Source organism: Lithobates pipiens, unplaced genomic scaffold (genome assembly GCF_037356315.1).
Source record: "Lithobates pipiens isolate NorthernLeopardFrog02 unplaced genomic scaffold, aLitPip1_a1.2 Scaffold_8, whole genome shotgun sequence".
Lineage (NCBI taxonomy): Eukaryota > Metazoa > Chordata > Amphibia > Anura > Ranidae > Lithobates > Lithobates pipiens.
The window spans coordinates 397,380,616-397,524,794 of NW_027507903.1; the positions used below are offsets into that span (position 1 = coordinate 397,380,616).

The 144,179-nt window shown below is 44.0% G+C and overlaps 1 protein-coding gene across 1 annotated transcript; it reads right to left on the reverse strand.

Moving 5' to 3' along the window:
• Nucleotides 1-10,723: 10,723 nt before the first annotated feature.
• CXCL14 (C-X-C motif chemokine ligand 14) lies at nt 10,724-60,549 on the reverse strand. Its single transcript, XM_077474011.1, has 4 exons — nt 60,254-60,549; nt 59,692-59,797; nt 27,405-27,515; nt 10,724-12,043 (listed from the first exon to the last, which is right to left on the reverse strand). The coding sequence occupies exons 1-4, from the start codon at nt 60,315-60,317 to the stop codon at nt 12,028-12,030; spliced, it is 297 nt and encodes a 98-aa protein (XP_077330137.1). The 5' UTR covers nt 60,318-60,549; the 3' UTR covers nt 10,724-12,027.
• Nucleotides 60,550-144,179: the final 83,630 nt, after the last annotated feature.

The window sequence follows — 144,179 nt, forward strand, 5'->3', positions numbered from 1 at the left end:
TTGGGGTACACCACTGATAACCTTAGACCATTCAGAGTAATGCCCTGTACACACGATAGGAAATTCCGACGGAAAAGGTCCGATTGTATTATAGTGTCGGAAAATCCGATCGTGTGTGGGCTCCGATGGAAAAAATTTGAGAGCAGGATCTAAAATTTTCAGACAAAAAAATCTGATCAGACTTTTTCCAATCGTTTGTAGAGAATTCCGATGGACAAAGTGCCACACATGCTCAGATCAAATTACGAGACCAAGGCTATTGGCTACTAGCCTCTATGTAGTCCCGTCACACACAACTAACGTCACCATGTTCCGAACGATCGGATTTTCCGACAACTTTGTCCAACCATGTGTATGCAACACCAGTTTCGGATAAAATCCATCGAAAAAAATCCGATGGATTTTGTGCTTGGAATGTCCGACCGTGTGTACAGGGCATAAGAGTCACTAAGCACTACTCTCTGATTTCTGTCTTTTAGTCAGTTTTCTATCCATTTACAAACTGATATTTCCAGGCCTGTAGACTTTACCCCTTCCTCTTTTAAGTGTTTAAGTTTAAGGTAAAGAGAGACCTTCCCAATGAAATATATGAGCCAGGGCCCCTGAAATTCAGTTTTTATATCCTATTGCTGCAGACTAAAAATAACATCCCTGAAAATGGCACAAATAACCAAACTCATTAGGTGTTTTTGAATTTTTGTCGCTTTATGGCCTGTAATACTCTATCCTGGCTACATCGACCATTAGGCTCAATATTCTATGTATTGTGCCTGTACCTGTCACCTTTCTTTGCTGTTTTTTCACTCCCCCTGTGTTATTCCAATTGAGTTTTTTATTTTTTTATTTACATTTCCCTTTAATTATAGTCCTTTTTTTCTTGTTTAGTTTTTTTGTGTACCATTCCTCTCAGCACATATGTCACATTGTAATTCATACTTCACTTTGGGATTATTTTTAATACTCTCTAAATGGTATGTATATATTAGCTATGAGCTTCCGTTTTAGGGTACTGTATAGCAGTATGCAGATGGTTCATCCAGTATTTTTAGCGTTAACATGTGGTTACACCCCTTTAGCACCTGGTAGATTATATGCATGTACAAGCTATTGGGATCTGAGCACAGGTATATCTTGTTTCTATTGTATAGCAGGTCAGTGGCCAGACCTAAACAGTGCAGCTCTTCCCCATTTTATGTCTGTTTGCCCCAGGTTGGCATTGTGTCCACAGTAGCATTTGCGGTGGCAAAGCAGACACAGTTGGCCAGCTTAAACATGTATTGCAATATGTGTGAACTAAATATCCCTATTTTATTATTGCAAGGTTTGCTTAAAAGGGTATGGAAGTGTCTAGTATATTTATATTTGACCCAAACGCAGCATGTTCACCGTCCTCCTGCCCAAACCCCCAGTAGATACCCTTGATCATGACAATATTTGGTCAATTATGTCATCCAGGATCCCAGGCCAAGAGAGAGAGAGATCTTATTTATGCGTTTAAAAGACCTGAGCCAAATCCAGCTAGAGTTAGAAACAGTAATTGTCTGAATGAACAGTTCTAAATGTCTAAATAAGATTACTCCCTGTGCTAAAACGGGACTTTCTACTCACATGAGTATGAGTAAAATTTTAGAGAATGAGTAGATTATGAAAAACGCACTTTTGGTTTTACAAATTTGCTGCACTATGGACATATTTATTCTTTAATACCGGTCCTGCACTGTGGGACCAAAGAGGAGGTGTATCTGGGCCATAACGTTGATGGTGGTTCCTTTCCAATCTGTACTGGATGTCTTGTGGATTGTTTTTACTTCCATGAAATTTGGTGAGCCTTTTAATCATCTAAAGTAATGGAGATACTTCTCTTACTGGGAGGAGCTTTTTTGTTATATGAGTATATTACCTCATAGATAAACTATTTACAATGTAAGAAAATACTGCACGATGGTGGTGTTTGTGTTTTAATTCCAGTCCTGAACTGAGAATTTTAGGAGATGAATTTGAGCCACACTGAAGGAGTATAGGAGAGGGGCTGGAGCCTGCGGCAAATTTTGAGTAAACTTGTAAGGAAGAAAAATCCGTGATGGAAAAGGGAATACCTTGGAAGTCCTGGTCTCAATGGTGGAAAGCGTTTCAGGACTCGCTTATTTATAAAAAGTCATGAAAATCTGACAGTTCCAATCTTATCTATTCTACACTATGGTGTTATTTATGTTTTAATTCCGGTCTGAGCTGAGAAGTATTGGAGACAATCTGGAACTGCGGGGGGGGGGGGGGGGAGATATACTGATGTCCTGACAACTATATTCATTTGAAATAATAATTTTACTTAACAAAATACAATAAAAAATGTTATCAATATGAAATACTGCATATGCAGTTTTGTAAATTTCTAGTAATAAGTAGTAGGCCCTTTTTTACTGAGATGATCGTAGCTGTTTTGCTTATAAATGCTGTGTTCAATAGCACAGTAGTGAAAATTTACACAAAAAATTTAAAAGGGTTGATTTACTAAAGGAGTGGGCAATGTTTATTTGTAAAAAAAAAAAAAAAAGGAAGAACAATTCCCCATTGGTTTTTTTAGCAGCTAATTGTGAGACAAACAATTGTATAAAAACTTCAAATGTTTTTTATTAACTCCAAAAGATGGGTACATTATAGAAAATGAACATGGTTAAAATATGAGCTCTGGTGTGTACAAAGGGTCCGCAAACCTACATATCCTAATATACAACTTTTCATGAACAAATATCTCTGTTTTATTCAAACTTTCAACCTAATGGTTTCCACATTCCTATTTCATAGAACCATTTGGTGTATGGAAATACCCCAATGCATTTCAACCTGAAATTGATCAAGGTCTTCTTCAGGGGGATCCTTTATTTCTATAGATACAACAAATGGATAATTAAAATGTTAAATTCCATTACAGCATCCCTTTACAGGTATTTATACAGGTATCCTTATATATACCAGAGACTTTTATAAAAACATCAGTCTCCCTCAGAGATGATCCTGGACTTCTCCACCCTACTAGACATGTCCACGAAAACCTCCTGGGGTGGGGGTGCGCGACAGGGGCCCCCTACGGGACCTACAAGTGGTCACAAACGATTCGAGGCTCCCAACATCCAGCCGAGAAAACAAGGCATTATACATAAAAGGGATTTTTTGATTTAAATAGATTATTGAAAAGAGTATATCCAATGTGCCAAAATACAGAGATAGAACAGAAACTATCCAACAGGTCAAAAAATGCTTCACGTGATCGAGTAAGGCCGCGTACACACGCGGGGACTGTTCGCCCAACTTTGTCCGCTGAACAGTGTTTCGGCAAACAGTCCGCTCGTGTGTGGGCTTTCAGCGGACAGTTTCAGCGAACAGTCCGCTGAACAAGGTTTTTCGGAAATTCCGAAAAACTGTCCGCTGAAACTTTGTTTCAGCAAACAGTCCCCTCGTGTGTAGGCTTGTTCGTCAAACTAAGTTCCGCGCATGCTCAGAAAGGATTTACACGCCGAAAGTTATAATGCAGTGTATAGGACGTCGTATTTTTCGTCCCGTCGTACGTGCCGTTCACGTCATCGCGCACGGTTTCAGCAAACTGTTCGTCCGTCGTGTGTGGCCATGTCCGTCCATGCTAATTTTGAGCGGACTGTTTGCCGAAACTGTTTGACGGACAAAGTTGGGCGAACAGTCCCCGCGTGTGTACGCGGCCTAAGAGATATTTCAGTGAATATGTGTAATCTTATTTTATTTTATTTTAAAACCACTATATCGAATTTGGTAAAGTTCCATAAGCCATATATTTGTATATGGCTGAGATAAATATAGAATTTAATCAATAAAACATAATGGCAATTTTTATTATTTATTGTTCTATCTTAATGTGGATGTGGGAAGTGCTGTGAAAAAAATATATGCAAAACAACAACATTTAAATGGTGCCCACTGAGTGACAACCATGCCTAGTGAAATAGTGAATAAGATACGGGTGCCTTAAAAAGAAAAAGGGCTGATAGCCAGTGTGTGAATAAACAAAAAATATATAATAAAATCAATAATTAATACCTGTAAGATGTTATAGGTATAGGGGTCCTTTCAAAGGCAAAAGGACCTCACATCTAAATAAAATAAAAATGCGCAAAATTAATTACCAAATCTATTTAAGATAAACCACCCTGGTCTCATGGTGACCCATCCATGATCTTACCTGATCCTGTTACTGATGTTTATACTGCTGCAGCCGAGGATCAACTGAATGATCCGGCCACAAGCAGGTAATTATATACTAGTTTAATTGCATCTCATTATGCCAGTAATTCAATACAGCTACCTTTCCTCCGCCCGATGATGGGGAGCCTCTTGGCCACTGTATTACAGGGCCCATTCATGGCCACCTCGGCGTCCCGGAAGACGCCATTAGCGTCCCAGGAAACCCCCGAAAGCCGCCCACATTTTCTATAATGTACCCATCTTTTGGAGTTAAAAAACTTTTGAAGTTTTTATACAATTGTTTGTCTCTCCATCAGCTGCTAAAAAACCCCATGGGGAATTGTTCTTCCTTTTCTTTTTTCAATAAATTTTCGGGGTGTACAGCCTTCATAGACTCAGTGGATATGTTCGATTTTCTTTCTCGATGTTTATTTATAAAAACCCAGTTTTCAATGTCAATGTTCATTTAACACTTTAACGTAAGTGAAGTTATATTTACTATGTGCCATGTGAAAGGAATTTTAGAAAAAGAACAATAGTTTTGTTTGACATGATTAGATAATTAAGGTAAGCACAACTTGACTTTAATCACCAAGCTTAGTGCACATTTACTGTACTTTGGAAAGCAAACATTTCTATTTCTTTTGTAAATAAACTTCACTTAGCTGGATAAGTGACATATCCTGCTCTCCCTCCCTCCCTCCTAGGGGTCTGTATGGAGAATCAGTTGAATAAAGATTTTATATGTTTAGTAGAAAATATATAAAACAGTATAAACATATATTATCAGAAGAATACTAGTCCCAAACATGATAATTTTACTTAAGGAGGCATTGGTAAAATGACTAACTTGAATTTGATGTAATCACACCTCTTCAGAATTTAGACATTCATTATTTTTGCAGAAGATAGCCCTCATGTCATTGTAATATTTCACATACCAATTTCTGGAATGCTTTAACCACTTGCGGACCAACCGCCGCAGTTCTACTGCGGCAGGCTGGCTCCGCTGCACGAAATCACGTTATTGTACGTGATCTTGCGAGGCTTGTCTAGTGGGCACGTGCGTATTCACAGCAAGCTTCATGAGTCTGACAGTGCATCCTGCAGATGCGATGTCCGTGGGCATACCCACGATTGCCTCACGGAGAGGACGCACAGGGAGATGCTAATGTAAACAAGCATTTTCCCATTCTGCCTAGTGACAGTGTCACTGATCAGCGCTCCATGTGATCGGGAGCAGAGATCAGTGATGTGTCACACACAGCCCAGCCCCCCCCCCCCCCCACAGTTAGAATCACTCCCCGGGCACACTTAAACCCTACAGCACCACCTGTTAACCCCTTCACTACCAGTCACATTTACAGAGTAATCAGTGCATTTTTAATTGCACTTATTGCCGTATATACTCGAGTATAGGTCGATCCGAATATAAGCCGAGGCCCCTAATTTACCACAAAAAAAAATGGGAAAACGTATTGACTCGTGTATAAGCCGAGGGTGAGACATGCCTGTCCATCCCTGTGTGTCCGTCCATCCCTGTGTGTCCGTCCATCCCTGTGTGTCCGTCCATCCCTGTGTGACCGTCCATCCCTGTGTGTCCGTCCATCCCTGTGTGTCCGTCCATCCCTGTGTGTGCAGCCTTGTGTGTCCAGCCTACCTGTGTCCCGAGCCTGCGTCCCGAGCCTGCGTCCCGAGCCTGCGTCCTGAGCCTGTGTCCCGAGCCTGTGTGCTTCTGCACATACGGCGGCCATGCCAGGATCGCCGCACCTCTTCTCGTCTGACAGACGGCGGCCATTCCACTGTTCAAAAGCCGCGCCTCCGTCTGTGATAGGCGGAACACTCAATTTCCCAGCAGTCTGTGTTCCGCCTATCACGGACATCCTCTCATCCTCGTCCGTAGTATGAGGATGAGCGGATGTCCGTGATAGGCGGACCACTGACTGCTGGGAAATTGAGTGTTCCGCCTATCACAGACAGGGAGGCGCGGCTTTTGAATAGTTCAATGGCCGCCGTCTGTCTGCTCGACACGCTGATCGGATAGAAAGACGGCGGTGACTCGAGTATAAGCCGAGGGGGGCACTTTCAGCCTCAAAAAAGAGGCTGAAAATCTCGGCTTATACTCGAGTATATACGGTAAATATGAATTGTCCCAAAATAGTGCCAAAAATGTCCGATGTGTCTGTCATAATGTCGCAGTCATGATAAAAAATGCTGATCGCCGCCATTACTAGTAAAAAAAAAAAAATGCTATAAAACTATCCCCTATTTTGTAGACGCTAAAACTTTTACTCAAATCAATCAATAAACACCTATTGTGATTTTATGGTATTCCAAGATAGGAAAAAGGGGGAAAAAGGGGATTTTTTTACGGTACAATATATGAAGAGACTAAGAGATATTAGAATTATTGGGGGATGTGGTACCTATTATACTAATGTGTCTCTGGGACAGTGTGGACCAATTTATTTCTAACCTATTGTGATTTGTTTTAACCAAAATTATGGCCTAAACTGAGGGAAAAAAAAGTTTTTTTATATATTTTTTGAGGAGATTTATTATAGCATAGATTTATTATAGCAAAAAGTAAAGAATAATCATAATTGTCGCTCTTTTTTTGTTTATAGCACAAAAAAATAAAAAACGCAGAGGTGATCAAATACCACCAAAGCTCTATTTCTGGGGAAAGAAGTACATCAATTTTGTTTGGGAGCCACATCACATGTCAGTTAAACAATGCAGTGCCGAATCGCAAAAAGTGCTCTGGTCTTTGGTCAGCCAAATCCTCCGGGGCTGAAGTGGTTAAACTTCAGACATGTGTCAAAATACACTCCTTGCTGTAGATTTTCCAGCTCACAGGACCACAGTCTCTATGTCAGCAGACTGAGAGGGATTGTAACTTGGGCAGGTTAACTGAGCCTTTAATCTCTGTCATGGTAGCCACCACATGTTTTAATGCTGCACCGTTCATATCTTTTGCTGTTGCAATTCTGACCTTAACTGTGTTGCTCACTGCCACACTTAGACAGGCATGTATCAGTTCAGAGTTCTTCATATCTATTTAGAGTGTTGAGCGATTCAGCCTAAATAATTTTAAAATTTTAAAAATAAAAGATGTTTTACATGCATTAATTTTCACAATTAGTGCTATTTGACGAATCATATAAAAGTCCAGAAATTATTAATTCAGTGTCCAAAAACCAAATAAAGTCCATAAAGTGATATGATAAAACGTGAAAGTGTCCTCCGGTTCTTATTAGGTGCAACACTCAGTGCTTCCCATAGGAAAAACAGGGCAAATATATACTCTTACCAGTTCAATAGACCTGTCAAGGTCTGTATTTCGCATCTGTGAGCATGATTTGTAGGAGCCCTGTCACCAAAGATCATGATCTATGTGGACTATGTATAAATCCAGCACTGTGCATTGGGCACCTGTTACTTTATGCTAATTATATATTAAGAAACAGGTTATTTGGTACACATCTTCCTACTTAGTATTGCAATAAAGAATCATAACATTAACAGAAAAAAAATCATAAATAATGATACATTTTTGACAAGGGTATGGGACCTCTGGAAGATCAGCAAATAAGATACACATCTGATAGGTCAATGTTATACGTGTACCTGTTATCTGCAACACAGTGATAGAAGTCTGTTGCGATAGAGACCATAGAGCTGTGCAGCTCCAAAATGTATGAAGGAGTGTACTTCTTTCCCCACATCCCCTAAAACAGGTATTAGGAATAGTCAGGTAGATCCTGTGTATTTTAACGGGGATGTAGTACCATCCAATATTGAGCTTAACCACAGTCTCTTTAATGGCAACAGAACGAGTGCACTTATGCTTGTTGTTAACCACATCAAGCCAATCTTCTGCAGAGTGCTCTTGGCCTGTTTCCACCTCCCAGCCCAGCATTGCTGAAGACTTGGCAGTGGTATGATCACCATTGAGGTATTGGTAAAGGGTAGAAATAATCCCTCTATCTCTAAACGCCTTTTGACATAGATTTTCAAATGGTGTCCTGGCCTCATCTCCATCCTGAGTAAGGGTGTCAGTAAAGAAGTGGCCAATCTGTAAATATTTATAAAATTCTGAGTTGGGGAATGCATAAGTATTTTGGAAATGTACAAACGTGCAGAAGGAATTCGTTGCTATTTCACATGTATTGAAACATTGCTCTGAAGAAGCCACCATCAGAAACAATTACCAATGTGTGCTTATCCCTGCATACAGTTTATGCTTATGCAGGGACAAGAATGTTCCTGCACACACATGTTTAAAGAGTCAATACGTTCAGCAGTACTCCTGTTGCCTTTTTATCCGGACCCCTTGGCCGTTGACCTCTTCTTTTGTTTCTGTTTGAGTTAATGCATTGGCTTGCTAACTGTCTGGTTTGTTCTTGTCACAAATTATATGATAATATGGGTTCAGTCCCTTATTATATTATACCCAGGTAGCCTGCATAAATTGAAAAGTTAATGAAAAAAAAAAAAACAGACTGAGAACTGCAATCGTAACCCCTTGACGACACTTAGATATTTGTAGTCAAATAGTAGCTCTTAACCCGTGTGGACAGATGAACATACTGTACATGAGTCCCAAAGGAGATTAGAGTCTACAAAGTCTGCAGTTGGAAAATAAGTAGTGGATCAGTCCACTGCTGATTACATGGGAATCACTTTAGAGTGATCAGACCTTGAAGGCTCAAGACAGAAGTTAGCAAGACACAGGTGATGACAAGGAAAATTGTCTCTACTCTACTCTCTAGTACATAAACTACTGGGCTGAGATGCTAAACAGCACTCAGCAACTAGTAATAGATTGTAAAAAATTTGTTAGACCAACATTAAGTTAAAATAAAGAAACAAATACAGTTTTTTTTTCCCCATTTTATTTTAAAAATGAATAAGAATCCAGTCCAACATGCATTTTTCTACAAACTGAATGTATTTAAATAACCAGATAATTTATCCATACAATACAATACATTACATATATAGATAATATACATATATTGATACAAACCATTCTCATCATAGTTTATTTAAATATTATAAAACATTGATCTAACCACTAAGTTCTTTAAAGAAGAACTATACCCAACATTTGATACACTACCAAATCTTTATTGCTGTTAATGATAAGGGATGAGCAAATTGATTCACATTGAAGGTGATTAGCAAACAATTTGATTTGCCTAAATATATTCATGCAAGCTTGCCTAATCTTCAAAAAATCATTATAAATCACAATCACTTGGCTTTTGAATTGTTGAGTACTCAACACATCAGACAGATCTGCATATAAAAAGATCAGCTGTACCAAAACTAAAATAAAACATTTGAATCCAGAATGGATTATTACTTTCTGTGGTTCTCTGCAGATTGAATAGGACTGCACTAATACATTTATGCAAACTGTAATAAGTTGTTAAAGTGATTGTAAAGGCTTGTTTTTTTTTTTCTTCTTAAATAACAAACATGTCATACTTACCTCCACTGTGCAGTTTGTTTTGCACAGAGTGACAATGATCATCCTCTTCTGGGGTCCCCCCCGGTGGCGCTATCAGCTCCTCCTTTCATCCCATAACCTCTTAGGAGGAGCACTCCCCCGGGGGGTTACCTTGTGGGCACACTCCCGAGTTCAGCATTTGCATCTGTAGATGCAGGATGCAGGACTCGGCCCGCCCCCCAGTGCCCGCATCATTGGATTTGATTGACAGAAGCGGGAGCCAATGGCTGCGCTGCTTTAAATCTATCCAATCAAGAGCCAAGAACCCCAGGCAGAGAAGGTGAGTGCTTCTACGCTGAGGGAACAAACAGGCTCAGGTGAGTAAAACGGGGGGGGCTGGAGGACCGGTCACTGTCAGAGGTTTATTTCACCTTAATGCATAGGATACATTAAGGTGAAAAAATATGAGGGTTTACAACCCCTTTAACTTGGTTACTCTTTGCTCATCCTTATTCTGGGAATCACTTCCAGAGATGTTCCCTTGCAACTTGATTTGGTTTTGGAAGTGATGTCCCTGCCAAGGCCAATGACAATAACAAATACCCAGTGGAAAACCTTACTTCTCAATCCATCCCAAAAACTCCACAATTTGTAGGTTACATTTTGCTTTAAGAAAGGGCATACATAGTGTTTTCAGCAAAATATTGTCCATAAATCATTTACATGTAGCAACTGTGTATAAAGAGTAATAATCTGTATACTACATATTCAGAGCTTATTTCTCTAATATAGGGTTCTGGATACATAGTGTTATAAGAAGCATGTACGTTATTGGATATTATTAACAATAAGTACATCATTTGATATTCTGGGATTCTACCAAAAGTTATTACCTTTTAAAATTGAAGTCACATTAATAATAAAAAGTGGCCCTGTTAGGGAAATAACTTTCAGCCATATTTTCTCAAGTTTATACGTTTTTTAATAGGTGCATGTTTAAGCACAAGATTGGTTAAAAAAGGTAAAACAGAAAGAAGAGGTAATGAAAACCAAAGGTTAAGGATTATATCTAATGGATTTAATCAGGTTTAGAGTAACAGGGATGTTTCCACTGCATACATTGGTAAAAGGTTCAAACATGAGTTGGGGAATTGTCTAGAACAGTTTGAAAAATGAGTAGCACTGTTGGGAATACATACTTTCCTTAAAAAGGAAGCAGATTTGACCTTTTATAAACAGTGCCAATATTGAAAAATTAAAATTATAAAAACATAGAAAAAATAAATTAGATTAACAATTTTGATAATTTGCATCGTCAGGATCAGCTTGTTGATATGTTACCTACAATGTTAAAAGTTGATATAGAATATGGTTTTAAAATAGTATTAATTTATTTATTTTTATAAAAATAGTTTTTTGATATGAGCAGTGCAAGTGGCAAAGTGCTTTTATCCCAAATGGGTCATCACACATACAAAGCACAAAAGAAAAATTGTTATGGTATTATAAGCATACAGCAAAAGTGTCCTTATGAATAATTAATTTTTCTTTAACAGAATTAAATGAGACCATAGCTACTATGTACATTTCTATATTCTGGATAGCATTGACAGAATTATGAGGATTCATAGATTAGATAATTTTTTATTGGCCTACAATATCTGCACTTTTGCCTGATATGTGAAAATGTAATGGTTCAGGAAGTCAGGCAATTGTGATGCATGAATTGTTGGATTCTATTCAGATAAGACAAACTATAAACATACATTCATTAGGAAAATGGCAATTTGCTAGTTGGTTGCATTAACGCTATGTCTGATGGGGATTTCTGATGGTGGCTATAAGCCTTCTGATAAATGAATCAGAATATGATTATTACTGTTTGAAATGATAAATGAACACCTATTTTGTGACACTTAAAAAAATAATTCATTTTATGTTTTTTTTTTTTTTTTTTTTTTTTTTTAAAAAGGACAAAAGAAACAGGTATATACAATAAAATGATAATGCTGAGGCAGAAGAATGAAAGTAATTAAGTCCCTTATCTATGATTTTTACTTGATGAACTTATAAAGCTCATAGGTACTGTTAATCTTGAACTCAAACACGCACAACTTCTCATATAAAATGACACAAAGGCTTTCCATTTTCAGAATTAGGTAGACAGTTATATTCATGAGAATATGTAAAGTTATGAGTTTTAAGGGACTTTTCATGCTACAAAACATAAAAATACACACCTCATAACAAGTGCTTAAATAGTCATAAATGTAGTCCCTATCTTAAAAAGTGGGAAAAAAATTGTTGGTCTCTTTTTGACATTCTTCATATTGATTTGCTGTAGTCATTGCAATACTGACTTAATCTTCATAGACTCTGTACAAACAAAAAGAAAAAATAATATATTAACATAAGCAACATTTTGGTTTGAAAAATAAAGAAAACTGATCTTCAAAGCAAGCATTAAAAACTGGTCTTTTATATTAGAGGATTGTAAAATGTTACGAAACATATGTGTTGTATAGTGAAAATATCACAGCATAAGCTGTGAACAGCAGCATCAAAAATATCTTTAATACTTACACAGGTTCTCAATTAAGCTGGCCATAGACTGAATAAAAAAAAAGCTTGATTCCCCCAACAACACAGTTGAAGGGGGAATCCCTAGCGCAGAGCCCTTATGTTCTCCCAGGAGGGGAACACAATCATTACTGCTAGCAAAATTCTGATGTCAAATCTGACAGGCTGTCTGTACCCAAGTTGATCAAATCAATCAACTTGGGTACATTCAGTCCGCCCATACATAGTTCAAATTTAGCCCGATCACCTACTGAACCGGTCACAAATCGAATCATCTATGACCGGATTTACTTTGCAATAAAAGGTCTGAGCACATCATAATTATTTACTTTGTCAGATGGGTATACATAACTTAAAGCTGAACTCCAGGCATAAAAACATTCATTTAAATATACAGTGCCTTGAAAAAGAATTCCTACCCCTTGAAATTTTCCACATTTTGTCATGTTACAACCAAACTAAATGTATTTTATTGGGATTTTATGTGATAGACCAACACAAAGTGGCACATAATTGTGAAGTTGAAGGAAAATGATAAATGGCTTTCAAATTTGTTTACAAATAAATATCTAAAAAGTGTGGCGTGCATTTGTATTCAGCCCCCTTTACTCTGACACCTCTAACTAAAATCTAGTGGAACCAATTGTCTTCAGAAGTCACCTAATTAATAAATAGAGTCCACTTGTGTGTAATTTAATCTCAGTATAAATACAGCTGTTCTGTGAAGCCCTCAGAGGTTTGATAGAGAACCTTAGTGAACAAACGGCATAATGAAGGCCAAGGAACACACAAGGCAGGTCAGGGATAAAGTTGGAGACGTTTAAAGCAGGGTTTGTTTCTAAAAAAAATCCCAAGCTTTGAACATCTCACAGAGCACTGTTCAATCCATCATCCGAAAATGGAAAGAGTATGGCAGAACTGCAAATCTACCAAGACATGGCCGTCCACCTAAACTGACAGGCCGGGCAAGGAGAGCATTTTAATCAGAGAAGCAGCCAAGAGACCCGTGGTAACTTTGGAGGAGCTGCAGAGATCTACAGCTCAGGTGGGAGAATCTGTCCACAGGACAACTATTAGTCATGCATTCCACAAATCTGGTCTTCATGGAAGAGTGGCAAGAAGAAAGCCATTGTTGAAAGAAAGCTATAAGAAGTCCCGTTTGCAGTTTGCAAGAAGCCATGCGGGGGACACAGCAAACATGTGGAAGAAGGTGCTCTGGTCAGATGAGACCAAAATTGGTGCTTTTGGCCTAAAAGCAAAACGCTATGTGCAGTGGCGGAACTACCGCCATAGTGACCAATGTGGGCGCTATGGGGCCCGCAGCCGAGTTGGGGCCTGGTGAGTGGTGTTACTATGCGGGTGCTGGCCGCTCCGGGTGACACCCGCTAGAGGGGTGACACGCTTGGGTAGCAGCAGCCGCCCACACCACCAACACTGCTCGCTGTACCCCGTGCCGCTGTGTCCCACAGCGGCACTGACCGGAGCCGCCTCCCCTCCTCTCTGTTTACATCCACAGAGGAGGAGGAGCCTGTGCTCGAGGGACACACATGCCACTGTGTATCAGCGCTGTTCTGAGGTATGTAGGGAGGGTCTCCACTACTGGGGGGTCTGCTGCACTGAGGAGGGAGTCTGCACTGAGGGGGGTCTACACTACTGAGGGGGGTCTGCACTGAGGGGGGTCTACACTACTGAGGGGGATCCTGCACTACTGAGGGGGGTCTGCACTACTGAGGGGGGTCTACACTACTGAGGGGGGTCTACACTACTGAGGGGGGTCCTGCACTGAGGGGGGTCTGCACTACTGCAGGGGTCTGCACTACTGAGGGGGGTCCTGCACTGAGGGGGGTCTACACTACTGAGGGGGGTCTGCACTGAGGGAGGTCTACACTAGTGAGGGGGGTCCTGCACTGAGGGGGGTCTACACTACTGAGGGGGGTCTGCACTACTGAGGGGGGTCTTCACTAAGGGGAGTCTACATTACTGAGGGGGGGTATGCACTACTGAGGGGGAGGGTCTGCACAGAGGGGGGAGTCTGCACTACTGAGGGGGGCCTGCGCTCAGAGGGGAGTCTGCACTACTGAGGGGGGTCTGCACTGAGGGGGAGTCTGCACTACTGAGGGGGGCCTGCGCTCAGAGGGGAGTCTGCATTACTGAGGGGGGTCTGCACTGAGGGGGGGCCTGCGCTCAGAGGGGAGTCTGCACTGAGGGGGGTCTGCCCTACTCGGGGGGGTCTGCACTACTGAGGGGGGTCTGCAATTCTGAGGGGTGTCTGTACTGAGGGGGGTGTCTGCACTGCTAGGGGATCCTGCACAGAGGCGGGTCTGTAATGGGGGGTGTCTGCACTACTGAGGGGGGTCTGCACTACTTTGTGGGGTCTGCACTACTGAGGGCGGAGGTGTCTGCACTGAGGGAGTGTCTGCAATGCTGGGGGATGTCTGTAATGAAGGGGTGTCTGCACTGGGGGGTCCTGCACTGAGTGGGGGTCTGTAATGGGGGGGTCTGCACTGAGGGGGGTCTGCACTACTGAGAGGGGTCTGCACTACTGAGGGGGGTCTGCAATGCTGGGGGAGTCTGCACTGATGGGGGAGTCTGCACTACTGAGGGGGGAGTCTGCACTACTGGGGGGGTCCTGCACTGAGGGGGGTGTCTGCAATGCTGGGTGTGGTCTGCACTGGGGGGGTCTGTACTGAGGGGGGTGGTCTGGACTGGGGAGTGTCTGCACTGGGAGGTATTTGTACTGCTGGGGGGGTCCTGCACTGAGGGGGGTCTGTAATGGGGAGGTGTCTGCACTGATGGGTTTCTGCACTGAGGGGGGTCTGCACTGAGGGGGGGTGTCAGCACTGCTGGGGGGTCTGTACTACTGAGGGGGGGTCTGTACTGCTGGGGGGGGTCCTGCACTGAGGGGGGTGTCTGTACTGCTGGGGGTCTGCACTGAGGTAGGGGGTATCTGTACTGAGGGGTGTCTGTACTGCTGGGGGGTCTGCACTGAGGTAGGGGGTGTCTGTATTGATGGAGGTCAGCAATGTGTGTCCTTCGGGGGCTGCATACTTTGTTGTTCGAAATTAATGTAAGCTGTTGCCTGGGTACTGTGCCACATGGGTGTGGTAATCTGTTCTTCAATGGCATTAGTTAATTTTTTTTGTGGGGGAGGGCTCATACAACATTTTGCTATGGGGCCCTGTGATTTCTAGTTACACCCCTGGCTATGTGTGGTAGAAAACTAACACTGCACATCCCCCTAAACACGCCACTGTGAAACATGGTGGTGGCAGCATCATGTTGTGGGGATGCTTTATTTCAACAGTGACAGGGAAGCTGGTCAGAGTTGATGGGAAGATGGATGGAGCCAAATACAGGGAAATCTTAGACGAAAACCTGTTAAAATTTGCAAAAGACTTGAGACTGGGGCAGAGGTTCATACCTTCCAGGAGGACAACGACCCTCAACATACAGCCAGAGCTACAATGTAATGGTTTAGATCAAAGCATATTCATGTATTAGAATGGCCCAGTCAAAGTCCAGATCTAAATCCAATTGAGAATCTGTAGCAACACTTGAAAATTGCCGTTCACAGATGCTCTTCATTAAGGATTCTTTGAGTTGAGCGTAAGTTTGGCTTGAACATCGGGCGTTAACCCGTTCAACAGCGGAACACCCCATAATGCACTGCTAGATTGCAGTGCATTGACGTTTCATAGTTTCATAGTTTCATAGTTAGTTAGGTTGAATAAAGACACCAGTCCATCCAGTTCAACCTGAGTGAGTGTCTACAATTGTCCCTATCCCTGTACATTGCACACTCACATCAGTCCCTACCCTCAAGGAGCCCACAATCCAAGGTCCCTGTTCATATACTAGGGCCAATTTTTTGGACAGAAGCCAATTAACCTACCTGCATGTCTTTGGAGTGTGGGAGGAAACCGGAGTACCCGGAGGAAACCCACGCAGGCACAGGGAGAACATGCAAACTCCAGGCAGGTAGTGTCGTGGTTGGGACGTCTGATGATTGGCCAATCAAAGCGCACATCTGCTATGGGAGCCATGATTGGCTAAAGGCCAATCATCGCTCATTTTGGGGGGGATTTGTGATAGGAGGTGGGATTGGGGGAAGCAGGATTTGTGCAAAGGTGAAATTTGAGGGAGGGAGATTTGTGCCATGAAAGGGGGAAGTTATATGTGAAAAATTGTGACAAGATATGGCAGCCATGTTGTTCAGTTCTCAGTTCCCCCATGCCATAATTTCAGAACAAGAGACATAGCTGCAGTGACCTTTCCCCCATCTCCCGCCACTATATAAGGCTGCTTACATGGCGACCGTATATAGTGTTATGATTGGGGGAACGTTAGTTAGAGGCAGGCAGCTTAGTGTATGTATATATATATATATATATATATGTGTGTATGTATACACACACAGTATCTCACAAAAGTGAGTACACCCCTCACATTTTTGTAAATATTTTATTATATCTTTTCATGTGACAACACTGAAGAAATGATACTTTGCTACAATGAAAAGTAGTGAGTGTACAGCTTGTATAACAGTGTAAATTTGCTGTCCCCTCAAAATAATTACCGTATATACTCGAGTATAGGCCGACCCGAATATAAGCCGAGGCCCCCAATTTACCCCCAAAAAAACTGGCAAACTTATTGACTCGTGTATAAGCCGAGGGTAAGACATGCCTGTCCATCCCTGTGTGTGTGTCCGTCCATCCCTGTGTGTCCGTCCATCCCTGTGTGTCCGTCCATCCCTGTGTGTCCGTCCATCCATCCCTGTGTGTGTGTGTCTCCATCCATCCATCCATCCCTGTGTGTGTGTGTGTGTGTGTGTGTGTGTGTGTGTGTGTGTGTGTGTGTGTGTGTGTGTGTGTGTGTGTCCAGCCTACCTGTGTCCTGAGCCTTTGTCCCGAGCCTCCGTCCCGTGCCGAGCCTCCTTGCCTCCGTGCCTCGCCGCCGTGCCTCGCCGCCATGCCTTGCCTCCGGTCCCGTCCCGTCCCGTCCCGTGCCGTGCCGTCCTGTGCCTTGCCTCCGTCCCGTGCCCTCTTCGTTCGTCGGCGGCCATTGTAAAATTCAAAAGCTGCGCCGCCGCCTTCGCCTGTGATAGGCGGAACACTGAATTTCCCAGCAGCCTGTGTTCCGCCTATCACAGACGTCGTATCATCCTCGTCCGTAGTACGAGGATGATACGAAGTCCGTGATAGGCGGAACACAGGCTGCTGGGAAATTCAGTGTTCCGCCTATCACAGGCGAAGGGGGAGCCGGAGGCGCGGCTTTTGAATCAGAATGGCCGCTGTCTGTCTGCTCGACACGCTGATCGAGCGGGCAGACAGCGATGACTCGAGTATAAGCCGAGGGGGGCACTTTCAGCCTCAAAAAAGAGGCTGAAAATCTCGGCTTATACTCGAGTATATACGGTAACACACAGCCATTCATGTCTAAACCGCTGGCAACAAAAGTGAGTACACCCCTAAGTGAAAATGTCCAAATTAGGATAAATTAGCCATTTTCCCTCCCCGGGGTCATATGACTCTTTAGTGTTACAAGATCTCAGGTGTGAATAAGAAATAGGTGTGTTAAATTTGGTGTTATCGATCTCACTCTCTCATACTGGTCATTGGAAGTTCAACATGGCACCGCATGGCAAAGAACTCTCTGAGGATCTGAAAAAAATAATTGTTTCTCTACATGAAGATGGCCTAGGCTATAAGAAGATTGCCAAGACCCTGAAACTGAACTGGAGCATGATGGTCAAGACCATACAGTGGTTTAACAGGACAGGTTCCACTCAGAACAGGCCTTGCCATGGTCGACCAAAGAAGTTGAGTGCATGTGATCAGTATTATATCCAGAGGAAATAGATGTATGAGTGCTGCCAGCATTGCTGCGGATGTTGAAGGGATGTGGGTGCCAGCCTGTCAGTGCTCACACCATATGCTGCACACTTCATCAAATTGGTCTGCATGGCTGTCGTCCCAGAAGGAAGCCTCTTCTAAAGATGATGCACAAGAAAGCCCACAAACAGTTTGCTGAAGACAAGCAGACTAAGGACATGGATAACTGGAACCATGTCCTGTGGTCTGATGAGACCAAGATAAACTAATTTGGTTCAGATGATTTCAAGCGTGTGTGGTGGCAACCGGGTAAGGATTACAAAGACAAGTGTGTCTTGCCTACAGTCTAGCATGGTGGTGGGAGTGTCATTGTTTGGGGCTGCATGGGTGATGCTGGCACTGAAGAACTACAGTTCATTGAGGGAACCATGAATGCCAACATGTACTGTAACATACTGAAGCAGAGCATGATCCCCTCCTTTCAGAGACTGGGTCGCAGGGCAGTATTCCAACATGATAACGACCTCAAACACAACTCCAAGATGACCACTGCCTTGCTAAAAAAGTTGAGGGTAAAGGTGATGGATTGACCAAGCATGTCTCCAGACCTAAATCCTATTGAGCATCTGCGGGGAATCCTGAAATGGAAGGTGGAGGAGCGTAAGGTCTCTAACCACCTCCACCAACTCCGTGATGATGTCATGGAGTAGTGGAAGAGGACTCCAGTGGCAACCTGTGAAGCTCTAGTGAACTCCATGCCCAAGCGGCTTAAGGAAGTGCAGGAAAGTAATGGTTGAAACTTTGGGCCCATTTTGGACATTTTCAGGGGTGTACTCACTTTTGTTGCCAGCGGTTTAGACATTAATAGCTGTGTGTTGTGTTATTTTGAGGGGACAGAAAATGTACACTGTTACGCAAGCTGTGCACTCACTACTTTACATTGTAGAAAAGTGTAATTTCTTCAGTGTTGTTACATGAGATATATATATATATATATATATATATATATATATATATATACAGCATAGTCAGTGTACAGTATATAATACAGTGTAATAAAGTGGTTAAGGGGAATCCTATGACAGAATTAAGAAAAAGAATGGCGTGGGTCTCCCCCCCCCCCCCAATCCATACTGGATATTAAGGGAAACTCCACGACAAAAAAAAAAAAAAAACAGCACGGGGTCCCCCCCAAAATCCATAACAAGCCTTTTGGTTGAAAAACATTTATCATTTTCCTTCCACTTTACAATTATGTGCCACTTTGTGTTGGTCTATCACATAAAATCCCAATAAAATACATTTAAGTTTTTGGTTGTAACATGATAAAATGTGGAAAATTTCAAAGGATGTGAATACTTTAAGGCACTGTACGCCTCAATAGCAGCAATGCATATATATCCACTTTGTGTGTACCAAATACCTTTGTAAACCCAGTTACTTTTTTGTATAAAAAGTGTTGGCATTATTACTGAGCTGTACATAGCCTTTGCCGAGAGCAAAGCTGTGGGAGGAGCCCAACGGGTCCACCTACTACAGGCTGTCTTCAAGAAGAGCGCGTCACACATCCCAGAAGACTGCAGGACCATTCAGGAGGCACAGCACAGCTCGCGCATGTGCAGTGGGCCTCTGACTGTGAAGTTGCAAGCTGTCACAGCTGGGTGCCAACAGTTGAAATGCCAGGGAGAGAAGCCCGTGGGAAGGGACAGCTCAGGTGAACACATCGCTGGATTCTGGGACAGGTTAGTGTTTTTCTTATTAAAAGTCAGCAGCTACAGTTTTTTTAATAAACACAAAAACAACTTGAGCTCCTATTTAAGGAGACTACAGGAGGGAACAATACAAGGCCTGCTCAAGGAGAGAGCATCAGTGACTGGTCTTAAAAGAGGAAGCTCTTGCACAGAGGCAAAAGTTCAGACTGGACTCCTGCACAGATTATGAAGAATTACACAAAGCACACCAAGATTCAAGTATGAATATGCAGGTCTCTTTTATTTAGACAATACCTGCTTTCCTGGAGTTCAGCTTTAAAAATAAGGTTAGCAATATCAGTATCTCTTTACACATAATCATTTGTACAATTAGTAAGTGGATAATTATAGTAGCTTATTAAAACTAGGTTTCAAGAGTATTTAAAATGCCCTATTAATGTAGGCTTGCTAAAGAGTTTTTCATCTATAAATTATACCAATTTGTTGCATATTTATTTGAATGAAGGTATAATGAGATTAACATAATTTCAAATTTACATAAAAGCCTGAACATGTAAATCTTGAGTCAGACTGTTCAATGAAGATTATTTTTGACAGGGGAAAATTAACCATTAACCCCTTAATACTGTATGAAAGTAATTGATCAAAGTATTTATTATACCGCTTCATCAGCGTTTCCAGTAATATGGGCTTATAATCTTGGCAAATTTTAGCACTTTCCTTTTCTTTCTTCCTTTCCTTTATTATAAAAGAATCTGTTTCACAAGAACAGGGTTGTTATACACAAAACAGAAAACAAAAAACAAATGTTTCTGACAGTTAAAATTAACTTTTGAGGGATATATTAGAACTAAAGGTCCAAAACTGTTGCCAGAACAAGATTCTGCCTAATAGTTTGACACCATCTTTGGGATGAATTACAACTACAAAAAGGTTTTAAATACGAGGCGACATAGATTGAATCCTGTGTGAATGAAAAGGCAAGAATTCTGTGGAATTTAAAAATAGACAAGGTGCTGGAACATATAAGAGGTTCTAGTATAAACTCCATTCGAAGGGTTATATTTAAAAATCATGCTTCCCAATTGTTTTTTCTGCAGTGATGCAGGGGGTTGTGTAATGTAAAGGGTTCCAGAGGTGCAGCAGGTTGTGTAATGTAAAGGGTTCCAGAGGTGCAGCAGGTTGTATAATGTAAAGGGGTCCAGTGGTGCAGGGGGTTATGTAATGTAAAGGGGTCCAGAGGTGCGGGGAGGCTGTGTAATGTAAAGGGGTCAAGTTGTGGCGAGGGGGTACAAAGTAGTGACAAAGAGATATTGGGGAATGCAGAGGTATGCAGGGGGCACAGTGAACGTTTGAACAGCTATCCCATGTTTGTTGCTTATGTCTTTTTCAGTAAAATCTCAATAAAAATATTGAAATGAAAACAGCTTTTTATATATAAAAATATCTAGCTCTTTGCATGCCTCAAAATCCCCTACTCGACCACCATATTTTATTGATGTCAATAACACTGTACTATTGGTGCTACGCAATGATGATTTAGCCATTCTTGAAGCATTGATACTCAACAGTTCAAAGATCGATGTCGAACAGTACTATTACTGCAGTGATTACTACTGGGGGTTCCAAATGGAGTAGAATCCTCTGTTAAGGATAGGCAAGTAGTCCTACCCTAAGCTTTACAACAGTTACCTGAAAAACCATAGTGGTTGTTCCAGCACAGCTTGGCATTCTATAAAACTAATAGATCTACTACTAATAGAAAGCTGTCCATTTTAAGTTTCTCTAATTTGGTTTAATGCAAAAGATCAAATTTTTGTTGTGACTAGATGGGCAAATAATGTGGATTCTCGGGGGAAATTTACATGCGCACAGCTGGGGATAAATGATGGACTAGCATATGCTTCCAAATAAAATAATTAGTATTAATTTTCTAGTCTAACTGGAACTTGCTGCCCTCAAGCAGAAAGTATGAAGTCTGCTGTAAGGTTCTATTAATAGATGTCAACTGCATCACATTATCTCATTCCTGACAAGGCTAGAATAGAAAGTGTCTGAGTGAAAGGATTTCACTAACAAATCCAGTTAAATTCCTTTCCTCTCCCTAGCCCTACATATAATAGGTATAACAGCAAAGTAAATGTTTCTCAATATATTCAGGTACATTAACATGATCTATCTAAGCTAGGTATTTAATAGAAATCTGTCAGTACTGTCAATATAAGGGTCTCATATAATTACTGCAGCATTAGTGTCAAGTGTTTCCTAAATACCCCAAAAGGCCAATGTACAGACTCCAACTCCACAAAATTACATAGTATTTAAACATCACAAGCACACCATAGTAGATAAATGGACGAACGTGCATTCTTATTACAGACACTGAGATGTACTGGTTTATTTACTAAAACTGGAGAGTGCAAAATCTGGTGCAACGCTGCATAGAAACCATTCAGCTTCCAGGTTTTATTGCCAAAGCTTAATTGAACGAGATGAAGTTAGAAGCTGATTGGCTACCATGCACAGCTGCAGAGTCTGAGTGCACCCGTTTTAGCAAATCTATCCCATTATTTTTCAGGTCACAAAATGAGTCCTCCATCAGGGCAGAAGTGATAATAACATACAATATTTTAATACTATATATACACACAGTATATATATTAGCCAGGTGAACCAATCCCCACCAATATCTGCACAGATTGACTTCATACTTTACAGCTCTACATAGTTTTATTGATCACTTTTTTGGTTGCTAATTGCTTGTTTAAAATTCTTTCTGGGCTTTGGTGAGGAGGCGTAACCTGGTGATATCTTAGCTAGTTATTGGTTGTGTCTTGTTTAGCTTGCATTCACTGCCCCCTGATGGAGGCATCTTCTTGAGGCCCTGAAAAGTTGCATCTCATGTTTGTGACAAGAATAAATGTTTGTCATTTTGATTTACTATGATTTGTTTACAGGCATGTATCTGCCACGAGGCAAACAAGGTGTTGGGCGGCATTTTTCAAGGAGGTGGCGCCACCCCCCAGGCAGAAGGACTGCTTTGCATGGGCTGCTGGCCCTTTCTCCTGGGACACATGGCTCCCAGCCCCCCTGCTGCCTCTTCAAAATCCAGTAGGTGAGCTGCAAGTTGGAGTGATTCTAACTCTGCCAGAGCCGCTTGGCTGCTCTGGGGTGATGAGGAAAGAGTGCGGGCTCAGGCGGGACCTCGGTTCCTGCTGTCAGACAGTCAGCTATCAGGGCGAAAGATCGTGCCAACTAGTAAATCCTAGGAAGAGAGGTGAGAGCAGTGTGTAGGGGGGGGGGGGGGGGGGTTGTGAATAGGTGAGAGCTGTGAATAGTGTGGAGGGGGCTGTTTATAGGTGAGCGCTGTGAATAGTGGGGGGCTGTTTATAGTTGAGCGCTGTGAATAGTGGGGGGCTGTTTATAGGTGAGAGCTGTGAATAGTGGGGGGTGGGGGCTGTGAATAGGTGAGAGTTGTGAGCAGTGTGGGGATGAGAGGGAGCTGTGAATAGTGGGAGGGCTGTTTATAGGTGAGAGCTGTGAATAGTGGGGGGGGGGGCTGTGAATAGGTGAGCAGTGTGGGGGAGGGGGGCTGTGAATAGGTGAGAGTTATGAATAGTGAGGGGGCTGTAAATAGTTGAGAGCTGTGAATAGTGGGAGGGCGGCTATAGGTGAGAGCTGTGAATGGGGGGGGGGGGGCTATGATGAAGTGAGAGCTGTGAAGAGGGGATCGGGAATTTCTGAAGAGTGGAGGAGGGTTTGTGAAGAGGTAAGAGCTGTGAAGAGGGGGAGAGGGGGGATTTGTGAAGCGTGGGGAGGCTGTGAAGGAAGGGAATGTGTGAAGAGTGGGGGAATGTGAAGAGGTGAGAGCTGTGAAGAGTGGTGGTAGCTGTGAAGAGTGGTGGTAGCTGTGAAGAGTCAGGGAGTTTACAGATGAAGTGTATCTTAAACAGGAAGAGATGGAACAAATTTATACGGGGGGGGGGGGGGGTGCCTGCTTTTAGTCTTGCCTAGGGCAACACTAAACCAAAATACACCACTGTTTGTTGTTGATTAATAGATATTAGAATACAGCTCAGCATATAATAGGGCAACAATTATTCTCTAGTCAAACCTTTTTGGACAAAGTGATGAAAGTTTAGAACCCCTTTCATGTTTTATTTTTCACTGTGTAGCTATTTGGGAGGTTTGCGTGTGGACACTAATGCCGCGTACACACCAGTTTTTCCATCAGAATAAACTCTGACGGTCTTTCCCACGGAGTTCCGCTAAAATTAACTTGCCTGCACACAATCACACCATTTTGCCTGAAATTTTAAAATGAAACAGACGTAGTTTTCAAGAGTTTAATTCTTTTCTTCTGCTGCTATAGCAGTATGGAATCTATTTAGAGGACATCTCTTCAGCTGACTGTTGGCTTTCTAGTGATTTACTCTAGGTGGCTGTAAGCCACCCGATCACTTCCACATATGTTGCAAGGTGTTGACAGCAATCCCCCTATCCCCGCTGGACTCTGTCACCATTTGTCCCAGGCTCTGTTGCCCCTTGTGGGCACCCAGGATTTCTATGGCAGTTGTTGACAGAAAGAATGGAGGACTTTCAGAGAATCTGTATTCTGATTGTCTCTCCTCTGAATGAAGCTGGAAGCAACTTATAGTCATTTTAAAGTTCAGAGCTGTCACTCCTCAGTTGGTGTCACTGGGGAAGAAGATGATCAAGTACGATCTATGTTTATTCATCTTTGGGGTGCAAAGGTGAAATTAGGGGTAGCATTAACTCTAAACTGATGACCTGTATTGGCTTTTAAAAAATGTTCATACCAAATATTAAACTAGTGTGCTAACTTCATGTGACATCAAAATTGCAACTACTACCATTTAATTCTCTAGGGGCTCTGCTTACAGAAAATATATAATATTTGGGGTTCTTAACTAATTGTCAGGCTTAAAATGTGCATTTTTGTGCAAACAAATGCAAAAATTGGTGTGGCCAGTGAGTTACAGAGGAAGTCTAGCCCCCACGAAAAAGTCACAAAAATACTGCAGCCACTGACTTTTAAAATATGCACACTTACTGTCCTTCCTGGACACTTACTGTCTTTACTGTCCAGGGAGCCCCCAATCTCGGCACCCTAGCCATTCTTCGGATCGGCTGTCCGGTGCAGCCACCGCCATTCCTGGTAAGGGAACCCGGCAGTAAAGCCTTTTGGCTTCACTTTTGGCTACCCTACTGTGCATGCGTGAAGAGCGCTGTGCTTTCTAAGTGGTCCGGCGGCAATTGTGCAGTCATGTGATGTTGTACACACAAAATTCATGTCCTTTTTTTCCCACAAATAGAGCTTTCTTTTGGTGGTATTTGATCACCTCTGCGGTTTTTATTTTTTGCTGTATAAACCAAAAAATACTGATAATTTTGAATTTTTTTTTATATTTTTTACTTTTTGCTTTAAAAAAAACAAAAATGTCTTCATCAGTTTAGGCCAATATGTATTCTTCTTCATATTTTTGGTTAAAAAAATCAGCTGCCAGTCAGTGCCCACTACAGTGCCCATCATTAACACCTGTCAGTACCTCATCATCAGTGCTGCCCATTAGTGCCCATCAGTGCCCATCAGTGCTGCTTATCAGTGCCCATTAATGCTGCATATCAGTGCCGCCTATCGGTGTCCATTAATTCTACATATTAGTGCCCCCTCATCAGTGCCCATCAGTGCTGCCTCATCAGTGCCCATCAGCGAAGGCGAAAACAAAATTTTATAACAGAAACGAAGAAAAACTTTTTTTTTCCCAAAAATTTCTGGCCTTTAGTTTGTTTAGCAAAAAATAAAAAGCGTAGAGGTGATCAAATACCACCAAAAGAAAGCTCTATTTGTGGGAAGAAAATTATAAAAAATGTATTTGGGTACAGTGTTGAATGACCGTGCAATTATCACTCAAAGTGCAACAGTGGTGAAACTTTACCTTAATTAGGCTGGCCATACATCGTTGAATTGTAAAATAATTTTCTTTTGAAAATCAGAAATGTTGTGCATTTTGTGATCCGATGGTGCCACCATTGATTTTGAAATTCGCCCAACCAAGCCTTCAATTTCACCTCATGTTGCTACAGAAAATAATTTGTGGCTGGGAACCTTCTTTTCTTTTGAGGATTTTTTTTTTCTTGCACTCATGCGCATTTCTTTTTCGATTACATTTCTCACACGATTCTCCCATCATTATTTAGAAAATCATTTGTTTTTCCCAAAAATTTACAACATGCCCGATTTACTTAAATTTGATTGTCGCATGAAAACCGGCTGTTGCTTTAGCCCACTAATGATGCTAAATTCAAACTAAAGTTCTTAGATAAGATTTTCGAAAGAAAATTCTTTCGAAAATCGACCCATGTATGGCCTGCCTAAGTGAATAAAGTGTTGACATGCTCACCTGAATAACTAAACATTTTTTTACTTCTTTAGTAAATCAACCCCAGAATCTTTCTAAAAAAAAAAAAAAAAAAACATGCCACCAATGATTTGGCCTTAGCATATTAATGTACAGTACTCTTTCACTGCACTTCCTAATACAGTATAACTAATAATGATTCAATGGGGGTTGGAAGTGCACTCGCCGTAAATCTGAGGGGTTGATCTGAAATGAGGGGAAGCTCTGCTGATTTTATTATCCAATCATGTGCAAGCAAAAATGCTGTTTTTTTTATTTTCCTTGCATGTCCCCCTCAGATCTACAGCGACTGCACTTCCAAGTACCCTTTCAGGGCAATTTCAAGTGCACTTTGCACTTGTAGTGCAAAATGGATTTGCATTTAGTAAATAACCCCCTATATGTATGTACAAGTCTTTATGATAGAAATGTATTCAGAGTGCTGTATAAAAAATATTAGTTTTTTTGCTTTTTAAACTGATAAATTATGGACAATGACCACTGCTGTGAAAAGTACTCCTATCCTATGTGGATGGACTTTTGGGTGAATTATTCACATGGTCACTGTATGGAATAAACATGATGCTTGAACAGATCATTATTGGTGTTTGTTCTGATAGCAGGGGATGGTCCGAGCATACACAGTTAAGTGAAAAGAAAAAATTAAATCAAATTTTCAAATTGTATATGCAATCAGAGTGGAATGGCACTCACAGAACTTGCACGGAATGCAAAAGCAAGTAAGTCAGTTTATTGTGTAATTAACATTTAGGTTGGGCATAGCCCACCTTTATCAGACAGTACAAATATGATGACTATTCTATGCCATCATTGTGCATTAAATCCTTCATGCAAACCATATGTTTATCAAGAATGAATATTTTTTTTGGCCTATCAAAAAAAATCAGATATAATTATCAGATTTTACAATAGCTTTAAACTTGAAAACACTAGTTTTGAAACATAAAACACGTATATCAACATTGCTACCTCTAAGGCAGAGAGAGTTTTTCTGGTATTTTTATTAAAGTGGAAAATACATTAATCTTCATTCATGTAACTGTCATACCATATGTAAAGCATATTCAACACAAGTTATTTAGAATGTGTATAGATAAAACGAACTATACGTATACATTTAAATATTAAATATCTTGGTATTGTTTGATATTCATTTTATTACCCATACCTGCTCTTTTCTTTCCATATTGTGTACCATTTGAGGAACTTCTTAGTACTGTGTAGTTTAGGGTGCAAGCAATACTGTTGTCCTCTAAGTCGGGAAACATGCATGGTCACACTAAAAGAGAACAAGTACATTTTAAGTAAAACAAATAAATATGTGGTTAGGCATTATTATTCAGTACATTTTATAATATACAGCAAGTTGACAGCTTTGTAGGAATTTAGGTGGCAAAAAACATGCAGTTTATTTTATATATGTAGCATTATATTAACAAACAAATGAATACAGGTCCGTAAACTTGAATATGCCATTAAAGGCTTGCTTACACTATCAGCGGTGATCAGTTTTTTCTGCACTGGATAAACGCAGGTGACTAATAGGGTGTGATGTGCAGTTTGGTAAGCTGTGCAAAAATGCAGCATGTCTGCATTTTACCACAGTGCATTGGATACTGCTTTGCAGTGATCTGAATGAGTGGATGTGACACTTCAAATGAAATTCTGAAAACAAAAGTAAGCAGTGTGACGCATTGAAACATGTAACTAGCTCTAAACGCTCTGTTTTACCATGCTGTCTAAATGCAAGAAGAGTAAGTACCAGAATCTGACTTGGTATCAGTCTCTTGCTGTTCCGGTTCAGCAGGACTGGAGAGTGAGTGAAGCAGTACAAGGAGCCAATTAGCTTTTGTGTTGACAAGAAACATGCTGATGGAGGAGAGAGTAGAATTTAGCTCAGTGTGCTTCTTCTTTCACTGCCCATTCACAAATTTGGGCATATCTAAGATGACCAGGGCTAAGGGGAAATAGGTTGAATGAGCTGGCTGTCAGATTAAAACATCTAGGGGGCAGAAAAAGGTATTGCACAGGAAATCTTTGGATCAAAGATGTATATTGGAGCAAAAGTTGGTTTTGTCATGTTAATTGGCTACTAATTTCACTTTGTTGTTTTCTGAAGAAGTTCTAATTTATAGTTCACTCAAAAGCTGAAACTAAGCTGTGGTGATGTGAATGGACTGTCCTCTGACCCCTCCCAAAGACCACAAGCTTAAGAAGAGGAAGGCAGCAAGGTTATCATGATCCCTACAAAAAGTATGTTTTTAACAAGGGGCAAAGCTTTTAATGAAAACTAAGTATAGCATAGTGGAACGTCACTGTGCGCAATAACAAATACATATTCTGCTGTTTTAAACCTAAACTCTGGGCACAACCACTTAATTTAAAGGGTTAGTTCACATTTATCAAAAAGCCCACTGTGCTGACCCATATGGACAGCAATGTGCTAAACTTGCCTTTCAGCCATGGCTCCTTTTAAGTTAAAAAAAAACTGTAGGCTAAAACCTTATAAAAAAAAAGAGGCATTCCTAAAATATTCTTCAACCTGTGATGGCCCTGTATTGAGTTATTGTAGAGACAGAGAAGTCACTGGGAAAAGCACCTTCTAGTATCATGGCAAGGAAGCGCTATCCATTTATTTTGGGCTGCAAAGTACAGACTGTGCATGTGTTGGCACAAAACTACAGGACAGTGCTTGGAACTAAGGGACACTGATTTGAATGGTTGCTCAGTCCCTAAAAACCTTTGGATGGAGCCATAACAGGCTGTTGAAGATTAAGATTTTTTTTTAAATACAGTTTTGGCATTAAAAAGAATCTGAAAGCTGACTGGAAGGTACCTAAGGAAAAGTACCTACTTTTTTAGCACAAACCTATATGGGACAGCACAGTGTGCTTTTTGTTGAAGGCAAACTTGCACTTTTTATAATTATTATACAGGATTTATTTAGTGCCAACAGTTTGCACAACGCTTTACAAAATGGGGGGAAACAGTACAGGTACAATACAATACAAGAGGAATCAGCCAAGAGGAAACAACCTGCTTGTTAGAGCTTACAATCTAAAAGGAAGAGGTAAGTGATACAAAAAGTAGTAACTGTGGATGATAGTTGTATGGATTAGGAGTTCCAAAGGATGGGAGAGGCTCTGGAGAAGTCTTTGAGGTGAACATTGAAGGAGAAAGCAGGAGGTCTTGGGAGGAGTGAAGATAACAGTTTGGTTGGTAATTGAAGATGACTTTGGTGATGTACCTGGGGGCAGAGTTGTGAATGGCTTTGTAGGCTGCTGTTGGTATTTTAAATTGTATTTGTTGTGTGAGCAGAAGCCAATGGAGAGAATAGCAGAGAAGGGTAGCATACACTGAATGTTTGGTAAAGTGGATGAGTCTGATGCCGCGTACACACGATAGGAATTCCGGCCAGAAAAAGACCGATGAGAGCTTTTCATCGGAAAATGCGACCGTGTGTATACTCCATCGGAATTTAGCTCTCCGAATTTCCGTCAGCCAAAAATTGATAGCATGTTCTCAATTTTCCAGATGGAAAAACTTTCTATCTGTAATTCCGATCGTGTGTATGCAATTCCGACACGCCAATAATCACGCATGCTCAGATTCAACTATGAGACAGAAGATACTGGCTATTGAACTTCCTTTTTCTAGTCCCGTCGTACGTGTTGTACGTCACCGCATTATAAACGTTCAGAATTTGATTTGACCATGTGTAGGCAAGACAGCTTGAGCCGAATTCCGTCGGAATTCTGTCAGGAAAACCATCAGAGCTTTTTCTGAAGAGAATTCTGATCGTGTGTACGGGGCACGAGAGCAGCATTCATGTTGGATGGACTGAAAGGGACTTGACCTATGAAAATATTAGGCCAATGAGGAGGGAGTTGCAATAGTCAACGTGAGAGATAACCATGGAGTGAAATGGTCGTTTTGTGGTGTCGTTGGTTAAGAAGGGGGCATATTTTGGAGATCTTATGGTGGCAAGATTTGGACAGCTTACATGGATACATTAAATATGTTCCTTAATAGCCACAAAGTATATAAATGAATCATTCATATAAATGTCATTGCAAAACAGTTGTTACCCTGTGACATCATCACTGCACTACAAATAGCCTGTACAGAAAGCAGAGCTGTGGGAGAAACCCATCAGAACCACCCAGTACAGGTTTCCTGCAAAAGCTACAGTGATGGGGGGTAAATACAAGACCAGATACCCTGCTCAAGAACATAAGAAGCAGTTACCAGTCTTTATTACAGGAAGCTCAATTATGGAGGCAATGTTTTACATTAGATTATTGCACTGATCTGGAATTACAAAAAGCACATCAAGATTCAAATCTGTATATGCATGCCTATTCTCATTTGAAAAATGTTGCTTATACCAGAGTTATCTTTATTATCTTTGTAGGATAAGTTCACCCATATGTAGGATGTAATAGGTTACTAAATCACCTGCCATCATGGGGATCTGATCCCCCATTGTGAGAGCAGACGGGAGATCTTCTCCCCACACCTGCTGTCACAATTCAAAAACAGCATGGTCGTTGCCGCTGACAGCTTGTAGTTCTCAATGAACTGCTGGTGAGCATCCTCATAGTTCATTGATCTTTCTGGATTTCAGTAACTGCCTGCCCGTATTGGAGGTATGGGCAGACAGTGTACTGACAGTCTTCAGGATCCTGACATTGCACCCGCAATCTGCTGATCATGGGTGCAATGCTTTACAGGCTCCTAAAAAATATATATTTTTTTTAAATGCACATTTTTTACCTGCAAAAAAAGGGAATTTATTTATTTTTTAATGTGAAATTATCCTTTAAAATAATTGTAAACGTCACACATTTGCATGTCAGTCGCTGAAAAGACTCTAAGCCGACACATGAGCCTCAAAAGGAACATGGCCTGCCCCTCTTCCAGCACACAGCAGGCGAATCACAGCCTCAGCTGACTAGATTTTTGGCAGAGCGAATAGGTATTTTTGCATGTATCAAACAGATATAACAAAAGGCTTTCAATGGTATATTACAGGCTAAAGGGACCAAATAAGCGGTTCATTGTTAGGGCTTGCCTACACTTTAAAACATTGTATTTGTGAGGAAAACTCAAACGAAAGAGCCATGATAAAGCCCCATAATTAGTACATTCATACTGATTTAAAAACATATGCATTAGGAATCATAAAACATGACTTTTGGTACTTCAGAATACTTCACAACACTCTTTTCAATTAGCTACTGTATACAGCCTTGGGTCGGCTACTTGGAAAAAGCTAAAATGTGATATTCTTAGAATTTTAGTAGGTGAAGTGAACCAAACACAATTTGCTGACACTAAAGGTGAAATGCCCCTCTCAGCACCACGTCTCTGTTACAGAAGAACAATGAGGTAACATGTAAATGAGTGTAAATAGAGACATATGCACAGATACGTGAATTCAGCTCAGTTGGCTTTCACCGCCAAACGTACCTTCTTCACAAACAGCCTTTTTTAACGTATAAATCGCATTCTTTATTAGACTGAATTTCTTACAACAGCCTGTATAAATACAAGGATGAGCTATTTTGTGATAATTCCCTAAAAATAGTTAAGAGATATGCATTACATAAACTAGCTTGTGCAAAAGGGGTTTGATAACATGTTTCCAATTCCAAAGAAGAAACCCTACCACCATTTGCCTTCATGATTTCTGATAGGAGACCCCATGAGAGCAGAATACAGATGAAAATAGGCATACAACAGAGTTAAAGCACACACAGTACACAGAACATACACATTCAGAACAGGCTTATCATTTACAATACCACCTGGTAATGTTGTGGTGAACATTGTTAGAGGACCTTGTTTGTAGGGTTGCCACCTTTTCTTTAAGCTAAACCCTAATGCTTTAGCAGCCTGGGACACCTTTGGGGTAATGCGGTGCACATGCGGTGCACATGCGGTGCACATAGCATGCCATGGCTAACGTTGGGTGTGGCCAAATTGTTCTTGCTGACATAATTTCCCTGCCTTCAGTGATGCCAAACCTGCCCCCAAACAGCTGCAGCTCCAGGATGGCAACAGATTTGTGTGCAACTATCTTGGTTACGTGGAGAGCCACAGCCCAGTCTGAAAAAGTGTGTCCGGGATTCAGGCTACCTGAAACCTGGACACAAGATTCAAAACACGGACTGTGAATCCCAGACAGGTGGCAACCCTACTTGTTTGCCACATGCTAGAATTTTTATTTCTGCTGTAAACATTGCACCAACTTGCATTCTATAATACAGTTGCAAGTACAGAGATCTTAATTTTGAAGCCTTAAAATCCATTTGAACTTTCACTTTAAATACATCCCAGGTGCATTAAAACAAAAGACATGCCTACAGTTTATTTTCTTTAGGAAGCATCTACAGCCTCAATAGAAATGCCTGCACCCTGCCAGCATGCTTTAGAAACAAATGTATGCTCTGTGTGGAAGCAGTGATCTCTCTCTTGATGTCAAACACACACCCACCTTTGCTAAGTTGGTGCTAGAGAGCTCCAATCAGTAGGGAACATGAGCTTTGCTAATTGCAGAGCTATAGGCCTTACTAAGCAGGGGACTTGTCTGATCTCTGCAGAGATATACTGCTTTCACACAGAAAGTGAGGCTTCTTCTCTAAAGCATGCTGGTTAGGGATGAGCCGAACACCCCCGGGTTCGGTTCGCACCAGAACGTTCGAACGGACCCCAAATTGTACGAACTTTAGAACCCCATTGAAGTCTATGGGACTGGAACGTTCGAAATTAAAAGTGCTAATTTTTTTAAATGGCTAATATGCAAGATACTGTCCTAAAAAGGGTTTGGGGACCTGGCTCCTGCCCCAGGGGACATGGGTCAATGCCTAAAATGTTTTTAAAAATGGCCGTTTTGGCAGGAGCACTGATTTTAATGACGATTAAAGTGAAAAAAAATATTCCTTTAAATATGGTGCCTGGGGGGTGTCTGTAGTATGCCTGTGAAGTGCCACGTGTTTCCCGTGTTTAGAACAGTCCCTGCACAAAATGACATTAAACAGAAATAACACCATTTAAAACTGCTTGCGGTTTTAATGTTATATCTGGTTCCTGCAATATGGTTGAAAATCATTGAGAAAAATGGCATGGGTAGCCCTCCCTGCCTATTACCAGCCCCTTTGGATCTTGTACGCATATTAAGGGGAACCCAGTACCCATATTAAAAAAAGGAAATGCGTGTGGCTCCCAGGCCCTATATACTCAGAACAGCAGTATACAGGCGGTGCAAACAAGACAGGGACTGTGTAGGTTTGTTGTGTTAAGTTGAATCTGTTTGTAATTTTCAACTAGTACATTTTTAAAGTGTAGCTCCAGTCAAAAAAAATATTTTTAAGCTTTTTGGAAAACATAGGGAAGGGTTATCACCCCTGTATAATTTGTTTTGTCGTCCATCTTTTTTCATCTCACTTGCTGTTGTCTCCTTCCGTTTGCAAGTAGGAGATGTTTGTAAGTTGGATGTTTGAAAGTAGGGGCCTGCCCTATATGCTCTGCAGAAATGGCGGAACAAGGTGTTGGTTTTGCCACAACATTGTAAGCCCTCAAAGTGACTCTTGGTGGGCGCTGGAGCGCCCTGCTGTGAACGATTATATCAAGAATTGTAATTACATGCCATTGTTGAACAGTGGTAGAAAAATTGACCTTTGGTGGTTGTGGTGCTGGTGCCACAACACTATAAGTCCTCACAGTTACTCTGGGTGGGCACAGGAATGGGCCCTCCTGTGAAATATTATATCAAGAATTGCAATTACATGTCCCTGTTAAACAGGGGCAGAAAAATTGGGCCTTAGGCACTGGTGCTGGTGCCACGACACTGCAACCTCTCCCATATACTCTAGTTTTATTGCAGGAATTAGCCCTGCTGCAAAACACTGCATCAAAAATTGTAATTAAACGCCCCTGTTAAAAAGGGGAAGAAAAATTGGGCCTTAGGCACTGATGCTGGTGCCACCACACTGCAACCTCTCCCATATACTCTAGTTTTATTGCAGGAATTAGCCCTGCTGCAAAGCATTGCATCAAAAATTGTAATTAAATGCCCCTGTTAAACAGGGGCAGTAAAATTGGGCCTTAGGCACTGGTGCTGGTGTCACCACACTGCAACCTCTCCCATATACTCTAGTTTTATTGCAGGAATTAGTCCTGCTGCAAAGCATTGCATCAAAAATTGCAATTAAACGCCCCTGTTAAACAGGGGCAGAAAAATTGGGCCTTAGGCACTGGTGCTGGTGCCACCACACTGCAACCTCTCCCATATACTCTAGTTTTATTGCAGGAATTAGCCCTGCTGCAAAGCATTGCATAAAAAATTGTAATTAAACGCCCCTGTTGAACAGGGGCAGAAAAATTGTGCCTTAGGCACTGGTGCTGGAGCCACCACACTGCAACCTCTCCCATATACTCTAGTTTTATTGCAGGAATTAGCCCTGCTGCAAAGCATTGCATCAAAAATTGTAATTAAACGCCCCTGTTAAACAGGGGCAGAAAAATTGGGCTGATGGCATCACCCAGAGCCAGAAATGTTCTTCCAACATATCAGCGGAGGAGGAAGAGGATAGACAATCAACATAACAGGACAGTCACTCAGCATAAGCATAGGCAGTCTTGAAGGGATGTGATATTTCAAAAAAAATTATTCGGTTACATCAGCTTCAGGTGCTTGGTAGCTGTGGGTGATCCAAGACTGATTCATCTTGATGAAGGTCAGTCGATCAACTGATTCGGTGGACAGGCGCACCCTGTGATTGGTAACAAAGCCACCAGCAGCACTGAAGGTGCGTTCCGAAAGAACGCTGGATGCAAGACAGGCCAGTAGCTCAATTGCATACTGTGCAAGCTCTGGCCAGTGATCCATCCTCAAGACCCAGTAAGCCAGAGGATTTTCGGTGGGAAAGGTGTCCAAGTCCACTACCAATTTTGCTGTGTACCCACAGCAGTGAGGTAATTGCATAGCATTAACACTATCTGCACGGATCACCACAGATGGATTGACTGCCCAGCACGCTTGCACGTTTAATTTAGTTTACCGAATTGCACGATTTGATCTGATTGTGTATGGGACATTTCATTATGAATCACGATTGTCACTTGGATTAAGAATCTGTTTTTTTCTTTGCTCATTAATTTTTAGCTTCATTCTTTACACATCTAATTACATTTACACATCCTATATATTAATTTTGATATGTATGGTAAATTTGTGTGTTTTTTTTGCACATAGAGTCACTTTATGGTCTATGCACTAGGTAATCATTTTATGGTCTATTGCAGCTCTACTTTAGTTCATTGTTATATATGCACAGAGTCACTTTCTGATTTATTCATGCATGGTTGCACTTTATACAGTTTTATAATTGCACATTACTGGTTTTATTGTGGCTATTGAATGCTTTGAAATTAGCGCATCACATTTTTTTGTTTATTTCCATTAGTGAGAGACAACTCATTTAGTGACTGCTGCTTTGTTCATTTGCTATTCTCGCTCTCTCCTATTTTTTCCATAGAGCGCAGAAGCCTTTAGATACACATACTACAAGTCTGACCTTGCCCCTAGGTATTCCTGCACCATGTAAATCAGATGCTGGCGATGGTTGCTGGAACCGATCATACCTTGGGGCTGCGGACTAAAAAATTGTCTGAAAGCATCAGTCAGACGGCCACCTTCTCCACCGATCCTTCTGACCGATGCCTCAGCAACTTGTTGTCCAGGACCAGGAGTTTGTAACCTCCCAGTCTCTGGGAACGCGTTGCACAGACCTTTCTGCAAGGCCTCCCGGAGATGTCTCCTTCTCTGCTCCCTCTGCGATGGCAAGATAAGGTCGGCAACCTTACCCTTGTACCGTGGATCAAGGAGAGTGGCCAGCCAGTAATGGTCCCTCTCCTTGATCCGAAGAATACGAGGATCCTTCCGCAGGCTTTGCAGGATCAGGGAGGCCATGCAGCGTAGGTTAGCTGAGGCATTCGGTCCGGAGTCCTCTGGGTCACTAAGGACAACATGATCCGCAGCTACCTCCTCCCAGCCACGTACAAGTCCACGTGTTTCTTGGGACTGTAAATCATCCCTACAAGACTGCTGCTGCTGCTGCTGATGCTGAGTGCCAGCCTCCACCTCCATGCTGACACAATCATCCTCCTCCTCCTCTTCCTCCTCCTCATCCTCTTCCTGTGTGATGGGTGGCACAGCAGGAACACTGTCTGGATAAAGGGGGCCTTGAGAGGCAAGGAAGTCCTCCTCTTCCTGCCTCTGTTCTGCCTCGAGTGCCCTGTCCATTATTCCACACAGCGTATGCTCCAAGAGGTGGACAAGAGGTACAGTGTCACTGATGCATGCACTGTCACTGCTCACCATCCTTGTGGCCTCCTCAAACGGTGACAGGACAGTGCATGCATCCCTGATCATGCCCCACTGGCGTGGTGAGAAAAAACCGAGCTCCCCTGACCCTGTCCTGGTTCCTTAGTCGCACAGGTACTCGTTGATGGCCCTCTGCTGCGTGTGCAGCCGCTGCAGCATGGCCAACGTTGAGTTCCACCTGGTGGGCATGTCACATATAAGGCGGTTCTTTGGCAGGTTCAACTCCTTTTGGAGCTCAGCCAGCCGAGCACAGGCATTAAATGATCGGCGGAAATGCACACAGACTTTCCTGGCCTGCTTCAGGACATCCTGTAAGCCGGGGTACCTGCCCAAGAACCGCTGCACCACCAGGTTAAGGACGTGAGCTACACAGGGCACATGGGTCAGTTGTCCCTGTCGGAGAGCGGAGAGGAGGTTGGTGCCATTGTCGCAAACCACCATTCCTGGCTTAAGCTGGCGTGGCATCAACCACCTCTCGGCCTGCCCCTGCAGAGCTGACAAAACATCCGCCCCAGTGTGGCTTCTGTCCCCCAAACAAACCAGCGCAAGCACGGCATGGCATCGTTTTGCCTGCATACTTGCGTAGCCCCTGGAACGCCTACGGTGCACCGCTGGTTCTGAGGACAGAGCACTGGAAGAGGCCATGGAGGAAGAAGAAGAGGAGGGGGTGGAGGAGAGAGGTGTGTCACAACCAATAGTAGCATTTTGGAGGCGTGGTGGCGGAACAACCTCCAACCTGTCTATGCCTGCTGGACCATGAGTCAGCGGTAATATGCACCTTACCGCTGACTGCCCTGTCCAGCGAGGCAAGGACATTGCCTTCCACATGCCGGTAGAGAGCCGGAATTGCCTTCCATGAGAAAAAGTGGCGTTTGGGGACCTGCCACTGAGGAACCGCATATTGTACAAACTCACGGAAGGGGGCCGAGTCTAGCAACTGAAAAGGCAGCAGTTGAAGTGCTAGCAATTTAGCCAAGCTAGCATTCAACCACTGGGCATGTGGATGGCTGGGAGTGAACTTCTTTCGCCGGTCCAGCAGCTGGGGCAGGGACATTTGCCTGCTATAATCGGACGTGGGTGTACTGCTAGCAGAGTGCCCGGAAGCACTTGGCTGTGACACACCTAATTCTACACCTTCATTCCTCTCAGAGCAGGTTTCAGAGAGGACTGAAGGTCTAGTGGGGTTGGAGATGCCAGCTGATGAGGAGCAAGGAGAGGTCCGCTTTGTTCTTTGGTGTGGGTCTTTGAGGTACGCTTGCCAACGAGCTGCATGGCAGGTCAACATATGTCTGGTCAAGCATGTGGTGCCCAAGCGGCTGATGTTTTGGCTACGCGAGATACGCTTGAGACATATGTTGCAAATAGCAGCGGTGCGATCTGATGCACTCGTCTCAAAAAAGGCCCACACCAAAGAACTTTTAGAATAACGCGCAGAGGCAGCGCCCTGCACAGGCGGAGCTCTGCGGTGTGATACAGTCGGTGTGCTGCCCCTAAGCTGGCCCCCGGAGGGCATCCTGCCTCGTTGGACATGTGCCTCCTCCTCCTCCTCTCTCCTACCAGGCACCCACGTGGAGTCAGTGCCCTCATCATCCCCTCCCTCTTCATCGCTGTAGCAAACCTGGAAATATGCTGCAGCTTGTGGAACATGACTGCCAGATTGCTGAGCATCCCCTCTCTCTGCATTCACGCTACTGCCTTCCTCTAGCTGAGTGTCATCATCAGAGGCTACAAAACACTGGGCATCCTCCTGGAGCATGTACCCAACACTGTGCTTAAAGAGCTCAGGAGACTCCTCAGGAGGACGTGGTGGGTCTAGGGAAGGAGTCACTGATGATGACATTGAGACGAGGGAAGACGATGCGTTGGCAGCTGCTTTGCTAGTACCCTGAGACTGGGTGAGAGAGGATGAAGAGGGCTTGGTCATCACTCTACCAAGTCATTGGCATGTTGCGGTTCAACATGTCCAGCTGCCGAAAAGAAGGACAAGCGTGTCCCATGGCCACGTGCTGATGACAATGCACCAAGTCCACGACCAGCACTGTTGTCTCTAGACACAGAGCCTGCTTGCCCTCTATTATCGGCTCGCACCTGTCTGCCTCTCCTTGCTGGCCTTCCAGACATGGTAATGGCCTGAAGGGAGTTGGGTAAAACAGCAGTTGGGTAGTGTATATTGTGCTGGAGGCACACAACACCCACTAACTCCTGCAGATGCTTTTATTATAGAACACCAGAGATAAAGGGGTATACTGTAATGGAGTCACACAACACCCACTAAGCCCTGCAGATGCCTTTATTATAGAACACCAGAGATAAAGGGGTATACTGTAATGGAGTCACACAACACCCACTAAGCCCTGCAGATGGCTCTATTAGAGAACAGCAATAAAGGGTAGATACAGGTGTATATTGTGCTGGAGGCACAAAACACCCACTAACTCCTGCAGATGCCTTTTTTATAGAACACCAGAGATAAAGGGGTATATACAGATGTATACTGTGCTGTGCTGGAGGCACACACAACTTCCAATAACTCCTGCAGATGGCAAGTGGGCTCAAATAGAGAAGAGCTATGTAGGTGGATATAGCGGTGTGTACAGGGTACAGAGCATGCAGACAGCACGCACAAGCTCCTAACACTACTGACTGCAAGCTCTATTATAAAAGATAGATCACTAGCTATATAGGTGAGGTGAATATAGCGGTGTATACTGCAGTCAGAGCACACAGACAACAACCACTACAGAAGAGCAAGATCGAAAATCAGCCGATAATGATCGGTGTATACTGTGTTGAAGGTACACAGAACACCCACTAACTGCTTCAGACACCAACACACTACACAAGGCCGCCGTGCTGGCGGCCTTATATAGTGTGGGGCGTGTACTACACAGCCTGAGCTATGATTGGCCACAGGCATCCTGCCTGTGGCCAATCATGGCTCTCCTCGCTGCTGGCGCTGTGATTGGCCAAGCATGCAGGGTCACAGTGCATGCTTGGCCAATCATGAGCCAGCAATGCACTGCGATGACGCAGTGCATTGTGGGCCGTGAGCGCCACACGAATTTGGCGCGAACAGCCGATATTCGAGTCGAACGTATGCTTGACTCGAACACGAAGCTCATCCCTAATGCTGGTAGAGGACAGGCCTTGCTACTCAAGTTGTTGAAGCTGCTTTCTGTAGGAGTGAAATCTAAGACTTTGAACACCTTTTGATTTAATACACCTGGAATGTATTTAGCTGATTAAAATAAACTGAAAGTTTTAAAGCAAACCCAAACATTTATTCCTACAAATCAGTATAAATAACATGTTTTACTGTATGTAGCACTAACCCCCAAAGGAGCTGCTGGTTTGATTGGGCTTACCGTTACCTTCTTCACCTTAATTTACATCTAGGGGTTTCCCGTGGTAGATGGCTCCGAAAAACGTAGTTAACGAACAGTCTCTTAGTATAGGATCAGAGGGTTAGGAAGAAAGTTCAGGGACTCTTAGTGCCAAAGTCAATAATAAAGAACTTGATTACTTTGACTAAATCCAGAGAATAGCCATTCACAGCTGGATGTTCACTCAAGTTGGATAGTCCCTCTCTCACAAGGTCTAGCAGCCAACAAGGTGCTTAAATCAGGAATAAGTCTCTGCCACAGACTTTGTTGTAGAACACGTAGGAATAAGTCTCTGCCACAGACTTTGTTGTAGAACACGAACAAGGAAACTTGAATACTTGTAGAACACTTGTGTGGTACCAGCATCTTTCAGCCAGTTTGGCAATACCCATGAAACTGGATTCACTTAGGTCCTTCAGCCCTACCAGGCTCTTGATAAGAAACCAACCCATGCATGGCCTTCTTCTGAAGAGTCCTCCCCTGGATAGCTACGAAGTTGCTGGGCCTCTCCGCAACCGAAGACGACACCGGACCACCTCTGAATCCCTTCCTTCGTTTCCCTGCCTCGGGCTAGCCAGCCCGAGACATAAAATCGGGTGGATCCGCACCCTAGGCCATAGCCTTCCTGGGGGCTGGTCTGGAGGACCAGGACCATGGAGTCAGAACATACTTCTGGACCGGAACCCTGAACCACGTGACATCCGCATCTTAAGTACCCTCTCCCAGAAAGCACAGCAAGAGTGACACTCCTAGTGGGCGGGCTCCGAGAGAAAGTAACCTTAAAGCACCCAACCAGACTGTGTTTCCATGCCTGCCAGACAAGACAGTGCCCCCTATGGCCAGGCCGAACACCCTATAGTCTAGTCAGACTGATTCTGAGGTCAAATTTTGGAACAATTGTACCCAAACCAAACTACAGTTTAGGTGTAACATTAAATTTCAAAACCTATAGTGCATGCTCTTCAGGAGCCAGCACTACATGTACAAAGGTTCTTATGCATTGTGTGAAAACTCTTTAGGGCAGGGGTCTCAAACTGATGGCTCTCTAGCTGTTGCAAAACAACAGAACTACAAGTCCCATGAGGCACTGCAAGGCTGACAGTTACAAGCATGACTCCCACAGGCAGAGGCATGATGGGACTTGTAGTTTTGCAACAGCTGGAGGGCCACCAGTTTGAGACCCCTGCTTTAGGGTATGGTATTCAAGGCCAGAGTAATTAGGCGTCGCAAGCATGTGCACACAGGCAGCAAAGAAAAAGAGGTGGCTTTGCCCTATATAAATATTAGTCACACATTATTTCCCATAATCACTAGGAATGGACATGACATACACGCATACATTCTAATCTAGATTAGGGTCAAGAAAACAAGAGAATGTGTAAACAAAAAAAAAGTGATTCTAGCAGATAAGTCTTACTTTGAGCTCCAAAGGTTGACGCTGCAGCTGAACTCGCACAATTTCAATCCCGCAGCAGTGTGAACCTGGTCTTAAGAATGGTTGCCGTCTAGTGGTAATTATCACTCATTACATGTATTGTTTATTTATGTTACATTTTATGGGTTTATTTTAATGATTATAAATGCCAGCATTTCATTTACGCACATTATTATATGTATGTATAATTTCCAAGCGTTGCACTGCCTTTTGTTATACCCCTAAAGCACCCGCTTGCTTTTGGTGCACACCTTCTGTTTCAATCCCAAACCACACTGTTTGTCTCTATAGACACAGACAGCTCTGCTTGGACCCGCACCCTGCTCCCTCATGACAGCATTTGACTGACAGCAGCGGGAGCCATCGCCAGAGACCAGGAAGTGAGAGGAGAGATCTTACAGACGGGCACAGTGCTGAAATGAGTTAGGTCTCTGGTAATTAAAATGGGGGTGGGGGGGGGGTGTGACTATAAAGATTTGTATCTATACCCCTGTTCACTAACTTTGCACACTCTTTTGAACTTGAAAACAATATAATAAAAACAAAAATAAAACAGAATTAACAAAAAAAAAAAGGATTTTGTTAAAACGAGTACAGAGAATCAAGTAAATCAGTGATACGTCTGGAATTACATACTTTTAAAATGTGTAAAACAAGTATACAGACATTTTGTTTTATATTACTTATATTACTATCTATCTAATATACTGTATATGTACACAGATAAAAATAATAATATATATATATAAAAAAAATCTGTGTACATATACAGTATATTATATAGATAATAATATACCGTAGGTAATATATATATCTATCTATATATCTATATATATATATATATATATACAGTGCCTTGCAAAAGTATCCCCCCCCCCCCCCTTGGCTTTTATCTATTTTGTTACAATACAGCCTTTAGTTCAATGATTTTTTTAATCTGAATTATATGTGATGGATCAGAACACAATAGTCTAAGTTGGTGAAGTAAAATTTGAAAAATATATACATAAAACGATTTTTTAGAAATAAAAATGTGATAATTGGCATGTGCGAATGTATTCACCCCCTTTGTTATGAAGCCCATAAAAAGCTCTGGTGCAACCAATTACCTTTAGAAGTCACATAATTAGTTAAATGGTGTCCCCCTGTGTGCAATCAAAGAATCACATGATCTGTCATTGCATATACACACTTTATTGAAAGGCCCCAGAGGCTGCCTAGGCAAGAGGCACCACTAACCAAACACTGCCATGAAGACCAAGGAACTCTCCAAACAAGTAAGGGACAATGTTGTTGAGAAGTGCAAGTCAGGGTTAGATTATAAAAAAAATAGCCAAATCGTTGATGATCCCTAGGAGCACCATCAAATCCATCATAACCAAATGGAAAGAATATGGATTAACAGCAAACCTGCCAAGAGACGGCCGCAAACCAAAACTCACAGACCGGGCAAGGAGGGCATTAATCATAGAGGCAGCACAGAGACCTAAGTTAACCCTGGAGGAGCTGCAGAGTTCCACAGCAGAGACTGGAGTATCTGTACATAGGACGATAATAAGCCATACGCTCCATTGAGTTGGGCTTTATGGCAGAGTGACCAGAAGAAAGCCATTACTTTCAGCAAAAAACAAAATGGCATGTTTTGAGTTTGCGAAAAGGCATGTGGGAGACTCCCAAAATGTATGGAGGAAGGTGCTCTGGTCTGAAGAGACTAAAATTGAACTTTTTGGCCATCACAGAAAATGCTATGTCTGGCGTAAACCCAACACATCACCCAAAGAACACCATTTTTCATCAGTCAGGATTGAGAAACTGGTCAGAGTTGAGGGAAAGATAGATGGTGCTAAATACAGGGATATTCTTATGCAAAACCTGTACCACTCTGTGTGTGATTTGAGGCTAGGATGGAGGTTCACCTTCCAGCAGGACAATGACCCCAAACACAGTGCTAAAGCAACACTTGAGTGGTTTAAGGGGAAACATGTAAATGTGTTGGAATGGCCTAATAAAAGCCCAGACCTCAATCCAATAGATTGCTGTTCACAGGCGCAAACTATCCAACTTGAAGGAGCTGGAACAGTTTTGCTGGGAGGAATGGGCAAATATCCCAATGGTAAGATGTGGCAAGCTCATAGAGACTTATCCAAAGCGACTTGGAGCTGTGATAGCCACAAAAGGTGGCTCTACAAATATTGACTTTAGGGGGGTGAATAGTTATGCATATTGAATTTTTCTGTTATTTTGTCCTATTTGTTGTTTGCTTCGCAGTAAAAAAAAAAAAAAAAATCTTCAAAAGTATTGGGCAGTAAATGATGCAAATCCTCAAACAAGTGTTACAACATGTTAATTCCAGGTTGTGAGGCAACAAAACACGGAAAATGCCAAGGGAGGTGAATACTTTTGCAAGGCACTGTGTGTATATATATATATATATATATATATATGATGTGGAAAGTCAAAGGATAGTTGGAGAGAGAAATTGAAGGCACATGGGACTGAGTGGAGAGGCGGGGAGGAAAAGAAGCAGTAGGATCAGACTTCATAGAGAAAAGTAGGAAAGAATAGGCAGAGGATGGAATTGGATAGAGGGGTTATAGAAGAAACATTGGGATAGCACTGGATATGCAAGGGAGGAAGAGAATAAATGAAAATAAAACTTGACGAAGGAAGAAATAAGAGAAGTATTGTTGTGAAACTGAATAGGTAGAGGAGGAAAACGAAGAAGTAGAGGAAGAAAAGAAGCAGTGGAATGGAACTGGATAGAGAAGGGGGAAGTAGGATGAAACTGGCGAGGGGAGGGGGAAAAAAGACGCAGTAGGTTAGGACTAGATAGGGGGGGAGAGAATTGTCAGGCAATGGAATAGAACTGTACAGATGAGAGAGAAGAGAAAAAAGAGTGGAAATGAAGAGGATAGAGGAGGGGGAAAGGAAAGAAATAGCAATATGGGATAAAATAGAGAAGGGAGACAGAGAAGAAACAGTGGGGTAGTATTAGACAGAGATGGATGGGATAATGGAATACGATTACATAGAGGAGCAGCAGGGGAGAGAAGATAAAGTGGGATGGAATTTGATAGAGGAGGGAAGAAGAGACTGTAGGAGTAGGATGGAACTGAATATAAAAAGGAGGAAGAGAAAAGGGAGTAGGATGGGAATGAATAGAGAGAGGGGAACAGAAGAGGCAGTGGGATGTGATGGGATAGAGGAACGTGAGAAGAGGCAGTTGGATGAGACTTGATAGAGGAGGGGAGAAGAGAAGAGGCAGTTGGATGAGACTTGATAGAGGAGGGGAGAAGAGAAGAGGCAGTAGGAAGAGACCAGATAAAGGGAGGATAAAGAAAAAAGTTGTGTAAAAAAAGAAAAAGGAAGTTGGATGGGCCTAGATAGGGAAGTTGGAAGCAAAGAGGCAGTGGAATGGGAAGAGATAAAGAAGAGGAGAGGAGACAAAGCAGTGAGATGGTCCAGTATCGTCTTCCATATTCACTGTATTTCTTTCCTCAGTCTACCTGTCTCAGGTTCTTGTATCTGTGACTGCCACATATACAGGAAGGGGGGGGGGGGGGGTGGGGGTTCATTGAGGGAGAAGGGCAAACAAGTAAAGAAAATCCATACAGAGCTTCCCTAAATTGGGATTTTAAACTGGAAAAATTAAAGCTCACCTTGTCAACAAGGTTCCAGGCTTGTGACAGCCTGGCACTTAACTTTGATTATCTAAACCCAAAACCTGATGTACAATCTGGGTGCAATCTGGGTGCAACCTGTTTGCCCTCCTTGCTGTGTTATCTACTGGAGACTCTGCACATTGTATACACTAGACTGCAGAAAGAAGATGTGGACTATACTATTTAGTCCAGGGATATTCAATTAGCGGACCTCCAGCTGTTGCAGAACTCCAAGTCCCATGAGGCATAGCAAGCCTCTGACAGCCACAAGCTTGACACCCAGAGGCAGAAGAATGATGGGACTTGTAGTTTAGCAACAGCTGGAGGTCCGCTAATTGCATATCTCTGATTTAGTTTAAGATTTTCCACCATCCCTTTGCCTGAGTATAGGTATTCTGGTGCTAGTATTTGTATACTATGACCTTGCATCATTAGGTAAGCTAAATATCTCTCTTTGTTGGTACAATGTATGTACTTACTGTGACACAGACATGTCCTCTTTACTTGTGAGGTTTTGCTGATTTGCCTTTGAATGCTCACATGCTCTGCACTCCTTTTTTTGCCTGACTACTTTCTCTGGTAGTGACTCTAGGCTATTCCCTAAGAAATGTTGCTGGTTTCCAACCATGAACTTTTATAACATGTTCTTGCTCAATTACTAGGTATACCAGCCACTCCAATTTTGAACAACCCCCTACTGTCCTTTACAGGCAGTAATTGAATGTCTCTGGGGCACTTCTAACTTCTTTGTACACGTTATAGTATTTACCTTGTAGAGTGATTTTTCTAAGCGCTAATTACTTTTATAATACAGATTCACTTTGAAGCCAGTGTAACACATGACACTCCATGTTTGTGATTCTGTCAGCGTCAACGATCTTCTTCTAAATAATGCTACACATTGTAACCAAAACAGACAATGCTGCAGAGAATATCTGTCTACCATGAAGACTTTCTCAGCATGATTGTTAATTGAACAATTACTAACATGAGGCGCTCACTTGTGACCTTGCCCTAAACCAAAACAGCCGGCTCTTTATAATTTGGCTTGTGACCACCTACATGGTTGGTCAGGAGATTGGCCCTGCTGTTCACCACTTCTGCCAAGCAACAAATTCTGCCCATGTACTTAAAATATATTGCTTGTGCAGTATTAAGTAAAGCTCTCTCTTTGTAAAATCTGCTGACAATTTTAGCATTGTTTAGAAAAATTATTTTGTATCATTTAGTATCATTGGTTTATATGTTTACACAGAAGCTCTCCTTGAAGAATATATTTGTCTCTAGTAAGACACTAAGTAAGCACGCATACCAGCTGTGCCTCACAAAATGTAGGTCATCTACAGTTAAACATTTGGGAGATCTGGCACAACTACAAAAAAAAAACAAAAAAAAAAAACAAAAAAAAAAAACAATTTATTATGTAAACAGCCCTGTGATTAATTTCCCTCTGCAAGATGTGACAATGACTTTGCACTTTGCTAACAGATTTGTGGATTACCCACATAGGTATTTAATCCTACTGAAATTAAATGCCAGCTTGTATTTCCTATTCATTTTAGTTTACCAAATTTTACATTCAACTTCATATTTTATGTTTTTTTTTTTTTTTTAAGAACAGCCAATATGTGTTTATAAATAACATTCTGTTTTATGGTGTACTTAATGCTTAGCTGATGTTCAAAAACAAGACCATTTATACGATACTAAAAATCTGATTTATTTAGTTCCTCTGGGGACCATATGTCTGCCCTGACTGGTACATTGTATCATGTTAAAAAACACATGATTTTCTTTAGGATGTACAGAAATGACTTTAAACATATGTGACAAAAATGTACAAAGTATATTTTTGCATAGAAGTGCAAAATCACCAGTTGTAGTGAAATATATATGGGATACTGTACCCCCTGCTGCAAGTTATAGGGATATTAGGTTTCACCGAGTATTTCCTTGACCATGTAAATGCACAAGGCTGCAGGCCATATCAAAAGGTCACTGAATTCCAGGAGGAATACTAACATTCTTAATTTCTTGCAGAAGGTCAGTTGTTCCTTTTGATACAATCTTTCAGACATACACAGATTAAAAGATGACATGGATCATGAGAACACACAGACTTGGTTGAACACATACTCGGGACAGATCGGGACAGGCAGACATACACCAACACAATAAAAACATGCCTCTGGGAACTCCCAGGTTAAAGAATTAAAGTGGTTCTAAAGGCAGAAGGTTTTTTTTTACATTAAAAAAGAAATACGGAAGTAACGGAAACAAAAAAAATAATACTCACTTAGGTGGATGCAGCATCGGTCCGATGCTGCATCTTTCCTCTGCTGACTCCAGGCCAAGAACTGAGTGTTCACACACCGCTGATCGCTCAGCTCTCAGTCTTCAGGCTGAAGAGAGCTGGTAAAGGTCAGTCGCTGCCTCTGTGCTCTGCCCCTCCTGTGGAGGGGGCAGGAGGGACTGACTCAGGCTTCCAGTGGCTCCCCAAGAGGCTGAGCTAGCTGCTGATCCAGGCATCTAGGTTGGGATATGGTCGGGATCTTTTCACAGCCTGGACTAGGTCCATGCTATCAGCCGACAGCAGGCTTTAGCTATGGTTAGCACTCAGTGGTGGGGAGGAGCCAGGAGCGCCGACAGGGGACCCGAGAAAAGGAGGATCAGGGATTCTCTGTGCACAACCATTGCACAGAGCAGGCAAGTATAAAAAATATTTTAAAAAGTAAGCATTTACAATCAATAAAAAAAAAAAAAATACTAATGAAAAATTTAACAGATTATGTATTTCTTCTTCAAAACAAGCAGATTATGAAAAAGAAGCAAAAGATACTAGGCTATAATTTGAAACCTTACCAAACATTTTAACAAGTTAAAGAAAAGCAGGAAGTAAACAACTGATAAAATCATAAAATATAGACAGTTGATCTTTTTTTTACTTGAAAGAGAAGAGTTAATATGTAGTCTTCTTCACTCAACCCCCAGCAAATTTTGTGTCTGTACATAAAAGAACAGAAGGCAAAGAGAAGCTGGAATTGTGCAATCAGAATCATTTTGGCCACACACAGGTTTCATTATTTTTTTAATTGCTCTAAATGTTCTTGTGTGCCGAGAAAAGTCATAAACAGAAAATGTTTGCAGTTCTCTTGAAAGGATATTCGGATTGGTTAAAGTGGAGCTGAACTGTAAAAGAAAAGGATTTGCTATTTTATATGGGACATCTAGAAATGTTAATTGTGCCTATGCGGTCCCCTGAAACATGTACCTTTTTGTCTTGAATTCCTCCTGAGCAATAGCCATGCAGTCTACAGCCTCATATCTGTATAATTGCAGCTTGAATCTAATGTACTGTGCCTATAACTGTTATTTTGAATTTGTAGTGAGATTTGGTGATGTCATTGTATTTTTTGCTGGAGAGAATGAACTCAGAGGGCTCAGGGCTTTGAGCCCAACATCATGGGCATGCAGTTGCCCCTCCCTTTATTAATAAGAGGATAGAAGCAATATTGTAAATATTTAGGGTTACATACAGGTTAATGTATTTGAGTTAATGTCCCTTTAAGAGAATGGCAAATTGGGCTGGGGGTGTGTTTAAGGGTCGCAAGGCTATTGGTGATATCCCAAATGGTCATGTGACCCATGGGGAATGTTATAGAAAGGGGGCTTATTATATATGGGACTGTCACAGGTACACTCTCACCTGTTCCCAGCCAGGCAGTGAAGGTGCAACAAGCTTTCCACCCCCCTTCCCTTGTCGCTAAGCACGTCTATGTGGTCTGTCACCCTACGTGATGTAGGGGGGACTTTGGTTAAAAGATTTATGTATGCTCGAGTCCTTTAAGACTGAGCTGTTTTGAAGTTGATCATTTGAAATATAAGCATTTTATGATGCAATAAAATTATCAGAATATGATTATTATTTATTTATTGATTTGAATATACCAATAAAGTGCGGTGGACAATTCTTTGCCAATAAGTGTGTTGAGTCATTATATTAAATAGGCTATACATGTTTTGGTATTCGGGGAGGGTAGGTGCGGCCTGCATTGCCAAGTTGCAGTGCAAGGATCTCCTTGCTTCAGCTTCATTCATTCTGTAGATCCGTGCTTCCTGTTTATTCCTCAACCAGTGATCCGACCAGTGATCAGATCACCAGTCAGTACCGCCTCACAAACACAGGGGTAGGCAACCTTTGAGAGACAGAGATCTACCTGAACAACATGAAAGAGATCAAAGATCACTGGGGCTCGATGCCCTTTTCTTAAAATAAATTAGCAATGTCTAACTAAATAGTAAAGAAAATTTAGAAAAATAATAAAACACATGTCATTGTAAAAATATAAACTTGCATTACTTTAAAAATGGGTAGTGTCAGTAGGGCAGGGGATGGAGTGTGTACAGTGTCAGTAGGGTAGTGGGTGGAATGTGGACAGTGTCAGTAGGGCAGTGGACAGTAGGGACGAGGTTGGTGTCAGTAGGACAGTGTATGGTGTCAGTAGAGCAGTGGACATGTCAGTAGGGCCGATGTTGGTTTTAGTAGGGCAGTTGATGGTGTCAGTAGAGCAGTGGACTTTGTCTATTGAAAAATACAACTAAGGTCCCAGAACGGACCAAAGTTTGAAAAAAAAAAACGCTCCAATGGAAACTCACAGCAGTGTATGTATCAAACCCATTTTGTTAGTACACAAGTTTCAAAAAGTAGCAAAAAGGTATCAAACCTTCACCACACCATAGTAAAACCATTCATGACAATGTTATCAAGAATCAAAATAAAAACAACCCAGGCTCTCGTTCATACACCCCCAGTGTAGAACATGACACACTATGTCAATAATGGAAAACAAATTAGCTTCAGAAAGACCAGATGCAATACTGATGCATAGTCTTTTGTGCCATCTGCTTGCATTTTTTTAGTGCTTGGTTTCCACAGTTAATGCCTATTGGATTTCTTAAAAGTTAAAGTGGGACTAAACCTATCTATTTAAAAAAAAAAAACACTTGGCATGTTGGAATGCTAATTGTCCCATTTGCTTGTGCTCTCAACCAAACTGTCAAACCACCAAATGGCTGGTGTCATAGCTGATCACATGTGCAGCACCATGGCAGTTTTCCGAACAGAGGCTAAGATAGCAACTTCCTTGGTTAAAAAAGATAGGAGTTCCATTTTAACTACATACTAATTAGTAGACATGTGCAGAGTAAAATATTTTGTTTCGGAATTTCGTTTTCGTCTGAAAACTTAATTTATTTAGTTACTCCCAAAATTAGTTTTTATTTATTTCGTTTTTCGTTCAAAAATTGCATTCGTCCAAAAATCCACATGAATCACGGTCGAATCTGTCTTTGAAGGCTTATGGTGTCTGTCGAATGTATAAAGAAGATTCGACGGAGCTAGTATATAGCATACTTTAGAACCCTATTAAAGTCTATGGGACTCCAACGTTCAAAATCTAAAGTGCTAATTTTAAAGGCTAATTTGCAAGTTACTGTCCTAAAAAGTGTTTGGGGACCTGGGTCCTGCCCCAGGGGACATGGATCAATGCAAAAAAAAGTTTTAAAAACGTCCGTTTTTTCGGGAGCAGTGATTTTAATAATGATTAAAGTGAAACAATAAAAGTGTAATATTCCTTTAAATTTCGTAGGGGGGGGGGTTGTCTATAGTATGCCTGTGAAGGGGCGCGTGTTTCCCGTGCTTAGAACTGTCCCTGCACAAAGTGTCATTTATGCAGGAAAAAAAGTCCTTTAAAATCACTCGCAGCTATTATGAATTGTCGGCTCCCGTAATACAGAGAACACTCATTGAAAGTCATTGATAAAAAAAAATAAAAAAAAAGCGTGGGGGTCCCCCAAATTCAATTACCAGGCCCTTCAGGTCTGGTATGGATATTAAGGGGAACCCTGCCTCAAATTTAAGAAAAAAATTGACGTGGGGTTCCCCCTAAATATCCATAACCAGACCCTTCAGGTCTGGTATGGATATTAAGGGGAACCCCGCGTCAAATTTAAAAAAAAATTGACGTGGGGTTCCCCCTAAAAGTCCATACCAGACCCTTTATCCGAGCACGCAACCTGGCAGGCCGCAGGAAAAGAGGGGGGGACGAGAGAGCGCCCCCCCTCCCTCCTGAACCGTACCAGGCCACATGCCCTCAACATTGGGAGGATGCTTTGGGGGTCTGTGACCCCTCAAAGCACCTTGTCCCCATGTTGATGAGGACAAGGGCCTCATCCCCACAACCCTGGCCGGTGGTTGTGGAGGTCTGCGGGCGGGGGGCTTATCAGAATCTGGAAGCCCCCTTTAACAAGGGGACCCCCAGATCCCGCCCCCCCTGTTTGAAATGGTAAGGGGGTACAAAAGTACCCCTACCATTTCACAAAGAAAGTGTAAAAAATGGTTAAATAAAACAAACACACTTTTGAAAAATTCCTTTATTAAAAATAAAAAAATAAAAAAAAGATTCCAGCGGCGGTAATCCACTCTTGCTATCCAGCGACGGACGATCATCTCTCCAGCGATGTCTCATCTCATCCAGCGCAGCGATCCATCCTTCTTCTGTCTCCGTGGAGGAGACACTGCAAGGATTCCGGCGGCTGACGTTTCTTATATACGGAGGGTGGGGCCACCCGTCACCTGACCCCGCCCCCCTCTGACGCAAGGGGAAACCCGGGGTTCCCCGTGACGTATGGGTGACCCCGCCCCCCTCTGATGTAACGGAAACCTGCCTGTGTTACATCAGAGGGGTGCTCACAGGGAACCCCGGGTTTCCCCTTGCGTCAGAGGGGGACGGGGTCAGGTGACGGGTGGCCCCGCCCTCCGTATATAAGAAACGTCAGCCGCCGAAATGCCTGCAGTGTCTCCTACACGGAGACAGAAGAAGGATGGATTCGCTGCGCTGGATGAGATGAGACATCGCTGGAGAGATGACCGTCCGTCGCTGGATAGCAAGAGTGGATTACCGCCGCTGGAATCTTTTTTTTATTTTTTTATTTTTAATAAAGGAATTTTTCAAAAGTGTGTTTGTTTTATTTAACCATTTTTTACACTTTCTTTGTGAAATGGTAGGGGTACTTTTGTACCCCCTTACCATTTCAAATGGGGGGGGGGCCGGGATCTGGGGGTCCCCTTGTTAAAGGGGGCTTCCAGATTCTGATAAGCCCCCCGCCCGCAGACCTCCACAACCACCGGCCAGGGTTGTGGGGATGAGGCCCTTGTCCTCATCAACATGGGGACAAGGTGCTTTGAGGGGTCACAGACCCCCAAAGAATCCTCCCAATGTTGAGGGCATGTGGCCTGGTACGGTTCAGGAGGGAGGGGGGGCCGCTCTCTCGTCCCCCTCTTTTCCTGCGGCCTGCCAGGTTGCGTGCTCGGATAAAGGGTCTGGTATGGATTTTTAGGGGGAACCCCACGTCAATTTTTTTTTAAATTTGACGCGGGGTTCCCCTTAATATCCATACCAGACCTGAAGGGCCTGGTAATTGAATTTGGGGGACCCCCATGCTTTTTTTTATTTATTTATTTATTTTTTTATCAATGACTTTCAATGAGTGTTCTCTGTATTACGGGAGCCGACAATTCATAATAGCTGCGAGTGATTTTAAAGGACTTTTTTTCCTGCATAAATGACACTTTGTGCAGGGACAGTTCTAAGCACGGGAAACATGCGCCCCTTCACAGGCATACTATAGACAACCCCCCCCCCTACGAAATTTAAAGGAATATTACACTTTTATTGTCTCACTTTAATCATTATTAAAATCACTGCTCCCGAAAAAACGGCCGTTTTTAAAACTTTTTTTTGCATTGATCCATGTCCCCTGGGGCAGGACCCGGGTCCCCAAACACTTTTTAGGACAGTAACTTGCAGAATCTTTTCTCTCTGTCAAATCTTTTTTCTCTGTCGAATATTTTCTCTATATAATCTTGGACTAATAGAGGTAAGGTTAGGCACATTCGACCACAGGTTCTATAGACACAGATTGTTGTCAGAGTCATGTCGAATCTCCTATTCTATATCGAACTGTTGTAACAATGAAAACGAAAATAAAGCATTTATTTATGTCGGATCTTTCGTTTTTCGGATTTTGTGCTTTCGTTATCGTTTGTCAAAACGAAAACGAAAATAGCTGAAATTCGGACGAAAATGCATTCGGACGAAAACGAATGCACATGTCTACTAATTAGTAGAATCCTAAGAAGCTATTTCAAAGAGGGTCTGAGAGCTCCTAATCTGTAATAGACATTTGCTACTAATCTATGAAGGACTGTGTGAGGAAAGGAAAGAAATCAGTTCAGGATCTTTTTGGACAGAAGAGTCAAGTTGTCCCCTTTTTGTTGTTCTTTGCTTCAAGTTGGGCATCCCATAAAACCCTTCATCCCATCTAAGTTATTACCCGTATTAAAACATCAAAAACAAAGCCAAGGGAGTGACTTCTTGTGTTTGGATGCAAGTGGAGAAGGTGTGTTGCCTGCCTAAGCAATATGATTGTATGCCTGCAAATGTTACAGTGGTGCAGCCATATTTCTTGTCTCCAGCAAAACTGGGGATGTTTCTCTTGAGTTCCAAAGTCCCGACCCATTAGATCTTACATATTTGGCAACATGCGTGTACAGCAACATGTATTATAGATCAGACAAAATCCGTATTTTTTATTTTTTTTTTTTTTTAATGGGTGACTAGATGTTTACTTAGCTGGCCTAAATCATGAGCCCTTTACTACATCTAAAATTTTGAACTGAATTGCCCTAAGTCATGTATCTTTTGGTGCATTATTAATTTAGAACAGCAGTCTCCCACCAATTAGTCAGAAGTTGCATGACATTATGTAGTCTCACGAGCTGACAATAAAAGGCAAATCACCACTGCTATCCAGTTCACACAATGTAACGCACTGTATAATTTAGACTATGTTGACTATGTTAATGACACAAAGGGATATTTCAGATAGTTTGCATGGCAGTAATTCCACAGTTTGAAATGACCTTAAAGTCATTGTAAACTGAAATAATTAAACACGAGAGCAGGTCAAAATTACTTTAATCTGTCACGCATTTTAAACTTTTTGGAGTAAAAGTCCAAGTTAAAGCATACTGTATATAAAAGCAAAAAATAAAAAATAAAATGTATGCAGCACTCTGCAATGCATGCATTTTCCACATTCCATAACCACTTGGTAATCTGCTATATATGAGGTCTGCTTTTTAAAGATGCAGTAAATAAATAAAAAAATCCAGCACCCCTATAACTTAATGTTATAATGTGCTAATGTGCGTGTTCTCAGCCATGCTCAGTGTCTTTAGCTAAACTACTCAAGTACTCCTTCTCTCACAGCATAAAGGCTAATCAGTCTGTAGTTCAAGATAAGAACTTTGAGATAACTCAGGAAGTTTGCAAAGGACACAGGTCAGCTCTGTATTTCTGACCAGAAAATGTTTCTGGCACTTATCAAACATATATAACAAAATACATCCAATGGTATAATAATAATAATAAAAAAAAAAAGCAGCAAATGAGAGAATTTTAAATACACTAAGAACGTGCATCACAAGATGCCAAAATCTTCTTTTGTGCATTGCTCTGATCTAGTTTTCACATTTCTTACTGTCAGATCTTAACCTCTTAATGTGTAGTAGTAGCCAAAGCTGGCCACATACTGGTATATTTTAAGAAGATATACATAAGACATTCTCAGGACATTTGATGACTTGAAGAATGTAATTTGCTTTTCACATTTGATTTTGTAATGGATGTAATTTCCTAAATGAAAATCACAGTATTTTAGAAATGTAATTGTTCGACAAAAATTTCCATTTTCTTCTCACTATGGTCGAAGATAAATGTCAATTTGACCCCATTTGCAATTAGAAAATCAAAGGAATGTCCTTAAAACAAAACTGCAAACAAAATTATGTTAGTATATGGCCAGTCTAAAGTGGTTGTAAATCTCAGACATGAAATATGAACAAAACATATCCTTCTATATTGTGTACTTGTCTCAATGAAGAGCACTAAGTGTCACTTTGTCTGCTGCTTTGTTCCTATGCTATTAGCATTAATCACTTCTGACAATTTTTCCAGACACCAAGAGAAAAATGTTGACAGGGGAGGGACCACCAGCTGATTGACAGCCTCAGCTCTTTTCCGGGTGCAGTGTTGAGGGGGGGGGTGTGTCCCTTCCCTCCAATCAGCTGTCAGATCTCTCTTCAATGAGCTCTGCAGAGTGTGAGTGTGTATAATTCAGCAATTTCAAAGGATGTAGAAAAGAGAAGGCTGCAGATAGACAGATACAACTTATGTAGAAGGATTTGTTTCATCTCTGTGTATCATCTGAAGCCAGTCACTTCACTGGGCATATGGAAGGGTTTACAACCACTCTAAGCCTCATCTATCCATCATCCCCTGTCAAACAAGTCTCAATGGCCAATAAGGATTCTCTCATTTAGCAGAGATATAGTGTGCAGGCATGGCTTAGATGTATGGGCAAGGATTACTACTAAGGTGGAGCTCTTAATTGTAATGTAAAGCCAAGTTTCAGGAGGTACTTATGAGATCTTCTAGCTAACAAAGGTAATAACAGACAACCTATGTTGTCTAATTCTGGGTAAAACTTTAACTTTTATAAGTTTAACATGGTGTATGATTCTTTTAGCAAGCTCATTTAAAGTATATTGTGCTTACCATTACAATAAAATATCATTTTTACTTCTTTTATTAATGCATCTCTATAGCATGTGCTTACATATTGGACGTAAAAAAAAAACATGTGTTCCCATTCCTTTCTCAGCACATGCACAGTTGGCAGAAAATGCGAATTGTAGGCATTGTAAAACTCGTTTGTTGATGTAATGCTATGGTAGCAGTGACGTGCTAGTGCCACTGCCCTGATAGCAACAAACCTCACAATACTCCTCCCTGGCATGCTGGTGGTGTCCACAATGAAATGTAGTGTATAATGGGGATTCAAAGGTTCTTGTCTGAGAAGGAAAAGGCTGTAGTGATAGCCTTAAGTATCATTTTAAACCTACTTTTTTCTTGCCGGTGCACTGTCTGGCAAGACAAATTGTCCTACTGCAAATTATGAATGACATTAAAATTTATTTTCAGACATTCATAAATGACTAATAAATATAACCAGGTTTTGAAAAAGAAGTTTAAATAACTTTAAGGTTTAAAATATGCACAGTTGACTTTTGGTTAAGCTATCCTTAGAAGCTGGAATTTCAGTGCCGTTTTGTCTAATGTGACAGTTGACATGCAGCAATAAGCTAAATTAACATAGTTGCAAAGATATCAACTAACTATATAGCCTCTGTGTAAATATGAGTATTTTACATATGTACATCATTGTAATTTCTATAGGTAGCTTTCACAGTGATTTTCCATTACACTTCCAGGTCCTGTGCTGAGCAGCTGACCTGATGTATTCTAAACTAAGGAGGTTGGCAAGGGCCCATTTTGAGAATGCTTTGCATTTTCTGAATAAATGCATATTGCTGTCTGATTGAATGAGGAAGAGAGCAGGACATCACAGGCCAGCGTCTCCAGCTCACCCTATCAGAGAACACTTTGCATTGTCTGAATTTCACTCATGCTGAGTGGATAACCTCCTGTGTTCAGAATGAATCAGGCCAGCTTTTAAGCACAAGACCCAGAAGCAAGTGGAGATCATGGTGTCTACAGTCATTTCCAGCTTTCAGGGGCATCGGGCAGATATGGCATATACATAGCTACATTAAGTGGCGGCTGGTGTTTTTTTTTGGGGGGGGGGGGCAACAAACAACCACCCCCCCACCCCCGCAGGAGGTCGGTCATCCAGCCCTATCTAGGTTGCCGGCAGCAGCACTCCTATGGGCAGAAGCTTCCATCGTGTCTCCTCCGCCTTCTTATCATGGCAGCTTCCGCCATGTGTTTCCCCCCTCCTCCTCCTAGGTGTTCAATAGAATCACCTGTCCTTTCAGCCAATTGGTTGACGTATCTAAATAGCTGCTTCCTGATTGGCCAGGAGGAGGATCAGTGTGATAATAGCAGCTCAAGACTTTGTCAGAAAAAGCTTGTGTGTCTGATAGCATGTTTCTGAAGATTTAAACTTCCGTATGTTTTCATAAAAAGACAATTTTCTGCAGCCAATATTTATTTGGTACATATTCTTTGCAGGTGTAAAGTAAAACCTAAATATATCATTGTCCAGAAGACATACTTCATACACAAGATACAAAAAAAATGTACGTAATGTGGACTGTCATTTCCTCTGATATAATCAGCCAATCTTGGACTGTCAGTCATGCTGTACAGTTCAGGGCTGAGGGCGGGGAAGACATTGAATCGTAGTTTTCTGCAGTACAGGGCTTGGAAAGAGTGTTGTTTTAAATGCTTGTAGTATGTGCATGCACTGTGTGCATTGACACATACAGCTACCATCCTGCTGTGGCAGTGCTGAGATTGGTGAAAACTGCATACTATTACAAGCAATAACTTACAAAGTGATCCACAGCTTGGGCCCCAGCTAGATCACTAATCTAGTCTCAAAATACCAACCAAGTTGTTTTCTTCATTCCTCCTAAGACCTTCTGCCATGCTCACCTCCAGGATTTCTCAGAAGCCTCTCTCATCATTTGGAATTTCCTTAAACAATCTGTCCGACTATCTCCAACTCTATCAACTTTAAGGCAATCCCTGAAAACTTTTCTCCTATCCTGCATCCACCTATCTATTGTACTTTTATTTTCTCCATCAGCTCATCACCCACAGTCTTTACCCTTTGTATCACTTGACCCTCCCTTTTAGATTGTAAGCTCTAACTAGCAGAGCCCTCTGATTCCTCCTTATTGAATTGTATTGTAACTGTACTGTCTGCCCTCACATTGTAAAGCACTCTGCAAACTGTTGCACTATATAAATCCTGCATAATAATAATAATCAGTAGATACTAAGAAATAGTCTGCTTAATATATTATTTGGGGAATATATTATATTTAAATATTGACTTTTCTTAAAATAGTTGCATGTTGCAACACTTTCTCATCTCACAATCCACTAAATTTGTTTGTTTGGCTACCTATCACTTTACTTCCTGCATACTTGATCCAGAACAGCGACTCAGATATACTACTTTAAAGTAAACCGGTCATAGGTCTGGTAAATTCAAACAATGCCAAACTAGGTGAAAGCTGCATTCAAAAATGACTGGTAAATCCAGAAATATAAGCAGCTGAAGTTACATGAAATCTTAACTTCCCCTGTAAATGTCAAGCTTGGTCCCATAGTTATTACCTTCTGAGCTTCACTATTGGTCTTTCAATGTGAAAGACATCCATGTTGTCTGATAGGAAGATAAAGGTGTTTTTTTTCCTATAAATGAAACTCTCTCTGTATCTTTTGATGACTTTGACATGCAGTTGAAAACGACCACTATAATTTTTCATATCAGGCTTTGTCTGATTTACCCAGGTTTTAGGACTTTACATAGAATTAGTCTGAACATAATTGATCAAGATAAACTAAAACACATCAATGGCTACACCTGATGAAGATCAATTAAGAACCTGCACTGTTAAGGGCTCATTCACACCAGATGAAAAATCATCATTCACACCAGTAAAATGCATGGATATGAGAAAATACACTCTTTTAATTGGGACAGTTCCCATAAACATCCTACATGATTGTTTGTTGATGTACTAACCTGTCTACAATTTATGTCCAAAATAAATTGTACTGCTGCTTTGCTGAAGACCACCTAAATTCACATCAGCGTGTTAACATGGATGTTCTAGTGACTACAAACACTTAGTAAGTATGGAAACTCAATGTTCCCCTCTTCTTGGATGGAACTAAAGTATGGTCCTATCTGCTAGAGTAGAAACCATGCACAGTGAAACTTTTTGCTATGCAGATTGTAAATAAATGTAAAAAGGAATGCTAAAGCATTGAATAAACCACAATGCACTACTGTAAAATCTGTAAATCTTGCAATGTCCCTTTAATAAATATTCAGAAGGCCTTCACCTTCATTAATCAAACCTGAGAACTGACAAAGGCAAACATGTAGAAATAAAGGTAACTCAAATTCTACATGTTATAAGGTCAGTTCACCCAAAGCTAATTATGAGTACTGGAACAGTGCAGGATGGCAAGAACACCCAGAACACCACAGCTAGAAACTATGTTATGTGAATCTTGCTGCTGTAGTTACTATGAGATAGGTTGAATAAGGGAACTCTGCAATTTTAACATTTACATCCTGACCTGTGTGGTCTACAAAGAATAATGCAATTCAGGCAACCACGATTCATTACCAGATATTACCTACTATACTACCAAAAAATAAGAGGACTTATCTCTAAAATAAGAAAAAATGAAGCTGTTAGTATAAATCAAATTTTAAGTTTCCAAATTTAATAATGATCTAGCCCGGATCTGCCCTTTAGTCTAAGCAAGTCTCGATGAACCTGTTTCAAATCTGCATGAAAATGAAAACAGCACAAAGTAACACAACCATTCTTATGTTCACTAGGTTTAGTAGAAAATACTATAGATTTTAACTTAAAAAAAATAAAAATGTAAGGTAAATAGCTAAATACATACATAATCATCTTTTCCTCACAGTACGGATGTCTTGGTTTGATTTCCAGTTTCTGAACATCTGTGAATCTAATTTTTGGACCCTTCCTAGAACACTTGCATTTTGACCCTGGGGAAAAAAAGGATGAAAAAAAGATGACAGAGGAAACTAAAACACACACACATATTGTATATATTTAAATATTGTGTGTGTTATATTTATATCTGTGCCATGCTATCATTATTATTACTGTATGTGACAGTTTTCTAAAATTTAATAAAATGCAATGCTAAAGCACAGCTTATTAATACATTTCAGATTCAAGGCTACAGAGATATGTTCCCTTGTTAAAATATAACATCATGTTTAAGTCCTATACAGATTGCAAAAAAGAGTATTGCTTTTCAGGGAATACTTAACTATACAATGCATAGCAAGGTGCGTTATACCTCGTCGCTACATTTATACATCTAGTAGTTTCTAGCAAAATGCAACTAGCAGGCTATTCAGTATTCTATTCTGAAATGAAATAACAGTATAAGAGAAATGGTATTAAAAAAAAAAAAAAAAAAAATAGTAACTTACCTTCCACTTGGAGTGTGCAGATTGCTAGAATGAGTAATAGGATTGCTGCATAAAGAGGTTTCATGTCCCAATTCCTTTTCTGTTACTTATAATATGGAGATGAGTTTTAAACTGTGCTACCTGGAGGTCTGCCTGTGTGGAGTTCACAGAAGCTGCGCTGCTCACACTGTTTCTGTGCTGATGCCTTCACTGCCTGTTTTCCACCTTCACTCTGAGCTTCGCCTCGCTTGCTTGTCCTCTTTTAAAACAGATCCTACAGCCCAGGGTACAAAGTCATTAACATGCATAGCAACCAAACTACTCACTGCAATTTCTTCACTCTGTGGAGGGTGGAGATTTCTAGCTTACCCTATCCTGTTCAGCCTGAAAGGAATGACTGAAAAAACAGCACAGTCTGGATTTGTAACCCACAGTGATTTGTTTTTTCCTTAAGTGAATTTTCAATAAATAAACTTTCTGATTGATGAAATGTATTTACTACGTTCTCCTTTAGCAGGAATTAATAGTTGTACACACTGTACTTTATTTTGTTTGATTTAGTTAAATGTTTGTAAGGTTTCTATGTGTAAATGAGCTTCTGAATAATTTGTATGCCCTCCCCTACTGTATCTAATATACTGTATATTACAAAGTAGGGATGGGGGGTTCATGTTTGCTGCCATCCAGGGATCGCCCAAACTTTGAGTGCTGGCATTTTGGCAAACTAAATCAGAGGTTTGCCTGTCCACCAAAACAAACCTATGACTGCAGCTAGGAGTCATTCATTTATTACTGGTGGCACTAAATGACAACTTCCCACTGTGTGTCTGTAAGCACATTTGGTTGTTAGGATGCAAGTGGCTGCCTGCCTTCTAGCAACCAAGGATGCTGTGCAAGACGTCTGTCTGTCTGATAATGTTACCTGTTGCTAGTACACCGGCAGACATTCGGTCATTCGTGGTTGTGCGGTGAGGTCAATGGCTGGTGAGGCACTGGCTAGTATAAGAACCAGATATACACAGGTTACATACGCTGCGAACATTAGAGTGAGAGCAATAATTCTAACACTAGACCACCTGTGTAACTCTAAACATGTAACCTGTAAAAAAAAAAAAAAATTAAAGCGATGCCTATGGAGATTTTTAAGTACCGACGTTTGGCTCCATTCCACGAGCGTGTGCAATTTTAAAGCGTGACATATTAGAAATCTATTTACTTGGCGTAACATCATCTTTCACCTTATACAAAAAAAATTGGGTGGTGTTCCAGCCGCAAATGTTTCTCTGTAGCTGCTGACTTTTAATAAGGACACTTACCTATCTAGGGAGCCCGCAATGTTGCCCCCCCCCCCCCAGGCCAATCCATCCATCAGATCGGGTGCAGGCGCTGCCATTTTAAGTCTTGCTTCACTGCCTGTTTCCTACTGCGCATGCATGGCGCTTTGTGAATGGCCAGCTGTCTTCATAAACACAGGTCCCAGAAGACAGCAGGGGGCTCGCCGCACAAAAAGGATATGATGTCCTGTGCCGCTGACCAGATAGATCTGAAGTACAGTATGTACTTCATAAAAAAGGACATTAAAAGGTAAAAAAAAAATTTATATCCAAGGAGAGGTGATCTTTCATAAAAGACCACCTCTCAAAATTTTGTGGAACTCCGCTTTAAGTGTTTTTTTTTTAAATATATATTCACGAATGCAAAATTGCTTCGCAAATACCGTGTAACATAAAAAGTTGCAATGACCACCATTTTATTCCCTAAGGTGTCTGATAAAAAAATGTATATAATGTTTGGGGGTTCTGAGGCACAGAAGTGTCAGAATTGGCCTGGGTGCCAAGTGGTTAATTACCATGTGTTAATAATATACAAATAATTATTATATATTGTTTTTAAGGTAATTTACTATATTTTCAAAAACTGTACCCAAGCAGGTGGCTCAACGAACAAATTACTGAAGTTTGGTGTTATAACTTCAAACCAGTAATTTCACAGTAAATAGACAAAAAATACATTATTATGTTTTAATCAAGTTAAAGTGGAGGGCCACCCTGAAAACGAAAAAATATTAAAAATTACAAAAAAATATAAAAAAAAAAAAAATGAAAAAAAATTTTTTTTTTTACTTACCAGAAATGCCTGTTGCTAGGCACTTTCTCCTAATCTTCCTCTTCCTCCTCCGCGGAGATCTTGTGTCTTCTCCCTTCGTCGCGGCGTCTTCTGGGTAATGAGTCGCGCTGTGTTCTGGGAACTGTGTGTTCCAGAACACAGCGCGTCCCATTCAGAAAGCGCTGCGGGGCTCGCGCATGCGCAGTAGCTGCGGGACTCGCGCATGCGCAGTAGGAAACGGGCAGTGAAGCCATCAGGCTCCACTGCCTGTTTCCCTTACAACGAATGGCGGCGCGGGGACCCGAGAGCCGAGGGACGGGTCGGCCTCGGGCGGCCGACATCGCGGGCGCCCTGGACAGGTGAGTGTGTTTATTAAGTCAGCAGCTGCAGTGTTTGCAGCTGCTGACTTTTTTTTTTTTTTTTTTAAACGGACCTCCTCTTTAAATCATATATTATAATGCTATATGTTATAACAATACCTTTTCAGCAGGTAGCAGATTTTTATTTTCCCTCTTAACTGTGGGGGAAAAACATGGGATTATGGGTAAACCTTATACCCATAAACCCATGGTTTTTCCTTCTAGTTAAGAGGGCTGGGCTGGAAGGGAGCATGTGTCTTTTAGACACATGCCCCCTTCTATGACACTGCAGTGAGAGGCAATCCTCCACTGCAGCATTTTTATTGGACAGCTTGTTCCAATGGTGTTTTACCATTGGTCCAAGGCTCCAAGATGTCCATGAGGCTCAGTGCTTCTGACAAGAAGTAAGAGGCACTGTGAGCTCATCCTCTCAGTCTGCTGCAAACAGAGTGTGCCAGCTTGTATTTAAACTGGCCTCTCTGTATGTAGCTTCTGACAGGCTGCACAAGAAGCCCCATATCTCCAGAACTATAGGTGGCAGGAGCCCCAAATCCCCAAGTTTTAACCAGTGGTGGGGTAGGACTTCACCTACCCCTCTCTGTGACCCCAAGGGCCCGATCTAAAACCCTCTATCGTTTATTTATTTTTGAATGTTCATGGCAGGTGAGGCTCTGCCTCCCCTAACTGCATGTCCCCAGTTATAATGCACCATAACAACCAATGATAATATTAAAAATAAAATTTTTGGAGCAACACCAAAATGTATATAAGATCCTTATCCTATGTAGGGGTCTGATCTGATATTAAGTGGGTATCCCATTCAAAAACAAGAAAGAAAATTGCATGGGGTCCCCCCAAAATACATCTGAGCATACATCCTGGCTGACCAGGAAAGGAGGGGTATCCTTAACCACTTGAGGACCAGCAGCCCCAGTTATACTGTGGCAGGTTGGCTCCCCTGGGAAAATCGCTGTAGCTGTACATTGGTCGGTTTAGGGCCATTAGGGGGAGCGTGTGGCGTGACAACGGAGCCGTTGCATGTGCTGGGCAGCCGCAATGTCTGTCTGGCACCTGTGATCGCTCCTGAGAGAGACAGAATGGAGATATGTCAATGTAAACAGACAGATCTCCATTCTGCCTGGAGAGAGGAGACAGATCTACTGTTCATTCTAAGTATGAACAGTGATAGGTCTCCTCCTCCAGGCAGTCCCATCCCCCCACAGTTAGAATCACTCCCTAGGACACAGATTTAACCCCTTGATCGCTCCCTAGTGTTAACCCATTCCCTGCCAATGACATTTACAGTATACAGCAATCAGTGGCTATTTTAAGCTCTGATTGCTGTATAAATGTCAATGGTCCCAAAAAAAGTGTTAAAAGTGTCCATTCTGTCTGCCGCAATGTTGCAGTTCCACTAGAAAATCGCAGATCACCGCCATTATTAGAAAAAAAAAATAATAATAAAAAGGCCATAAATATAACACCTATTTTGTAGACGCTATAACTTTGGCGCAAACCAATCAATATACGCTTATTGCAATTTTTTTTGTTTTTTTTTTATGTAGAAGAATACATATTGGCCTAAACTGAGGAACACATTTTTTTTGGGGGGGGGGGGGGATATTTATTATAGCAAATATTGCTTTTTTTTTCAAAATTGTCACATTTTTTTGTTTATAGCAAAAAAAATAAAAACCACAGAGGTGATCAAAAACCACCAAAAGCAAGCTCTATTTGTGTGAAAAAAAAGGACATCAATTTTGTTTGGGTACAACGTCGCACGACCGCGCAATTGTCAGTTAAAGTAATGCAGTGCTGTATCGCAAAAATGACCTGAGGGCAAATCCTTCCGGGGCTGACGTGGCTAATCATACCAAGCCATATGTCCTCAACATTGAGAGGGTATCTTGCCAAGATCCACTTCCCCCCATCCCTGCCCTGTTAAATGTGAGGGGTGGGGGGGGGACTTTCTATAATCTGGAAGCCCTCTTTAGAATAAGAAGGCCCTATACTACTCTTACTCATATGAACACATGGCACCCCTGATTAATCATTCACACAAAAAAAATACAATTTTAATATCCTTTATTAAAAAAAATATCCAGTGGTGTAAATCCCCCCTCCCCCAATACTTACCTGAGCCTCATCTCTGTCCAGCGATGTCCACGAGTGTCTCGGCCATCCGAGACTCTCCCTCCTGATTAGCTGAGACACAACAGTGGAGCCATTGGCTCTTGCTGCTGTCAATCAAAGTCAGCCAGCCAATCAGGAGGGAGAGGGGGTGGGGTCCGGCCCCAACTCCGTGTCTGAATGGGCACAGGGAGCTGTGACTTGGCTTGGCTGTGCCCCTAGCAAGCTGCTTGCTGTGGGGGCACTGAACAGGAGGGAGGGAGCACAGAAGAGGGACCGAGGAAGAGGAGGATCTGGGCTGCTCTGTGCAAATCCACTGCAACAGAAGAGGTAAGTATAAGGCCCCTTTCACACGGGACGGATCAATAATGATCCGCCCAGTGATGATCCGCTTGCTCAGCGGGGATCGCTCCGTAGTCCCCGTTGAGCCGGCGGATAACAGGGCGGTCCCGGCACACTGTGCAGGGACCGCCCTGTCAGCTCTCCACTCTCCTCTATAGGGATCAGATGAGCACGGACTGCCTGTCCGTGTTCATCCGATCCGCTCTGCAGACGGATAGAAAAATAGGATTTTCCTCTGTCTGCAGAATCGGATAATTGCGGAGGCGGACGATATCGGGTGTCTGCGGATGTTCATCCGCAGACACCCGCTATCCCATAGGAATGCATGTATGTCCGTATTTCATGCGCAAACGGATGGATGAAATACGGACATAATGTCCGCATGTGTGAAAGGGGCCTAACATGTTTGCTATTTTTTATTGATTAAAAAAAAAAAAAAAAGACAAGACTTTGCAACCACTTTAAGCTTTTTTAGCTAATAGGCAAACTACTATCAAAAAAACATGGAAAACTTGGCACTGCCATGCGGGGGGACATGTACAAATTCAAACATTTAAAAAAAAAAAACATACAGCAGGAAGAGGATCTTTTTGTGGGGGTTTAAGGATAAAAAATACATAAAAAAAAAAAATACTTGTGGGATGTCTTAAAGCTGTACATGGTGTAGTGCAACAACACAATTTTCACAGTCACAGCTACTTCATACATTAGCAGTGCATAGTTGGCTGTGAAATTGATTTCTTTCTTTTACAATTAGCTTGGCTTACATATAGCGGTACTCAAAGCTATATCATTTCAGGTAGTTTTAGCAGTGACATGTTTTTTTTTTTTTTATTGAAGCACAAAAACAAAACATGATGCATGCAAGAAACATCAATCAAATGTATACAAATCCATACTGGCAAGCACAATCATGACCAATAACAAATATAAAGGCAAAGAGTATGCACTTAAAAGATGAAGAGTGTAAGCATATATGACACATGCTTTATCATCAAACATTAATAGGCTGCATTGACCAGTGAATAGAAATTGGCCAGTAGTTTACTGACGCTGTTCCCGTTGTTAATTATGCAAAACTGTCCTTCAGCTTGTCAATTTCCATTAAAGCAGTATTAAATGCAACCATTTATTATATGGCAGCTTATTAATTCCTAGATGTGATAGCTGTATTCATTTTCTTTTTTAGCCTTTCTTCCATATATTTTCATCTGGTGATCCAGCCAGAAATTCTGTTGTTTTTCACAAGTTCAAGCTCTCCAGCAGAATGTATCAGTTTACATGGATAAGACAAACCATTTAACACTGGCAAGGGTGATTTAAATTGATCTGTTTTTCTCTTTTCAATAGTTTTATTGAGTAGGCATAGAAAGATATCAACAAACACATGTGGTTAATGATTTAAAGGACTACATGGCCCGAAATAGCAAACATCAAAAGATATATAATTGTAGATGGCAGGTTAGCTGTATATAGCACACACAAATCTATCAATCCATATAGTTAGATGTGATGAGTCATATCACTTGTTATATTACCTTTTGGGGGCTTGAATCATGTCCCTCCTTGGGAGATGACCATAAATTATCTAGCGGCGATGGTCCAAGCCAGTTCTGAGCCCCCTGGGATAATCACTCCACCCCAATGGGTTCACACTGTGGAGTAATAGAGCCCTTGAACTCAGTTTAAAGGTGGGTCCGGTCCACCTCCCCTTTCCTCCCCGGGGCAATGAAGACCCGGCTGGGCCCTAGGTCACTACTTTCCCTGGGTGGAGGAAAAGAGAATTACAAACAAGCCCCTATAATCAGAGACCTAACTAGAACCTTCAAGGCCCCGGTGCAAGAAATCATGGAGGGCCTCCCTGACCTCCGGCCAGGGCCCTTTCCCCCGGGGGCAGCAGGATCTGGACAGGAGGGGGAACAAATCCCCTCCATTTTTCCACCTGCAGCCACTGAATGCCTATCAGAGGGAGAGGAGGAGAAGCAGACTTTTAGTGGCTGCAGGAGAAAAATGGAGGGGATTTGTTCCACTAAATGCCCCCCTATCCAGGTGTTCAGGGGCAACATGTACACTATTGCAACTGTGCCCCTGGGATGAGTGGCAGTGGTGGTGGTGGTGGGGGATGGGATCAGTGGCAACAGTGGTGCTTGGGGAGGGATGGTATGAGTGGCAGCTGTGAGGAAGAGATTGGATCAGTGGCAGCGGTGGGGGGGATCAGTGGCAACAGTGGTGGTTGGGTGGGGATGGGATCAGTGGCAGCGGTGGTGGTGTGGGATGATTGACAGTGGTGAGCGGGGATGGGATCAGTGACAAGGGTTGTGGTTGGGGGGGTGAGAGCAGTGGTAGGGGGGATTGAATGGGATGAGTGGCAGAGGTGGTGGGGGGAAATGAGATTAATGGCAAGGGTGATGGTTGGAGGGGGATGGGATAAGTGGCAGCGGTGGGGGGAATTGGATGAAATGAGTGGCAGCAGTGGTGAGAGGATGAGATCCATAGTGCGGTTGGTGGTTGGGGGGGTATGATGAGATGAGTGGTGGGGAGGGGAATGGTATCAGTGGCAGTAGTGGTCATGATGGGGGGATCACTGGCAGCAGTGGTTCAGGGGTTTTAGTGGTTGTGGTTGGGAGGTATCAGTGGCAGTAGTGGTGGTGGTTGTGTGGGGTTGTATCAGTGGCAGTAGTGGTGGTGTGGGGGGTATCAGTGGCAGTAGTGGAGGTGGTGTGGGGTTATATCAGGGGCAGTAGTGGTGGTGATGGTGTGGGGGGGTATCGGTGGCAGCAGTGGTGTGGGGGGGATCAGTGTAGTGGTGGTTGTGTGTGAGGGGAATTAGTGGCAGTGTTGATATTGAGGGATGGGTGCTACTTGCAGATCACTTGGTTCCCCCTCCTTGCTAGGTCTTGCTTGGGCTAGCAGAGAGGATAGGCGCTGTGAAAATGCTCGAGTGCAGGTGGAGCCAGAGAAGATGGGCGGTTGGGTGGGGGTGGGATCAGTGGCAGCGGTGGTAGTGGTGGTGTGTGTGGGGAATCAGTGGCAGTGTTGATATTGAGAGATGGGTGCTAATCACTTGCAGATCACTTGGTTCCCCCTCTTGCTAGGTCTTGCTTGGGTGACCAGAGAGGATGGACGGGGCCTGTGAGTATGCTCGAGTGCAGGCAGAGGGGGATGGGTCTAGTGGCAGCGGTGGGGGGCATTGGATGAAATGAGTGGCAGCGGTGGTGGGAGGATGGGATGCGTGGCAAGGGTGGTAGTTGGGGGGTGGGATGGGATGAGTGGCGGTGAGGGGGAACGGTGTCACTGGCAGTAGGGGTCATGGGGGGTGGATAAGTGGCAGCAGTAGTTGTGGGGGTATCAGTGGCAGTAGCGGAGGTGGTGGTGTGGGGGGTATCAGTGGCAGTAGTGGCAGTAGTGGTGGTGTGGGGGTTATCAGTGGCAGTAGTGGTGGTGGTGGTGTGGGGGGTATCAGTGGCAGTAGTGGTGGTGGTAGTGGTGAGGGGGGTATCAGTGGCAGTAGTGATGGTGTGGGAGGGTATCAGTGGCAGTAGTGGTGGTGTGGGGGGTATCAGTGGCAGTAGTGGTGGTGGTGGTGAGGGGTATCAGTGGCAGTAGTGGTGGTGTGGGGGGTATCAGTGGCAGTAGCGGTGGTGGTGGTGAGGGGGGTATCAGTGGTGGTGTGGGGTATCAGTGGCAGTAGTGGTGGTGGTGAGGGGGGTATCAGTGGCAGTAGTGGTGGTGAGGGGGTATCAGTGGCTGTAGTGGTGGTGTGGGGGAGTATCAGTGGCAGTAGTGGTGGTGGTGGTGTGGGGGGTATCAGTGCCAGTAGCGGTGGTGGTGGTGAGGGGGCAGTATTGGTGGTGTGGGGGGTATCAGTGGCAATAGTGGTGGTGTGGGGGCTATCAGTGGCAGTTGCGGTGGTGGTGGTAAGGGGGGTATCAGTGGTGGTGTGGGGTATCAGTGACAGTAGTGGCGGTGATAGTGTGGGGGTATCAGTGGCAGTAGCTGTGGTGGTGGTGAGGGGGGCATCAATGGCAGTAGTGGTGGTGGTGGTGGTGGTGAGGGGGATATCAGTGGCAGTAGTGGCGGTGGTATCAGTGGCAGTAGCGGTGGTGGTGGTGAGGGGGGCATCAGTGGCAGTAGTGGTGGTGGTGGTGAGGGGGTATCAGTGGCAGTAGTGGTGGTGTGGGAGAGTATCAGTGGCAGTAGTGGTGGTGGTGGTGAAGGGGGGCATTAGTGGTGGTGTGGGGGGTATCAGTGGCAGTAGTGGTGGCGAGGGGGTGTATCAGTGGCAGTAGTGGTGGTGAGGGGGGTATTAGTGGCAGTAGTGGTGATGTGAGGGATATCAGTGTGGCAGTAGTGGTGGTGGTGGGGAGGGTGTATCAGTGGCAGTAGTGGTGGTGAGGGGGGTATCAGTGGCAGTAGTGGTGGTGTGGGGGAGTATCAGTTGCAGTAGTGGTGTGGGGGTATCAGTGGCAGTAGTGGTGGTAGTGGTGTGGGGGTATCAGTGGCAGCAGTGGTGATGTGGGGGGTATCAGTGGCAGTAGTGGTGGTGAGGGGGTATCAGTGGCAGTAGTGGTGGTGTGGGGAGTATCAGTGGCAGTAGTGGTGTGGGGGTATCAGTGGCAGTAGTGGTGGTGGTGGTGTGGGGGCATATCAGTGGCGGTAGTGGTGGTGTGGGGGTATCAGTGGCAGCAGTGGTGATGTGGGGGGTATCAGTGACAGTAGTGGTGGTGGTGGTGAGGGGGTATCAGTGGCAGTAGTGGTGGTGTGGGGGAGTATCAGTAGCAGTAGTGGTGGTGGTGGTGTGGGGGTATCAGTGGCAGCAGTAGTGTGGGGGGAATCGGTACAGTGGTGGTGGTGGTGTGGTGGGGTATCAGTGGCAGCAGTTGTGTGGGGGGAATCAGTGCAGTGGTGGTGGTTTGTGTGGGGAATCAGTGGCAGTGTTGATATTGAGAGATGGGTGCTACTCACTTGCAGATCACTTGGTTCCCCCTCCTTGCTGTGAGTATGCTCGAGTGCAGGCGGAGCCAGAGAAGATAAGTGGAGTGGGCGGGGAGTGTGCCCGTGAGTGCACTGCAGGCGGAGACAGAGAAGATGGACGGGGACTGGGTCCGTGAGTGCGGGAGAAGAGGATGGGTGGAGCAGCTGGCGAGAATGGGCAGAGCAGACGGAGAGGATGGGTGGAGCAGACGAAGACCCCGTAATTGACCAGTGTACTATATCCCGGGCAGCGGCGGGCCCCTCTACAGTGGCGGAACTCAAGGGCCCAGTCGCAAATGCGATTGGTGTAACCCTGGTAATTCCGTCACTGCCTATAATCCAGTAACGATCTATCTTAGAAATGTTATGGGAGAGTTTGATAGAATTTATATAGATCGTTATGTATCTGAGTGTAGTGGGACAGACCTCATCTATGTCATTGTTGTTAAAGTAGTCAGTGATAGCCTTTTCTATTTCAATGGTTCTGATCGGATCACTGAGAATGGATTCATTCAGTTTCCAGAGTCTGTTAATTGTCTGACCCTGTGGTCTATTTAAAATTAGGAAGACCATCGAGTGGTCACACCAAACTATATCTCTAATGAAGGATTTTAGTGCCAGGGGAATTGTAGTTGAGGTAACTAGAACATGGTCTATTCTGGCGAATGATTGGTGAGGGTGGGAATAGTGTGTAAAGTCCCGTTTCGAGGGATTAAGTTCCCTCTATATGTCGATTGATGGTTTGTGCACCATCAAACCCATCTTTTGTCTATTCCTGGGTCAAAAGCTATATTGGAATCGCCTCCAAAAATGGCTGTGTCTGCGAATAAAGGGCCCAGAGCCTGCATGGAGTGAAAGAACTTGGCCTGGTTCATGTTGGAAGCATAATATGAGATAAAAGAATAAAGTTGGTCATCGATAACACCCTTAACTAGGAGGAATCTACCCTCATGATCTTTATGTTCCAATTGCAGGGAGAATTTACAGTTATGGGAAAAACATACAGCTACCCCCTTGGATTTTTCCTCAGCCGAGAAGAAGTTAGGAAATTTGGGATGGATGAACTTGGGGTTGTACAGCCTAGGAAAGTGTGTTTCTTGAAGAAGTACCATATCAATTTTCTGGCATTTGACAGGGGAATTTAGACCCTTTGTATTATGTGTAACTACTTTTAGCAAAGGTGGTGACCTGTCAGTGATAGACATGGAGAGAGAGAAGGATGTTCTCAGATTTTGTTGAGTCACTTACCAGAGGGCGTTTAAAGCGGTCAGAGATGATGAATCTCCTAAGCAAGGAGGTTCCCTTGAGCGTTCCAGTGGGATGGGGGGTTCCGTCGGGATAACTAGAAAAGAGGATAAGATTAGGGGAGCAGGCGAAAGAAGAGATCAGAAAAAAGGAGGATATAAGAAGGAAAAACCTCTGAGGGGCAGGAAGGTAAGAACCCTCCGTACCCTCAAATAAACATAATCGGTCTACCTCTTCAGGAGAGGGAGATGACCTGGCCAGGTGAGATGGGAAAAACATATCCCCTGGTCAGATAGAGGCGCACATGGGCTGCTCCGATCGCAGCACCCCAAATTATATAAGAGGAAAACGTTATGCACAAAATAAAGTAACAGCACATCTAACACATATGCATTTTCTATAACTCAAATAAAGGAACTCAGGCAGTAAACTGGCATAGGGGGAGAGGGAGAGGATAGATAGCTGAGTAGGGGTCAGGAAGGGATATCCCAGGAAATACTGCATGGGGATGAAGTCCTGGGGAAAAAAGAATCCTGTGGAAACCGGTTAAGAGTCCCCTAGGCAAAGACCTGAACTATAGAAGGAGTGAAGATTACCATGGCATGGAGGGTTCAGGTCCCTAAAATCCGTGATCCAACCAAAGATATGGTGTCATTAGCTCTAAGATGTCGCAGTCCTGGAGTCGATGACTTGTAGCCAACAGTTAGGTATAGTAGGAGGGTCAGGGACCTCTCTAACTTCAGCAAAGATGGATGAGCAAAATATGGAGGTATGGTATTCATTCCTGAACAGGTAGGAAAAGTACAAAGGTTGGTGCAGGAAGAAGAAAAAAAAAAGACTCTAGAGAGCCATATCAGAGCCCAGGGATGGGGTCATTATCCCAGTTTGGGTAAAGTGAGAGAGCAGAAGGCCTTCTGCAAGTAATCACTGTATCAGGTGGGGTTGGAATCCTTAGATCTTTTATATTTTTGCTTATGCCACAAGGGCTTCAAACGTAAAAAAAAAAAAATGTATGTATTCAGATCTACTCTCAAATTTAAGCCCTGTGTAGCACCAGTCAGAGGCACACTGTGGACTACAGCTGCACAGACCAGGCTGTCACTGACAGTGTTGTACCAAGGACTTGTGAGAGATGTAGTCCCCAGAGTGTTTTAGAACAACAGATCCCATCATTACCAGAGCCCTACAGAATAGGAAAATTAAGGACTGTTCCTGAGCTTGAGGCAGTCATTGTTGGAAGGACACTGTAGAGCACACACAAGCTGCTGATAGGATGATTTGCTTCAGCCTTAGGGGGGGCGAGTCGCTGACATCTTCTGGTCTGTTGAAACGCCACTGTCAGTCTGGTGTTGTCAAAGGGGGGCATTATAGCAGCTGACAATGCAGAGAGCAGGAGGAGAAGTTATAATCCTATGGGTTTATGAGTGGCTGCTGGCCGTACCCTCTGCACACTAGGCAATGCAACAGTACTGCCGCTTAGAACACTGTTTAGAAACTTACACCCAGGTTTGTGGGAATCACATTTGAGTGTTCCAACATGAGATGTGGTTCCCAATGCACTAGCCATCAGTAGAGAGTTTTCCAGAGATTACTGGACCACTATGTTTGCATTGCCCCCTAGTTAGGTCCCTACTTAGTATAGGGATCAGGGGCCATTTTATGCTAAATAAACTAAATTATTATTGTATCTTCAATAGAAAATTATCTTTAGATAGATTTTTTTACTCCAAAAGCATTTTATTCAAATAAATTTGATAAAAATCCAAAAAATCTGATTTAAATAAAAAAAAAAGTTTTTTTTCAAATTTATTTTTAAACAATCATCGATTTTTATCCACACTGGTGTTAACAATGAAACAGCAAAAAGAGATAAATAAAACTTGTGATTTATAATATTGCTATACTACATAATACCCTCTAGAATACATAGTGGAAATTGTAAATGCCAGCCAAGCAATGTTGTCATTAGCAGAAAATTGTTTGCATAGATTCAGTTCAGTTGCACAGTGGCAAATCATGTGAGATGATTTGCTTTGACTACTGATGACTTTATTGCCACTACAAAGTCACCCGTGTGAACAATCCTTGAAGCTCTTAAGGTCACACTGCATGTATTCTGTATGTCTTATCTGGCTCTCCCATGTTCTTTACGCAAGTAAAAGAATAAAAAAAAAAGGTATACAGCACATTCCTTAGCATCAGATTACTGTACTTTTAACTCTTGAAATGAGCAAATAGTATAAGTTATTATCCTTGCCTAAAATGGAACCGGTCATGTATTGTCAGTGAATGTTCATTTTCGCTTATTATAGTAACGTTTTCCTGAAATGTATATAATGTAATTATTCACGTTTAATTTGCTTTTCGCTCCATGCGCTACCAGCCACCTAATATGCAAAACCACTTTAGTGTTCTTTTTTTTGTCATCTAAATGTCAAACAGCACATCAATTGTTTTTTTTCTATTGTCTAAAAAAATTAAAAAATGTGAAAATTTAATAAAATATGGACAGGGCCATGTACCATGAAATCTTGGGTGAGAACCTCCTTCCCTCAGCCAGGGCATTGAAAGTGGGTAGTGGAGTGGCTCAAAGGAGTGGCTCAAGATGAAGCTCATTAAAAGGTCCTGGAGTGGCCTAGCCAGTCTCCGGACCTTAATCTCATAAAAAAAATACCTGGAGGGAGCCGAGCGTTCGAGTTACCAAACGTCAGCCTCAAAACCTTAATGACTTGGAGAGGATCTGCAAAGAGGAGTGGGACAAAATCCCTCCTGAGATTTGTGCAAACCTGGTGGCCAACTAAAAGAAATGTCTGACCTCTGTGATTTCCAACAAGGGTTTTGCCACCAAGTACTATGTGATGTTTTTCAAAGGTGTCAAATATATTTTTTTCACTCAATAAAATGCAAATCAATTTATAGCTTTTTTTAAATGCATTTTCTGGGTATCAAGGATCAAGTACTTTTTTCCCCTCACTATTTATATATACATTGCCTTGAAAAAGTATTCATACCACTTGATATTTCCCACATTTTGTCATGTTACAACCAAAATTGTAAATGTATTTTATTGGGATTTTATGTGATAGACCAACACAAAGTGGCACATAATTGTGAAGTCGAAGGAAAATTAGAAATGATTTTCAACATTTTTTTAAAAATAAATATGTGAAAAGTGTGGCATGTCTTTGTTTTCAGCCCCCTTTACACTGATACCGTTAACTAAAATCTAGTGAAACTAATTGCCTTCAGAAGTCACCTAATTAGTAAATGGAGTCCATCTGTGTGCAATTTAAACTCAGTATAAATACAGCTGTTCTGTGAAGCCCTCGGAGGTTTGTTAGAGAACCTTGTGAACAAACAGCTTCATGAAGGCCAAGGAACACACCAGACGAGTCAAGGATAACGTTGTAGAGAAGATTAAAGCAAGGTTAGGTTATAAAAAAAAAAAAATCAAGAAAAAAAAACACCAAAAGCGCTGAAGTCCAGAAAATCAATGAATGCAATAAGCTGATGGGAAGATATAAAAGCCAAAAAAGTTCCACAAGAATCAATCAATAGAGTATAGGTATGGAAAGGAACCATTGAGATCCTAATAGTAGGGTTTAAATCAGTAAGGTGTAACATAGATTTAGCTATGCTGTTCCATCAACCAGCCGTAATACTGAAAGCTGTTCAATGACAAAAATATATATATGTGTAGCACTGACCCCCGAAGGAGCTGCTGATATTTGATTGGGCCTGTACTCTGCTCTCTTAGGCTGCTTTCACACTGCAGCGGGAGCAGCGTCAGCGGTAAAGTGCCGCTATTTTTAGCAGCGCTTTACCGTCGTTTTAGCGGCTGTGTGCGGGCGCTAGCGGGGTGGTTTTAACCCCCGCTAGCGGCCGAAAAGGGGTTAAACCCGCCCGCAAAGCGCCGCTGCAGCGGCGCTTTGCCGGCGGTATTGCCGCGGTGTCCCATTGATTTCAATGGGTAGGAGCGGTTTAGGAGCGGTGAATACACCGCTCCTTCACCGCTGCAAAGATGCGGCTAGCAGGACTTTTTTCACCGTCCTGCCAGCGCATCGCTCCAGTGTGAAAGCCCTCCGGCTTTCACACTGGAGTTAAAGGGGCCGGTTTTTTTCAGGCGTTACACAGGCACTATTTTTAGCGCTGTAACGCCTGAATACCGCCCCAGTGTGAAAGCAGCCTTACCCTTAAACAAATTGTCTCAACCCGCTTGACACAGCTGTGTAACAGTGTTGATATGAGACTTAACAACCAGGAACAATCCCACAATAACAATGTGCATATAATGTACCTTTGCCATTACCTGGACATCCGTGGCTCCACCTGTTAGAATAACGAACAGGCCTCACACCAGTAGTGGTTAACCAGAATATAATTTTACTGTGGCTAATATTAAACAATGGCTACAATAAACTGTATAGACATCCAAACTTATTGTGATGATACAATGAGTACTCAAAAATTATTAACACATAAAAGGTTTCTTGAATGACCCTTACAAGCACGTCTCCAAGTGGGACCAATGTCCAGAGTAACAATGCCTTGACTCTGAACACCTTCCTACTTCCAGTGCGCCCACACTAAGCACACAGTTACAAAATACAGTGCAGTACAAATGGTCAAGGTCTCCCCCTGAGGTATGATGCAGTCCTTTAATCCTGTAAATAGAACACAAAGTCTCCCAATGTAGAGTGTAATCTTTTGATCTTCTTTCTTCTGATAGCTATTATACTGCAGTGTCTGTAATCCAAGGGTTTAACAAGTATTGAAGTAACATGAAGTGAATAGCGGTAACAACTCCTGCTCTGCAACACACTTATAAAGGTCTCCGGTGTAGATATCCCTTAACCGTCAATCAACTATAAGCTTGAGGCCTGATTAAACTCAGTCTATAAGGATGAGACCTCTGCTATAGAACTGCAGGTCTCAGCAATACTGCTCAATAGGTCTAAGTGTATTAGGTGCGTTAAATAACTTCTGGGCATCAGCCTTCTCACCACACCAGGCCTGGACTGCTGAATGCCTCTGCTCTGGTGGTCCCTGTCCTGTTGCCAGCCAGCACCATCACATTTCTCCACTCCGCAAGATGACCGGAATCTTTGCTTGGCTCCACCAGGTGTTCTTGTCACGGTCCCTACCGTGTCTTTTAGACAGCCAGGCATGGTCATGCCCCAAGTGGCTCTAGGTGGTATTGAACTCATGACTGTCAGTTGTTGCTCCTGTTTCTTTACTCAGTTCTATTCAGCCTGCTTTCCAGCCATGCCTAGTTTAGTATAAAGTACTGTGGGCAAATCTCTGTTCATACCAGTCACTCCTGGATCAGCTGAGGCAGGTTACCTAATTAGCTGGGTATAAAGCCCTGTCTCACTCTGAGGGCTTTGGCAGTTCATTTTGTCATGTTTGTCAAGTGTCTGTAATCCAAGGGTTTAACAAGTATTGAAGTAACATGAAGTGAATAGCGGTAACAACTCCTGCTCTGCAACACACTTATAAAGGTCTCCGGTGTAGATATCCCTTAACCGTCAATCAACTATAAGCTTGAGGCCTGATTAAACTCAGTCTATAAGGATGAGACCTCTGCTATAGAACTGCAGGTCTCAGCAATACTGCTCAATAGGTCTAAGTGTATTAGGTGCGTTAAATAACTTCTGGGCATCAGCCTTCTCACCACACCAGGCCTGGACTGCTGAATGCCTCTGCTCTGGTGGTCCCTGTCCTGTTGCCAGCCAGCACCATCACATTTCTCCACTCCGCAAGATGACCGGAATCTTTGCTTGGCTCCACCAGGTGTTCTTGTCACGGTCCCTACCGTGTCTTTTAGACAGCCAGGCATGGTCATGCCCCAAGTGGCTCTAGGTGGTATTGAACTCATGACTGTCAGTTGTTGCTCCTGTTTCTTTACTCAGTTCTATTCAGCCTGCTTTCCAGCCATGCCTAGTTTAGTATAAAGTACTGTGGGCAAATCTCTGTTCATACCAGTCACTCCTGGATCAGCTGAGGCAGGTTACCTAATTAGCTGGGTATAAAGCCCTGTCTCACTCTGAGGGCTTTGGCAGTTCATTTTGTCATGTTTGTCAAGTGTTCTTGTGCTCCTGTCTTCTGTTGCAGAGTTCCAGTGTTCCAATACCGACCCCGGCTTCAGACCCTGGCTTTGTTTATCGTTATCCTGACTTCTGAAATCCCTGACTGCGGCTTTACCTTGACCATCCTTTGGCCATTCCTGTCAAGCCCCCGTGCACAGATTCACAGTCCAGGTAGCTTATCTCTTTGTTACCGTGGGCTGTGTCTATTTGCAAGGGTGAGCCTACATCTCTGCGCCCTGGATGCCAACCTAGGTAAGCCCTCACAGTTCTAAGTCCTCAGATCGGGTCACACAGCTTGTCCAGCACTCTGTATTAAAGAGGGATTCCACCAAAAAAAAAATATTAAAAGCCAGCAGCTATAAATACTACAGCTACTGACTTTTAATAAATGGACACTCACCTGTCCCGGGTTCCAGCGATGCCGGCAGCTGAGGCCGATCGATCGCTCGGCTCTCGGCTGCTGTCGCCACCATTCTAGGTGAGGGAATCAGGAAGTGAAGCGAATCGGCTTCACTTCCCGGTTCCCTACTGCGCATGCGCGAGCCACGCCGCACAATAGGAAATCTCTGCGCTGTCACTGGGACCCGTGTGTGTCCCAGCAGACAGCGCGGCAGGGCAGGAAATGGCGTAGACTCCCACGGGAGTCTATGCCCGGAAGTGGGTGAAAATACCTGTCTTTGACAGGTATCTCCACCCCCCTCCACCCTGAAAGGTGTCAATTGTGACACCGGAGGGGGGGAGGGATCCGATCAGCGGAGGTTCCACTTTAGGGTGGAATCCCGCTTTAAGGCAGTCAATGAGTGCTGTTCTGCTCCGCACAGTGCAGGCCGCGCTCTCTGGAACAATCCTGCGCAGATCCTTGCAGGCAGGCCACACATCCAGAAGAGACAGAAAATGGCTGCGCTGGGCCTTTTATTAGCTACCCAGCATGTAGTTCAGCCACTCAGTGTTCATGGGTAGGTGAATGGGCATTGTGGGTAGGTGAGTCCTTGAACAAAGTAAATAAGTGAATCACTTCCTGCCTAGCTGTTATGAGAAAGTTAAAACAAGTCTCTTTCTTTATCATAGCAGTAGAGGGAGCCACATAGTCATTGCAACCATCGAGCATTATTCATCAGCTGCCTTCTGAGAATCACATGCATTTGCCCTTGTGTGGATCCTCACTGAGAGCAGGCGGCTCTCGTGCAGTTTGTCAGCGCCTGCTCATGGACTATTCAGACAAACACTGTCAGTTCACTTCACATCCAACTTGGATTTCTGGACTCAGGAGAGCAACCACAGCCTCTCTTTTACTCTTATGAAAAAATATTCCAAGCTTTGAACATCCCACAGAACGCTGTTCAATCCATCATCTGAAAACGGAAAGAGTATGGCACAACTGCAAACCTACCAAGACATGGCAGTCCACCTAAACTGACAGGCCGGATAAGGAGAGCATTAATCAGAGAAACATCCAAGAGGCCCATGGTAACTCTGGAGGAGTTTCAGAGATCCACAACTCAGGTGGCAGAATCTGTCCACAGGATAACTATTGGTCGTGCACTCCACAAATCTGTCTTTTATGGAAGAGTGTCAAGAAAAAAAGCTATTACTGAAAGACAGCCATAAGAAGTCCCGTTTGCAAGGAGCCATGTTGGGGACACTGCAAACATATGGAAGAAGGTGCTCTGGTCAGATGAGACCAAAATTGAACTTTTTGGCTTAAAAGCAAAATGCTATGTGTGTCAGAAAACTAACACTGCACATCACCCTGAATACACCATCCTTACCATGAAACATGGTGGTGGCAGCATCATGTTGTGGGGATGCTTTTCTTCAGCAGGGACAGGGAAGCTGGTCAGAGTTGATGGGAAGATGCATGGAGCAAAATACAGGGCAATCTTAGAAGAAAATTTGTTAGTGTCTGCAAAAGACTTAAGACTTGGGGAGAAGTTCACCTTCCAGCAGGACAACAACCCCAAACATACAGCCAGAGCCACAATGGAATGGTTCCGATGAACGCATATTCATGTGTTAGAATGGCCCAGGCAAAGACCAGACCTAAATCCAATCTGTGGTAAGACTTGAAAATTGCTGTTCACAGGCCCTTTCCTTCAAATCTGACAGAGTTTGAGTTATTTTGCAAAGAACGGGCAAAAATCTCACTCTCTCTAGATGTGCAAAGTAGGTAAAGACATACCCAAAAAGACTTGCAGCGAAAGGTGGTTCTACAAAGTATTGATTCAGAGGGTCTGAATACAAATGCACACTTCTCACATATTTATTTGTAAAAAATGTTGAAAAATATTTTATTATTTTTCTTCCACTTCACAATTAGGGTGGCACAGTGGTGTAGGGATTAGCACTCTCACCTAGCAGTAAAAAGGGTCGCTGGTTTGAATCCCAACCATGACACTACCTGCCTGAAGTTTGCATGTTCTCCCTTTGCCTGTGTGGGTTTCCTCCGTGTACTCCGGTTTCCTCCCACACTCCAAAGACATGTAGGTAGGTTAATTGGCTTCTGTCCCAAATTGGCCCTAGTATATGAATGGGGACCTTGGATTGTGGGCTCCTTGAGGGTAGGGACCAATGTGAGTGTGCAATGTACAGGGATAGGGACAATTGTAGACATTCACTCAGGATGGACTGGTGTCTTTATTCAACCTTACTAACTATATAACTATGTGCCACTTTGTATTGGTCTGTCACATAAAATACATTTACATTTTTGGTTTTAACATGACAAAATGTGGAAAATTGCAAGGGGTATGAATACTTTTTCAAGGCTATATATATATATATATATATATATATATATCTCACACAAGTGAGTACAGCCCTCACATTTTTGTAAATATTTTATTATAATATATAGCCTAGGCTATAAGATGATTGCCAAGACCCTGAAATTGAGCTGCAGCACCGCGGCCAAGACCACGTGGTTTAACAGGGCAGGTTCCACTCAGAACAGGCCTCGCCATGATCGACCAAAGAAGTAGAGTGCACGTGCTCAGCATCATACATAGAGGTTGTCTTTGGGAAATAGACTTATGAGTGCTGCTAGCATTGCTGCAGAGGTTGAAAGGGTGGGTGGTCAGCCTGTTAGTGCTCAGATCATATGCCGCACACTGCATGGCTATCGTCCCAGAAGGAAGCCTCTTCTAAAGATGATGCACAAGAAAGCCCGCAAACAGCTTGCTGAAGACAAGCAGACTAAGGACATGGATTACTGGAACCATATCCTGTGGTCTGATGGGACCAAGACAAACTTAATTTGGTTCAGATGGCTTCAAGCATGGTGACGGCAACCAGGTGAGGAGTACAAAGACAAGTGTGGCTTGCCTACAGTCAAGCATGGTGGTGGGAGAGTCATGGTCTGGGGCTGCATGAGTGCTGCCGGTGTTCTGCCGTATAGTGTCCGGCCATCAAATAGTGTCCGGATCGTACTGTGCATGCGCAGTACGGAGCAGACGACGCTTCGGAAAATCTCCGAAGCTGAGCGGTGCCTGCGCCGTGAGTGGAGGTGGTAGCCCCACCATCCAAGCGGACATAGGGTTGTGAATATTAGAGGGCCCCTCGCGGGCGAGCTGCGCTTGGCTCTTTTTTATTCCTACTCTATGTCCACTTGGATAGTGGGGATAGAACCTGGACTCACGGCGCAGGCGCCGTTCATCCTCGGCAATTTTCGGAATCTGTGTTGCTGTGTACTGCGCATGTGCAGTACACAGCGGACACTATCCGATGGAGGACGTTATTTGACAAGACACCGGCACTGGGGAGCTACAGTTCATTGAGGGAACCATGAATGCCAACATGTACTGTGACATACTGAAGCAGAACATGATACCCTCCCTTTGGAGGCTGGGCCGCAGGACAGTATTCCAACATAATAACGACCCCAAACACACCTCCAAGATGACCACTGCCTTGCTAAAGGAGCTGAGGGTAAAGGTGATGGACTGACCAAGCATGTCTCCAGACCTAAACTCTATTGAGCATCTGTGGGGCATCCTCAAATGGATGGGGGAGGAGCACAAGGTCTCTAACATCCACCAGGTGAAAAAGTCATGTGCCAGTGATATAACGTGTAGGAGGAGCCAGTAACCCCAGTGCTGTGTGAGCAGGAACAACCAAGTGAGGAGATTGTCTCTGAATATATGCAACTGACCTTCTTAAATGCGATCTTATTGCAGGGCATGTGTGAGTGCAACTGTGTTTTATTACCCACATGTCGTTTTTAGTTTATTTGCGCAATGAGGTATGTTCTTTTTTTCATTTGAGCAATATCGATCTATGAAGGATTGAAAGCAATAAAGGCTTGAAAGTAATCCTCCACATGCGAACATCATCAGACCCCACACACCTGATCATTTGGATATCGTTGTCCTGGTATTTTACTTTTTTCCCAGTATCTCCAGAGATCTACAAGAATTTTGGAAGAACAGCAATTTATATCTAGTGTGGTTTACTGGACACATATATATATATATATATATATATATATATATATATATATATAAATAAAAAAAAAATTTTTTTGTGATAGCAGTCACTATCATTTGTTCAGTTTAATATCATTTTGGGTTCACAATTTGATATAATCATTCACATTAGCACTTTAGTAATTTTTATACAAGTACCTTCAGTGTTGTCACATGAAAAGATATATAATAAAATATTTACAAACATGTGAGGGGTGTACCCACTTTTGTGAGAGACTATACATAAAGGGAAATGTGAACCTAATTTAAAAGCGGCAAATCGTTTTTTCAGGTCTTTGCTTTTTCCCCCTTTTTTTTTCTTGTTTTTTTTTGTGGATTGGATGCAGTACAAAGCATTACAAATTCTATACAACCATGAGCAGTAAAGGACAACACTTGGGAATATAAAGCACTCGGTTGAATACAAGTTTCCTCATTGCTTAGAAAGAAAAGTACAGCTGAAATTTTTTTGGTTGAACAGCATTTCTTTTGAGGGTCACAGGAGTACATCTACTTTTTTTATTTCCCACTATCAGCTGACAGAGCAGAGCAGAGCTGAGCTGAACCAGGCATGAACAATCCCAACAATATCCACTCAGCTGCCTAATTGACAGGTGGCTCTGCCTTTCAGCATAAGAGCCAGAGCCAACCATGCCCATCCCCTCTCTAGCCTGGTAGTCAATTCATCACTGCTCTCTGCTCAAAGTAGACTGAGAGCTGAGTGATCAGAGGTCAGGTGATTGCTCTGTTCTTGGTTTTAATGCCGACATGGGACAAATGCACTGACATAGATGTTGCACCATGAAAGTTGAAGTTGGATGGAACTATGTATCCAAATGGTGAATGTCACAAAATAATGCATATGTATTTTGTCCATTCTAAAAAGCCTTCAGGTGTAACGCTCCTTGTAAGGCCAAAGTATTCACAGCTACTGGTTAGGAACTGCAGGCTGACCTAGAAAAAAAAAAAAAGTAAAGCAATAGACGACAGGAAAAAAAAGTTGTATGTTGAGATACAATAGCTATACAAAAAAAAAGATGGACAGACAAAACGGACTAAAAAGAAACTTAGGAATTTCAGTCCTCTTAATCATGGCCCCACCCCTTCCATCAGCGCTGCCATTTTTAATTGTTAGTACATGCACAGATGCACCAAAAGACTTTGGGTCCTGACAGGTCCCTTGTGCACAACTGTGCATGCACTGGGAAATTTTTGTTCATTTGCAGACAATAAGAAAAAAAAAACCAGCAAGAAAAAAATCTTTATTATGCTTTTCAACACAGCTTTAACCTTTGCATTTTTTTTCTTTTTTTTTTTTTTATGGTGTTATTTCACTGATATATATGATTAAGTAACATAACAAAAAACTTAAAAGGCACAAAACCACTCTAAAACCCTAGATCATAGTAATACAAATTTTCAAGGTTCTATCTTCACACCAATTGTCTGAAACACCTAATATAAGAAACTACAATAAAAATGAGTGAAGAATCCCAGCCAGCTTGGACCAGTATTTGTCCAATCCCCCTGAAAGCTGGAAATCACTGAAGTAGACACAGTGATTACCACTTGCTTCTGGGTCCTGTGCAGACCAGCTGCACTTTTGCTTACTAAACACGGGAGGTTGGCCGCACAGTGCGTCACCATTTAGAGCAGCCTTTCTCAACCCTTTCAACACAGAGGAACCCTTGAAATAGATCTCTGGTCTCGGGGGAACCCCTGCTAAAATGTAGAAATCTACAAATTATGATACATTAGTGTGATGGTCAGTGGAAGAATGGTCCTTACACTTGTGGTCATTGGGAAGAATTACCTCCTTACAGGTAGCTAAAAAGATCAATGGTGTCAGTGGGGACTTATCTGAGAGGCAGAAATTCCCCAATGCTGAAAGAACCCTTAGCAACCTCTGCAGGAACCCTAGGGTTCCATGGAAACCCTGGTTGAGAATCACTGATTTAGAGAATGCTTTGCATTTTCTGTATTAATGTAAAGCGTTCTCTGTTTGGATGAGGCTGAGAGGCAGGACCGTGACATCACACTCTTCACCTTGTCCAGTCGGACTAAGCTTTGCATTCATTTAAAAAGGGAAAAGCATTCTTTGCACATCACTGGGTATTCCCTGTGAGATTTCACCATATTCAATAAGCTCTGGGGCAAACTATCTTGCAAAGTGCAACTTCCCTTGATAAATTAACAATCTTTTTGCCATTAGTAAATCAAAGCCTCGGAGTGAAACAGGTGATGATAACTATGTTATGGATAAGATTACTTAATTCATGTTCCAGAATAGAAAGCCAAAACCTTACCGGCCTCATTTGAGAACAGTCTTATTTTTACTTGCCTAATTTTCCTTTGACAAAAAGTTTTATATTGACGTTTTAAATTTTACATTTATACAAATGTAATTAGTATTTATAAAATGTACAGTATACCAAATTTTGTGTAATTATTTGGTATTAACAGTTCAACTGTGAAAACATATGAAACTTGTGATTTATAGCATAACTACATAATACTCTGTAGAGCACATAGTGGAAATTGCAGATGCTAAGCAATGCTGACATTGGCAGATAATTGTTTGCATAGATTCAATTCCATTGCACAGTGGCAAACGTGAAATTATTTGCTTTGACTACTGATGACTTTATTGCCACTACAAAGTCATCTTTGTGAACAATCTTTGAAGCTCTTAAGTTCATACTACATTTATAGGTCTTATCTGGCGCTCTTATGTTCTTTACGTAAGTAAAAGAAATAAAAATAGTCTATATTAGGTTGAGCACATTCCTTAACATCCAGATTGTTGTGATTTTAAGGCTTAATGTACACGGGACGTTTTTACAACCTTTCCTGAACGATTTAACTTGACAGATAGTAACCCATGTTTAAACCGTCCATTTTGTTGTGTTTACATGCTGTGTTTAGAAGCGTTTGAAAAATATGTTTTTTTCAAAAATAGCCAAAAATGAAAAACGATTGTAAACAAAATGTGGCTAAATACCAGTTACCATGTTTAGCCACGTTTAGAAGTGTTTAACACTTTAAATGGCTCTAAACTCAGTGTCTGAACTCATTTTTGTGCTTTCAAAAAAGGCCTCTAAACTCAACTGCCTAAAAACTACATTGAACAAACGTGTATATGTACACATAAGATAACATTGGATGAGTTGAGGGGCAGCTGAAAAAAGCATCCAACTGCCTCTGAACGTCTGTTTACCAGCAGCAGTGTACATGAGGCCTAATGCCCCGTACACACGTTCCGATTATCGTAAGACCGATCGTTCACATTTTGTTGTATACAACTAAGATTGAATACAACAGTGCAAAATGTGTGTAAGACTTTTGTCGTACGATTCTGGAAAAATCTTCCGTCGTGCGTAGCTACGTATTTTAAATGATGTCAAAAACGTGTGACCTGTGTGTCCTTCTGGTTTATTTTCATGTTTCCGATCATGCGTGGTGTTTGTCTAATGACTTTTATCGGACGCATACTGTACTGACTACACGACTGTCGTACGATGGGCTGTCATCCGACCAAAGTTTTCCTGTTTGTTCCTTCGGATTTAGTTGGACGGACTGTCGTGATCGGCTGTCGAAAGCTGCGTACTAACGATCAGATTATCGAACGATCTGTCCGAAAGCGACTTTTGTGGTCCGATAATCGGAACGTGTGTACGGGGCATTACTCTGAAATGGATAGCTTGTATGAGCCGTTATCATGTTCTCTGCTTAAAGGCAAACCTGTTATGTATTCTCAGTGAAAATTCGCTCAGTTATTATGGTAAAGTTTCCCAAAATGTATATCATTTAAAAAAAAATATGTTTTATGCTTGTTCTATATACTACTAGCTACATATCAAGCAGAAATGCTTTTGTGTTGTTTTTCCTTGCTATCTAAAAGGAAAAAAACCTTGGTTGAACAACTCTTGTAGAAAAATCATATACAACTTCATAGCCACTTAGAGGAAGTATGTTAAAAAATGGTTACCTTACTTGAATAGTTTTAATAAAAGTCAACTGATAGAGCTCTGTCTATATATATTTTGGAATTCTGAAGCATGATTCCGCTACTGCAAATGATTTGCCTTATCACCCACTTTTTCAGTTATCCTGTGGTCAACAACAGCTTGGTTGTTCATGTGTGGTGCAGTCCTTCATTAGGCAGTTGGCTGCGGTTAAAACCTTTGTCATGCTGTAAATGGCAGTTTACTCTGACCTTACTGTTGTACTCTCTATTTGTTTTGATCCCCTCCTCCCCCCTTGGTGGACTGTGTATCATTAAAATGGCCTACTAGTCTTTTTTTGCCTATCTCCTCTTGGCCAGCCTGACTGGCTTTACTTTTAAGAACTCTTTCCTTTCCTTTAACCTTTGGCTCAAACTTAACTACACATATGGCCTATCCCTTGGCATTGCAACCACCCATCTAGTTTTACCCTTGGCTTCACGCCTGTGTAGTTCTAAACTTAATTTGCGTATCGCCACTGTTCAATACATAATGATCTTTGAAACTTGAACAATATACAGTTTATACTGTTTTCATCTGAGCACTATTGCATAGTTCAGTTACAGTTCCAGACCTAGTTCTGTAGTTCCAACTCCAAAACCATATTATAATCACCCCATGTGCCTATTTGAGTATAATATGCTGTACAGTTTTTATTATTTACATAGACATTAAAAAGTGGAAGAAGGAAAGAATAGAGTTACTAAAAGTTTTTTTTTTTTTTATAGTTTATTTACACAAAATAGTAATCAGTGCTGAGACAAGGTCCTCTGGCATCCAAGGTGAGGATGCTGCGCTGTATCACCTTGAACCCTTAAATTTGGCATTACAACAACCAAACGCAAATTAAAAATATTTATGTAGACAGTAATTTAAAAAAGCTAAACAAAGGGATTGAGGGAGTTAAAAAAAATTATATTAATAATTTGAGTTGACCAAAATTTTAATTACAAATTTTTTGAACTAAAAAATAGTTTTGTTAGCTATACATTTTAATGTGCAATTTTATATAGAACACTAGACTCATGTTTTTTTTTGAATATTCTTCTACAAACATGAACAAAGAGAAAGTTTAAATAGTTTGCATATAAATGATTAAAAGAAGAAAAGAAAAAAAAATGCTAAAATGGTAGAACAGAATGACGAAGTCAATAGAAGTATTTAAGGTTCACTAAAAATTAAGGAAGGACTAAAATATTAAAACATTTTCATTTTTTTATTTATGCATAATTGTTATTTATGTAACTTTCATTCATAAATAAATGCATAGCAGGAACTGAAACAGGCAAACTGATAGGTCATTCCTTGTTCTAGTACATACAGTATATGTTATGTCTCTGTGTGTGTGTATATGTAATATAATATATACACACACCCCATGTGTGTATATATACATATAGAAAGAGAGAGTTTTTGTGCATATCTTAGTATTTTTCCTCTATAGATATACTAAAGTGTGAGACTCCTATTTCTAAAATAGTAGACTCAGCCGTTTTTCCAGCTGTGTTAAAGAAAGGAATATATTGTCACTGCTATACGTTTCATTTATTCTTTATTCTCCTAATAGCTGACTTTTCTACATTCATTTTTTTGCTGAGGAAAGTAGGAGTTTGGCATATGTGATTTGCAGAAAAAGCTACTCTGCCATTTTTAAAGTTGCCTATACATAGGGGTTTGGAAATGATCACATTAAGAGCTTAAAGAAGAATTCCAGATATAGTATAGTTTTACAGTTACATTGGTCCAACTTGGACCAATGTAACTATGTACTGTATATACACCATACCTGGCCGATACTAGACATGTGCAGAGTAAAATATTTCGTTTCGGAATTTCGTTTTCATCCGAAAAATTAATTTATTTAGTTACTCCCGAAATTCATTTTTATTTATTTTGTTTTTCGTTCAAAAATTGCATTCGTCCGAAAATCCACATGAATTACGGTTGAATCTGTCTTTGAAGGCTTATGGTGTCTGCCGAATGTATAAAGAAGATTCGACGGAGCTAGTGTATAGCATACTTCGTGTGAACTTTAGAACCCTATTAAAGTCTATGGGACTCCAACGTTCAAAATCTAAAGTGCTAATTTTAAAGGCTAATATGCAAGTTACTGTCCTAAAAAGTGTTTGGGGACCTGGGTCCTGCCCCAGGGGACATGTATCAATGCAAAAAAAAGTTTTAAAAACAGTCGTTTTTTCTGGGGGCAGTGATTTTAATAATGATTAAATTGAAACAATAAAAGTGTAATATTCCTTTAAATTTCGTACCTGGGGGTGTCTATAGTATGTCTGTGAAGGGGCGCATGTTTCTCGTGCTTAGAACTGTCCCTGCACAAAGTGTCATTTATGCAGGAAAAAAAGTCCTTTAAAATCATTTGCAGCTATTATGAATTGTCGGCTCCGTAATACAGAGAACACTCATTGAAAGTCATTGATAAAAAATAAATAAATAAAAAAGCGTGGGGGTCCCCCAAATTCAATTACCAGGCCCTTCAGGTCTGGTATGGATATTAAGGGGAACCCCGTGTCAAATAAAAAAAAATTGTGGGGGTCCCCCTAAAAATCCATACCAGACCCTTTATCCGAGCACGCAACCTGGCAGGCCGCAGGAAAAGAGGGTGGGACGAGAGAGCCCCCCTCCCTCCTGAACCATACCAGGCCACATGCCCTCAACATTGGGAGGATGCTTTGGGGGTCTGTGACCCCTCAAAGCACCTTGTCCCCATGTTGATGAGGACAAGGGTCTCATCCCCACAACCCTGGCCGGTGGTTGTGGGGGTCTGCGGGCGGGGGGGTTAATCAGAATCTGGAAGCCCCCTTTAACAAGGGGACCCCCAGATCCCACCCCCCTGTTTGAAATGGTAAGGGGGTACAAAAGTACCCCTACCATTTCACAAAGAAAGTGTAAAAAATTGTTAAATAAGACAAACACACTTTTGAAAAATTCCTTTATTAAAAATAAAAAAAAGTAAAAAAAAATTCCAGCGGTGGTAATCCACTCTTGCTATCCAGCGACGGATGATCATCTCTCCGGGGTCCAGCGATGGCTGATCTGATCCAGCGCAGCGAATCCATCCATCTTCTGTCTCCACGGAGGAGACACTGTGGGGATCCCGGCGGCCTGCTGTTTGTTATATGCGGAGGGCGGGGCCACCCGTCACCTGACCCCGCCCCCTCTGATGCAAGGGGAAACCCGGGCTTCCTCAGTGACGTATGGGTGACCCCGCCCCCTCTGATGTAACGGAAACCTGTCTGTGTTACATCAGAAGGGGGCGGGGTCACTCATACGTCACGGGGAAGCCCGGGTTTCCCCTTGCGTCAGAGGGGATGGGGTCAGGTGACGGGTGGCCCCGCCCTCCACATATAACAAACGTCAGGCCGCCGGGATCCCCGCAGTGTCTCATTCGTGGAGACAGAAGATGGATGGATTCGCTGCGCTGGATCAGATCAGCCATCCTCATCAACATGGGGACAAGGTGATTTGAGGGGTCACAGACCCCCAAAGCATCCTCCCAATGTTGAGGGCATGTGGCCTGGTACGGTTCAGGAGGGAGGGGGGTGGCTCTCTCGCCCCCCCTCTTTTCCTGCGGCCTGCCAGGTTGCGTGCTCGGATAAAGGGTCTGGTATGGATTTTTAGGGGGACCCCATGTCAATTTTTTTTTTTGAAGCGGGGTTCCCCTTAATATCCATACCAGACCTGAAGGGTCTGGTATGGATGTTTAGGGGGAACCCCACGGCAATTTTTTTTTAATTTGACGCAGGGTTCCCCTTAATATCCATACCAGACCTGAAGGGCCTGGTAATTGAATTTGGGGGACCCCCACGCTTTTTTTTTTTTTTTTTTTTATCAATGACTTTCAATGAGTGTTCTCTGTATTACGGAGCCGACAATTCATAGTAGCTGCGAGTGATTTTAGAGGACTTTTTTTTCCTGCATTAATGACACTTTGTGCAGGGACAGTTCTAAGCACGGGAAACATGCGCCCATTCACAGGCATACTATAGACACCAACCAGGTACGAAATTTAAAGGAATATTACACTTGTATTGTTTCACTTTAATCATTATTAAAATCACTGCTCCCGAAAAAACGGTAGTTTTTAAAACTTTTTTTTGCATTGATACCTGTCCCCTGGGGCAGGACCCAGGTCCCCAAACACTTTTTAGGACAGTAACTTGCAGAATCTTTTCTCTCTGTCAAATCTTTTTTCTCTGTCGAATATTTTCTCTATATAATCTTGGAGTAATAGAGGTAAGGTTAGGAACATTCGACCACAGGTTCTATAGACACAGATTGTTATTGTCAGTCACGTCGAATCTCCTATTCTATATCGAACTGTTGTAACAACGAAAACGAAAATAAAGCATTTATTTATGTTGGATCTTTCGTTTTTTCGGATTCTGTGCTTTTGTTATCGTTTGTCAAAACGAAAATGAAAATACCTGAAATTCGGATAAAAACGAATGCACATGTCTAGCCGATACCCCTGGAAGCTGGGAATCACTGAAATAAGACCCCGCTATTCCAGTGATCAGCATTTGCTTCCGCGTTCCTAATCCAGAAGGTCAGCTGCTCAGCATGGGCACCATTCAGAGAATGCTTTGTATCTTCTGAATTAATTCATTTTTATTCACGCAAAGCATTCTCTGATTTGACGAGACAGGGGGGCCGACCTTCTGTATTCTCAATGCATCAGGCTGGCTGCCCAGCATGGGGCCCGGAAGCAAGGAGTGTAGCAGTGTCTACTTCAGTGATTTCCACCTTCCAGGGGCATTAGCCAGGTATACTGTAGACATAGTTACGATGGTCCAAGCTGGTCCAATGCAACTGGAAATGCCTGGAATTCATTAAAAACATGTTCATATATACTCATCCAGTGCTTGGTGCATAAAGTGCACAAAGGTGATTGGCTTCAAAAATATTAGTTGCCTGGCTGTCTAGGAACCTTCTGCAATATTCAGATCAGGAAAGGCCAAGAACTGTCCGAAATTTTGATCTATATACTGTGAGGGGTTCGCTCGGTAGCGGGTGTGTGTGACCCCCTGGATGGGTTCACAACACAAAGTCAGGCACAGCAGACAGCGGTGTAGGTGCAAAAAACAAAAGATCCGGTTTATTTAGGCTACATGCAGTGATACATATAACAGCCAAGCAAAATAAAACAAGAAAATAAATCCTGGTCAGCTTGACCTCTAACTACACACGTAGACTCCCTGTCTAACAACTGGGTGCAGCCTTGTGCTGCCCCAGTCCCTGTCTCTATTGTAGGGGTTTGCCACACAGGCGTTAACTCACCGCACAGAACAGATCTCAGACTCCCCAGTCTATACACACAAAACTGGTTCCAGGATGGAGCATCTCCCTATGCATGCTGGGGTTTTTTGTAGAGGCCTTAATGAGCCCACTTACTACAGCTGGGCTCATTAACTCTTCCCCTCTAATTGTAAAAGTCTGCATAAAGCCTGAATCTAGGACACACATATTTCCCATCCTGAATACAACCAGGTGATTTTACCTGCGTGCTGCCACATACCCCCCCCTCTTGTTTCAACCTTGGGGTTGTAACACAAGCAGCCAGACACGCATGTATCCGAGACAAAGCATCCACATTCCCCATTTTAACACCAGGGCGATGCTTAACTGTAAAGTTAAATTCCTGTAGGGCCAGGAACCACCTATTTACCCTTCTATTGGTCTCCTTGGTTTGAGCCATCCACTTTAAAGGAGCGTGATCAGTCACCAGGTCAAAGTGCCTACCTAGCAGATAGTACCGAAGGGAATCTAGAGCCCACTTCACTGCTAAACATTCCTTCTCAATCGTGGAGTAATTTACCTCATGGGACTTCAACTTCCTGCTGAGGTAAATGACTGGGTTCTCTTCCCCGTTCCAGACCTGGGATAACACTGCTCCTAACCCAACGTCTGATGCATCAGTTTGTACAACAAAGTCCTTAGAGAAGTCTGGTGAGTACAACACTGGCTGGCTACATAAGGCTGTTTTTAAGGACTGAAATGCTTCCTCAGCCTCTGGGGACCATTTAACCATAACCGACTCTTTCCCTTTTGTCAGGTTGGTGAGGGGCACAGCCTGAGAAGCAAAATGGGGAATGAATCGTCGATAATAGCCAGCGATTCCCAGAAAGGCTCGTACCTGTTTCTTGCTGTTGGGACGTGGCCAACTCTGTATGGCCTCGACTTTATTGACTTGGGGTTTTATCACCCCCCTCCCAATAGTGTACCCAAGATATTTGGCCTCCTCCTGTCCAATGGTACACTTCTTTGGATTGGCCGTAAACCCAGCTTCCCGGATAGAGTCTAGGACTGCTTGTACTTTTGGCAAATGTGAGACCCAGTCTGTGCTATGGATAATCACATCATCCAGGTAAGCTGCAGCATATTTCTGATGGGGCCTCAGAATCTTATCCATTTTCCGCTGGAATGTTGCCGGTGCATTCTGTAACCCAAACGGCATTCTCTTATATTGGAATGCCCCATCTGGGGTTACAAACGCAGTTTTCTCCTTGGCCGACTCGGCCAGGGGAATTTGCCAATACCCTTTGGTGAGATCAAGAGTTGTCATATATCGGGCTGTTCCCAGCCGGTCAATCAACTCATCTATACGCGGCATGGGGTAGGTGTCAAATTTTGTAACTTTATTTAATTGTCGAAAATCGTTACAAAACCGCCAGCTCCCATCAGGTTTGGGCACTAGTACGATAGGACTGGACCAGTCACTCTGGGACTCCTCTATCACACCCAATTCCAGCATCCTTTGAACCTCCCCACGTATTGCCTCCCGTCGGGCCTCTGGTATTCTATAAGGTTTTAGTTTTACCCTTTCTCCTGGCGGAGTGATAATGTCATGCTCTACGCCAGATGTTTGTCCCGGAAGCTCAGAGAAAATCTCTTTGTTACGAAGTACAAACTCTTTAACCTCCTGTTGTTGGGCTTTCGATAAGGTGTCTGCTATTCCAACCTCAGGAACTAAGCAATCAGGCTGTACTTGTGACAAAGTCTCTGCGACTAGGGATTCCCTATCCCTCCAGGCTTTCAGCAGATTGACGTGATAGATCTGCTCCGGCTTTCGCCTTCCTGGCTGTCTAACCCTGTAGTTCACCTCACTAATTTTTTCAATTACTTCATATGGACCTTGCCATTTGGCCAGAAATTTGCTTTCAACCGTAGGGACTAGCACCAAGACCCTATCCCCCGGGGAAAAAGTACGGGTCTTGGCCCCACGGTTGTACACTCTCTGCTGTGCTAACTGCGCTTGGGTTAAATGTTCCTTTACAATTGGCATTACCTGTGCAATTCTATCTTGCATCAGGGCGACATGCTCAATCACACTCCTGTGAGGAGAACTCTCATTTTCCCAAGTTTCCTTGGCGATATCCAGCAGCCCTCTTGGGTGTCTCCCATAGAGCAACTCGAAGGGTGAGAAACCTGTAGAGGATTGGGGTACCTCCCTAATGGCAAACATCAGATAGGGTATTAGACAATCCCAATTCTTTCCATCTCTATCCACCACCTTCTTTAACATTTGTTTTAGGGTTTTGTTGAATCTTTCAACCAACCCATCTGTTTGGGGGTGATACACAGATGTACGCAATTGCTTCACTTTGTACAACTTGCATAATTCTTTCATAACCCGGGACATAAAGGGTGTACCTTGGTCCGTAAGCAGTTCCTTACAAATACCCACGCGGCTAAAAACAAGGGATAGCTCTTTGGCTATGGTTTTGGCCGAGGTATTTCGGAGAGGAATTGCTTCCGGATAACGGGTGGCATAGTCCAATATAACCAAAATGTACTGATGCCCCCTAGCAGACTTCATTATCGGACCTACCAAATCCATTGCGATCCTCTCAAAGGGGACCTCAATGATAGGAAGAGGTACCAGTGGGTTACGGAAATGTGGCATAGGTGCCGACTTCTGACACACAGGGCAGGAGGAACAATACTTTTCTATTTCCTTCATGACCCCAGGCCAATAGAATCTCTGCAATACCCTCTCTCTGGTTTTCTCTGTCCCCAGATGACCTCCCAGAATGTGTCCATGAGCCAATTCTAACACCAACTTCCTGTAAGGTTGGGGCACTACAAGTTGCTCAATGGTTTCTTCTGCCCTTTGAGCCACTCGATACAGCAGGTCCCTTTCCATAGTGAAGTAAGGATAAGGGCAAGTCTTATCTGGGTTCACTAACTCGCCATCTATTTTCACCACATTTTCCCGTGCCTTTATTAGGGTGGGGTCTTTTAACTGTTCTGTGGCAAAATTTTCCCTGTGAACCTCAAGATCCGAAAACTCCACAGACGGCATGTTTTCATCTGAGGATGTTGGCTCCTCCCCAGTTTCTCGAGTTTCCCCCGCCAATACCGACAAGGGAAATTCAGGAGAGTCCTCACCACTCCCAGAGGAATTCTGGTGATCTTCCTGGTTTATAGGGGCACCAATGGGGGGCTCAGGACAATCCCAGAGTTCCCAGAATTTTGGAAAATCCCTTCCCACAATAGCATCATGTGGTAAGTGAGACACTAACCCCACCTGATGAGAGAGGTTACCTTTGGGGGTCTCAAAAAACACTGAAGTTACAGAATACTCTCGGGTGTCCCCATGCACACAAATAACAGCCACCCTGTTCTTCCCAGAGACCTCTGTAGTAACTAATTCAGCTTTTACCAATGTTACCAGGCTACCTGAATCCAGCAACACATCAACATTTCTACCATTAATACACATTTTACATAAATGTTTCTCAGGTCCCCGAATGGCAGTGCATGCAACTGTCGCAAACAGCGACTGACGTCTCTCCCTTATAAAGTCACATTGCATAGGCTCATCCACAACGGGGCAATTGGCTGCAATATGTCCCTCTTGCCGGCAGCGGTAGCAAATAATCTTTTTCGCTGTCTCTTGCAGCATGGGCTTCCTGGGCTGCTCCCGCCAGACCTTAGGTAGAACTCCCACCCTCTCACTCTCTCCACCCTCACCCCTTGGAGTCATCTTACCCGCCACTGGGAATGATCTGGTCTTAGGGGGGAAAGTCCATGAGTCCCTGGAAGAGGTGGTCAGGTTCTCTGTAGCCAAGTACCTCTCAACCAGATCCACAAGTTTATCTGCATTTTCTGGGTCTCCATGGCTTACCCATTTTTGGATGGCAGTAGGAAGAGCTCTCAGGAAACGATCCATAACAACACGTTCCACAATGTTTGGTGCAGTCAAAGTCTCTGGCTGCAGCCACTTCCTGCTCAGGTGAATGAGATCGTACATTTGAGACCTGGGAGGTTTTCCAACCTGAAAAGTCCAGTTATGCACACGCTGAGCCCGGACGGCCAGGGTGACACCCAGCCGTGCCAATATTTCTGCTTTTAGCACCACATAGTCTTTTGCTTGGTCAGGCTCTAGGTCATAATACGCTTTCTGCGATTCCCCAGTTAACAGAGGGGCCACCAGTCCAGCCCATTGCTCCTTAGGCCACTTTTCCCTTTCAGCAGTCCTTTCAAATGTGGTCAAAAACACCTCTGGATCATCCTCTCCAGTCATTTTTGTCAATAAACGGCTCACACCAAAGGATGCGGTATTATTGTAACCAGAAGAAAAAACAGCGCCAATCTAAGTGCAGTATTGTTGAATCAAAGACATTTAATTTGTGAAGTTATGCACTCACACTCTACCAGAAGGTTTCAGGCACATCATGTATCTAGAGGGCATCGCAGGGCTCTCGAGGAGAAGCGGTAACTCGTTCGGCTGTATCTCTCGTCCGGTGGCGCCGGTGGTTCCCAGCGTCGCACGGCTTGGTGTAACAGCGTCAGGGAGGTCCGTTCGTCCGTTCGTTGTTATGTTGAGGGGCGCACTGCGATGACGTTTCGTTGTGGTTTACGTTGCACGCGTTCGGAGCATGCGTGCTCCTTCATCAGGCATCTGGGTACTATGTTTGGAGTGGTTTAAATAGGGAAAGGGGGCAGTTCTAATTAGTCGTTTAGGTTCCACCTTATGGGGCGGAGCTGTTCCGACCAAAGCATGGTGTTGATTGCTCATGTGTTGCAGGCTGGTTGTATGTGATTATTGTGTGTGTGTCCATCAATGTATGTGGATACAAGTTGGATAGTGTGGACAAGATGTGGGAAAAAGTGATAAGAGTTGGAACTTTTTTATTTATTTAATTGTTTTAAAAATTGTTTTAAAAAATTATGAAAATACTTGTTAAAGGTAAAAAATAGAAGTGGATTTTGCAAGAATTAAAAGAAGGTTGTTAAAAATTGAAAAAATACATAGAAAATACATATAAAGAATATATATATATATATAAAAAAGAAAGGTTTTATATATAAAAAATATATATAAAAAATATATAAAGAATCAATAAAAATAGAGGTAAAAATAAGGATAAAATTACAATAGGAATAAAAATAACAATAAAAAAACAATAAAAATAAAAATAAAAATAAAGATAAAAATAAAAATAAAAATAAAAATAGAACTAGGAATAAAAATAAAACTAAAATGAAAAAGGGGCAAAAAATTGTTAATTAAATTGCTGAAGGTATATTTCTATGGTGGGTATTATGACATAACATGGTGAGAGACATGTATATTGATAGGATTTGATATTGTGAGAATTTGGTACTGTAAAATACAATAAAATGGTGTTAAAATGAGACGTGGATGTTAGAGCAGAACATACACATACATATATATATATATATATATATATATATACACACACACACACATATATATATATATATATATATATATACATATACACATACACATACACGTACACACACATACATACACATACATACACATACATACATACATACGCATGCACACGCACTCGTACGTGTGTGAACCCACTTATAGTGGGATCAGAAAAAGGCGCGTGGATACTGATTTGTGGAGGTGAGGGCGGGGGGGGGGGAAGGGGAGGGGGGAGAAGGGGGGCGGGGGCGGCTAAGCAATTTTAAGTCTCATTAAAAAAATCTCATGGAAAAAGTGTGATGGGTAAAAATTAGACAACTGAGTTGATTTCTATGTCCTCGTTGAGGCCTCCAGGCGTGAGGGTGTCTAACGTATATATCCAAAAAGTTTCCCTCTCGCAGAGACGTTTGAAACGTTCTGCGAGGGGGAAGGATCCAGGTATCTGTTCAAGGGCCCATACTTGCATGCCCTCTGTGGACCCTTGATGGTGTTCTTTAAAGTGTCGTGGGATAGTCAGCAATTTAATTAACAATTTTTTGCCCCTTTTTCATTTTAGTTTTATTTTTATTCCTAGTTCTATTTTTATTTTTATTTTTATTTTTATCTTTATTTTTATTTTTATTTTTATTGTTTTTTTATTGTTATTTTTATTCCTATTGTAATTTTATCCTTATTTTTACCTCTATTTTTATTGATTCTTTATATATTTTTTATATATATTTTTTATATATAAAACCTTTCTTTTTTATATATATATATATATTCTTTATATGTATTTTCTATGTATTTTTTCAATTTTTAACAACCTTCTTTTAATTCTTGCAAAATCCACTTCTATTTTTTACCTTTAACAAGTATTTTCATAATTTTTTAAAACAATTTTTAAAACAATTAAATAAATAAAAAAGTTCCAACTCTTATCACTTTTTCCCACATCTTGTCCACACTATCCAACTTGTATCCACATACATTGATGGACACACACACAATAATCACATACAACCAGCCTGCAACACATGAGCAATCAACACCATGCTTTGGTCGGAACAGCTCCGCCCCATAAGGTGGAACCTAAACGACTAATTAGAACTGCCCCCTTTCCCTATTTAAACCACTCCAAACATAGTACCCAGATGCCTGATGAAGGAGCACGCATGCTCCGAACGCGTGCAACGTAAACCACAACGAAACGTCATCGCAGTGCGCCCCTCAACATAACAACGAACGGACGAACGGACCTCCCTGACGCTGTTACACCAAGCCGTGCGACGCTGGGAACCACCGGCGCCACCGGACGAGAGATACAGCCGAACGAGTTACCGCTTCTCCTCGAGAGCCCTGCGATGCCCTCTAGATACATGATGTGCCTGAAACCTTCTGGTAGAGTGTGAGTGCATAACTTCACAAATTAAATGTCTTTGATTCAACAATACTGCACTTAGATTGGCGCTGTTTTTTCTTCTGTTTATATGTCTTTTACAAGGTACCTTCTATCCTTGAACATGCTGCCTACCTGCCTGTGCTAAAGAAATCATCCCCTTTCTATGACTATTTTCCACAACCAGTAACTGTGGACTATAATTTGTGATCCTGCCAGCTATCCATTACTTCTGCTGCATTTACTGACATACACAGCAAGGATTGCAAAACTCTGTGATAAGCAGACTTGACATCCCTAAATCCGCCACACCAATTTATCAACTTCAGCGGTTTTTTTCCCCCAAACCTTTTTCCCCTCCCCCATAAAAAACCCCCTCTTTTTTCCTTCCTCACTCCCCCCATCCAGGACATATATAATCCAGCAACGCAACGCACAAAAAAACAATTTTTTCTTACTCGGTATTATTGTAACCACTTGCTTCATTGGTCTGCGGACGTTGCTGTATTAATGTCTCTATTTTCTGTTGAAAATTCTGCTCTTGTTTCTGCAATAGGTCTATAAAGCGGGCTTCAGATTGCTGCAGTGCTTGTTGCTGAGCTTCCAGGCTCTGCTGGTGAGCTTTCTGCTGGGCTGCAAGGCTCTTTTGTAAAGCTGCATTTGTTTGCTGCTGATTTGCATTTGCTTGCTGCTGGTTTGCATTTGCTAGAGCCAGCTGTCTCAGTATCTCCTCCATGCTGGCCTTTAAAAAAAATTGAAAAAAAAAACTGCCAAAATTCTCCACCAACTGTGAGGGGTTCGCTCGGTAGCGGGTGTGTGTGACCCCCTGGATGGGTTCACAACACAAAGTCAGGCACAGCAGACAGCGGTGTAGGTGCAAAAAACAAAAGATCCGGTTTATTTAGGCTACATGCAGTGATACATATAACAGCCAAACAAAATAAAACAAGAAAATAAATCCTGGTCAGCTTGACCTCTAACTACACACGTAGACTCCCTGTCTAACAACTGGGTGTAGCCTTGTGCTGCCCCAGTCCCTGTCTCTATTGTAGGGGTTTGCCACACAGGCGTTAACTCACCGCACAGAACAGATCTCAGACTCCCCAGTCTATACACACAAAACTGGTTCCAGGATGGAGCATCTCCCTATGCATGCTGGGGTTTTTTGTAGAGGCCTTAATGAGCCCACTTACTACAGCTGGGCTCATTAACTCTTCCCCTCTAATTGTAAAAGTCTGCATAAAGCCTCAATCTAGGACACACATATTTCCCATCCTGAATACAACCAGGTGATTTTACCTGCGTGCTGCCACAATACATATTCCGAGTCAGTAACTCAGTTCAGGGGCCTTAAGACATTTTACTTCGAGGACCACATCATATATTTTTTACAGAAAAAAAAAATTGTATTTATAAATGAATCCTCAGCCATGGAATAGAATAGAATTTGAAATTCTGCCATCAGTGGGGCTGGATGGTGCACCTGTATTCTCCGTCCACACCTAAATGCCGGAGCCTAGCGCACCAGGGCTAAACATTTAGTTTTCGTGAGGCCTTATATCTGTGTTCCTGTCAGAGTCACCCCGTACATTTGTGTCCCCATCAGTACCTCCCCATACATCTGTGTCCCCATCAGAATCTCCCTGCCCATTTGTGGCACCATCAGAGTCTCCCCATAAATCTGATTCCCCATCAGAGTCACCCTGCCCATTTGTGTCCCCATCAGAGTCTCCCTATACATCCGTGTCCCCATCAGAACCTCCCTATACATCTGTGTTCCCATCAGATTCTCCCCACACAATTGTGTCCTCACCAGACTCTCCCTACACTTTTGTTTCTCTAGTAACACCCTCTTTCACATTTGAGTCCCCATTATAGCCAACCCCTGCACATTTATGTCTCAATCAGAGCCACCTCCCCACACATATTCAAACCCCTCCTGCCCATTTATGTCCCCATCAGACCCCCCACATTTCTGTCCCCATCAGAGAGAGTCCCTTCCTTGCATGCCTGTGACCCCATCAGAGCCCCCCTGCACACTTGGGCCCCAATCAGAGCTCCCACATTTGTGGACCCTCCCCCCTCACTTTTTCCCCATCAGAGTCCCCCTCCTACACTTGTGTCCCCACCAGACCCCCCAGCACATTTCCTTCCCTATCAGTCTCCCTGCACCACCTTTTATTTCCCCTGTAGGTCAGTGTCTATTAACGATGTAGTGACCTCTGCAGGGCTGCAAAGACAGTTCAGAATAAACCCAGCAGAAAGAAAACCAACCTAGGACTACTCACAGATCCAGCAGCGTGTAGAGAGCAGGTTTCAGCCAACCTGACAGCGTCTGTTATGAGGGGCAGAGTGCGCCTGGCCCTCTCATGCCCAAACGGGAAGATGTCCAGAGAAGTTGCAAGCCCTACGCTTTCACTCCTTGTCAGAAACCTTTCCCCAGTTTTGTCCCTACCAGGCAGAGTACCTGTCCCTACTCTACCCAATTACAAAATGCACACCACTCCTGAGAGCCAGGTCCTTAAATAGGCTCTGCAGCATCTAACAGCATCCAATTGGATAGCTTCCCCAGTGACCCAGGAAACAATAGAGGAATCATGTTCCTCTTGACTTCCTCTCCAACTGCAATGCCGCTGCGGAAGAGTGGCACCTGCAGTGGAGAAAGGAGACTACACCTGCCCATGAAGGGGCACCTGTGACTAGTGACAATGAGTCTGATGTTTCTTCTTGACATCTCTTCTGAATTAGGAATGTCACAGTGGTAAATGGGTCAGTGTCAGCAACCTCTGCAATCTTTAGTAAGATACTGATGGATATGGGTAATTTTCACACACAGGTTTTCTAATGGGGCCCCTTCCAGCCTCAGGCCCCATAGCAGCCATGTTATGACTGATGTTAAGCCAGTGTTCCTTAAACTGACCACTGACTTGGAACATGTATGTAGCAAGTAAAATTATATTGACTTCTAGTTTAGTGATTTAATACAGATACAGTCTAATAGTATTCAGCAAGAGGCCAGTAGCATTGACTTCGTATCACGTTTATTCTAAAAGTCCAAGCTGAAGATCATGGATAATACTCATTTGAGGGCTTTTCTGACAATAGCAGAAACATGTACATATAGCTCTCAGCACAAGTTGTTCTGCATGAAAATAGAAGTATGGCCAAAGCTTTTTTGGTCATATTTTTCCTCTGAGTTACATGATTACACTTACTTTTGCACTCCTATGGGCAGAAAGCCTGCTGTCAGCTGCCATCACTGATCTACTCCAGACCCTGAAGGGATTTCGACAATACTTTTGGGATCCACCTAGCTGCCTAATTGACTGCTGGCTCTGGTGCTCAACTTAGAGCCGAAGCCAGTTGCACCTGCCCTCTCCTCTGCCCAGAACCCCAGTGAGTACTGGAGGAGCAGAGTGTAGAGCAATGACTTGCAATCTTGTCTCTCTGCTTAAAGGAGACCAAGAACTGAGCGATCAGTGGTCAAGTGATTGCTCAGTTCTCAGGCTTAGAGCTGGCAGGGGAAAGCTGCAGCATCACACCGATGCTGCAGCATGGAGGGGAATATGCATGTTTGTTTTTCATAACCCCAAACAGACTTCTCCTTTAAGCCATACCTAGCATATAAAATTAACACATTATAGAAATATCTTCAGATAATTTTATTGAACAAATACATTTAGCTGTGTTTCTTTTTCTTGGAACATAATGTGAAGACTGATGTAGCGCTTGAGAAAATGTGAATTCATTATAGTTCTATAAGCCAAACAGTGGCTTTAAAATGCATTACGTTTTTTTTGTCTCACAATATGCTTGCTGAGTTCAGATTGAGCTGAGATTAAAGAATTCTAAAGAACATCTGCAAACTATAATTTACTAAAAGTATTTTCATCTTTTCAACACCCTATTAACCATACTGTGCAGCTTCAGTCCATCAACCTGCAAGCAAATATTTGAATGAAGCGATAGAAAGCTATATTTAGTGCATTCTCAAATCCTATGTTCACAAACATAAAAGGGATTTTTAATATCGCACAAAGCTAACCACAGAAAAAACACAGCAAATCCGCTCTGATTTAACCACTTTCAGACCGGTCCATTTTGCTGGTCAATGACCAGAGGTCTTTTTACAATTTGGCACTGCGCTGCTTTAACTGGTAATTGCGCGGTCATGCAATGTTGTACCCAAACAAAATTTGCGTCCTTTTCTTCCCACAAATAGAGCTTTCTTTTAAAGGTATTTGACTGACTCTGCGATTTTTATTTTTTGCGATATAAACGTAAAAAGACTGCAAATTTTGAAAAAAAATGATATTTTCTACTTTTTGTTATTAGAAAAATCCAATAAACTTAATTTTAGTCATACATTTAGGCCAAAATGTATTCAGCCACATGTCTTTGGTAAAAAAAAAGTCAATAACTGTATATTTATTGGTTTGCGCAAAAGTTGGCACATCTACAAACTAAGGTACGTTTTCTGGAATTTACGCAGCTTTTAGTTTATGACTGCCTATCTCATTTCTTGAGGTGCTAAAATGGCAGGGCAGTACAAAACCCCCCCAAATGACCCCATTTTGGAAAGTAGACACCCTAAGGAAATTGATAAGAGGCATGTTGAGCCCATTGAATATTTTATTTTTTTGCCTCAAGCGATTGAATAATGACAAAAAAAATTTTTTTTTTTTTTTTTTTACACAAAGTTGTCACTAAATGATATATTGCTCACACATGCCATGGTTATATGTGGAATTGTACCCCAAAATACATTCTGCTGCTTCTCCTGAGTACGGGGATACCACATGTGGTCGACTTTTTGGAAGCCTAGCCGCGTACGGGGCCCCGAAACCAAGCACCGCCTTCAGGCTTTCTAAGGGCGTAAATTTTTGACTTCACTCCTTACTACCTATTACAGTTTTGAAGGCCATAAAATGCCAAGATGGCACAAAACCCCCACAAATGACCCCATTTTAGAAAGTAGACACCGCAAGCTATTTGCTGAGAGGCATGTTGAGTCCATGGAATATTTTATATTTTGCCACAAGTTGCGGGAAAATTACAAACTTTTATTTATTTTTATTTTTTTTCACAAAGTTGTCACTAAATTATATATTGCTCACACATGCTATGGGCATATGTGAAATGACACCCCAAAATAAATTCTTCTGCTTCTCCTGAGTACGAAGATACCACATATGTGGGACTTTTTGGGAGCCTAGCCGTGTACGGGGCCCCAAAAACCAAGCACCGCCTTCAGGCTTTCTAAGGGCGTAAATTTTTGACTTCACTCCTTACTACCTATTACAGTTTTGAAGGCCATAAAATGCCAAGATGGCACAAAACCCCCACAAATGACCCCATTTTAGAAAGTAGACACCCCAAGCTATTTGCTGAGAGGCATGTTGAGTCCATTGAATATTTTATATTTTGCCACAAGTTGCGGGAATATTACAAACTTTTTTTTATTTTTTTTCACAAAGTTGTCACTAAATTATATATTGCTCACACATGCTATGGGCATATGTGAAATGACACCCCAAAATAAATTCTGCTGCTTCTCCTGAGTACGAAGATACCACATATGTGGGACTTTTTGGGAGCCTAGCCGCGTACGGGGCCCCAAAAACCAAGCACCGCCTTCAGGCTTTCTAAGGGCGTAAATTTTTGACTTCACTCCTTACTACCTATTACAGTTTTGAAGGCCATAAAATGCCAAGATGGCACAAAACCCCCCCAAATGACCCCATTTTAGAAAGTAGACACCCCAAGCTATTTGCTGAGAGGCATGTTGAGTCCATGGAATATTTTATATTTTGCCACAAGTTGCGGGAATATTACAAACTTTTTTTTTTTTTTTTCACAAAGTTGTCACTAAATGATATATTGCTCACACATGCCATGGGCATATGTGAAATGACACCCCAAAACAAATTCTACTGCTTCTCCTGAGTAAGGGGATACCACATGTGTCGGATTTTTTTGGAGCCTAGCCGCGTACGGGGCCCCGAAAACCAAGCACTGCCTTCAGGATTTCTAAGGGTGTAAATTTTTGATTTTACCCCTCACTACCTATCGCAGTTTTGAAGGTCATAAAATGCCAAGATGGCACAAACCCCCCCCCCCCCCCCAAATGACCCCATTTTGGAAAATAGACACCCCTAAATTTAGGGGTACACTAGTGAGACTCACAGGTAAAAAAGCACCTAGGCTGTCAGCGACTGTATCAAAACGCTACAAAAAAAACTGTTAGCGATCGCAGGGATCAGGCCTGACTCTGCGAACGCTGCAGTTATGCGTGTTGTGTTTTGTAAGTGACAGTGATCGATCGATACTGCACTTGGGTGGGCTGGTCTGGGCTTGGCGGAGGTGCTAAACGCAGGTGCTAGCAGGTATCTGGGCTGATCCCGCTAACAATGCGTTTTGGGAAACCTAAACTGCTGGCGACGCTAATATAGATCTGATCAGATATTATATTACTAAGGGAGGTGTATGCTTTGTGCGTGGGTGTTAGCGGTACTGGCACTAACCTGACGCTGCCTGGGGCGACGCAGACCTTATCTGACCCTCAAACTTATATCACCCGCCGGGTGATCAGGGGGTTAAACCTTTATTAGGTAATAAATGGCGGGTGCCCTGAAACTATAAAAAAATAACTAACCAACCAGCGTCACCTGTAACAGTTATATGGTGATCACTGGTGAAAGGGTTAACTAGGGGGCAATCAGGGGGCTTTATGCGGTAGTATATGGGGGTCCCTGGCGCTATAAAAAGCTGCGGCGAACCTAAATACCTACCTGCCTAACTAGCGTCACCTGTGACACTAATACAGCGATCAGAAAAACGATCGCTTATTAGGCTGGGTTCACACTGGAGCGATGCGGGAACGCCACAAATCCGCGGCGGGTTCCCGCATCACACTGCCCTATGCGAACTGCTGGGAGTGTCAGTGAAATGTTAATGACACCCCCAGATCAGTTCGCATATCGCATTGCGATCTGCAAACTCGGACAGGAATCGGATCGCATGGTGTGAACACCCATGCGATCCGATTCTGCTGCGGACCAAAAAAAGGGTCCTGTGCGAGTTTGCGGCGGGTGCGGCGGGTGCGACGCAAATTCAGCCATACTATCTGTATGGCTGAACTCGAATCGCACAGAGATCGGATGTGATTTGCACTGCAGTGCGGTGCGAATCACATCCGTTCTCATAAACCGCTGCAATGTGAACCCAGCCTTAGTGACACTGGCGACGGGGGGTGATCACGGGGTTAAACCTTTATTGGGGGGGTTAGGGGGTACCCTAGAACTAAAGGGGGCTAACCCTAACTGCCCTAACAGTTATTACAGTCACAAATGACACCAATGCAAAAAAAATAAAAAATGCAATTGGTGTCACTGTGACTGGGGGTGCAGGGGTGATTGGGGGGGTGATCGGGGGGTGAAGGGGGGGTGAGAGTGTGCCTGGCATGTTCTACTGTGTAGTGTAGTGTTGGTGCAACTCACCGATCCTCTCTCCTCGGTGCCGGAACGAAAAATACCGACACGGAGGAGAGATTACATCACTTCCTTTGCCTGTGTTTACATTACAGGAGAGGAAGTGATGTCACGCTGCACTTCCATTCGTCAGGAGCGATCGCGAGGGGGTGGCCATGAATGAATGGCCGCCCCCTCATCCCGGATCGCCCCCAAACGGATTCCGACCGCTGATGGCACTGGGGGGGGGGGGCCCGATAGGGCCCCCCACCCGTGGGAAGGCAGGGACGTACATGTACGCCCATATGCCTGCCCGTGCCATTTTGTCGACGTACATCGGCGTGCGGCGGTCGGCAACTGGTTAATATAACATTGCAAATATATTATCACATTGACTGCTCTATGTAAATTTTGCTCTGGGGGCTCAATGCTCATTATTTCCTGGACATTTAGGCCTAAAAGCCTCTTTCCTTCTGTAACTAGAGGTCCCAAGACCACTGTCCCTGGCTCTCTGTTTGTGGATGTCTCCTAAGTTAGCCTTGTGCTAAGGCAGTGGTTCTCAACTTCTGTCCTCATTGCCCACTAACAGGCCAGGTTTGCAAGATAACTGAAATACATTACAGGTGATATCATTTGCTGCTCAGTGATTGCAGTATTCTAGTCTGCAAGGTAACACTTAAAATCTGGCCTGTTAGTGGGTCCCGAGGACAGTGGTTGAGAACCACTGTGCTAAGGAGACACCTGTGCCGAGCTGTGTGTGTCCATAGATGCAGCTTGCCATGCCCCTGCTCCCTCCTCCCAGCAGTTTGACTGACAGCATCTGGAGCCTATCACTCCACTGCCTTCCCTGTTTTCTGAGCATGCAGGAAGTTTGGGGAGTGGCACTGGTTGAGACAAGGACAGCAGGTAAGTGTTTGTGGATGATGGGGTAGTAAAATGTTGAAACTTTTTTTTTTTTTTTGTACCTTAAAACTGTGAATGTGAAATGTGTAGCCTAAATGCAACCAATAGTTATTTATTTATTTATGGATAGGGAAAGGCTAGATCCTGTCAGGTTTTATTGCCATCTGTGTCCCTTTTAGGCTGAGTTCACACTATTGAGAATTGGGTGCAGTTTACTCCGCATCCAATTCGCATGTCAGGAGACTGTGACTGGCTCTTGATGGAGCTGGTTGACACAGCTCCGGGACAGCTGCGGAATTTCACAGGGGTCATCTGCTCTGTTTCAGGTCCAAATTCAGACCAAAATTGGGCCTGAAACAGTGAACAGGGATGCACCGGACCCCTGCTGTGAGTAACTTCATAAGGCAGTGTGAACCCAGCCAGGAATGGTCCCTTTCATTTCCTGATAGGACAAATTATCAAGTATAATCTCTATAAAGGGAACACAGACAAAGGCAAAAATACATTTAGAAGAGTGAGGAAAGCTTTTTTCTTATTATCAGTGGCAGCCCGCCCATAGGGGGCGCCCGGGCGCCGCCCCCCCTCCCCCTAGGTGTAAAAAAAAATAAAATAAAAAAAAAGTAAAAAAAAAAAAAAAACGGGCCCTTTAAGACATTTAAAAAAAAAAAAATGTCATTTAACAATTTAACATAGTGTACTGTGGCACCGGTCACAGTGCACTATGAGAAGCGCCACGTCGATGCAATCACAAGATTGCATCCATGGCGCTTCATTTGTGGGTTAAAAACCCGCCTTGCGGCGCACTGCAGAACGCCGACTAGCTTCCGCCCGTAAAATCACTGTGATTCTACAGGCGGGAGCATTGTCATTCTTAGACAGGCAGGTCACTTCCGGCTTTCGGCTGCTTCACGAAACCCGGAAGTGACGTCGGCAGCTCCGTTCCTCAGCCCGAGCGGAGCTGCAAGACAGTGAGGCAGGAGGTGAGTCACCGCATAAAGGCTTTCTAGTTTCTACTTTGTTGAGAATGTTCATGCATTTAGCTGAATGAATGGAAAAAAAGCTTTCACAGCCAGAAAGGTTTCCCCAGGCCAGGCGACTTTTGCCGTGGCCAATCAGAGAATGAGCTCTGAAGGGGGAACTCCACGCCAAATTTCTGAAAAAAAATTTGACATGGGTTCCCCCTCCGAGAGCATACGAGGCCCTTAGGTCTGGTATGGATTCCAAGGGGAACCCCCTACGCCGAAAAAACGGCGTGGGGGTCCCCCCCAGATCCACACCAGACCCTTATCCGAGCGCGCTACCCGGCCGGCCAGGAAAGGGGGTGGGGACGAGCGGGCGCCCCCCCCCTCCTGAGCCGTACCAGGCCGCGTGCCCTCAACATGGGGGGGTGCCTTGGGGGAGGGGGGGCGTGCGGCCCCCCCACCCCAAAGCACCTTGTCCCCATGTGGATGAGGACAAGGGCCTCTTCCCGACAACCCTGGCCGTTGGTTGTCGGGGCCTTTAATAAGGGGGCCTCGGATACCGGCCCCCCACCCTATGTGAATGAGTATGGGGTACAATGTACCCCTACCCATTCACCTGTGAAAAAAAGTACAAAAAAAACACAACACAGGGTTAAAATATTTTATTGCACAGCTCCGGGGGTCTTCCGTCTTCGGGGGTCTTCTCGCCGGACTCCTCCGCTATCTTCTTGTAGCTCTTTTGCTAGCGGAGGAGCCCGGCTTTCTTCCTCGCCGCCGGCCTCTTCTTCCGACTTCGGGGGTCTTGTCCCCCTCTTCGGTTCTTCTGCCGGGCCACCGCGCCTTCTTATAGCTCTTTTACAGGCGGTGGCCCAGTCTTCTGTCTCCGCCGCCGCCGCCCGTTCTTCTTCTTCTTCTTATTAAAGGGGGCTCCCGGATTCCGATAAGCCCCCCGCCCCCAGACACCGACAACCAACGGCCAGGGTTGGCGGGAAGAGGCCCTTGTCCTCATCAACATGGGGACAAGCTGCTTTGGGTGGGGGGGCCGCACGCCCCCCCTCCCCCAAGGCACCCCCCCATGTTGAGGGCACGCGGCCTGGTACGGTTTAGGGGGGGGGCGCCGCTCGTTCCCACCCCCTTTCCTGGCCGGCCGGGTAGCGTACTCGGATAAGGGTCTGGTGTGGATCTGGGGGGACCCCCACGCTAATCCATACCAGACCTAAGGGCCTGGTATGCTCTCGGAGGGGGGAACCCACGCCAATTTTTTGTCCAGATTACATAAGGGGCGTGGTTTATGAGAAGTGGGAGGGGCCAACACGATGGGCGGGGTCATGATGGTAGGGGTCTGGCGCCCCCCCATCCAAAAACTTCACCAGCGGCCACTGATTATTATGTTTTTATAGTTCCCCCAAATTCTTGTATGAGTATCAAAGAGACAGGAAATGAGGGGAAAACATGCCCAATGTTGTCTCAGACAGAAATAAAAACTTGCCAGAAGTTTTAACTTTTTCCTATTGTAACTGGAAAAAAAAGAGATTTGTCTGGTGTTGGACTTTTCTATGGGTTTAATTCACTAAAAGTCCAATAGGCTGTTCACTTTGCAAGGCAATTTTCCCTTGGTTTAGTGAAAGTGAGGAAAATTAACTTTGCAAATAAGGAGCTCGGGTGTGAAGACCAACCTGAGGACTGACAATCCCTGCCCTGAAAATGCCCATATACATGCCCCTTGTATACACGCAGCTGCGGGGAAAGGGAATGCCTGTGCCATTTATGATTGGCAGTTCTCAGTAACCACTTCCTTGTGGGATATAGAGTCGGGTTTGGACTAGTCTGTCTGAACATGCTTGAGTTCATTCCTGTTTTTGAAGAATAGCCAATCATGTGCAAAGAAAATTAAAAAAAAACAGTTGTTTTGCTTGAGTATAACTAGATCAAAGAAGTCAGCAGAGCTTCATGTCGTTGACTTAGGCTCGGTTCACATGTATGCGAATTGGATGCGTTTTGAATCATATCTAATTTGCATGACATGTGAACCGGCATGCCTTCTTTATGGAGCCAGTTCACATATCTGCGGGCCAGCCACAGTCTGTTTTTAAAAAGAGTCCAGTGCATTTTTCAATCTGGCTGAGATGCGATTTCAAGTACAAATTTGCACCTGAATTGCACCTGAGCCAGTGAACAAAACCGCACCGGACTCCTTTTAAAAAATGCAGGGAAACCACGGCCTGACTTTTTGCCTTTAGTAAAGCAACCTCTATATACTGTATCTTTTTATGTGTGCTATGCCCTCTTACATCAAAGAGCCTTTGGAAATTTAACTTAACCACTTCAGCTCTGGAAGGTTTACCCCCCTTCATGACCAGGCCATTTTTTGTGATATGGCACTGCTGTATTTAACTGACAGTTGCACAAATGTGCAACACTGTAGCCAAATAAAATTGATTTCCTTTTTTTCCCCACAAATAGAGCTTTCTTTTGGTGGTATTTGATCACATTTGCGGGTTTTATTTTTTGTGCTATATGCAAAAAAAAAAACGGACAATTCGGAAAAAAAATATAAAAACTGAAAATTTATATCAAATACTTACCGTAATTTTCCTTTCCTAATGGACTCCATGGCAGCCTACGTATGGGTTAATCGCGCCTCTCCTACCTCATAGGACCCCACTCCCATAAATCTTTGCTTCTAGTCAGAGACCACGTTCCGTAACTTAGCCTACTCCAGCAAATGGGAGGGAACTCCTGCTGCCATGGAGTCTTTCAGGAAAGGAAAATTACGGTAAGTATTTGATATAAATTTTCAGTTTTCCTGACAGACTCCATGGCAGCCTACGTATGGGAAATGACTAGCCATACACACCCAGGTGGGCAATTGCTGGTTAAAGAAAAGAAGGTTTAATTGGCACCGTCAACAGATAAGACATTCAAACCATAATTAACCGAAGACAAGGAAGCCGGTTCTACACAATAGTGTGTCATAAAAGTATTAATCGACGACCATGAGGCTGCTTTACAGATCACTTCCGGGGAAACATGACGGGAAGCTGCCCACGATGTAGAAACGCTCCTGGTAGAATGAGCAGTAACGCTTCTGGGGGAGCCAGACCCTTAGCCTTATACGCCCTTTGGATGGCTTGGACAATCCAAGATGCTATAGTTCTTGAAGAAGCACGTAAACCTCTATTCTTCCCATAAAAGTAGATGAATAAGTGGTCAGAATTCCGGAAAGGAGCTGTGGCTTCTAGGTATTGCCTTAAGACTTCCCCAACATCTAGAGGATGAATATTGGAGTCTTCATTTTCGTGAAAAACAGTTGTTACTTTCGGATTTGATCCTAACATAGGAATCAAGACTGGCCTATCTGGGAAAAAGGTGAGAAATGGCTCCTTGCAGCCTAGAGAACTAATCTCAGAGACCCTTTTGGCTGATGTTATGGCCACTAGAAAAGCAATTTTAAGAGAGAGATCCTTAATAGATGCTTGTCCCATATGCATTTCTGAGAAAAAATCCAAAACAAAAGGAAGATCCCATTTTGGAAACCTCGGCTTTCTCTGAGGTCTGAGTCTTCTTGCTCCTTTGAAGAACTGCCTAGTGAGAGGATGCTTGGCCCATGAGGCACATGAGAAAATGCAGAGATCGCAGAGACCTGAACCCGCAAGGAACTTACAGATAGGGACGAGTCTAGACCCGTTTGTAGAAACCAATAACATCCCATATCTTCGGATTTTTACATGAGCCGTTGGATGTAGACACATAGTCCGCAAATTTTGACCAAATCCTCTGGTAAACTTTGTTGGTACCTAGTCTTCTGGCATTTAGTAGAGTAGAAATGGCTGTGTCAGGACAGCCTAATGCTTCCAGCCTTTCCCTTTCAAAAACCAGGCCATCAGATGGAGCTGAGATGGGCAAGGGTGATAGGTTGTTCCCTGTGACAAGAGGTCCGGTCTGAGAGGGAGAGGAACTGGATTCTGGTAGCTGAGTTGTAACAAGAGAGGGAACCATGGCCTGTTGGGCCAGTATGGAACAACCGCTACTACTTCGACTTCTTCCCATCTGAGCCTGGACAGAAATTGGAGAATGACCGGAACCGGGGAAAGGCATAAGCCTTGTGAAACCTCCACCAGTCCATCAGTGCATCCACTCTGAAGGCCTGGGGACAAAGACACCTCGTGTAATACTTCTCCAGCTTGAAATTGCACGGGGAGGCAAACAGGTCCACCTCTGGTAGAACTCCCAGAGACAGAATCCAGTTGAACACCTCGATGTGGAGAGACCATTCGTTGTTGTCCAGGGAAAACCTTGATATAAAATCCGCCTGGACATTTTGAATTCCCGGAAGATAGACTGCCGTTAGATTCAACAGATTCGACTGGGCCCAAGACATGATTGGCCTTACTTCCCTCAACAAGGAAAGACTGCGGGTGCCCCTTTGTCTTTTGATGTAAGAAACAGCCGTCATATTGTCCATCCTTAGAAGGACTGAGGATCCTGATGCCAGGTGGAGAAAGGCCTGTAAAGCACGGAAGGCGGCCCGGAGTTCCAACACATTTGAGACTACCTTCTGGGATGGGAAATCCCACATGCCTTGGGCTACTTCCGACAAACATAGAGCACCCCAACCTCTGCTGCTGGTGTCCGTTGTCACTGTTACCCAGGAGAACGGAGCTATTGAAGGGCAATTCTGCTGTAACCACCAGGGAAGACTCTCCCTCATTGAAGGGGTTATCCGAACTAGATGGTCTCGGGAGTCCGGATCCCACTGTTGGAGAAAACCCTTCTGAAAGGGTCGCATTTTCCATTGCGCCCATTTCACCATTGGAGCTGTGGCCACCATGGTACCTATTATCATCAGACACTGTGAGGCACTGAGAAGGAGAGATGACATTGCGAGATAGATTCTGTCACGAATCACCGGAATCTTCTCTAGAGGTAAGGAGATTGTACTCTTTACTGTGTTGAATTGGGCTCCAAGAAACGTTAAGGACTGAGTTGGGATTAGATGACTTTTCTCCCTGTTCAATAGCCACCCGAATTCCGTCAGGGTAGAAATGACCTGATCTCGATGTGACAAGAGATGGTCTCTGTTTTGAGAGAGTAAGAGCAGATCGTCCAAGTAATGGTGCAATCGAATCCCTTTGACCCGGATTAGAGCCACGATAGCCAGTAAGAGCTTGGAAAACACTTGAGGCGATGTTGTAAGCCCAAATGGGAGACATGTAAACTGAAGGTGTGTTTGACCCACTGCAAAATGGAGATACTTCGGAAACTTCCTTGCGATAGGAACATGAAAGTGAGCATCTTTCAGGTCTATGGAAATAAGCCAGTCGCCTGGTTGGATCGTCTGGCGTATTGTTAGCAATGTTTCCATCTTGAACCTTTCTTTCTTTATAAATGTGTTCGGGAACCGCTCTTTTTGAGAACCATGAAAAGGGGAGAGTAAATCCCTTTGAACCTTTCCTCGGTTGGAACCCGAATGGCGGCTCCTTGGGCCAACAAGAATTCTGTATAAGACAGGAGAATTTGTCTCTTTTCTTCTGAGTGTGGCAGAACTGTCGGAACAAACCAGTGTATGGGCGGGCTGCTGATGACCCAGGAATGGCCCGCTGACACTGTTTTGGTTGTCCAATAGTCTTTGACCGAGGCTGCCCAGATGTGCTGGAAAAGGAGTACCGTATATACTCGAGTATAGGCCGACCCGAATATAAGCCGAGGCCCCCAATTTACCCCCAAAAAAACTGGCAAACTTATTGACTCGTGTATAAGCCGAGGGTGAGACATGCCTGTCCATCCCTGTGTGTGTGTCCGTCCATCCCTGTGTGTCCGTCCATCCCTGTGTGTCCGTCCATCCCTGTGTGTCCGTCCATCCATCCCTGTGTGTGTGTGTGTGTCCATCCATCCATCCATCCCTGTGTGTGTGTGTGTCCATCCATCCATCCATCCCTGTGTGTGTGTGTGTCCATCCATCCATCCATCCATCCCTGTGTGTGTGTGTGTCTCCATCCATCCATCCATCCCTGTGTGTGTGTGTCTCCATCCATCCATCCCTGTGTGTGTGTGTCTCCATCCATCCATCCCTGTGTGTGTGTGTATCCATCCATCCCTGTGTGTGTGTGTCTCCATCCATCCATCCCTGTGTGTGTGTGTCCATGTGTGTGTGTGTGTGTGTGTGTGTGTGTGTGTCCAGCCTACCTGTGTCCCGAGCCTGTGTCCCGAGCCTCCGTCCCGTGCCTTGCCTCCTTGCCTCCGTCCCGTGCCGTGCCGTGCCTTGCCTCCTTGCCTCCGTCCCGTGCCGTGCCTTGCCTCCGTCCCGTGTCGTGCCTTGCCTCCGTCCCGTCCCGTGCCTTGCCTTGCCTCCGTCCCGTGCCTTGCCAGGATCGCCGCTCTTCGTCGGCGCCTCGGCTGCCATTCTTAAATTCAAAAGCCGCGCCTCCGCCTTCGCCTGTGATAGGCGGAACACTGAATTTCCCAGCAGCCTGTGTTCCGCCTATCACGGATATCGTCTCATCCTCGTCCGTAGTACGAGGATGAGCGGATGTCCGTGATAGGCGGAACACTGACTGCTGGGAAATTGAGTGTTCCGCCTATCACAGGCGGAGGCGGAGGCGGAGGCACGGCTTTCGAATTGTAGTATGTCCGCCGTCTGTCTGCTCGATACGCTGATCGAGCAGTCAGACGGCGATGACTCGAGTATAAGCCGAGGGGGGCACTTTCAGCCTCAAAAAAGAGGCTGAAAATCTCGGCTTATACTCGAGTATATACGGTAACCGGGCCCCAACCCGCTCCACCTGGACAGGCTCTATATCAAAAAGACTTGGAAGGCTCCCGTCCCCCCGATGTAGCTGACTTTGAGGACTTCTGGCCAGAGGGCTGATTTCTCCTCCAATTTTTTCTAAATTCGCGACCAGGCCTGTAGCGACGGGCATCTCTAGCGCGTTCTGGATCCGACCTATGTTGAGATCTTCTCTGGCCCAGGAGACGGCGATCCTGGAGTAAGAACCCCGACTTACCACCTGTAGCGCGTGTAATGCCTGAATCCAATTTGTTCCCAAAAAGGGAAGATCCCTCAAAGGGAATTCTGCACCACGCCTGTTTGGAGGCAGGATCAGCAACCCAGGGACGAAGCCACAAGGCACGCTTGGCCGTAACAGAGGAAAGCATAACACGTGCTACTAGGCGAATAATATCAAGGGACGCCTCCCCCAGGAAAACCGAAGCAAGTCTCAGCTCATGTATTGGTGATCTCCTGACCAAATCTTCAGACATACTGCCCAGGGTTGCACCAACCTCATCCGTCGAGGCCTCCATAGCTTTTGATAACGCTGCCAGGGCTAAGGCTGGTTTACAAGCCATACCTGCTGTTATCAATCTTTCTTTCTAGGCCATCCCTGAAGGACACAGTATCTTCCAGAGGGAGTGTAACATGTCTCACTAGCCTCATCAAGGCTGCATCAATGAGAGGGGCCGACTCCAGATGTTTCACCTCATTGCTCTTAAATGGGTACATTTTTGAAATTTTTGAAATCAAGGAGTTTTTCCTCTCAACTTTACTCCATTCGTCCATGATAATTTCGGCAAGTTCACCCAAGAAGGGGAAGTTTGGGCGCTCCTTCTTGAGATGTTTAAAGTATTTCCTCTGTTTAGAGGGAGCTTCTACAAGATCTTCCCATCTCAATGTCTCCTTGACCGCTCTGACCAACTGCGGAACTAAGGAAAAGTCAAAACCGGCACCAGGTTCCAAACCTTCAGTCTCACTGTCAGAAGAACCGGAAAATGAGGGACTATGACGAGAGGGACCAGGAACCTCTGTATCCAAAATATCAGTGGCTAGAGCCGTACCGGAGGGAGGGATAAACGGTTGATCAGAATCTGCTTTATTCAGTGATTCCTGAACTACTCTCCTGACCAGAGCTTCCACTTGCTGGTCCCCAGCTCCTCTTTTCTTCATGGCTCTTTCATAACATAGCTCGCAGAGGGATTTACCCTCTGCGACCTGAGCATTACATCTCCAGCAGGCTCTTTTCTCTGAGCGGCTGGCATGGCGATGAGAAAGGCGACCAGACTCAGACTTAGACCTTTCTTTACGGTGTCTGGACGGTGACCTAATATGTCTAGAACTTGACGTGGAATGGTAATGTTGTGACCTAGACTGGTCCGAATCTTTATGCGCTGATAATTGAGGTTCAGACCTAGAAGGGCTGGAAAGAGAACATGCAAAACAAAGTCATCCTGATCCTAACCCAAGCAATACAGGCAGAATGAAAGGAAAAAGATTCATTCCTACCTGCGGCATAAGGGTTGGCCACTGGGGGGCGGCGATACGTCCATAGCGGCAGACTCAAACAGCTAAGAGTAAAACAAAACGCAGTGCTTGCAGAGTACATAATACAGGGTAGACACAACTGACCATAGGAAAAAGGAGACATACCTTGAGAAAACAGAGAAGCGGACACCGGGATCGACAGCCTGAGCTCAAAAGCATCCCAATCAAATAGCTGTCTCTAAAAGCTATTTGAATCTGCCGCCGAGTGATGACATCATCGCGCCCACAGTGTACTTGCGCCGAGACTGACGCCACCGTACAACGTCCGCGCGCATGCGTGGCCGCCGCCATCTTGCCCCGACCGAGCCTGTGCAAACCAAGCCTCGATCTCAATCGAGACTCGGCAGCTGCGCAGATCGAAGCAGGAAGCAGCAAGTTGGAATGCAGGAGCGTCCCAGATCCATGACCAGGAAGACCACCAGACAAAAAACGGTACAAAACACACAAAAACTGCTGCCATAGAGATAAAATGTGTATACATTACCAGTCACCACACAACACATGATCCGACCTGGTACTGGGAGCTTGAAGTACTTATAGTGCACCCGGGGCATCATAAATGGGGGGCATCATAAATGGGGGGGCCTCATGCTAATAACAAGGACGTTTGGCCAAATTGCCGCTTGCCAGCCAATGGCTGGTTAGTAAGCTCTTCATGGCATCGCAATAAAATCGCCTGTGCCCACCCTGCTAACAGCTGGGAACTTGGGCTTCCAGAAAGAACCGCCATCCTGAAATTCGTGCACAAACCAGCCAGCCTGGATCCAAACTTCATAAGGTAAAACACCTTGGTCCTAGGAGGAGGACAAAAAAGGAACATGGTCTCTGACTAGAAGCAAAGATTTATGGGAGTGGGGTCCTATGAGGTAGGAGAGGCGGGATTAACCCATACGTAAGCTGCCATGGAGTCTGTCAGGAAAATATTTTTCATTTTCTGTTATAAAACATACCCAATGTATGCGGCTTCACTTCCCGGTTCCCTATTGTGCATTCGAGAATCGCATTGCACAATAAGGATGGTCCCTGCTGTCTCTGGGATCTGTGTTTTTCCCAGCAGACAGCGGGGACCCTGCAGGAAGTGGCGTAATAGCCATAGAATCTATGCTCAGAAGTGGGTGCAGATACCAGTATTATACAAGTATCTGCACCCCCTCCCCCCTGAAAGGTGCCAATTGTGGCAGCAGGGGGGGAGGGTTTCGATGAGCGGACGTTCCACTTTAGGGTGGAGCTTCATTTTAAGTATTACATAGTACAGAAAACTGTTTACATGTTAGAGGGTTAGTCCAGGAATTCCCACATCTATAAGAAAAATGGTTAAAAAGAAAAACAGTACAGACATACCCCCCTTTTAAGTACATAATGGGGTTTATTTACTAAAGCTGGAAAGTGCAAAATCAGGCTCACTTCTGCATAGAAACCAATGAGCTTCCAGATTTTATTACCAAAGCTTAATTGAACAAGCTGCGGTTAGAAGCTCATAGGCTCCCTACTGCATAGTCACCAGATTTTGCACTTTACAGCTTTAGTGAATACTGTATAAACCCCATTGTGTACTTAAAAGAGGGGTATGCCTGTAGAAGGAATTCTTAAGGCCTGATTCACACCTATACAGGTTGCAGTTTGCATATTGCAGGTGCATTTTGAGTTTTTCAATACACGCTTTTGATCCATTGAAGTCTATGTAATCAAAAACCAGAAAAAAGTCCCTGGCCCTTTCCATAAAATGCACAGATGTGAACTACATCCATAAGAACCCATGTTAAATGGACTGTAGTGTGTTTCTGCAAAACATAAAATGCACTACAAAATGCATAGATGTGAACCAGGCCGAATGAATAACAGTATCTTTCTTCTCTGTGTTTTTAACCACTTGGGTACCGCGCTATTGCCGAATGACGGCATTAGCGCGGACCTAGATTTCCGGGACTACGTCTATTGACGTCGTCCCGGTTACGAGCGGCCTGCGCGCCCCCTGAGGGGCGCGCGCGACGCGCTCTGTGATCGGCGAGTCCGTGAGACTCGCCTGATCACCGATCCGTGTAAGGGGTCGATCCCGACCCCTTATCACGTGATCAGCTGTCAGCCAATGACAGCTGATCATGTGATAGAACGGAGCCGGTAATCGGCTATTATTCCTCCTCGCGCTGACAGCGCGAGGAGAAAAAAAAAAAGCCGATCACCGGCGGCCGTGATCGGGACATCAATGCAAGGCACCACATGCCACCTGCCAGTGCCCACCTGCCTCCCGCAGTGCCATCCTGAAGTATAACAAAGTAAAAGTAAGTGCCCCCCGTCTGTGCCCATAGTGCCCACAGTGCCACCCACAGTGCCACCCACAGTGCCACCCCACAGTGCCACCCACAGTGCCACCCACAGTGCCACCCACAGTGCCACCCAATCTGCCTCAAAGGTGCTGCACCCCAGTGCCGCCCATCAGTGCCCAGCAGTGCCGCCCATCAGTGCCCAGCAGTGCCGCCCATCAGTGCCCAGCAGTGCCACCTATCAGAGCCACCTATCAGTGCCACCTATCAGTGCCCATCAGTCCCATCTATCTGTGGTACCTATCAGTGCCCATCCGTGCCACCCATCCGTGCCACTTATCCGTGCCACCCATCCGTGCCATCTTATCTGTGCCCATCTTTGACCATCAGTGCCGCCTTATCTGTGCCCATCGGTGCCGCCTTATCTGTGCCTATTAGTGCCGCCTTAACTATGCCTATCAGTGCCCACCAGTGCAGCCTATCAGTGCCCACCAATGCAGCCTATCAGTGCCCACCAATGCAGCCCATCAGTGCCCACCAATGCAGCCTATCAGTGCCGCCTTATCAGCGCACTTAAATGAAGGAGAAAAATGACCCGTTTGCAAAATTTTATAACAAACTATTAAAACATGATTTTTTTTTTGCATCTTTTTTTGTTTGTTTAGCAAAAAATAAAACTCCGAGCTGTAACTAAATACCACCAAAAGAAAGCTCTATTTGTGGGAAAAAAATGATAAAAATTTCATTTGGGTACAGTGTTGTATGACCGCGCAATTGTCATTCAAAGTGCATCAGCGCTGAAAGCTGAAAATTGGTCTGGGACTGAGGGGGGTTTAAGTGCCCAGTAAGCAAGTGGTTAAAGAAAAGTCAGTAAAGAAAATTGGTTACTTATCAGTATATTTTCCAATAAGGGACTTCAGGCTGTATTCACACCGGAATGGTTCACAGCAGGGGTCCGGTGCGTCCCTGTTCAACGTTTAGGCTGGATTCACACCTATGCATTTTTAGTGCTTTTTGCGTTTTGCAGATTTGCACTCCATAGGAAACCATGTTAAATGGGCTGTAGTTCAAATCTGCAAAATGCAAAAAGCACTAAAATGCATAGGTGTGAATCCAGCCTTAAGGTCCGATTTCAGCATGAATTTTTGGCTGAATTCGGACCAGAAGACACACAGGACTCTTGTGCAATTCTCACCGAAACTGCTCCGGAGAAGTGTGAACCGGCTCAATTGAGAGCCGGTCACAATCTGCTGACATGTGAATTGGATGCAGAGAAAAATGGATCCAATTCGCAATAGTGTGAACCTAGCCCTTGACTAGTGCCTGATGCTATTAAAAACTAGGTTAAAAGTTAAAAAAGGCTAGACATAGCCTGATTGGCAGACAGTGCCTGTTTATATGGTGTATAATAATAGGCATTATCTGTGTATAAATTGGAACTAAACCATCCTATCCTTTAGGCTGGGTTCACAATAGTGTGTGTGTTTCCCCACATCCAATTCCAATGTCAGAGATTGTAACAGTCTCTCTATGGATTTCATATCTCCGGAGTGGCTTCGGTGCAAATTTGCACAGAGGTCCTGTGCTTCTTCTGGTCCGTTTCAACCAAAAATTTGGACTAAAATCGGACCTGAAACGATGAACGGGGATGCACCGGGACACTGCTGTGAGCCTCTCCATGCTCCAGTGTGCTCTTTGTTTGATCTGCAGTTGTTATAGTGCTGCACAAGTGATCAGTTATGACAACAGCCATTTAATGGCTTGACAGTTTGGTTGAGAACACAAGCAACTGTGACAGTTATTACTTATTATCATAGTGTGCCTTGAATATAATCCCCACCGGTCAGGGTTGTGGGGATGAGGCCCTTGTCCCCATCAACATGGGGACATGGTGCTTTGAGGGGTTCACAGACCCCCAAAGCATCCTCCCAATGTTGAGGGCATGTGAACTGGTATGGTTCAGGAGGGGGGACACTCTCTTCTCATCCCCCCTCTTTTCCTGCGGCCTGCCAGGTTGCCTGCTCGGATAAAGGGTCTGGTATAGATTTTTGGAGGGAACTCCACGCCATTTTTTTTTTATTTGGCGTGGAGTTCCCCTTAAAATCCATACCAGACCTGAAGGGTCTGGCATGTATATTTTGGGGGAACCCCACGTCTTTTTTTTATTTGACGTGGGGTTCCCCTTAATATCCATACCAGACCTGAAGGGCCTGGTAATTTAATTTGGGGGGAACCCCACACATTTTTTTTTACTTATCAATGACTTTCAGGTATGTAATTTAAAGGAATATTACACTTTTATTGTTTCACTTTAAGCATTATTAAAATCACTGCTCCTTAAAAAAAAAACGGCCGTTATTAAAAGTTTTTTTTTGCATTGATACATGTCCCCTGGGGCAGGACCCAGGTCCCCAAACACTTTTTATGACAATAACTTGCATATTAGCCTTTAAAATTAGCACTTTTGATTTCGAACTTTCGAGTCCCATAAACTTTAATAGGGTTCTAAAGTTCACACGAAGTTTAGGTCTGTTCGCAGGTTCTGGTGCGAGGGGGGGGGGGGGGGGTGTTCGGCTTATCCTTAATCACCGCTATCATATTCCATTGAAATCTCCTCCAGTCTCCAACTGAAATCTATTGCCTTGGTACAGACAGAGATCTAGAGGAAGAGTCTGCAGGAGCCTTGCATTGCACCAATGATCCAGTGATCCCAGTTGCAATGCCTTGCAGGTGCATATGCAAAAATTTAAGTATGCACTTTTTTGCTACAAACATATACACATTTGTTATTTTTATTTTTTTTAAACTTAATATTTATTGAATTTTTTGAAAAAGAAAGACATAGACATCACCAAATGGGCATATCCCGGTGTGATTATAGATGGAGATGATAACAAAAGCAAGGTATTCAAACGCTTTAAAAAAAAAAAAAAAAAGACAAAAAAAGAAAAAGAAAGAAAAAAAGAAAGGGGGGGAAAGGGGGGGGGAGGCAGAGGGGCATAGTTATGCATGTAACTAGAATTAGTCAGTGAATGCTAATCGTAAAAGAGCAAATAAGTCCTTTATGAGAGATGGTCGACGGGGATGATCATAGTAGAGGTGCGCTCCTAGGGTTTGTAATCCAGAGCTCCCAAGATCTGTGAAAAAGACTTGTGGAATGGTTAGCTTTAGCAAAATAATATTCCATCTGAAAGTTCTGGTTAAGAATTTGAATGACTTCTTCCAGCGTGGGGGGGAGGGCTGTTTTCCATCTTCTTGCAATTGCAAGTCTAGCTGCAATAAGTATATGGGTAACCGGAGTACGGAGATGGTTAGGCCAACTAGGGATGTGAAGTCCCAGTAGTAGATCCAGTGGGGATAGAGGAAGGGTTACTCCAGAGATTGAAAGGATGAGGCTCTTAACTTTGTCCCAGTAGCTTCTCAACAGGGGGCATTCCCACCAGATATGTAGCAGGGAACCGATTTTGTCGCAATTCCTCCAACACTTGGGCGAGGTGTTTAAGTATATTTTAGCCAGTCTTTCTGGGGTGAAATACCATTTATGAAATAGCTTCTGCGTGGATTCCCAGTGAGTGATGCAGTAGGATAATGGTAGTGGTAGTAAGAGGGCTTTTTGCCATTGTAGCTGCGTCGATGGCTGATCTGTTAGAGGAGACCAATATTGTATACTGGAGGAGAGAAGATCCGAGTGAGGCCCGGTAAGGAGCTTGTATATCACGGAGATCCCTTTGCTTTTGGGAGTTTCAAGATTATAGTGTGTAAGTAAGGGGAGTGACAGACAGTCCGAGGTTGAGTATCGCATTTTGAAGAGCATGGATCTGATCCTTAGGCAGAGGAAGAAGGTTTGTTTGGGCAGTTCGTATTGCTCCACGAGACGTGTAAAAGGTTTCAGGGTAGATCCCTCAAAAAGCGAGCCAAGGTAAGTAAGGCCTCGTTTAGTCCATTCTGAGAGGGGTAGATCTGGGGAGATAAGTTGAAGCGCATCAAGGGGTAGTTTAGCCAGGGTCTCCACCGAGATCCCATCCGTCGATTGTATTAATGCTGTCCATGTTTTCTTTGAGGCTGTAATGGTGTGGAGTGGGAAATGCAGGGGAGGGAGCTTAAGCGAGGTGGCTGCGAGCAGAAGTTTAGTGTTTGTGCACAGTATGGTGGATTTGATCTGTTTCCAATTTGAATGACGGTTATCCGACCACCAAGTTTTCAGTTGGTCTAGAATGGAGGCTCGATAGTAAGCCTGGACATTTGGTGCTCCTAGTCCTCCAGAGTGAACTGGAGTCAGCACTATAGACTTCTTCACTCTAGGACGTTTCTGCTGCCAGATGAAATCGTTAAGAAGCCCCTGAAGTTTTTTGAGTTGGTGTTGCATCATTGGGAGGGGTATGGTTCGAAAAAAGTATAGGATATGTGGGAGCAGATACATTTTAGCCTGAGCTATCCTTCCAGCCCAAGAGGCCGGAATTCGGCTCAGGTCCTTAATTAGGTTAGTAAGTTTGCCCACGAGGTCTTCGAGATTGGTTCTAATCAGTAGTCGGCTAGGAGATGTCAAATGAATTCCCAAGTAGGGAAGAAAGGAGTTCGGGGCCCAGGCAAAGGGGAAGGTGGAGGAAATTGATTTTGATGTTTGCGGGTCTAGACCAAGGTTCAGCATGAGGGATTTACTATGGTTCAGTTTATACATGGATATTCTGCTAAACTGTTCCAAGATTGCGTGTACAGCTGGAAGCGAGGAAAGGGGGTCAGTCAGGGCTATAATTACATCATCGGCGTAGAGGCCAATTTTGTGATCAACATCTCCAGAGATCTTTGGGTCCGATCTTATCGTCTGTGCTAACGGCTCCATCACTAGGGCGAAAATCAGTGGGGATAGCGGACATCCTTGTCTGGTGCCATTGGTGATTTGGAAAGGTTGGGAGACTACTCCCGATGTCCAGATACGTGCTGGTGGGTGGGAGTACAAGCCCATTATCGCTTTATGAAACGTGCCAGACGCTCCAAATTTGTGGAGGACTGCCTCCATATAGGGCCAATACACTCTGTCGAACTCTGTCGAACGCCTTCTCTGCATCCAATGCTAGAAGCAGAGAAGTCGTTCCAGTATGTTCCGTCCACTGTATTAAGTCGATAAATCTTCTAGTACCGTCGGACGTTTGTCTGCCAGGCACAAATCCGACCTGATCAGGGTGTATAAGTTGGGGAATGACAGAAGACAGTCGTTGTGCGAGTAGTTTAGCGTACAGTTTTGTGTCTGTGTTTAGAAGGGAGATAGGGCGATAGTTGGCTGGATTGTCTGGGGGTTTACCTGGTTTAGGGATGGTAACTACTAAGGCATCAAGGGATTCCTTCGGCAGTACTCCTGTGGTGGCGAACTGATTGTACATGTCACATAAGTGGGGGACTAACAGTTGGGAAAATCGCTTGTAGTATTCGCTAGGTAGTCCGTCGGGGCCTGGAGCTTTATGTATAGGAAGGTTTTGGATTAGTTTATGGATCTCGGAGTGTGTAAAAGGATCTTCCAATTGTTTAAGTTGCGTCGGGGAGAGGGAAGGGAGGGAGATAGAGGATAAGAAATTGGCAATGTCTTGTTGGGAAGGGGGTGGAAGTGGATCTGATCCTGACAGGTTGTACAGTTTCGTATAAAAATTACCAAATTCATTTGCAATATCGAGCGGGTTAGTCATGCGTCTACCCTGGGAGTTAGTGAGGTGTGTGATTTTTTTTGTTAGCTAGTTGCTTCTTAAATTGTCTAGCCATGTAGGCCCCTGGTTTATTGGCTGTTGAGTAGGTCAGCAGTCGTAGTCTTTTAATGTAGTAATCAAAGTTTTTACGAAGGTGGTCACTGAGCTGGAGCCGGAGGTTTTTGAGTTCTGAGGAGACAACCTTCGAGGGGGATTTCTTATTGGTGGATTCTAGGGATCTGATTTTAGTCAATAGGGTTTCCATCATGCGTGAGTGTTTTTTCTTTGCCTGGGATCCAAGTTTAATAAAAAGACCTCGTATGCAAGCCTTATGTGCGTTCCATACAATGGATTGATCAGACACAGAGTTGACATTTTGTTGGAAATAAGTCTCAATCTCGGATCGTATTGCAGTTTCAAAATTGGGATCATTAAGGAGGGAGGTGTTAAGCCTCCAGATCGTATGCCTGGGCGTTTGAGATGGGGAAGCCAAATTAATCGTGAGCGGAGCATGGTCAGACCACGATATCGTGCCTATGTGGGAGGATTCAATAGACTGGAGTAAGTGTTTGTCTGCAATAAATAAGTCAATACGAGAGTAAGACTGGTGGGGAGGAGAAAAGAAGGTGTAATCTCTCTCCAAATCATGCATGCATCTCCAAGCGTCATATAAGTCCTCACGCTGGAGGAGAGAAGCCAATGCTGAGGGTCTGCATCTTGAGGGGCTGGTGGTATCCAGCGTGTGGTCAATAATCTCATTAAAGTCTCCGCAAATTATCAGAGGGGAAGATCTGTAGGGTGCTATTTTGGCGAGGAGGGTGGAGTAAAATTTCTTCTGGGCGCCATTAGGGGCATAGATATTGACCAGAGTGAGAGGGCGGCCGTCAAAGGTGGCTGAGAGGATGATGAACCTGCCATCCTCATCGCATTCACAGTGGTGTAGCGTGAAGTTAACGCTAGCGTTCACAGCGACCATAACTCCTCTCTTCTTTTTTGGGGCGTTAGCAAAGAAGCAGTGGGGGTATTTCTTGTTGCTACACTGGGGTGGCTTAAATTTAGAGAAATGTGTCTCTTGGACGCAAAGGACATCTGCATGATGACCCAGTGCTTCTTTCCATAATAGGTTGCGCTTAAAGGGAGAATTAAGGCCTTTAACATTTAGTGAGGTGATCGTGAGAGACATGATAAGTGTTTTGCGAGGGAGATGCAAGCAAGCAGAGAGAGATCACACCAACCAATGAATACCGAGCTAAGAGTACAGAGAGGTTGAAAAAGCAAAAACAACACAAAAAAAAAAAAGAAGAAAAAAATGTTAATGAACTGGTATATAACAAGATATAACAATATATAACAGTGAGAAATGTCACAAAAATTGTGTGCGCAGCACACTAATAACCTGGGGGTTGGAGAGAAGAAACAGAAGGTGTACTGCCCAGGCTGGATATGGTAGCTCTGGGGGAACTGGGGCATTAGCATAGTCAGGTTTTTTCCGCCAGTTTGGACGCGGTACGTCTGGTGGGTTCAGATGTTGAGCCAGAGGAGTTAGATTGACCCGCGTCTCTCGGGGGAAGAGGGAGGAAGCCCCAATTGGTTAATTTTTTATATCCATCTTTCGGGGTAAGGATTGGAACGATTTTCTGCTGGTGGGTGACCAGTAGTTTGGTAGGGAAGCCCCATTTGTATGTTATGTTTTTCTGTTGGTGGATAGAGGTTACCGGGGAGAAGGCCCTGCGCATCTCCATTGTGGCAGGCGACAGGTCAGTGAAGAGCTTAATGGAAGCGTAGGGGGCCGGTAGGGACTTCAGGTTTCGTGCGGAGGAAAGTATTTGTTCCTTGACCTGGAAGAAATGTATACGGCCAGAACATCTCTGGGGATGTCATCTGGGAGACGTGATGGTTTTGCAATTCTATGGGCACGATCTATGAGCATGTCTCGTGCGGTCAGACGAGGAAGTAAGGACGATATGAGTTGTTGCAAGTATGGGGTCAGGTCGCTTGGCATGACCGATTCGGGAATGCCTCTAAATTTGATATTATTTCGTCTGGAACGGTCTTCCAAATCGTCCAGTTTCATTTTTATGTGTCGGAGTTCTTCCATATGATGGTCTTGCACATCTAGCATTTCGTTGTGTGCTTTAGAGTAATCTTGAAGATTTTCTTCAAGAGCGTCAGTGCGTTCCTCAATGCAATCAATGCGATCATGCATCTGGGAAATGGAGATCTGTAGCTCCCTGTGTAGGTCTTGCTGCAAATTAAGTAGCATGTTTTTCAGTGTGGTTTCAGACACTGTGCTATCTGAGGCAGGCATGGCAGCAAGAGAGGGGGTAGTATGAGAACCATGAGTCCCGGCCACAACTGCAGACCAAAGCTGCTTTTTGGCATGTGGAGCTTTATTTGGGGAATGTGCTGGGGAGGTAGCCAGTCTTTTACCTCTGTCAGCCTGGGGACTCCCCCGGAGGAGGGAGAGTGTCCATGATATCTGTCAGGAATCCGTCCGTTCCGTACGATCGACTTTCCGTACGCGCACGCGCACTCGTGTCGCGGGTCGTCGTGGGTACAAGCGTCTTCCAACGCGCGCGGGTGCACGTCGATCGTATGTGCGCGCGGTACACGCACGCACGGACGAGCGTTAGCTCGATTGGCGCCAGTGGCCCTTTTTAAAGGCGCAGTTACAGTGGTTCTGTGCTGTCTCGTCTGCAGCTTGTGCCTGAAAATACCTGCTTACCTGCCTGCTACCTATCTGATATCTGACCCGGCTCCGTCTGACCTTGCTGACCTCTCCTGCTCCGACCCCGGCTTGTTTGACCCTTCTTGGACTGATTTCCTGTTGCCGAACCCCTGCTTGCACCTGATACCTCTGCTGTCTCCTGCCTGTTCCTGTATCTGCTACCTTGCATCCAGAGGTTCCATCCATCCTGATCCAGTGGCCTGCAGCCTTCTGCTTCCCTGCTACAGAGAGTTCCTGCTTCAGAGGATCCTCATCTCCCGACACCTGCTGCTGCACCTGGCTGGACTCTCCTACCCCACTGCGCTCCGGTCTCCCTGTTCCCATTCCAGTGAGACCAGAACCAGAGCCGTAAGAGAGGTCCCCTTCCACTAAGTCAGACTCAATACCCGAAGTTCTTAACAATGTCTCTGGAAGCATCCGGAGGGTCCTCCTGTGCTGAGTGCAGTGCGGTGTGGTGGCCCAGCGAGGCTGCGGAGACAGCGTGCGGCGGGTTGAGAGGTTCGGCGCCATCTTGGGCCCTCTGCATAGCGGCGGCTGTCGGATAGAAATCCGTTAAGCGGCGGGGTTTGGGCGGATTATACCGCGGTTTCGACATGCCCCGTTCGTCCCTGCTCCGGTGGTGTGAGCTGGGGAGAGGAACGTTGCTGAGTGTTGCTGATATCCAGGCCGTGGAGCGGAGCTCGGATCTCAGGCAGCCATCCCGGTCCGCAGCAGGCCACGCCCCCCCACATTTGTTATTTTTAATTAACAAGTGGACATAGTCTTTAACATCTATGTCTTGTGCAAAGACCTTTGAAAATGTTTTCCTGGATGTTGCCACCTTTTTTGAACAGGAGAAAAGCTAACCTACCATGATACAATGCAATTTCTCAGTGTGTTATAGTGTATAGTTTTTGCTATAGTCAGTACTATGTTGTATTTTATTGTATTAACAATTCCTTATTTTAAATGGCTCATCCAAATATGAGATTTTATCTATAGATGAAGCCTTGTGGGCCTGTCTCCTTTTCTTGGATTCTCCCATTCTCCCAACCACAAGATGTCCCTTCAAAAATTCTTATTTCTGTTCTAGTCAACCTATGAGTTATAGGTATTTGTACCAACCTTTACATTTTTTAGCACCTCCTTTTGCATTGTCCATAATGACAAAAATCCAACACAGAGCATGAGCCCCTCATACTGACAACAGCTTGTATGCAGACCCAGGAATTCAAATGCAGGAATCTTATGGCTCATACACACGATCCGAAAATCTGACGAAAATGCCATTAGTACAGAGTTTTCCAGAGCCGATCACGACAGTTCATCCGATATTATTTTCTCGTACGATTTTCATTTAATCAGTACAGCTGTCATCTAAATACACAATGCAAATACACTACAACACACTTCCAATTTTTTTTTATTCTGTTGTATGAGAATTTTCGTAACTTTAGTAAAATCTTCAGGTTCGATATATGACTAGCATACAAAAAGATGAATGATTAAAACACTGAGAGGTATAAAAACTGTCTCCAGGTTCAAGTCCAATTCCAGGCACAGGTGTTTTACTAACGTTAGTGCAAAATCTGGTGCACCTGTGCATGGTATTCAATCAGCTTCTAACATCAGCTTGTTTAATTAAAGTGGTTGTAAACCCATAGGCTTGATTCACATCTATGCATGTTGCTTTTGAGAGTTTTTGCAGTGCTTGTCGTGTTTTTGGACATGCGTTTTTACTGCGATGTTGCCGTGTTTTGCAGTTTTTTTTACACTGTGGTTGCTTAGCAACCAGCTATAAACTGAAAAAAACTGTAAAAAAAAACGCTGCATTTTGCATGAAAAAAAAGTCCCGACCCTTTCCAAAAACGCAGAGGCACAAATATGCATTGATGTGAACATGTTGCATAGGAACCCATGTTAAAATGTCCCTGCATTTCTGCAAAATGCAAAATGCACTAAAAAACACTTTAGGGCTGATTCACACCTATGCATTTTTAGTGCTTTTTGCATTTTGCATATTTTCACCACAGAACGTATTCCATAGGAAACCATGTTAAATGGACTGTAGTGCAAATCTGCAAAATGCAAAAAGCACAAAATATGCATAGGTGTGAATCAGGCCTTACTGAAATACTGTTAGTAAGCCCCAGGGAGCTCCTGCTGCATTGGAACAGGGTCTATGATAGACACCAGTTCAGGTGTTGTGCCTCCATCTTCTTCCTTAAGGCCTGGTTCACACCTATGCAGGTTACAGTTTGCATATTCCAGGTGCATTTTGTGTTTTTTCAATACACATTTTTGATCCATTGAAGCCTATAGAACCAAAAACCAGAAAGTCCCTGGTTCTTGACTATTGTATAACAGATGTACTGTCCCTCCATGCTACCGGATAAACCTTGCTACAGGCCCCATTACCATTCCCAATTAATAGAGACCACACCAAGTTGGGGTAAAATTGGCCGTAGCAGCCCCTTTATTAATAAATTTAAATTAACATAACCATAAACATCTGATATTCGCATTGGTCTTGGCGGGCACTACACATACCATCTATTTAATAATAATAATAATAATAATAATAATAATGCACTGCAGAACCTTTTATATCTGATAATAGGCCTCTAGCCGACATACTGGCTCGGAGACAACCAACTGACCGCAGTGCACCCGTTAACCAAATTCCAGCTAAAACCACCGTTAGCTGGAATACCACCATCGGGACCCATACCACCAATGGGTCCCTACTCTCCTTATCCGAGGTTTCTTCATTCACCAGCCAAGACCAACACCCGCCAGCTGCAACGACATCTTGAGTACACACCGATCTGTAGGAAGAAACAAAGTCAAGTACGAAAAACAAACAGGGAGGGTGGGTGGGTTAGCTTGTTCCTGTTCTCTGCACTGATGTTGGGGGGGGGGGGAGGGGCCAGCTCCTTTTTACTCTCCTGTCCCCTCCTCCCCACCGCTCCTCCAATCAAGTAAGACCTAACCCTCTCTGTACCCTGTTAACTCTGTCATGCCCGTCCTACGCTATCTCTTCATTATATTTCTTTTCCGCTCCGGGCTCTTCTTGACTATTGTATAACAGATGTACTGTCCCTCCATGCTACCGGACAAACCTTGCTACAGGCCCCATTACCATTCCCAATTAATAGAGACCACACCAAGTTGGGGTAAAATTTGCCGTAGCAGCCCCTTTATTAATAAATTTAAATGAACATAACCATAAACATCTGATATTCGCATTGGTCTTGGCGGGCACTACACATACCATCTATTTAATAATAATAATAATAATAATAATGATACTAATAATAATAATAATGCACTGCAGAACCTTTTATATCTGATAATAGGCCTCTAACCGACATACTGGCTCGGAGACAACCAACTGACTGCAGTGCACCCGTTAACCAAATTCCAGCTAAAACCACCGTTAGCTGGAATTCCACCATCGGGACCCATACCACCAATGGGTCCCTACTCTCCTTATCCGAGGTTTCTTCATTCACCAGCCAAGACCAACACCTGCCACAGCGCCCAAGGGGAACACCTTACCCTTGGGAGCCCCACCAACCCCCACGCTCTCTAGCTGCCACCTGCAAACCCCCGGGCCCCCATATTCCTCCCCCCGGAATAAAGGTCACTTCCCTAACCCCAGAAGCACCTTCCAGTATCCAGGTCCAGCTCTAACCACCCGCTGACCAGCCACCATTCCTAACCCCACATCGGCCGACATCCCCATTAACCTTTGTAGTTAACTATCTCCATCCCCTCTACCGGGCAGTCCAATCTACAATTAAATGAGCGATGCTGCGGGGCCCCCACACAGCCTCTTCCAGGAAAGCTCTGCGTGTGTGCCCAACTCCACCTTCAGAACCCTCGTCACCTCCCACATGGACATCAAGCTCACATGGTAACCACAAACCCTTGACCGGCAGTATACGTCGGGCCCCATCTAGTTGTGCCCGTTCTGCGCCCTCCAGACATGCTACGCTCCCCAGCCCGCCCGGCACTCATACTTAACGAGAGCCGGCTTCTCGTATAGTCATGCCTAAATAGTGTCCCCCAATACTAACTGTCTGCATCACTTGTCCCCTGAAACCCATACAAGGGCCAACAAAATAAAAAAGAAAAACCCCGGCAGCCTACCCGCACCTGAAATCGCGCGACAGGATGTGAGAAAGAAAGAGGAAAAAGGAACAACAAAACAAAATATTATCTATAGAGATGTATATATACACACATATACCCCTAGAACCAACTCGGTTACCCCTGAAAATGACCTGAAACCGGATCTGAACCTGACCTACACCTGGCCGCATACCCACTGACGCAATAGTGAGGAAATGTAATTATGAATAAATAACCTGACGCCCATAACCTCTCAACCAAACTGCCGAGAAATATGAACATAGTGGACATTCCCCATATCGTCGCCCCTCGGTCCCCCGCCTTCGGGCCAGACGCTCAAGCCCATTATTACCCCTCTAGTACCTTACCCCCCAAACCTATTGGAAAGGCTAACCTGCTAGCCTCTCCCACCAGCCCCTGCCGCAAACCCAGGGAAAGCCATTGTGCACCACGAAACTTCCTTGCCGACATAACCCGAAAAAAACAAAACCAATGGCCCAAACCCAGTCCTCCGCAGCTACCACTATACAGAGCTCTCCGTGTCCCGGCGTTTGTGCTTGTCCTCAAAATTGCAATGAAACGACAGCAGCACTGTGATTTAAAGAAAACATATCCAACTCACTAAACCCAGAACCTAACCAGCCACCCTCCCCCCGGGACCCACTGTACCATCCCTGCCCGATTCACCAATGACAGGAATTACTGCAAGACCCCCTTAGGATGAAGCCCAAGTCCCAAGCCTTACTGCTTTTAGGATGACGTTCTGCCCCCCCGGGAGGTGGCAACACCCTACCAAGGACCGCTGATCCCCAAACCCCACATGACGTGGAAGCCGAAACTCCCCTTACAATGACCCCTTGGAAGCGCCTCACAGCACCCCTACACAATCCTACCTCCCTTAACGGCCAGCAAACTCCCATTGCCATACCTCATACCTCCCACCGACGTACTCCGAATGCAGATGGAAACCCTACTCCCCCGGCCTGTGAAGGAAGCCCCACCGCCTATCTGGCTGGTCACACGCCTGTAAACGCCTATAGCCCATCACCAACCTGCCCGATCACCCCCCAATGCGCAATCTATCACCAACTGTTAAATCCCCCTTCACGTACCAACAAGTTTAATGCAGGTAATACAATAAGCTTGTGTCCCATCTACAGTCTATGCAGGCCTATAAACCCACAATTGCCTAATTAACTACTTACTTGCTACCCCGATGTTACCACCGTGATTGTATACTTAACTGCTTGCGTACTCACCAGATACGTACTCAGTAGCCCGAAGTCACCACAGTGAATATAGAATTCTCTACTTCCATACTTACCAGATACTCACTTGCTACCACCATCACGTCAGGAAGGGAAACCACACCTCACCTGGGCCCAACCGAAAGTTTCCACCATCATAAAGGGGGCACCATACCACTGATGGGCTCCATCACCATATGTTAACAGTTTAGGCAGGGCCACCCAAACCTCTGATGGGCCCAACCAACCTTTCTCCATTGTCAGGAAGGGGCCGCCCATACCACTGATGGGACCGACCAAACATCACTTCACCGTTAGGAAGAGCCACCCAGACCTCCGATGGGCATAACCAACAGTGCTCCACCATTAGGAAAAAAAAACCCATACCTCTGATGGGCCAGACCAACCTGTCTCCACCGTTAGGAAGGGCCACCCATACTCCGATGGGCCCGCCCAACATTTCTCTACCGTTATGAAGGGGCCGCCCTTACCTCTGATGGGACCGACCGACATTTCTCCACCATTAGAAAGGGCCACCCTTACCTCCGATGGGCCCGACCAACCTCAGTTCATATAGGAAGGGGCCCTGTACCTCCGATGGGCCCAACCCACTGATATCCCCCATTCCCAAAGGACCCCCCCAATACCTCCAATGGGCCCAACCAACATTATTCCACCGTTAAGCAGGGGACCCATACATCCAATGGGCCTAACCCCCTATATCCACCGTTAAGAAAGGAACACTCCTACTACAAATGCACCCAAACCGATAGTTATCTACCGTTTGTGCCCCAACCCTCACCATATATATATATCTATGTTTTCATTTTGTATTTTATGTTATTGTTTATTTATTATTTTTATTTTTTTAGTTCTCAGTAGGGCACCCCCCACTCAACTGAGCTCCAAAGCCCGTTGTTCACAGCAAGAAAAGGAAAAAAAACCCATACCTACACTGGCCCCCTCCCACGATTCTTCCGTTAGAAAGGAACCCCCAAACTCAGGTCGGCACAACCCACCATTCTCCCTCCCAAGTAGGACAAGGCCCCCCACCTCAGCTAGGGCCCCCACACTATTTCCCCAAGTAGGACAGGACACCCATCCCTCCGCTGGGCCCAGCCCTGCTTATGCCCGTGCCCCATGTGGCCCAGCGCCCCTGTCTCTGGGTCACTGCTCCCCGGCCCCCCTTTCCTTGAAAATACCGAAACCCGATTTGAGCCCGCACCCAGTATTGAAAACCCGGCATCCCCATCTATTGCACTTGAAAACCCCACCTCAAGGGCGTGTAACGCCCCCCTGTTGCTCTGCGCCAGCTTGGCTAGCAGCGCTCTCCCCCTACTGTCCCAGCCAGAGCCCCATCCCCTTCCGCACAAACCAGGCTGCTGACTGGACCCGTTGCACCTTCCCCCAACCATTAAACTTCCGCACTCCCGTACCACCCTGGCATCGACGTGACTGTAGGACGGATGAACCCAGGGGAACACCCGTGGGCAAACATGCCCGAGTGCCCCTACCCCCTGCTGTGGCCTCATCCCACCCTTACTAAACCCTTCTGCTAACCCGCAGCCTACCAAGAAATAGAAAATTGTAAAGGAGCATACCTGACTGCCTAGGAAGAGTCCCACCAGCCGCAAGACTTGCCACCCTCGCCGCTGATCAATTCTGGGGCACTCCTTCCGCCTCTGCCCCCTTGTTCGTTGCTTCGACCAACTGTCCCTCCCAGAGGTGCAGCCCTTCTGGGTAAGCATCCCCCAGGATGGCGATGATCCACGAGGCTGGAAGCCCTCCGGTCTGTCTCCGTCTGTTGGAAATTGCCAGCCGTGGGAATGGCAGCCTGGCGCCCGCAGCTGAATATGGTCCGCCCGACGGGGCTCCGACCCCTACCGCCTGGGCGGCGGGCCGCCCGCGTGGTCCTCCAGCTGGCTCCGAGATGGCCGCCAACTGGGTTTTGGGTTTCCTGGTACCCCCCAGCCGTGCCAAAAACTGGTGCCCGGAGAGCCGCCTGCCGAGGCAGTGCAGGCCCGGCGGCCACTGCTGGGTCTGCGTGTTCCTCTAGGATGGCCAAAAACGGGGGTTGGGGCGCCTCGGTCCCCCCAGCCTGCCCCCCGCTGCCGTGCACATGTCCTTTTCTGGTGCCTGGAGAGCCGCCTGCCGAGGCAGTGTAGGCCCGGGGGCCATTGCTGGGCGTGGCCCCGCCCGCGGAGAGCGCCTGCTGAGGCAGTGTAGGCCCGGCGGCCATTGCTGTGCGTGGCCCCGACCATGGAGAGCCGCCTGCCGAGGCAGTGTAGGCCCGGCGGCCATTGCTGTGCGTGGCCCCGACCGTGGAGAGCCGCCTGCCGAGGCAGTGTAGGCCCGGTGGGCATTGCCGGGCGTGTTCCCGACCAAGGAGAGCCGCCTGCCGAGGCAGTGGTGGCCCGGCGACCCTTGCTGGGAGTGGCCCCGACCACGGAGAGCCAGCTGCCGAGGCAGTGGAGGCCCGGCAGCCATTGCTGGGTGCGGCCCCTACCGCCGCTCCGCCATCCGCTAGTCCCGTCGGATACCGCGGCCTGGACCACAAGGGTCACTATCCGGTGCAGTGGTTCACCCCACAACCCAAGGCCGTGAGTCTCACCACCGCGGTTCCGCCCCCCCGTCGGAGCGACAGGGGCGGGCCGCATGTAAAGAAGGCCGCTATCTTGAGGTCTGCAGATAAACGATGGGACCCCTCCGCCCCCCCGGCCCGCCGGTGGCCGCGGGCTGTGCCGAGTGCCTGAACCCTATGCCCACCACCCCCGCTCTGAACGGACGGCACGCGCAGGTTGCGCAGCTGCAGCATGCCAGGGTAGTAACGCTGCAGAGTAGGAACCCCCCACCGGGCGCCGCGATCGCGGGTGATAGCGGCTGGGCCCGACCGACCCAGCCGAACCAGAGGCAGGCCGCTCCAAACCTCCCTTCCACTCCACGTGCCGCCATACCCGTCCTGAGCTGCCCCGTGTTGCAAGCTTGTTCCTGTTCTCTGCACTGATGTTGGGGGGGAGGGGCCAGCTCCTTTTTACTCTCCTGTCCCCTCCTCCCCACCGCTCCTCCAATCAAGTAAGACCTAACCCTGTCTGTACCCTGTTAACTCTGTCATGCCCGCCCTACGCTATCTCTTCATTATATTTCTTTTCCGCTCCGGGCTCTTCTTTCCATAAAATGCATAGATGTGAACATGACCCATGGGAATGGACTGTAGTGTGTTCCTACAAAACTGAAAATGCACAAAAAAATGCATGGGTGTGAACCAGGCCTTACTGTGCCATTCACAGAGACAATACAATGATGATGTCTATCCCCTACCCCATTCAGATGTTACAGGAAGCTTTGGCTTTAGTTTTCAGCACCAGTTTGCTGGGGCTTTGTAACTGATATTTAAGTATGAAATCAATAAGAGATAAAATGAATCATAGCAAACATCAATAAGTTTGAAAAAAGTTCAACATACTGGGTCCCAATTAGTAAAGCTGCTGTGCCACTTTTCTGGTGTTAACCCCCCCTTGTTAATGTATTGCGTCATATTCAGGAAGCATTTGCAACACTTCTGGTTCTGACAGTGACATGTACATCAAATTCAGGTAGTTCTAAAATTGTTGATGAATGTGCCAAAATATTCAAAATAAAATACTAAGACTTCTTATCTTACAAAAGTGGAGCTCATTAAGACCAACTCTCTTTTTGGTTTAAAAAAAGAGAAACTGGCACCTACAGATTTGTAGAACTTTTGTGCATTCTAAAAGTGGTGCAACATGTGCCAAATTCATGTACAAATTCTAGACGAGTACATGAATTTGGCGCATACTGGACCATTTTTAGAACGCATGAGAGACCCTTTCACAAATTTTGACTTTATGAATGCCAGGGACTGTGTCTGGAGTAGGGCTTTAAACTTTAGTCTGTTAAAAATGAAATACATTGTATTACAGTTGGAGGGCTGACCTCTTAAAAATGCATACTGATGTATAAGAAAATAATTATGTTTTATTTTGCTGCTTCACAATTCCTTTTCCTTTCCTACATTATCCAAAATGATGCATCACACATAACTTTTATAAATTATGCATCTATTTGTCTTGCTATAGAAATGTCATTGTCTAACATTCTTTGTAAAATTGGCATCAGGAAAACAAACAGTGATGCAGCTTGCATTGTTTACTTCTGGTATCACTTTACCGACACTTGATAGATACAGCTCCTATGAATGAACAAGATAAAAAACAAGAAACAAAGAACAGCTCTCTGTTCCTTCAATAAACAAGTAATGCGAAACCTTTTATTTGTTAAGCGTTTCTATAGTAGGAAATCAACCATTCTTAGGTGGCTCTGGGATGAACTTATGAACTTTAAAAAAAAGAGAGACAAATACCTTTTGACCTTTTTTTATTTAGTAGCTATGATCCATGCATAGAAACTATTTGCTTTGTATTCGGTAATTGCTATTTTTAAAAATCAAGTTCTTTGAAGCATTGCAGGTTCTTTGTGGAAGTGGTGGTGGGAGAGGTTGTGAGATTTTGATGCGAGATGCTGGTGTAGTGTCACAGTTTGATGCCTATCACAGGATGGTGCGGAAGTGACGTTGTTGCGTACTGCGCATGCGCGATGCGCTCCAAACGCTCGCGCCGTGCGTTCCAACATAGTTTCGGCAATACAGTTCAGCGAAACCATCACATAATGTTACGGAAGTGATGTTACACACAACACAAACACGGGCCACGTTGTTGCGTACTGCGCATGCGCGATGCGTTCCAAACACTTGCGCCGTGCGTTCCAACATAGTTTCGGCAATACAGTTCAGCGAAACCATCACATAATGTTACGGAAGTGAAGTTACACACAACACAAACACTGGGCCGTTCGTTACAACACTAATACTTCCCTTGTTACCTAGTAGGTTTTGCATTGCTGGGACTTGTAGTGCCTATCCTGAGCTACATGCTTCAATGTTCAGTGTCCTCATCCCTATCCCCATGCTTCAATGTTCAGTGTCCATCCTTATCCCCGTGCTTCAATGTTCAGTGTCCTCATCCTTATCCCCGAGCTTCAATGTTCAGTGTCCATCCTTATCCCCGTGCTTCAATGTTCAGTGTCCTCATCCCTATCCGCGAGCTTCAATGTTCAGTGTCCTCATCCTTATCCCTGTGCTTCAATGTTCAGTGTCCTCATCCCTATCCCCATGCTTCAATGTTCAGTGTCCTCATCCCTATCCGCGAGCTTCAATGTTCAGTGTCCTCATCCTTATCCCTGTGCTTCAATGTTCAGTGTCCTCATCCCTATCCCCCTGCTTCAATGTTCAGTGTCCTCATCCCTATCCCCCTGCTTCAATGTTCAGTGTCCTCATCCTTATCCCCGAGCTTCAATGTTCAGTGTCCTCATCCCTATCCCCCTGCTTCAATGTTCAGTGTCCTCATCCCTATCCGCGAGCTTCAATGTTCAGTGTCCTCATCCTTATCCCCCTGCTTCAATGTTCAGGGTCCTCATCTTTATCCCCGAGCTTCAATGTTCAGTGTCCTCATCCCTATCCCCCTGCTTCAATGTTCAGTGTCCTCATCCCTATCCGCGAGCTTCAATGTTCAGTGTCCTCATCCTTATCCCCCTGCTTCAATGTTCAGGGTCCTCATCCTTATCCCCGAGCTTCAATGTTCAGTGTCCTCATCCCTATCCCCCTGCTTCAATGTTCAGTGTCCTCATCCCTATCCGCGAGCTTCAATGTTCAGTGTCCTCATCCTTATCCCCCTGCTTCAATGTTCAGGGTCCTCATCCTTATCCCCGAGCTTCAATGTTCAGTGTCCTCATCCCTATCCCCCTGCTTCAATGTTCAGTGTCCTCATCCCTATCCGCGAGCTTCAATGTTCAGTGTCCTCATCCTTATCCCCCTGCTTCGATGAGGACACTGAACATCGAAGCATGGGGATAAGGATGAGGACACTGAACATTGAAGCTTGCGGATAGGGATGAGGACACTGAACATTGAAGCACAGGGATAAGGATGGACACTGAACATTGAAGCTCGGGGATAGGGATGAGGACACTGAACATTGAAGCAGGGGGATAGGGATGAGGACACTGAACATTGAAGCTCAGGGATAAGGATGAGGACACTGAACATTGAAGCACAGGGATAAGGATGAGGACACTGAACATTTAAAGCTTGCGGATAGGGATGAGGACACTGAACATTGAAGCACAGGGATAAGGATGAGGACACTGAACATTGAAGCTTGCGGATCGGGATGAGGACACTGAACATTGAAGCATGGGGATAGGGATGAGGACACTGAACATTGAAGCACAGGGATAAGGATGAGGACACTGAACATTGAAGCTCGCGGATAGGGATGAGGACACTGAACATTGAAGCATGGGGATAGGGATGAGGACACTGAACATTGAAGCACAGGGATAAGGAAGAGGACACTGAACATTGAAGCTCGCGGATAGGGATGAGGACACTGAACATTGAAGCATGGGGATAGGGATGAGGACACTGAACATTGAAGCACAGGGATAAGGATGAGGACACTGAACATTGAAGCTCGCGGATAGGGATGAGGACACTGAACATTGAAGCATGGGGATAGGGATGAGGACACTGAACATTGAAGCACAGGGATAAGGATGAGGACACTGAACATTGAAGCTCGCGGATAGGGATGAGGACACTGAACATTGAAGCACGGGGATAAGGATGGACACTGAACATTGAAGCTCGGGGATAAGGATGAGGACACTGAACATTGAAGCACGGGGATAAGGATGGACACTGAACATTGAAGCATGGGGATAGGGATGAGGACACTGAACATTGAAGCATGTAGCTCAGGATAGGCACTACAAGTCCCAGCAATGCAAAACCTACTAGGTAACAAGGGAAGTATTAGTGTTGTAACGAACGGCCCAGTGTTTGTGTTGTGTGTAACTTCACTTCCGTAACATTATGTGATGGTTTCGCTGAACTGTATTGCCGAAACTATGTTGGAATGCACGGCGCAAGTGTTTGGAACGCATCGCGCATGCGCAGTACGCAACAACGTGGCCCGTGTTTGTGTTGTGTGTAACATCACTTCCGTAACATTATGTGATGGTTTCGCTGAACTGTATTGCCGAAACTATGTTGGAACGCACGGCGCGAGCGTTTGGAGCGCATCGCGCATGCGCAGTACGCAACAACGTCACTTCCGCACCATCCTGTGATAGGCATCAAACTGTGACACTACACTGGAAATACCAATTAGATCTCATGTACACACGTCAAGTAAAAAATCAGAGGGCCCGCGGCACATTACTGATGTCTCTAATACAAAAAAAATGTATTGAGCTGAGTGACTCAAAACAAGCATGTGCTTAACTTTTTCTCATTCATAGTTACATAGTTAGTCAGGTTGAAAAAAGACACAAGTCCATAAAGGTTCAACCACAAAAAAATATATATATATATATAATATCATACCAGACCATATACCCAATTCTATACCCACAGTTGATCCAGAGGAAGGCAAAAAAAAACAGCAGAGCATGATCCAATTTGCTAAAGCAGGGGAAAAAATTAGTTTTTATTATGTACACTTAGTTATATTATGTACACTTAGGAAATAATCCAGGCCTTTCTTACAGCAATCCACTGAGCTGGCCATAACCACCTCTGCAGGGAGTCTATTCCACATTTTCACAGCTCTTACTGTGAAGAAATCTTTCCGTATTTGGAGATGAAATCTCTTTTCCTCTAGACGTAAAGAGTGCCCCCTTGTGCTCTTTGTTAACTGTAAAGTGAATAACTCGACACCAAGTTCACTATGTGGACCCCTTATATATTTGTACATGTTGATCATATCCCCCCTTAATCTCCTCTTATCAAGAGTGAATAAATTCAGTTCCTCTAATCTTTCCTCATAGCTGAGTTCCTCCATGCCTCTTATCAGTTTGGTTGCCCTTCTCTGCACTTTCTCCAGTTCCCTGATATCCTTTTTGAGAACTGGTGCCCAAAACTGAACTGCATATTCCAGATGAGGTCTTACTAATGATTTGAACAGGGGCAAAATGATATCTCTCTCTCTGGAGTCCATACCTCTCTTAATACAGGAAAGGACTTTGCTCGCTTTGGAAACCGCAGCTTGGCATTGCATGCTATTATTGAGCTTATGATCTACCAAAACCTACAGATCCTTCTCCACTATGGATTCCCCCAGTTGTACTCCCCCTAGCATGTATGATACATGCATATTCTTAGCCCCCAAGTGCATAACTTTACATTTCTCAACATTAAACCTCATCTGCCACATAGTCGCCCAATTAGACAGAGCAATGAGGTCGGCTTGTACATTGGAGACATCCTGTAAGGACGTTATTCCATTGCATAGCTTGGTGTCATCTGCAAAGACGGAAATGTTCGTTTTGATCCCAGACCCAATATCATTTCTAAAGATATTAAAAAGTAAGGGTCCCAGCACTGAACCTTGGGGTACACCACTGATAACCTTAGACCATTCAGAGTAAGAATCATTAACCATTACTCTCTGAATTCTGTCTTTTAGCCAGTTTTCTATCCATTTACAAACTGATATTTCCAAACCTGTAGACTTTACCTTACACATGAGCCGTGTGTGCGGAACTGTATCGAAAGCTTTTGCAAAATCCAAGTATATCACGTCCACCGCCACCCCTCTGTCCAAGGTTTTACTTACCACCTCATAAAAAGAAATCAGGTTTGTCTGACAACTTCTGTCTTTCATGAATCCATGCTGTCTGTTGCTTAAAATATTTTTTTCCTGCAAGAACTCATCTATGTGGTCTTTTATTAATCCCTCCAGTATCTTCCCAACTATAGAAGTTAAACTAACGGGTCTATAGTTACTTGGTAAAGACTTTGCTCCCTTTTTAAATATAGGCACCACATTGGCCCTACGTCAATCCAGTGGTACAATTCCTGTCATTAATGAGTCTCTAAAAATTAGATACAATGGCTTTGAAATTACAGAGCTCAATTCTTTTAGGATCCTTTAGTGGATGCCATCAGGTCCAGGTGCTTTATCTACCTTTATTCTGTCCAAATATTTCTGGACCATATCACTTTTGAGCCATTGTGGATTTGGGACTGCGTCACTACCACCCCCATTATGGACGTGAGCTCCCCCATACTCCTTTGTAGACACAGAGCTGAAGAAAGTATTTAATAAGTTAGCCTTCTCTTTGTCCCCAGTCACCCACTCCAGATTATTTTGCAAAGGGCCTACATGCTCAGACTTAACCTTTTTACTATTAATATATTTGAAGAATTTTTTGGGGTTTGTCCTACTATCTTTTGCAATCTGTCTTTCATTATATATATATATATATATATATATATATATATATGTATATATATATATATATATATATATGTATATATATATATATTCTGTTATATTCCTTGTAACATTTAAATTACACTAGCGTTCCTTCATTTTCATATTTTTTAAAAGCTCTTTTTTTATAGTTTATAGCTTTTTTAACTTTGGCCGTGAGCCACATTGGTTTTATTTTTATCCTTTTAAACTTATTGCCCATGGGAATATACTTTGCCTTGAGATCACAAACAGTCTTTTTGAAGAATTTCCATTTCTGTTCTGTGCCCATTGATGCCAATATTCTCTCCCAGTCTAAGTCCTGGAGAGCAGCCCTCATCCTTGGAAAATTTGCTCTCTTGAAATTGAAGTGTTTTTATCTTTCCCGTATGTGATTTTTGCTTACAGCTAACATCAAATGAAATCATGTTATGGTCACTGCTACCCAGATGTTCCTTTATCTGAACATTAGTAATACGTTCTGCATGGTTTGAAATTACCAGGTCCAACAGAGCATCATTCCTAGTTGGGGCCTCAATAAACTGGACCATAAAATTGTCATGTAATAGGTTTATAAATTTTTGCCCTTTAACTGTCCCAGCAGTGCCATTACCCCAGTCAATTTCTGGGTAGTTAAAATCCCCCATTATTATCACTGTCCCAGCCCTTGCAGCCCTTTCTATCTGTACAAGGACTCTCCACCTCCTCATTAACATCGGGTAGTCTATAACAAACTCCAATGATTAAAGCGGGAGTAAACCCGCAGATGTTTATTTTTTTTCTACCTGCAAAGAAAAAGGCATAATGAGCTAGTATGCACCGCATACTAGCTCATTATGAAATACTTACCTTAGAACGAGGCCCCGACATCTGGTCCGGGTATCGCGGCTCCGGCGCTGTGAGTGGCCGGAGCCGCGATATCGTCACTCCTGCGCATGCGCACGGGAGATTTCATCCCGGCCGGGTCCTGCCACTGCCGGGCTTTCAGCCGAGAATCCCCTTGTGCGCATACGCCGCTGCAGTCAGCGGCGCATACCGAGGGGAATATCTCCTAAACCGTACAGGTTTAGGAGATTTTTTTTTACCTACAGGTAAGCCTTATTATAGGCTTTCCTGTAGGTAAAAGTAAAAAAATTAGTATACAACCACTTTAACTTTGAACTACGCACATCTGTATGCAGTTCCACCCATAATGCTTCGGACTCATCACACTCTCTGTCCACCAGGTCCTCTTTCTCACTCGCTTTGAGATCACTTCTCACATACAGACAGACCCCTCCACCTTTCCTTTTTACTCTGTCTTTCCGAAAGAGTGCATAGCCTGGAATATTAATAGCCCAGTCATGTGAGGAATGAAGCCAAGTTTCAGCAATACCGATTACATCATAGGTCTCCTGATGCACCAGAGCTTCCAAATCGCCTATTTTGCTTGGCAGACTTCTGGCATTGGTGAACAAACATTTTAATGTATTAATATATTTTGACCGGTCACATACTATCCTCTTGGGTGTTCCAAGATTACAACTAGGACTTGCTACTATATTTACCTTGGGTTTATGTGCTTTGGTTACCCCACCACTAATGCCCCCAATATTACCCTCTGGAATATGCTCCACGCTGACTATCTCTATCTCTGAACCCCCCCCATCACCTAGTTTAAAAACCCCTGTAACTTTTTGGCCATCCTTAATCCCAGCTGATCTGCACCCTCCTCATTTAGGTGCAGTCTGTCCCTTCTATAGTACCGGTTATCAACTGAGAAGTCGCCCCAGTCCTCCAGGAACCCAAACCCATCCTTACTACACCAGCTTTTGAGCCACTTGTTTACTTCCCTAATCTCCCTCTTCCATTCTGGTGTGGCTCGATGTACTGGTAGTATTCCTGAGAATACTACCTTGGAGGTCCTTTTCCTCAATTTAGCTCCCAAGTCCCTAAAATCATTCTTTAGGACACTCCATCTGCCTCTGACTTTGTCATTGGTGCCAACGTGCACCATGACAGCTGGCTCTTCCCCAGCCCCTCCCAGTAATCTGTCCGCCAGATCCGTGATGTGCCGAACTCGAGCGCCCGGCAGACATACAGTTCGGCACTTCAGGTTGTTGTTACAGATTGGCCTCTCTGTCCTCCTAAGAATTGAGTCCCCTACCACCAGAATCTGTCTTTCCTTTCCCTTCACTCCCCCCCATTCTCACTGGAGGAGCTCTTCTCCTGGCAGCTAGGAGAATCCCTCGGCTCCAGCAGTGCTGGTCCCTGACTGGGATCACCAATGTCACTCAATGGAGCGTACTTATTGGGATGCTCCCCCATACTGGATCACATTCAGTGTTGTCTTAAAATTAATAAGGTCTTAAAGGTCCTGCCTAACACTAACTCAGCTTAAAATCTCCCCCCCCCCCCCCCCCCAATTGCTACCTATCCTGCTTACTCTGTATAAAAAAAAATATGTATACTTACCAATTTTTAGCCCACTCGGGTCTGGTCATGGGATTCTACCAGTTAGGCTCCCCTTTTTCAGTAATAAACAGCTGCAGAGGAGAGGCAAGAGTGCCCACAACGGCTAGGACATGGGAGCCTATGAGTGATGTCATTATACAGATCTTTTTTACATACAATAGGCAGGATAGGTAGCAGGATGGGGAAGGGAAATTTTTAGGCATAGCTAGAAGCTGGAATTACACTTTAACCTTCTAGGGTGACTGGCTTTGTTTATTCATAGGCTACTCATACACATAGATTTCTCTTGTTCAGCCTATGGGCAAAACAGCATGGATGGAAGAATCTCCCCTGCTAGCTATTGTATTCTAACACCCACAGCTGTCGGAATACTTTAACACTGATAAAATCTTATTTCAAGCAGTCACTGTTTGACTTCTTCAACCAAAATCAACTTTTGGGTGGTGCCAACAGGACTACCCTTGCCTCAAATTTAGGTAAATTTAGCAGAAATCTGTCAATATTTGAGTTGTATATGACATCATTTTTGTATGTATACGTTAATCTAAAGAGCCCCAACTTTAATCAGCATTTCCAAAGCATATAACATGCTTCAAACAGCTTTCATGAAGCTGATATGGTAACTTTTAAGAGCCTCTGACACTTACAATGGGAACTTACTTCTTATATGCCCGAATGATGGGTTGGTTTA

Bases quoted from the DNA above. Each gene is read 5' to 3' on its own strand.
- CXCL14 (XM_077474011.1), bottom strand. From the start codon at position 60,317: ATGAAACCTCTTTATGCAGCAATCCTATTACTCATTCTAGCAATCTGC. The intron at 59,798-60,253 runs GTAAGTTACTAT...TTTTTTCCCCAG, and splicing joins CTGCACACTCCAAGTGGAAG to GGTCAAAATGCAAGTGTTCT. The intron at 27,516-59,691 runs GTATGTATTTAG...GTTCTCTTTTAG, and splicing joins TGTGAGGAAAAGATGATTAT to TGTGACCATGCATGTTTCCC.